The sequence below is a fragment of the Abrus precatorius genome, unplaced genomic scaffold (genome assembly GCF_003935025.1).
Source record: "Abrus precatorius isolate BTA unplaced genomic scaffold, Abrus_2018 Scaffold6, whole genome shotgun sequence".
NCBI classification, from domain to species: Eukaryota; Viridiplantae; Streptophyta; class Magnoliopsida; order Fabales; family Fabaceae; genus Abrus; species Abrus precatorius.
This window is the reverse complement of record NW_020874406.1, coordinates 21,349,039-21,471,288: the sequence shown is the minus strand read 5'-3', so window position 1 is coordinate 21,471,288 and position 122,250 is coordinate 21,349,039. Positions and strand designations below refer to the sequence as shown.

General features: G+C 29.9%; 14 protein-coding genes and 1 pseudogene across 25 annotated transcripts; 3 read left to right on the top strand and 12 right to left on the bottom strand.

Moving 5' to 3' along the window:
• The first annotated feature begins 11,837 nt into the window (after positions 1-11,837).
• Positions 11,838-20,922, top strand: LOC113869242. Its single transcript, XM_027505474.1, has 4 exons — positions 11,838-11,944; positions 16,547-16,773; positions 17,142-17,964; positions 18,449-20,922. Exons 2-4 carry the CDS (start codon positions 16,549-16,551, stop codon positions 20,611-20,613), a joined length of 3,213 nt encoding a protein of 1,070 aa, XP_027361275.1. The 5' UTR covers positions 11,838-11,944; positions 16,547-16,548; the 3' UTR covers positions 20,614-20,922.
• Positions 20,923-25,281: 4,359 nt separating this feature from the next.
• Positions 25,282-33,715, bottom strand: LOC113870383 (putative pentatricopeptide repeat-containing protein At1g69350, mitochondrial). The gene is made up of 11 exons (XM_027506978.1): positions 33,647-33,715; positions 32,892-33,307; positions 32,724-32,783; positions 32,343-32,437; positions 32,042-32,214; positions 31,602-31,714; positions 31,004-31,049; positions 30,595-30,635; positions 30,352-30,516; positions 30,150-30,288; positions 25,282-27,825 (listed from the first exon to the last, which is right to left on the bottom strand). The coding sequence occupies exon 11, from the start codon at positions 27,823-27,825 to the stop codon at positions 25,282-25,284; it is 2,544 nt and encodes an 847-aa protein (XP_027362779.1). The 5' UTR covers positions 30,150-30,288; positions 30,352-30,516; positions 30,595-30,635; positions 31,004-31,049; positions 31,602-31,714; positions 32,042-32,214; positions 32,343-32,437; positions 32,724-32,783; positions 32,892-33,307; positions 33,647-33,715.
• LOC113868450 (clp protease adapter protein ClpF, chloroplastic) lies at positions 25,435-33,749 on the bottom strand. Of its 2 annotated transcripts, XR_003505376.1 has the most exons (11): positions 33,647-33,715; positions 32,892-33,307; positions 32,724-32,783; positions 32,343-32,437; positions 32,042-32,214; positions 31,602-31,714; positions 31,004-31,049; positions 30,595-30,635; positions 30,352-30,516; positions 30,150-30,288; positions 25,435-27,825 (listed from the first exon to the last, which is right to left on the bottom strand). XR_003505376.1 is itself a non-coding variant. In XM_027504039.1 (9 exons), the coding sequence occupies exons 2-9, from the start codon at positions 33,222-33,224 to the stop codon at positions 30,361-30,363; spliced, it is 1,017 nt and encodes a 338-aa protein (XP_027359840.1). In that variant the 5' UTR covers positions 33,225-33,307; positions 33,647-33,749; the 3' UTR covers positions 29,917-30,360. The 2 variants fall into 2 exon arrangements, 1 of the variants encoding a protein (XP_027359840.1); XM_027504039.1 differs by lacking the exon at positions 25,435-27,825 and having other exon boundaries at positions 29,917-30,516; positions 33,647-33,749.
• Positions 33,750-34,978: 1,229 nt separating this feature from the next.
• On the bottom strand, positions 34,979-35,869 carry LOC113868589 (hevamine-A-like). Its single transcript, XM_027504294.1, has one exon. The coding sequence runs from the start codon at positions 35,867-35,869 to the stop codon at positions 34,979-34,981; it is 891 nt and encodes a 296-aa protein (XP_027360095.1).
• A 1,807-nt stretch (positions 35,870-37,676) lies between these two features.
• LOC113868588 (protein GDAP2 homolog) lies at positions 37,677-48,367 on the bottom strand. 6 transcript variants are annotated; one of them, XM_027504291.1, is made up of 15 exons: positions 48,130-48,367; positions 47,427-47,791; positions 44,510-44,587; positions 44,281-44,336; positions 43,908-44,027; positions 43,716-43,786; positions 42,580-42,673; positions 42,232-42,435; positions 41,011-41,262; positions 40,233-40,341; positions 39,959-40,026; positions 38,876-38,945; positions 38,718-38,792; positions 38,549-38,640; positions 37,677-37,988 (listed from the first exon to the last, which is right to left on the bottom strand). In XM_027504291.1, the coding sequence occupies exons 2-15, from the start codon at positions 47,745-47,747 to the stop codon at positions 37,913-37,915; spliced, it is 1,686 nt and encodes a 561-aa protein (XP_027360092.1). In that variant the 5' UTR covers positions 47,748-47,791; positions 48,130-48,367; the 3' UTR covers positions 37,677-37,912. The 6 variants fall into 6 exon arrangements, with proteins under 6 accessions (XP_027360092.1, XP_027360090.1, XP_027360089.1 ...); XM_027504289.1 differs by having other exon boundaries at positions 47,427-47,819; positions 48,124-48,266; XM_027504288.1 differs by having other exon boundaries at positions 37,678-37,988; positions 48,124-48,266.
• A 1,678-nt stretch (positions 48,368-50,045) lies between these two features.
• On the bottom strand, positions 50,046-51,266 carry LOC113869349. Of its 2 annotated transcripts, none has more exons than XM_027505638.1 (4): positions 50,945-51,266; positions 50,734-50,823; positions 50,530-50,626; positions 50,046-50,210 (listed from the first exon to the last, which is right to left on the bottom strand). In XM_027505638.1, exons 1-4 carry the CDS (start codon positions 51,159-51,161, stop codon positions 50,072-50,074), a joined length of 543 nt encoding a protein of 180 aa, XP_027361439.1. In that variant the 5' UTR covers positions 51,162-51,266; the 3' UTR covers positions 50,046-50,071. The 2 variants fall into 2 exon arrangements, with proteins under 2 accessions (XP_027361439.1, XP_027361438.1); XM_027505637.1 differs by having other exon boundaries at positions 50,734-50,841; positions 50,945-51,229.
• A 2,965-nt stretch (positions 51,267-54,231) lies between these two features.
• LOC113869105 (UDP-glycosyltransferase 13-like) lies at positions 54,232-55,918 on the bottom strand. Its single transcript, XM_027505251.1, has one exon. The coding sequence runs from the start codon at positions 55,820-55,822 to the stop codon at positions 54,440-54,442; it is 1,383 nt and encodes a 460-aa protein (XP_027361052.1). The 5' UTR covers positions 55,823-55,918; the 3' UTR covers positions 54,232-54,439.
• Positions 55,919-66,603: 10,685 nt separating this feature from the next.
• On the bottom strand, positions 66,604-67,996 carry LOC113869104 (UDP-glycosyltransferase 13-like). Its single transcript, XM_027505250.1, has one exon. It carries the CDS (start codon positions 67,994-67,996, stop codon positions 66,614-66,616), a length of 1,383 nt encoding a protein of 460 aa, XP_027361051.1. The 3' UTR covers positions 66,604-66,613.
• A 6,708-nt stretch (positions 67,997-74,704) lies between these two features.
• On the bottom strand, positions 74,705-78,180 carry LOC113869390 (26S proteasome non-ATPase regulatory subunit 10). Its single transcript, XM_027505695.1, has 5 exons — positions 77,898-78,180; positions 77,623-77,755; positions 76,878-77,002; positions 76,607-76,753; positions 74,705-75,285 (listed from the first exon to the last, which is right to left on the bottom strand). Exons 1-5 carry the CDS (start codon positions 78,087-78,089, stop codon positions 75,154-75,156), a joined length of 729 nt encoding a protein of 242 aa, XP_027361496.1. The 5' UTR covers positions 78,090-78,180; the 3' UTR covers positions 74,705-75,153.
• A 3,574-nt stretch (positions 78,181-81,754) lies between these two features.
• Positions 81,755-84,458, top strand: LOC113869327. Of its 2 annotated transcripts, none has more exons than XM_027505599.1 (2): positions 81,755-81,999; positions 83,119-84,458. In XM_027505599.1, the coding sequence occupies exon 2, from the start codon at positions 83,273-83,275 to the stop codon at positions 84,062-84,064; it is 792 nt and encodes a 263-aa protein (XP_027361400.1). In that variant the 5' UTR covers positions 81,755-81,999; positions 83,119-83,272; the 3' UTR covers positions 84,065-84,458. The 2 variants fall into 2 exon arrangements, with proteins under 2 accessions (XP_027361400.1, XP_027361401.1); XM_027505600.1 differs by having other exon boundaries at positions 81,761-81,999; positions 83,156-84,454.
• A 713-nt stretch (positions 84,459-85,171) lies between these two features.
• LOC113869705 (remorin-like) lies at positions 85,172-88,293 on the bottom strand. Of its 2 annotated transcripts, XM_027506159.1 has the most exons (7): positions 88,027-88,179; positions 87,606-87,697; positions 87,116-87,361; positions 86,750-87,023; positions 86,546-86,627; positions 86,364-86,367; positions 85,353-85,706 (listed from the first exon to the last, which is right to left on the bottom strand). In XM_027506159.1, exons 1-7 carry the CDS (start codon positions 88,050-88,052, stop codon positions 85,507-85,509), a joined length of 924 nt encoding a protein of 307 aa, XP_027361960.1. In that variant the 5' UTR covers positions 88,053-88,179; the 3' UTR covers positions 85,353-85,506. The 2 variants fall into 2 exon arrangements, with proteins under 2 accessions (XP_027361961.1, XP_027361960.1); XM_027506160.1 differs by lacking the exon at positions 86,364-86,367 and having other exon boundaries at positions 85,172-85,698; positions 88,027-88,293.
• A 2,997-nt stretch (positions 88,294-91,290) lies between these two features.
• On the bottom strand, positions 91,291-94,750 carry LOC113870382 (annotated as a pseudogene).
• A 2,276-nt stretch (positions 94,751-97,026) lies between these two features.
• Positions 97,027-100,480, top strand: LOC113869073 (pentatricopeptide repeat-containing protein At5g66520-like). Its single transcript, XM_027505208.1, has one exon. It carries the CDS (start codon positions 97,234-97,236, stop codon positions 98,791-98,793), a length of 1,560 nt encoding a protein of 519 aa, XP_027361009.1. The 5' UTR covers positions 97,027-97,233; the 3' UTR covers positions 98,794-100,480.
• LOC113869074 (LRR receptor-like serine/threonine-protein kinase GSO1) lies at positions 99,827-103,329 on the bottom strand. 3 transcript variants are annotated; one of them, XM_027505211.1, is made up of 11 exons: positions 102,949-103,314; positions 102,676-102,823; positions 102,459-102,530; positions 101,873-101,950; positions 101,571-101,642; positions 101,326-101,469; positions 101,147-101,227; positions 100,973-101,044; positions 100,772-100,843; positions 100,115-100,186; positions 99,833-100,029 (listed from the first exon to the last, which is right to left on the bottom strand). In XM_027505211.1, exons 1-11 carry the CDS (start codon positions 103,040-103,042, stop codon positions 99,939-99,941), a joined length of 996 nt encoding a protein of 331 aa, XP_027361012.1. In that variant the 5' UTR covers positions 103,043-103,314; the 3' UTR covers positions 99,833-99,938. The 3 variants fall into 3 exon arrangements, with proteins under 3 accessions (XP_027361010.1, XP_027361012.1, XP_027361011.1); XM_027505210.1 differs by having other exon boundaries at positions 99,838-100,029; positions 101,879-101,950; positions 102,949-103,329; XM_027505209.1 differs by having other exon boundaries at positions 99,827-100,029; positions 101,879-101,950; positions 102,676-103,314.
• A 6,974-nt stretch (positions 103,330-110,303) lies between these two features.
• LOC113870381 (putative SNAP25 homologous protein SNAP30) lies at positions 110,304-112,197 on the bottom strand. Its single transcript, XM_027506977.1, has 5 exons — positions 111,850-112,197; positions 111,202-111,295; positions 110,996-111,126; positions 110,624-110,721; positions 110,304-110,403 (listed from the first exon to the last, which is right to left on the bottom strand). Exons 1-5 carry the CDS (start codon positions 112,195-112,197, stop codon positions 110,304-110,306), a joined length of 771 nt encoding a protein of 256 aa, XP_027362778.1.
• Between the last annotated feature and the right edge of the window lie 10,053 nt (positions 112,198-122,250).

The following is a 122,250-nucleotide window of genomic DNA, read 5'->3' as shown; positions in this document are numbered from 1 at the left end:
TTGACGTGTGAGTGTTTTTGTAGGTCCAACAACAAGTGTTGATTGTTGATGTTAATCAACGGGGATTAGACCACCACTCATTGGATATTCTCATTCAATATAATTTATTACCATAAGAAATAAAGAAATTGGATCCACTCCATAATCATCATTCTAATTCATCGTAGATTGCGCGTTAAATTAAAATTAATTGAAGATTAAACTTATTTCTCAATTGAGTTTTAATTTATAAATAAAACATAATTCAGTTTTCATATTATAACTCAAAATAAATAAAAAAAAACTAATTTCATTTCATTTAATATGAATAACCCACTTCATCGAATGAGTTCTTTTAATTATTATATGATAATAGTGTTTTACATACAATAATTACATACAATAATTACTTCTACTATAGAAATTTGAATTTATTTTTAAAAGACAGACAAATGACTTCATTCTTCTCACGCACAGCTGGTGGGCCCCGCTTCTTATATCGATGTTACTTATTATTTAAATTTAATGAGTGAATGAATTAATACGATGTTGATGCAATAAGACGATGTACGCATCCCGCAGTCCATGGATTTTGATAGTCATTTGAATGAGTATGCAAGTCCTATGGCTATACATGGCTTTGGTACTTATCAGCTTATCATAATTTTTTGTACTAAAATTCAGTCACAAAATTGGTATCTTCCATCTATTGTTGCATAAGAAAACCAATAATTGTGTTCAAAATGTATGATCTTATTATAGCAATTTCTTTGTAATAGGAAAAGAAAATGTATGTATCCAATAGTGCCAAGTGATGGATAGTAGTGGGTGTTTTTTTCTCCAAGCAACCCTTGTGTTGGCAGTTCATTGTTCAAACATTTACTTATCGATCCAAGGATTTGTCCACAAAACTTTATTATTTTGCTTCTGGGTTTATGTGAATTGTAGTTAAACGTTTTAAGTGATTGACCATTTCTAGAAAAGACCTACAATTTAAAGATTTATAAGGAAAAAGTTACAATTTTGGAATAAACTTAAACATGCTGCTGCTGCTTATTGTGTTAATCAATTGACCCAAGACTATGAGGGAACCAATTATTTTAAGTCTTAAAAACGTAATCGCATTAATCATATGTTGAACATAGTATTCCAATTCTGGGATCTAAGGCAATGTTGGTAACCAACATATTTTCGAATTGTTGGAGAAGACTTGTTATTAAGAGAAGGTGGAAGAAGGGAAGGGTTACACATTTCACCTTCATGTCTCTTACAACGTAATTGGTGGAGAAAAGGGGGGCGAATGATATTTATGTGATATTCAACATCGTAATGGCATCAAGTGGGCCCCACCCAATCTAGCAGAGAGACGTGTCAATGTGTTTGCTTCCTTCCTTATGAAAACTCACTGTAACATCAACCACTTGCCATGTCCCTTTACCCTTCAACGGTCAAACCATGCTGCAAAAGACAAGAATACTTTATAAGCTTTTATTTACCTTTAAATATATTTTAAATTTTTATGAAATATTAGTTTTTGTTTTAATTTCTGTTTTTTTAAATATGATATCTTTTTCCTTATTAATTATGTGGACTAACAAAAACTATCATGTAACATAAAAATTGAGAGACTAAAATTAAAATTTTTAATAATACAAGAAGAAAACATATTTTAAGCCTTTTATTTATTTTTATTCATCTTGAATATTTGTTTCCTTATTGAAACATCACTCAAAATAGAATTAATTGATGATTCATGTAATATTAAATACATATTTTTATTGAAATTAAATTTTAATTTAAGAACTTAAGAAATTGTAACACAAAAGGACCAATTAATCATCTATTCACAAACTAAGGTTCCATTTATTATATCCTCAAAAGATAGATTTATATACATTTTATTAATAGAAAACACATTTTAATACAAATTTTCTTAACATTTAAATGACTAATTCTATTTAATTTATTCAACAGTAAATGAAAGTGGCACAATATATAAGATTGGGTCCTCAACAAAGTCGATACAACCGATGTATGTACACGCGAATATGTCTTTCCCAATTAGCCAACCATTGATAGCGAAGGCTTTGGTTTCACGAGTCACAACCACCTTCTCTTTTTGGGAGAGTAAAAGTTTCCCTATTTACAAGGTGGAGACCAAATATTAACACATACCATACATTATGTGAGTCACAAATAAAGCTTCTATTTATTGCCACGGACACCATTTTAGCCTACGATTTTATGATTCAAAAACATGTCTCCTAATGCATGTTATCTAAAATTTTGAGCAAAGTTTTATTTCATCTATTTTCTTTCCTATCTAAATATCTCTTCTCCTTTAACTTGTGTTATATCCAACTTGCATAAAATTATGAGACCTTATTCAATGGTGTGTGCCAAGGTTTATATATCAGGGACGTATTAATACTAAAGCTTGTTTTTGAAATTATTTGTTCCTTTGTCCAATTTTAGTTATTATGTGATTCAATAATTAATGCACCTATTTTAAAATGGAATTTATTAAGAGCGTCAAAAATCACGTCCATATTAAAAAAAAAAATGTAAAATGCACTAAAAAGGAAAATATGAAAGAAAAAAATATGACTTACTATAATGAACCAAAAATATATGAAACGAATTAAGATGTGTTGGAAAGCTCTCGCTATACAGATAAAAAATAAATAAATAATTAATGCATGTCACATGCATGAACAATCAAAGATAGAAAATGCGACTAACAATCATGGGTACTCATGTGAAAACACAAAATTTCAAGAGAGAATATTAAATTGTCTAAAGATTATTCTACTTCATTACCTTGCATGCAAGAGCTCTATGGTGTTACATGAGAAAATGGATAAACATAAATATATAATTCTTAGTTTAGTAACTTAATTTGGAAGTGAATTAAATTCATTTTAACCATAAACTTTTAAATGTTTTTGACTATATACAATTAAAATCATAAAAATTGAAAGATGAAATCGATATCTATTTATTATTTTTTTTGAAACCCTGAAATTTTATGCTCAAATGAAATTATTCTCAATTTTTTATAGCATGGAGACAATTAATTAGAAGAACAAATCCTCAAACTACCTTTTTCTCTTTAAAGGAACCCAAACTATCCATAACTATAACTAAAAAAACTAAAAGATTCAAATTTCTTAGGTAACAATTTCTTATTTATTAAGTCTAATTCAATTTGTAAAAATACTTTTAAAAAACTGCTCACAAATTAAGTTAAAATTTAAGGGGAAAAAATCATCCTGAACAATAAAAAAGCAATAAGTTGGATTAGGTCGAATTTAATTAATTTTGAATGTCATGTATATAATATATGTGTTTGTGTCAATCAAGTTTATTGAGTCGGGTTAAAGGATGACCAACCCAATACTCGACCCGAATCCATTGAATTTAGCATTTTTTTTAATCTGATTTCGCTTGAAAATCTACACCAATTCATTTATATTGTTTCAAATTAGTTGGGTTTATAATATCAACCATAACGCTTATTCTTATGTCAAAAGTTGAAGTGGTTATAACATCTAAAAAATTGAATTAACCCTGTTTAAATTGCTAAATCGATTAAAAAAAAAACTGTTCAAAACCAGAAAAATAATGATATATTTCAATTCAATTCGAATTTCAGTTCTTATTGTTAAAACTGAATAGAATCAAACGAAATTACACTGTGACATGTTTATATTATTTTTATAAAAATTATTTTTTCATAATATTTTATTATAATAATGTGTAAATATATTATTCACTAGTTATATCTATTGTAATCTCTTGTTTCTCTAAATTGAGTATTTTATTTTTCTTTCCTTTCTATAATTTTTTCATGGTTTCATCCTCTTAATGAATGTCCCTTTTTTTCTATTTTTTATTTGTTCAACAAATTCACTTAATTTTTAGGTTATTTTTTCTTATAAATAAAAAATTATAATAACTACTTGAATGGAGTGAGCAATATTTTGTCTTAAACAAGGTCACCAAACTAATATTTTGAATTATCCGCACACTAAAATAAGAAACTAGATATATTGTGTAATATTATTTTATCTATTTCTAATCCAAATCCTCTTTCCATGATAAAATTTACCTAAAAAAAGTTAAGATAAGCCTATAGAATAAAACTATCATATTTAGTTAAACAAATATAAAAATGATCTTGTGATATTATCTTATTTTATTTATCAAACAAATCTTAAAATAAAATAAAGTTAGAATCAATTTTAGTTAAGTCCTTTGAATTAACAAGGTATATATTATTAAATCGTACACATAAATCATGCATGTTAACCTTTTATAAGAGATTTTCCATACATGTATTAGGAATCAATTTACCCAGAAACATGCATTATTTAATTAGTTCAAGGTGGTGTTGGACTATTGATGAGTTTAAAGCATAAACATGTTAAATTATACTCGAAAGGCATGTATAACTAGGGGGTTTTCCTTACCAACTGTTTAAAGAACCAAATCTACCATCAACCTGTCAGATCCGAATTATAAGAGATCTGAGAGAGAGACACCAAAACTGTAAATAGCAATTGGGTCCTGTGCTAAAGAAAAAGACATCAAAATCCAAAGCAACAAGAAAGAAAAATCAATGAATAGAATAATGCGACAGTGGCAATGCATTAGGGTAGACATGCATGTAAGTGAGAAAACGAAACACAAGGGAAAATGGAGACACACTATATACTCAAAACAAAGACAAGAGACATTCTGCACTGAAACATTAATTAATAATAGACAATTCATCTTGTCCCCTCCCCCTTCTATATATTGGAATTTTATTTGTGATGGCATTGTTGCCTATTGACACATATAATATTTTATATTTATGGAAATATTGTGTATGTGCTTGGATTATTTTGTTTTATAGAAATAATAATAATTTAAAAAAAAATTAGTATAGTCTTTATATCTATATAAACTTCACTTCGTTGAGATTGATCATGTCTCGATGGGAATGGTAGTGTGTTTTCTTCTTCAAAAAGTTAAAATTTCTATTCTGTACTCCTTATAATTGAATATACTTGTACCTTAAAATTAAATAGAAAACCCCTCGTGTAGTCCTGTCAATGTTTCTGTAATTTAATGAGCTTTAACATGTTTGGTGTAGGTTTTCTTACAAAAATAATAATATTTGAACAAAATTCTTTCAGAAATTAATTTATAATAAATAAAAAGCAATAACTTCACTAACCTATTTCAAACAAATTTTACTTTGGTGTAGGCTTTTTATTATTATTGAATATCATATTTACCCTTCTTTCTCTGATTTTCTTCTTCTTTGCATTGTCTTAGCAATTATTGTTTGAAAACACCATAAATAGGCGCATCTGTTAGAGTTAGAACCATTAATTGATTAATAGTGGTTCAAACATGCGCACAGAAGTAATGATGCGAATATTGTTTAGGAGGGCCACGTAGCGGTAATAGTACTTAAAAGAATTATATTGAAAACAGTGTTTATGTTGAGATGAGATTAACAATGTGGTTCTAATATTTTTTATAAGCTTGGCAAAATTCTCCCCTTTTAACTTAATTTTTAGTTGATCTAAACATGATTTATTCTTAATGTAGTGTCAAAGTTTATTGTTAATTTTTTGTCATAAACAAATTTAATCAATTATTGAATTATATGGTTTTTATTATTTAAACATTTTTTATTTTTAAAATATAAACACTAATTTATAAACATATCAAATAGTGAATAAATATATATATTTTAATCTATTATAATTTTAGAGGAATACAAAAATCATACATAAGAAAATTGTATTATAATTCAATTTTTTATAATATTTAATTATTGATTAGTAAAAACATTTATTTAATTTTATATTTTTACCTCTTACTCTAATTTTTGATAAATGAATAAAACTTTAACATTATCATTTTATTATAATTTTTTTACAAGTAACTAAATTTATTTAATATACTTTTCATATAATATATTAATTTTTAAAAATATTTAAAAGTTATTTTTTTGAAAATAAAGAATAATCAACTTTATTACATGAATGAATCTATAATTTTTATTATAATATAAGTTAGTAATTCTTATTATATCAACTTAAAATTATATTAGTTATTTTTTTATTTTATCTATCAATTAAATATTTTATTCATAAAAAAGTTTAAGCATGTTTAGTATTTTTTTAATCGTAATAAAAAATTATTGTCATATATAAAATATTTTTAGTATTTTTTAAACTATAATTAAATTTTTTTATTAATCAATGTGTTCATCAAATTAATAAATTTTATATCAATAAATATATATGATATTTAACTATAAATAATAATATTTAACTTAAATATTTATATTTTTAGTTTTTTATAAATTTATGATTCTTTTATTTAATATGTATTATTTTTAGATAAATTTACTAAAAATATTTTTTATTTGTAATTAAAACATACATTATTATAATTAATCTCTATTTATGAGTTAATTTGTATACTTATAAAAAATTATATTATAATTTCTATATAAATATTTATCAAGATTTAGTTTTACCGTTATAATATTATTAATAATATGAATGAAAATATAATAAAATACTTATACAACGATTAAAACAATTTTTAAAGTATGTAAATAAATTTTGAAACAAGTGTCAAGTATAGATACTAAATGTATAATTTAACATATTTTAAATATTTTATAATTTAATTTTTTTAAATTTTTTATATTAACTCTTATATTATTTTATAATTTTTTTGATAAATGATTTTATTTTAAAATTTAAGAATAGATTAAATATTTTTATCATTTAGATTATATTTATAATTTTTTTATTAATCCATAACTATTCAATACTTCCTTGATATATGTTAAAATTAATTAATTAATATTTACTTTTAAAACAAATAAATATAATATTGTTATTTATATTTCTATAATTGCTCAACTTTCAATTACTAAGATTGACACAATTAATGAAAATAATACATAATTATGATTCAATAGTTAGTTTAATAAAAATTATATCATATATATTGCATCATTTTGTATTAATCATGGGAGGAGCAACAACATTCATGAGCGCATGAAGAACTTCTTGTTGAAAGTGTAAATATATATTAATAATAATGATGTATATAAACATGAACACTCTTGTAAAATGAAATCAATGTTTGAAATCCTTTTACATGAATGTCACAATAATGATGCATCATACATTTTTTGGAACTCTAGTAATAGAAACATCCTTCTAATGATCATCTATACGGGAAAATACTAAGTACAAGCTTCATCAGTTCATCTTATTACACATGCCATCATATTCATACACACTAACACTAAGCTATGGATGTTATGAAAGATTTGTAAGAGTTTTTTAAAATTTGAAAATGTTGTAACTCTGATGAGTTTCTGACTTTCTATTTATTAAAGAATATATAAATATGTGGGCTGTTGAACCCATGGTAGACTAAATGTAGCTTTGTAATGATTAATGAGAGAGGGTACCACTGCATAATGTCACCTTGTTTGCCAATAGATGTGCGAATTCTGATGCAGTGATTGCGGTTTTAATTTTATACAAGTGCTGAAATCATATCACTTGCCTCTCAAATTTTATATATATTTTGTAGGTACTTATTTATCCATGTTTAAGACTAGCTAGCACTAAAATTGTTCCCAAAAGAAAAACATTAACATTAAAATCATTACCTAAATTACATTTGTATATTGATTATAGGGTCTCATTGTTATTTCTTTATTGTTTTATCTAGATTATTGTGTCTCATAACATGATAGGCTTGCATATTCTAATTACATACCCCATATCGTCACTCTTGCATAACTTATTTTTCTTTCATAAAACTAGAAAAAAAAGAAGCAATTTAGTATTTTGAAAATTAGAGCACGTTTGGATGATATATTTTAAGTCAATATTATATTTTAAAGTATTTATAATTTTATGATTTAAAATTTATTGTTTAAATATTTAATTTTAAACAATTTTAAATTTAAAAAGGTGAGAATTTAAATTTATTATTTTTATTTATTATGTGTTTCATGCATACTTTTATTTAGTTATAATTAATTTAATAATTAATTTTTTTTAAAAAAATTAATTACCTCATCCAAACATAATTTATAAATATATTATTTAAATTTTAAATTAATAATACTGTACTTTTAATTTAGCTGTTTAATTTAAATTCAAAATAATAATAAATTATAAAATATATATTATTATTACTACGAGGACAGAAGATTTGAAAAAAAATATTTTAATAACTACAGAGAAAAATTTACAAAACCAAAACATATTTAAATGTGTTTATAGGATTTTTTAGTGATATTTTTTTCTTCTTGTTAACTAAAGGAAAAAAAAATTATGTTACTATTCTTCTTCTAATTTGGACAATTGTAGAAGTTAGACTTCTTTAAAATACAAATTTATCATATTTTAAAAAAACAATACTCAAGTACAGAAATTTTATTTATTGGAGTTATACGCTAAGAGTGTCCTGAATTTATCATAAAAGCAAGTTAGGCTGAATTATTTACAATTAAATAAAAATTTTGAATTTTATTTGTTAAAACAATTGATTATTAAAAAAAATTTAAATATATAGTTGTTAGCAAGGATATGTAGGATTTTCGTAAATATTATATGTTAATATTTCAATATTTCAAAATTAAATTAAAATATAAAAACAAGAATAATCCACAAGTACTTTTAAAATATTACTAACAATATTTTTTTCAAAAATTAATAAAGTTTTTATTCTTTTTTAAATTTGTATTAAGTGAAGTGAAAGAAAATAATAATATAATTAATTTATTGGTATTTTACTACATTGAAATATTTAATAATTTTCTTAATTTTAAACAACAATTTTTTTTTTCAAATGGAAGAAATGATATATAAATATATAGATAAATATATAATATAATTTTTACATATGTATCATGCAAGGCAAAAAGTGTTATATCCAGAGAAAAAAAAAGTGAATATTGATAGAGATATGGACATAAATATACTGTTTGTTTGGTGGAGGCATTAATGAATTTGATATTTTTAAGGCAATTCAATAAATTTAACATAATGTAATCTTTACATAAATTTTGATGCAACCAACACTCCCATTCCCATTCCTAACCAAATCCAAAACCCTTCCTCTATGGGTTTCTTAAATTCAACTAAGGATAAGCTTGATCTTTGAAAATAGTTTTATTTTTATATGAAATCACAAAACTCTATCTTACATCCTTCTTATATTTTGCATTTATAATTTATCCTTCTGAATATTTGTTCAAATATATAAAATAAAAAATTATATAATAATTTATGTTAAAAATTTAAAAATTTAAAAATTTAAAAATTTAAAAATTTAAAAATTAATATATATTAAATATTACCAATTTTCAACTCTTAAAATTGAGTTAAAATATCTACGATTAATTATTAATAAAAAATATGAGTTTTGTTATATTCTCTTATAAATATTTCTAATAATTATTCTGTTAACTTATAAAACATGTATTAAATTAAGAAGTATAAGTATTTATTATTTAAAAATATAAAATTTATTTAATATTTTTTTAATAAAAGTAACAATAAAATTTATAGACATAACAAAATTTAAAATTTGTTTTATTATTTTAATTTTTTAACATGTATTCAAGAATGTGTTATAAAAGATTAAATACATCCTAATAAATCATTTAAATTATTGTAAATTATATGCATTGATTTTTTTATAATTTAAAATAAAAATTAGTTTTATTTTTAATAAACCATTTAATTTTAAATAAAATTATGGTGTGGACATTTAAATCCAATACTTAAAGTTATAAAACCGAAAGATTTACGTGGAAATTAATTTTGGACTTGCTTTCCATCATTTTGGAAAAATAAAGTGTAAACTTGATGTAATTAATTACAATTATTGTTGGGCCTTTGAATAACTATTAAAAATAATTGCATTAAAGATAAAAAATATAATAAATATTTAATTTTAAATAAAATTTATTATTTTAGACATTTAAACCCAATATTTAAAGTTATTTATGTGGAAATTAATTTTGGACTTGATTTTCATTTTGCATTAACACGGAAAAATAGTGTAAATTTGATGTAGTTAATTACAATTATTGTTGGGCTAATGTGCAATAAATTTTAATTAAGCATTTAATTAAAAGCTGTGCAACTTTGGGCACAATGAAGATGGTTGAACCATAAAAGTAGGCACGTGTGTGGGAGAATCAAAATCTATGGTGCTTCTGCATTTGTTTCTTTCTTAATGAAAGAGGTACCAATTAAAGCCAAGTACTCAGAATGCACTCAGCCAAAGGAAGAGGATCCTTCCACCAATCAAAAAGTGTCTCACCCAACAACACAAAAAAATAACTAATAATATACTTTTTTTAAACATATTTTAAAAAATTAATTTAATGTTTATTTTATATTTTTATAATTTTTAATAAATTTTATTCAATTATTAAATATATATTAAAAAATTTTATTGATGGAATTTTCTCAACACCTAAATAGCATTCTTGTAATTCCTTGGTACCCAAAAGGGCATTTTTAATAACCAAACCTTCTTAAAAAAACCTCATCTTTTCCAAAGTTTGATGGGGCCCACTTGTTGTCTGCTGCTCCATTAGCCAATTAACACACTGCTTAAAAATGACAACTTTTTGCCCCCTCTTTATCTCAAACACTTTGGAGGGGCATACAAAATTAACACTAATCAATCACTTAATTAGTCCTAATGGAACCTTAACAACTAGCTTAGAAAAAGTTTGGGTTTGTCAAGTTTGTTGTGCTTGTTGGAAGCACATCAAAACACATACTCACCTGAATATCTTGAATTTTGTATCTCACTTTTTATTCAAATATTACACATATTTTCTTAACATGCGTTGAAAAATATTAAATATATTGTATTAAAATTTTAACAATAATAATACTTTTTTTATAAATTTAAAATAATAAATATTTTTTATAATTTTTTATTTTTAAATTTTTTGTATTTTAAATATGTATTAGAAAAATTACTTTATTTTATATATTTTTTATATGTACACTTCATGATTTAAAAAAAATACACATTACATTTTTTTAATCTAATTTTATTAAACTCAGTTTTAATTTTAAAAAATAAAATTTAATTATTTTTTGTTTTTAATATAATGAATGTATTTTTAAATAAAAAATATAAATTTTAAATGTTTAAATTCATACTTTAAGATTATGTTAATAAAAGCATATTTTTATATAAATACCATATATATTGTTAACTTCAAATCTTGGAATTAAGGTTAAACATTTAAAATTAGTAAAATTTTATAAAAGATAAAGTATTTATTACATAGATATAAAGTACAATCAATACATATTTAAACTTAAATTTAAAAGTTAAATTTAACAAAATCGTATCATAATACTTAAATATAAAAAATTCAAAAAGTAAAAAAAGCTAATTTTTTTAATAAAAATATAATCAATATAAATCTCAAGACAAACTAATATAACTATTTTAGTCTCATTTACACCAAAGTATCGTTGATAAAAAAATTTTACATAATTTTATTATTATTGCAAATACCTACTTTTATCTGAATTTTTTTTCATTTATTCGTAATTTCCTTAATTAAAAAAAAAGGAGATCAGGAAAGTTATTAGCTTGATGATAAGGTTATTACAGGGGTCAATGAGAATAAAAAGGGTGAGAGAGAAAAACAGGCAGAAAATCACAAAGTTCTTAGAATCTGATTGAGAGTTTTAGAAAACTAAGAAAAGATTAGAGAAAGTACAAGTTGTCAGAAAAAAGTAAAAGAAGGCACAGAGGAAGATATAGAGAGAACACACCTTTCAGAAAACAGAAGTAAGCACACATTCACAGGAAACCCCCGAGAGAACAAAAAAAGGGAGAGAACAACAGAAGCAAAACGCAAATAGGAGAACCAAATCAAGTAAGTTTCTTTTTCTCAATTATTTTAAACCGTTTCAATTCTAAGTATTGTGATTCAAATTACATGTTTTACACACTCCTATTATTACCATTGTTCTCGCTCATAACAAACACTCACAGACTCAATAAAACTCTCTGCTTTATTCCCTTTTAATAGTTCTGCAACAAATAAAAATACATAATAAATAAAAAAGGGGAATCTCCCATACCTCCCCGGAAGTCACAGTTGCTCCGCTTTCACCATCGGCCACCACTGCCTCACCAGTGAGCTTAGATCATTATCAAATGGTGAAGCCACCCTCGTCACACTTCAATCTCCTCCACCGGCAGTTGCTATCTCCTTACAACCCTAGTGAATCAAGCAGAACTGTATTCTCCCGGTATAGTCACTGTTGTTCTCTTGCCTCCTGGGAACCAACCACACGGTGGGATTGCAAGTTCTATTCTCCCTTGCCGCTGCTGCAAACGGAGCACTCCCCGTCCGCATGTTTTCTGAAAACTACTAAAAATGAATAAATAATTTTTTTACTAAAAAAATGTAATACGGTAGATACATTTAAAAAAGTTGGTAAAAATTATTATATATAAATTTACATGCATAAAAAGGTTAAATATAAAAAATGATAAAAGAGAAATAAATACATGTTTAAAAACATAGTGAAGAATTTTAAAGATAAATTTAACATAAAAATTATAATTAATAATAATGAAATAAATATAAATTTATAATAATTGAAACATGAATTAAAATGCACTCAAATCAATAAAATGATAAATGAGTCAGGATGCAACTGTTGGTTTGGATTTGGCATTTTTTAATAAAAAGAAAAAGTTTTTATTTATTTTTCTTTAAAAAGAAAAATATTTAAATTTGAGCCTACGAGAAAATAATGAGCAGTTCCATTTCTTTACGATTCTAGGCATAAATGTTCTGTAAGTTGTCTAATAATAATAACTAGTAAATACATCTGTGTTTATATTTTTTTATTAAAATATTATATTTAAAATAAACAAATGGAATTATAAGTTAAAAATAAACATATAGATAATAATAATAAATGAGGTCATTAATTGAAAAAATACAATATCGCGTCAATTACTTTTTTATACATTTGATATAAATTATTTTGTTTTTATTTATTTATTATTATTTTGAATATTTTTACTGTGTCAAAGTTTGGTAATTTTTTTATGTGAGCTGTGTATGAAAATAAAAAAAATTACGTGTTCACTTTAATCATGATTTGTGTTCTGTATATATTAAAAGTAAAATACAATAAAAATATTAAACTGTTTTTAAAAATAATTTAGATTCATGTAATTGTGAATTAATGTTAATTGCACAGTAATCTATTTTTGACATTATTTATATCATAATAATTTGTTCAATAGTTAATTGTTAAGTTAAATTTCTTGTAAGAGTAGACTAATTTTGCTTTTAGAATTTTTTTTTTCTTTCAAACATCATATTTTCTTCTGGAAAAACAAAATATTTTGAATTAATTTTGTGGTAAATTAAGATTAATTAAGTGATAAATTTATTTTTAATATTATTTAGATCATATATATATTTATTAAATAAAAATTTGATAAGAAGAAACTTTTTTCTCCCATAACCTAATTCTTATGTGGATACATCAAATCAATTACAACTCAAAAGTAAGCTTTTAACTTTTGACCAAAAAGATAAAAAGAAATTGTTACATATATATTCATATATGTATATGAAGTAAATAAAAGATGGTTATATTGACATTTTTAGTTATCTGTTTGATAATATAATATTTGACAAGAATTTATTATAATTAATTATAAGACTCATTAATTAAATTTAATAAATTTTATATTTTTCTCTCTCTTATATAGTCTTATTATTATTAAATAATACAAGAGGATAGAAATCCAATTAATAAATGATACTATACGCTTAGCGAAAAGCACACAAGGGGAAGAGAATCTAAAAATGACCATTTGTTAGTGATATAAATATGAACAAATATTTAGAAATTAAAACATTTTTTATATAAATGGTAAAGAAGGGAAGAGAGAGAGAATGGAGCATGAAAAAGCAAAGAATAAAAAGAGACCGGATGTTGACAAATTTCATGTCACTGTTCTTAGAAGGTCGTTTGTTAGTGTGAAGATTTATTATCTGGGATCTCTCTCTCTCTTAAAGTGGTTCTCTCTCTAAAAAACTCCATTTTTCTCTTCTCCTTGTGTATTTGTGTGTGTGTGTGTGTGTGTGTGTGTGTGTCTGAGAGAGAGAGTGACTGGCCCAGCAGATCGAAATCTTCTCCTTTTCTTCTACCTGATGACGATCTAAGCCTCTTCAATGGCTTTGCAACGACACCCACTCTGTTATTTGTCTCATAATTGTTAGGGCCTTTCTTTTTACATTCCATACTTTATTTTATAAAAATTAATTTTAGAAATATTACTCTGGAAACTAAATTTTCGGAAGTTCTTTTTTTAAAGTTCAATTTTGGAAATGTATTGAATTTTCTTTCGGAAATTAAATTTTGGAAGTGAAATCACTTCTAAAATTTAATTTCCGGAAGCAACACCAAAAAATTTTGAGAGTGTAAATAGGAAAAACGGGGGTGTGAAAAGAAATTCTCTAATAGTTATTGGTTTTAGTTGTAGTTACCCTTTTGGGTTTCAAATAGTGCCAGTCCAAAAAGGCTCTGAGTTTCTTTTTTCTCTGACGGAGTTGGTTCCTTGAATGGTAGAATCTGTGAGATTCTAAAGAGAAGGTGTTTAGAGGATGTGGGTCTGAGGTAAATTTACTTATGCTCTCTCTGAATATTTTATTTAATTTACATATTATTTATGTATTTTCTTTATTTGATGATTTTGGTTTTATTATTTTATAATGGTTCTGTTTTGAGTACGATGAAAATTCCTTGGGATTCCTGTTGTTTAGAGAATTATTCGAATGAACTCCAGAGCATAGCTGTTTTTGTTTTTCTTATTTTTTTTTTCCAATTTTACTTTGAATTTGTTGGTAGAGTTTTCTGATGTTTAATTTGTCTTTCAAATGCTTCTTCTGGCTGAAAACATTCACTGTTGTGGTGGTTTAGATAATAATTGTGTTGGATCTGTTTAATTCAGTGTTGTCGTTCGTTCATTCCTTTGTTTAATTCTTCAATCTTTTGGACTCTGAATTGAACTGAAGGGCCTGTGTTCCCTAATGTTGTGGATGAATTTATGATGTGACTGGTTTGTAAGTGCTCCATACGACGCAGGTTTTTCATAAATTTTTTGCAAAGATTTTAGAAAATTCTCATGCCCAAAATTAATTGGTGAAGTATGAATGGGTTTAATGCATTTGGAAGCATCGACAAATCTCGAATTATAGAAAGTCATCTACTTTATCAAGATTTATTGGAATTGCTTGTGCTTGTCCTGTTTTTATGAGTATGTTTCAGCTGTTGTCTGCTTTGGTAGGGGAGTGAAAGAATTTATAAACATTATCCATTCTTCTTTGAATGTGGTTTTGCAGCTGTGGTTATTGCTTCCACAAAATGATTAGTTACAGGCTTGGAAATGTATGTTCAATTATCCAAGTTGACCACTATTATTCTTGGTCAAAGTTTTCAATAACAAAAATATTGAAATATGCCAATAGCATTTGCCTGGTTTTCGATGTTATGAAGCATTTCTAAGTTGGATAAATAAGGCCACTTTATATGTTCTGATCTGATTGGTGCATTAGGATAGGGTTAAAGGTTATTGTTGTATCTTTAGCAAGTTGTTGGAGTCTACTAGGGATATATTGGTCAATGGTCCTAAACCACAATATCTGATTGACCGTTGTTTGTAGGTTTTTCATGGCAATAATAATGATCAACGTTCTTACAATCCTTTAATATGCACGTATAATGTAACAGTAATACATTTATACAGTTGGCAACATAAAGTCTTATCTTCAAGGGTGTTTCTTGTGTTACTATCCTTCCCAACCCCAAATTTTTTGGTACACATGAATTCTCAACTGTTTATGGTTTGTCTGAAGTAGTAATTGTTATGTCATGTCCTACAACATTTTAGAATTTATCACACATGTTATGTAGCTAATTCCAAAATTCTTGTTTCTAATTAAATTCTTTCTTAAATGCATGTCATGTCTTTCCTATATTGGATTAGGTACATCCACATAATAAAAGTTGAGTTTTAGTGTTGAAAGTAGTAGGCACTGATTCATATAATCTTCCATGAAACTTAGCTCATGTAGGCTCTTTATCATTATGCTTTTAGTATCAGTTTGGTATCATGCTATTTTTTATATATTCTTTATTTTTATACCCTCATTTTTAAAGGGACATTGAAATGCAGAAAATCTTTGTCTATTGAGAAGTTTACTCAACCATTTGAGTGATATTAATGAAGATAATTTAAAATGAAATAACAAAATTTCTGGATATACAGCTTACTGGGATTCTGTGCTATCATTCCATGTTATGTCATTAAGTCTGGATTTGTGTTATCTAGATATTTGACCATTTTTTGTAGATTGGGTGTGTAGTTGATGAAGTGAGGTGTTTTTAAATGTTGATTTGTGCTATGGAATACTAATTTGCATGTAAATGTGATCAATTATCAGGAATGGGAACCAAAGTCCAGAATCTTCCAGGATATTACTCGATGAGAGATCTTAATGAGGAATCTAGTAGTTGTGGCTGGCCCTTATTTTATGGGGATAAATCACTAACAAATGGACAGTATTATAATAATTATCTGCCAAGTGCTAATGTTGATGCATGTTCAGCATATGATAAGGATGTTGTGAAGCGGATGATGCTTGAGCATGAGGCCATATTTAAGAATCAGGTATGGCAGTTCCAGTTTCCGACTTTTTTTGTTTATCCCTGTTCCTGCAGCATGAATAGTATGGCGTGTGTGGATGGGGTGTTTAAGAATTGAGTCTTGTTATTCAATTGAAAAATAAAAGATAGGCCCATTTTTTTTTTTTTGTGAATTTTGTTTTTTCCATGCATCTTTTCAATTGCTGCAGTGGCAACTGATAACTTAGTAACTTATCATCAATACTTTGTTACAAAATTACGCTTGCTCATTTTTAGATGTACAGTTTTCTTTTAACATGGTTCTAGGGGGTGGTCTTGTTAAGCTTAATTTCTTTCTGCGCACCATGATTGGTGAACCTGTTGATATATTTAAGCTTGTGTATTGTCAAGCAGGTTAACGAACTTCACCGATTATATGGAATACAAAAGGATTTAATGAATGAGTTTAAAAGGAAAGATTTGCATAGAAACCAAATACCTGTTGAGGCATCATTTTCCACATGTCCCTTGACATCTCAAGTAACGACTGAAGATGGACATAAATGGCATATTTCTGGCTTTCCTGTGGGAAATTCTACTTGTGCCAAAACATCTGTTTCAGGAGTTGAAGGCACTCATTCTCCTTTGGGTTCTATTAAAGGAATCAGCCAACAAGCTAGTTTATTTCCGTCCCCAAATGGGTGTAGTTCAAAAGATATTGAGGTGCTTGAGTCCAGGCCCTCAAAGGTGAGGAGAAAAATGTTTGACCTTCAGCTCCCTGCTGATGAGTACATTGAAACCGAGGAAAGTGAAAAATTCAGCAATGAAAAGATAAGCGGTCCATCATTATTTCATCCTGATAGAAATTGTAAAAGTGGAAGGGAGAGTAATGGGAAACTTTTTTGTGGCAATGGTGGGCAGATTGGCAAGCAGGACATTTCAAGACCTGAGCAGTCTTTGAGGAGAAGAAATAGTTTGGCTGACTTAAATGAACCTGTTCAAATGGAAGAAACATACAATTCTCCTTATGTTCACCTTCTGAGCCATAATGCTTGCCAAGGGGCTACTGAATGCTCTGATCTCTCTGCCTCTGCTAAACAAAAGTCAGAGTTTTTTGGTTTGTCTAGGGAACAATTGCCCAATTCACGTCATGGAACTGACATTTGGGCTCGAAATAATGGATATTTGGAGAACAATGGCAGCGGAAAAGGGTGGCATCCATCAGTGGTTGGGGCAGGTTAGACTTTTTATTCCTCTCCCACTTCCACCCAAACTTAGTTGTTTTTTATTTAAATAATTTGGTATATTGAATTTGGAAAGTGGTTGTCTAATTAATAACTGAAAGGACTGGTAGGAAAATTATTGTTTAAGAAAAAGCTAATAATGAATTAAGGTTAGTTTGTCTTATTGTGATTTTATTACAATAAGCTTATTAAAGATACAGGAGGAACTAAAGAGCTTGGCTTTTCACCGGACTTGTTGGAGTGGAGATAATGAATTACTATAAACTTTGTTGCCTTTCTTCTTCTTCCATGTTATTAGTAAATTTGGATCTTTTTGCGTCAATTAAAATTTAACAAAGCTGATTTTTGTGTGCATCTTTTTTATTTTTTATTTGTTTGGAGTTCACTTTTCTTTCTCTTTTATCCGGCACCAATCAAGTATTGATGTTGATATCTGAGAAAAAATGTGCCTGACAATCATGTTGCTAATGTTGACAGGGCAAGCTAACACACAACCTGTTCCTCAAGTCCTCAAACTGGAGAAATCACCTTTACCTTCCCAAACAATGCAAGATGCACTTAGCAAAGTTCATGAACCTGCGTCTTATTATCTAAGTGGTCAAAACAAGGGTGACATGTGGAGGGAAAAGACAGTTAGTGATTTACGTATCAGTGAAGGAAATCATGAACACTCGCAACCTGAGTCTGTGGTACCATTACATAGACCTGGTCTTTTTGCAGTTGCTCCTTCTGATTTATCCAAGTCTTGGTCTCATTCGGCTTCTTCTTGGGAAATGCCAAGTAGCAGCCTAAGCCAGAAGTTGACGTCAATTCAGACACCTCCATGTCTAAATGCATTTGGTGCTTTAAATAGAAGTTCCCAATCACATCAAAGCAATGGGATATTCGAAGATAGTTTGCCTCTAAATATCAACTCAAAGTGCAGCCCAGGTTTTCAATGTGAGGTACCGATGCAGAATGGATTTCACCATGGGTCTTCATCTGGGTCCAAGGAACCATCGGCAACTGTCTCTTCAATCAGCTATGACTTCAATCATAATAACGACAGTAAAATAATTTCTGATGCTTTCTTCAACTATGGTTCATCAAAATACTGCAAGGGTTCAAATTGCAACGACATGAAGTCTGGAAAAGACATTGACTTGAATGTGCTGCTTCCAAATGGTTCATCCAATATCATTGTTCCTCAGTCAGGTGTTGGGATAATGGATGAAGAACAAAAGCATGAGGAGCATCATGCGGTGTTGCCTTGGCTCAGAGGGAAGATAACTCGTAAGGATGAAGTACAAAACACTGCAGTAGAGTCAAGTTTATTCCATACTGCCTCATTGTCCAACAAAGATGAAATTCGAAAGGGGACCAGTGGAAAGTTCATACACAATGCTGCCTCAGTGTTGTGTTCTAATAATATTGAGCCAAAGAGGGTGGAGATAAATGAAAGCTCTAGCCATAAGAAAATTCTTGGTGTTCCCATATTTGATATGCCTCATATTTCTCCCAAGGTCGTGTCTTCAATCACTTCTCCCTCTGTGTCAATTATTAATCCATTTGATGCAGAAGCAGCAGAAAAGAATAAGAAAAAACAAATACTTGATATTAACTTGCCTTGTGATGCTGGTCTTCTTGAGTTGGACAAAGAAGCATTCACTGAAACTGCTGCTTGCAAGACAAGATCTCCTACAACAGAAGCAGAGTCTAGAAACCAAATTGATTTGAACTTGAGTATGAGTGAGGATGAAGGATCTCTCACAACTTTACTAAGTGACAATGTGAAAATGAAGGCAGAAATAGATCTTGAAGCCCCTGCCATTCCTGAGACAGAGGAGGACGGTGTTCCTGAAGAAAAGCAGCTTGAAACTCCTGGATCATCATCACAAGTTTCACAAGACACAGATGAACAGTCAAAGGATGATGAACTTATGACGAATGCAGCAGAGACAATTGTTATACTGTCATCTCTTTCCTGTGATCAAGTGGATGGTGTGATCAGCAACAGTAGTTCATCGGAAAGTCCAATGGCAGACCCGCTAAATTGGTTTGCAGACTTTGTTTTCTCATGCAAAGATAATCTTGAAGGCAAGTGTGATATTTTGAGGGAAAAAGAGGGTGAGGATAACAAGGAGTGTTCCTCCGAAGGAATGGATTACTTTGAGACCATGACATTGAAAATGGCAGAGACCAAGGAAGAGGACTACATGCCCAAGCCTCTTGTTCCTGAAAACTTCAAAGTGGAAGAAACAACAACTATGTTACCTACTCGGAAAAGGAGGGGGAGGCAGCGGAGAGACTTCCAAAGGGACATCCTTCCAGGCCTTGCATCTTTATCGAGGCACCAAGTGACAGAGGATCTTCAGACATTTGGAGGGCTTATGAGAGCAACAGGTCATTCGTGGCATTCAGGATTAACTAGGAGAAGCTCATCTAGGAATGGCAGTGGAAGGGGGAGGCGGCGGGCACAGATTACCCCCTCTCCCTCAACTCCAGCAGCAACCAATGAAACTAGCACCCCATTGATGCACCACCTTAACAATATTGAAGTTGGATTGGAAGATAGAAGCCTAACAGGTTGGGGCAAGACAACCAGAAGGCCCCGTAGACAGAGGTGCCCAGCCGGTAACCCTCCATTGATCCCGTTAACCTAATCACCATAAGAGGCTTAAAATTTTAGAAGAAAATTTATAGAGGTAAGCAGGGCCAGTTTCCATCCAAATTGATGGAGGAGATGATGTTCTCAGGCATGGGGATTTCTCTTGTAAAGTTCTTCAACCCGCATTTGGGTAAATGCTTGATTCTCAGTCTTTGGGTGGTACCAACTTGTATTATTCTCAAATAATGTTGCATGATTTCTTCTGTTTATCTCTTTATAGAACTGTTGAGATATATACCAGCGTTCCTTCAATTCACTGCTCTCTCTTTCTGGGATTTTTACTAATGATTTTATTGCTAAGTACTAATGATTTCTTCTGATGCATGAGAATTGCATTTGTTTCTTTGTTATGGATATATTAATTGTCCTTAATGACAGCTCATTTTGAGTGTAAAATGGATTTTCTATGATCTGTTTTATGATTATCAAGGAATCACAATGTTAAATATGTACAATTTTTTTTTCCATTGTTTGCAAATCCCTATTATTCTAGTAAGTTTCTTTTTTCTATTTTAAGAAAAATGTTGACATTAGTTCTGAATGTTGATTTTACATTTATTTATTGAGAATACAAAAGTGTAATATATTTTTTTAAATGATTACTATATTCTATGCTTAAAATTAATCTTAAAGATTGGTGTGTGTAGAGAGAGTTACCTACAAGATTTTCTCTTTTCTTTCTTTATGGCCTTCTCGAAATTGGCCACTGGTGGCTAGAGGGAAAAAAATGATCAAACTTCAAACTTGTCTCTCATCATTGGTGGAGTCTCAGGCTATATATCACACATAGCTTGAACATGAGTAAATTATTGAAGTGTGAAGTATTTGGTAGTGCAATGTAGCTCTCCCTGTTTGTCTGAGAGGAATGCCCCCTGCAATGTGATACATAAATAGTTTGTTAACTTTGTTGCATGTTGGTTGGTGAAAATTTGTGAGGGGTAAAATTTTTATTTCTAATTATTATTCTCTAGTTTCATTTTTTTTTAAAATGAAAGTCATAAAATGATAAATTTTTAGTCATATAATGTGTCAATCTTTTATTTATTTTTATAAATATTATATAGCTCTTTATATTACTGGAAATGATTATAGAATTTTGCTATTTTTTTAAGTGTATCCTACAAGTATTCCTAGACTCGTCTGTTTTAGAGACAAGTATCCCAAACACAGGCTGATCTGTCATCAAACTTATTTATTGGAACATACACTCATCAAATTAAACCCCAGTAAATTTAATTGATCTTGCCCTAAAGATTGCTTGGTAACAAGACATTAATACTAAACAAAATGGGATGGGTTGACAGATGAGGGAGTGGAATTCTTCTATTTTAGCTCATTTCCATGATTTGATTGGCCTGGAAATAATGTTTGAAATTGTCTAATTTTCAGTGGGACTCACATATTTACATTCCTTTCTCTCATTGCCATGAAATGGAATAGGGGCCATTATTATTGTTCTATTCTGTTCTTGTTATAAAACGCTCTTATCTCATTGCGTGAATTGGATTTTGGTAAATAATTATTACAGTATTACGTTCTTTTAATATTTTAGGTATAAATTTTTCTCTTCATATTTCAATTCATCCTAACATATGAAAAAAGTATCCATTTTCGTTTCATTTTTATTTCTATGAATTCAAACACCATTAATTTATTTAAAAATTCTATTTTCATTTCTATTTTGTCCCACTGTTCAAACAAAGGCTAAATAAAAGCATTTAGCGGTTAAAATAAATTGCTGAGTACAATAATTTATCAGTTTTTACAAATTAAATTGGACAATTTTTTTTCCTGGAAACTAATTTAGTCTGGTTGATAAGCACCTTTTCATTGACTTGAGAAAAAAAATATATGTTAAGAAAAAAGCGGGTAAATTAAGAAAATAAGAACAACAATATTTTACTAAGTCTATTATAATTAACAAATTTAGTTTAGGAATACTTGTAGTGTACATGGAAAAAAAAATAGGAGCAATCTATAATCATATACTTGTAATAGACGTGAAAAGTTGTGCAACAAATGTAATCTGTAAAGTAACATGCAGAATGAAGAAGATAAATGAAGAGTCTTTTGAAGTGCCAACCCATAAAAACAAAAGCAAAGGCATGCTTGCAGATAACATTTTTGATTCTGGCAGTATTAGGACAAGACATTTGGATGGCTAGAAATGGCCATCTTTTGTTTTTTACTTTTCTCTCTTTAACTCAAAAAATAGAAAGAAAAAGGAAAAAGTTGTGGCCTTGTTCGTTTTCTGACCTGCTACATGCCAGATTGGTCACATGGTCAAGAAAATAGAGCAGGAGTGAAAAACACAAGATGCCAAACACAATTATTTAAAGCAAGTGCACATTGTTATTCTAACCCGTTAATAATATTTTTATTTTTAAATTAAAAATTATAATATTTAATAATATTAAATTCTGTAATCTTTAATAAAAAAGGGATTGATTACTTATACAAAGGCTCAGTTATTATTGTAAAGAATATTATTAGGTAATATATATTTGTTTAACAAAATATTACCTTTTATGCATTATTACTTTTTTCTTAAACTTTTTGTAATGGAAAAGAGAAAGGAGAAAAATGGACAAATCTCTCTCTCTCACTCAGTCTAAAGAGAAAGATATAAAAATCTATGTAATATTTTTTAAAAATTACTTTAATATTTGAATCAATCTGTTTTTCATTAAAAACTTTTTTTAAGTATCTTGCTTTAAAACTTTTTAAGAAATTTAGTTCTATAAAAAATTGGATTAAGTAGCAAAAAACTCCTTATGATTTGGTTATAGTTGAAGTTAATTCTTTATAGTTTAAAAAATAAATTTTAGTTCTTTGTGATTTTGATTAAATTATAAATCAAACAAAAATTAATTTTAGGCAAAATACTGAATCACTCTTATTGATATGTTTGAAAAATCTTCCATCTAGTTACTACATTTGTACAATTAAATATGAGAAATGAAGAAAATTAGATAAAAAGAAATGTTTAGAAAACCCTAAATTTAAAAGGATGTTAAAATTCAACAAATTTCCGTCAAGTGAAAGAGATTGAAAACAAACTTCGTTTACCAAAAAAGTATAAAGTCTTAAAAATAAAAATCAATTATTATTTTTTAAATATAATTCATTCTTAAGTTCTAGTTAAACACTTTTAAACAGGAAAAAGACACAGAAAAAAAACATTAATTTGAAAAAATCGATTGACAAAATTGACTACATATTACCTAACTACGTTATAACGTCTTGATTAAGTTACAGAAATATGATGATTAATAACATAAATGTGGTTAATTTTGGCCTGAACATATTTTTAATTTACATCATAGTTTAGAAAATAAGAAATTGCAGAACTGAAGATATTAATAATACTAAAATTCATTTTTTCAAAAATACTATTTTTAATTATATCAAAACATCGTTTATTAATTTATAACAAAAATATTTAAAAGAAAAAGAGTTACATGAGAGTGGTGGAAAATGTAAATGATTATATATTGTTATTGAATGTTGTGTGGGACAGAGAAAGAGGGAAGAAGGGATATTTGGATATTGTGGTGTGTGTGGTACCAACAAAACAGAACAAAACAGTGGAAGAATGGAAAGTGTTTCTGATTCGTTCTTGTTGTTGCTTCGTACTTCTTTCTACTTATTACTTAACTTCTGTATCTCTCTCTCTATATATATAAAATTACAAAGCTACTTTTCTTTTCATTCCTATCACCTAACTTATCATAAATTCATACCCCATTTATTTTGTCTTTTTCCCCACCACCTACCCTTTTCTTTTTCTTTTCCTATGTCATGTCAAATCTTCATAGTTGACCAAATTAATAATTTTTTTTATAGTTAGTTGAAAGTAAAATTAATAATTTAATTTTACCTTTTTATTTCAATTGATTTTTTTATTTTGATCTTTTTTTAAATTTTTATTTGTTAATTGTTACAGTAAAAAATATTCTAACTAACAAAAAATCATAATTTATGACCACAGTTGATTAATGAACCAAATTAAAAAATTATAAAGAACTAAAAGAAATTTAAAAATTAAAGAATTATTTTTCTTTAGATAAATTTTATTATTCATGTTAAGAAATCAATTTATATTTTTAATAAATTCACAAAATTTGATCAAAAGATTATTATTGGCCACTACTAAAAATATGGGTTGACAGGAGAGTTAATTATTATTATTATTAAAATGTTACTTCAGAGGTGAAAATAAGTAACTAGAAGTGTTACTTTTTAATTACCATATTATTTGTTGTTTTGAAAATGTAAAAATGTTATATTTTCAATAAAAACATGTTGTTTATACATTTTTAAAGTCAGTTCTAATAGCTTAAATTAACAAAATTGTTATTACTTCTGTTAGCTTGTATAAAAATAAAATAGTCTAAGTGATGTTTACCATCAATATTAGATAGAGTTCTTGAGCAGTTAATCTTTCATGAGTATGCTAAAGTGGGTCACTGATTTTAAATGCTGAAGTGGTAATTTTATACCATTGCCAAGTTATGACGAATTGTCTGTAATATAGCAACTATGTATTGCTACGTTATTTTAAATATTTTCTCCCGTATGTTGCTGGCCTTGAATTGCAGCAATGAAAGAACACTAACAGAATAATCTCTCTAAACATTTTCCTGAAAAACATGTTATCATTCTAAAATGGGACTGATTTATTCCAAATGCAATGGTTAGTTTCTGTCTGCAAGTTATAACAACTATAATCCTCAAAAAACATACTAGTACCATACATTGCACCATAGCATTCTACATCACATCCTTGTTCCTGTGCTATACTGTGAAAATTTTCCAAAAATTTATAAATTTCATTCATTTGCCATTCAGAAGTATCTCCAGATCCAAATCTGTAGATTTTCCTACCTATCTCAATTGTACTGTACCCAGGGACCTTCTTTAGGCCCATTCCTTCCATTCTTGATCTCACCTTTCTGGATTCATACCAGTTTCCACCTTCAGTATATATGTTAGATAACAACGTGTAGTACCCTGTATCATCTGTACTTATTTCTCCAAGTTCTTTTTCAATGTTCTTAATCAAGTCTATCCTCCCATGTATGCGACATCCATTCAGTAGAGCGCCCCAAATGCTAGCATCTACAGGCATGTATGTGGACTTAATTATTTCATATGCCCCGTTGATATCGCCGGCGCGGCTTAGAAGGTCAACTATAGAGGCAAAATGTTCTGCATTGGGCACTATGCCATAATCCCTCATTGAGTTAAAATATAACTTCCCTTCCTCCACTGATCCAGCATGCCTACATGCAGATAAGATATTCATGAAGGTTACTTCATTTGGTTTAATATCCGACTCTACCATTTTAGTGAAGAGGGTGGTGGCAGCAATTATTTGACCATGTATGCCATAAGCAGCAATCATGACACTCCATGACACTATACTTTTCTCAGGCATGCTATCAAAGACGCCTTGTGCCGTTTTAAGGTCTCCACACTTGGCGTACATGTCAACCAGAGCTGTATCAATATAAGGATCCTTCTGCATGCCAGATACAATGATCTTATGGTGAACCCATTTTCCCTTCTCAAGATAACCTGAATTTGAGCAAGCTTGAATCGCACTTAAGAAGGTTACTTCATTGATGTCAAGACAATTGAAGTACATCTCATCAAATAGCTTGAGTGCTTCTACTGATATGCCATTTTGAGAAAACCCACAAATCATACAGTTCCATGCCACAATGCTTTTGTGCATCATTTTGTCAAAAATTGTGTATGCCAAATCTACAAAGCCACATTTTGAATACATATCCATCAAGGAGTTCTGAACAAATTCGTCCATGAAGCCTCTTTTCATGACATGACCATGTATCTTCTGTCCAAATTGTATTGAACCAGCATTCGCACTCGCTGAAATAGTACTTGCTAAGCTATATGAGTCTGGCATTATCCCCTTTGCCAACATACGAGCAAAGAGTGTCATGGCCTCCTCATTTAAACTCTCCCGAGCATAAAATGATACAAGTGTGTTCCATGATACAACATTGCTGTTTCCCATCAAATGAAGAAGTTTTTCACAACTGCTTATTTTCCAACATGCAGCATAAAAATCTATCAGTGCAGGTACCAGATCAATATCAGTGGCATCCATTTCTTTCCTTAAAATAAAGCAATGAACCGACTTCCCCTCTCTTAACCAACCTACCCTAGCACAACAATACAGAACACTAATCATTGTCACTGCATTAGGTTCTACTTCTGATTCCTGCATCTGAACAAAAGCATCTATTGCTTCATCAAAGCACCCGTTTTGATTATATGACGAAATCATAGAAGTCCAACATGCAGTACTTCGATCAGCGAGGCTTTCAAAGACCCCTTCTGCTCTACAGACGTCTCCACACTGGCTGTACATAACAATAAGAGAATTCCTCAAACTCAAATCACCAACCATCCCATTCCTAATCACATATCCATGGACAGATTTTGCTAAACTCAAGCTACCAACTTTGGCAGAAGCCTCGGCCACACTTAGCAACGTAACCGAGTCAGGTCTAATTCCCTCAGAGACCATCCAACCCAACATCTCCAATCCTTCACTCGGTCGCCCATTCTCAACATAACAAGATACAACAGAACTCCAAGAAACCAAATCTCTCTCACACATTCCATCAAACACCTTCCGAGCATCATCTAAACAGCACAATCCCCCATACATTCCAAGCAACGAAGTTCCAATAATATGATCAGAGCTAAACCCAGACTTAACTATCCTACCATGCACTTTTCTGCCCATAACCAAGTCACCAACACCAGAAGTAGCTCTCAAAACAGAAGGGTATATAAAGCTACAGTTTTTGGTGAGGTGGGAACCCATTTGAAAGTAGTGATGGTAAAGCGAAAGCACTTGGTGAAACAAGTGGTTCCAGAGGTAACACTTGATGAGAACCCCCAACATGAAGGAATCAGGAAATGGGTGTGCATAAAAAACAAGTCTTGATGAATGGAGAGAACCCATTTGGGCGTAGGAATCAAGAAGCTTTGTAGAGGCAAGTGGATCGTTGTGGAGGCCATTGACAACGAGGTGGGCATGAAGCTGGGTGAGTGTTCTTATGGTTGAACATGATCTGAACAATGGCATGTACAGTGGCATCTCTTTTTCTGTGTGTTTCGGTTGCAAATGGTTGAACATATGAGACTGAAGAAAATGAGCGGGAAGCATCTAGGACAGATTGGTAACAAGGGAAAATTTCAAGGATAGATACATTGGAGTTGAAGGGGTTTTAGGAGATTAAAAACGGCAGAAGTACATGTGTAAATTTTCAGGTGTTTTTTTGTTATTTATTAAAAGTTTAAGTTTTAAATTAATAATATTAAATATACATATTTTATTAAAATAAAATATTGATTTTAATTAAAAAGTAATAATAAAATGCATCTAAAAGGTAACGTTTATATTTTGTTTAAAATCTATCTAATTAGGCTAGTTTCAACGTATGCCAAGAAATCTAGACTGTAAATTAAAATTAAATTAAAGTTTTTTTTATGATCTACTAAAATTAAATGTTTGAACGTGTCAATATATCTTCGAATGACTCCTCTTTGATATGAGTAATTCCTCCAATTATTGATACATGTCAAAATCTATTTGAATAATTCCTTCACCATTAATAACTTCTGCAATGACATGTCTTATCAACCCCCTTGAATGACATATGTTAGCTGTGAGTCACCTTTTTCTAATATACTATAACGCAAATTTGTTTGACGGGTTGTAGAAAATGTATTGTCTAATTTATCCATTTTGTTAAATCATTTGATATGTATCCTAGTTCGAAAATTTACTAATAATTTTTGTTCACTATAGTAGAAAAAAATGTAAAAGCTAATAAGAAGTTAAAAAGAATATTTAACTTCATCTATTGCATGTAATAAATTACTTAAATGAGTCAAGTGGTTTATTTTTTCAGCTATCTAACAAAAAATAAAATAAAAATACTATTATCCTTAAAAATAATGTCTATATTTTATTTAATATAAAACTTCATCATCCTTAAAATCATTATCAGCATTAAGATATATTTTTTCAATCCAAAATAAGTATATACATTGTAAAAATATGTATAAAAGGATGGTCATAATTTTGACATCAAAGATTTAATATAACATTTAAGAGTTGTTTGAAAAGAAAAATCTTAAAATAGAGAAAAAAGAAGATAAATTTTATATTTAAAATTAATATCTATTTAAATAAAATATATAAATTAATATATTAAGATATATTTAATATATTAATCATGTAATTATCACAAGTCTTTTTCTTTCAAAACCTTATTTTCAAACATATCCTTAAAAAGTAAAATATAAATTTTAATTTGTCAAGTGAATTTATCTTGGCCTTTTTGATAAACTAGGCTTGAAGACTTCTACTAACGGGGAGTTACTCTTTGCATTTTTTTTTCTTTTCACACCCAATTTAAATTCTTTAGTTCAATATTATTTTTTCATTGTATTTTTCTATAAAGAACATTTGATCAAAATACACAGACAATAAAAAAAAATTAAAATTAATTGAATTATAATTTTTTACAAATTATTATAACAAAAATTTTATCCGCATTTAATACTATTGAACTTAATCTCACTATCAATATATTTTTAAAAAAAATTATTATTTACTAGAACTTAATTTTCAAAATTAATTTCAAATGCCTTCTGGTACTATAAGAAACCAACATGTTGGTTTGAGTGTATAAAACAAAGTTAAAATAAGAATTCTCTAAGCATGTGATTTGTAATTTGATTTAAAGATTTGTGTATGGAAAAATGTAGTTGAGAAAAACTCCACTTTGATGTTTGATACTGTTTGGAAAGATCAGTCTGTCACCAACTAACTTGGGAAGCAACTACGAAAAATCAACAACAAAAAAAAAAAACTACTCTAGTAACTAACAGTTGACAGTAATTGCAAATGTACAAGATGCTGCTCTAATAGCAAACACTGACTACTATCACAGTCCGACAAAATCTCATTTCGGCAAACATTAAGAGCCCATTTAAAAGAACTTATGAATAACTGATAAAAATAATATATAATTCCTATAAACTCTTTTCAACTCATTTCAATAAGCTTTGTGATATAACTTATCAAAATAAACTGTTTATAACATAAGCTAGTATTTAAAATGAGCTTGTTCAACAAGAGCTTAAAAAGTTGTGCATCAGAAAGCATCCTAAATGCCCATCCAACATAGCTGGGAGGTGACTACTGACTAGTGCTGTGAATGTACTATTGTGTAAGATTGTGTCTTTGATAAACCTCCAAATGATATTCATATGATCATCACAATGCAATGAATTACACCCGGAAAAAATTCAATTAGCTCTTAAAGGCTGGAATTGGAACAGGGTAAAACAAGCTCAGTTATATGCATAACCTATCCCATTTCAAGATAAAAATAGGAGGTAACTTTTCTTCGGATAACACTATACATATTACACACACACACACACACACATATGAAGGTAAGGTTAGATAATAAGTACCTTCACTGCCGATTAAGGAATGGAAAATGAAAAGTTTTGCAACACAATATTAATGTGAGTGACCACAAAGAAAAAGTGTCATATCATTTGTACAAGCAACACTACGAATGCTTTCCTGTCATTAAGTTTCCTGCAAAGCCTGTCAACCAATTCCTTCAATAAATTGTCAAAAAAAGCAGATGAACATTGCATATAGCCTCACATCAGTAATTTAAGCTTTTCCTCCATCTTCATCATTTGGTGGATCAAGGGGTATTTCATGCCGTGGTCTATTGTATTTCTCTCGTAGTTGCTTAATTGGGATGAAATCTCCAGCTGAATCCATTCCATAGAATAAAAAAGAGATGTAGGGATGATCAAACCTTCCCTGGATACAGTTAAAAGCGCCAATTAAATGACTAAAATAATAGCATAATGCAAGTATTTCAAGTATAGATTTACTCACCATGTCTGGTTTGTCATCTTTTAAGAGATTCTCCTCTGGAACTGCAAAGAGAAATTGAGAAAAATCAACATGAAAGTTATTATTTATTTGTCTTCAAGAAGAAACCAAGAACATAATGGAAACCCATACATCAAAAACCACGTTTATCAAAGCAGTTGTAATAATATTTGGTCTGCTAACTGTACGTACTACAGAGATAAGCAATAGAAAATAAATGACAAAATATCAACGAGTAAATAATAGACACCACTAAATCTAGGGAGAGTCTATTGCCAGTCCAAAATGTCTATTACCACTCCTCTTTAAATTATTTTTATATAAAATACTTTTTTCTATTAGTTGATTAAATTAATAATAATAATATTTTCATAAATACATAAGCCTGAGGAATTGAGTAATCCAGCTTTACCATAAGCCACCAATAGATTTGGTTCAGCATGTACGTCAATGAGAACCTGGACAGTAGAAGAAGTAAAACCAATTAAAGGCCACCACGCCTCTTAATCAAAGCCAATTCAACTATTAACAAAATAAGATAAATTGATCTAACAATAGATCAACAAAGAATAAATACATTTCCAACAACATTGTCTTGCATGCAAATAATCATGAAAATGATGTTTTATACAAAATGTTTGCTCAGTATGAAGAGAAACAATTTAAAGAAGTACATGGTCTTTCCACCACCTCGATGCAGCCTATCAAACAATAACAGAGACAATCAAAGAGAACCTTAATAACAGACACAGAATAATTAGTGATGAAATCCCTTGTGCTAGCATTTTCACAATATGCTATTGATTAGTTAATAACTACTACACAGTATTTGCATTGCACGATCTGTTCTGATTTCTGCAGATTGAACTACTATAATTAGTAAGAATTGAAGAGTAAAAAGATGAATCAGCTGGCTTATAATTAGAGTAAAATAAATTAGTTAAAAGTTAACTTTGACCACAGAAAGAATAATTCATGCCAGTCAATTTGTATGCCGAAGTCAATCAAACCTGATAAAATGGTTGAGTGGAACCTCGAGACAATTTCTTAACCTGTGCATTTTCCATCCATGAACTTGATTCACAGCATACTGGATCCATTCCACAGATCACAGCTTTATAGCCTGCAATAATGAAGGAAGGGGGAAAGAAATCATATCCTCCACAATTATGAAATATTCAACTTATCAATGTGTACATCCATATGAAAGGTTTACAAGGTGTTGCCAATCAGGTTCTTTTTGCCTGCATTATTGATAATTTAGATTTTCCAAGCCTACAAGTTGGGTAAGGCAACTGTAGCTCCATAATATTAACTTGAGCCATTGAAAAGATTCAGAGTACAACCAATGAGCATCATTGTTATGGTTAGATCATATTGCATGCTTGAAATGCAATTAATAATAATTGGTCGTATTTGATGGAAGGCATCTCAATTCTCAACTACTTACCAAATTTTTTATGTCTCACTCTCTGCCCTAAGCGGAATGCATATTTTGCATTTTCATGTGCCAAAGCTTTAGCTGATGCAGCTAGAGACTCTGCTTCAAGTTTGGAAATTTCATCACGTAATTCAGCAGCCAATGCATAATCCTCATTCTCAATAGCATTCTGGAGGTCTGAACTGCAAGGGAAACAGAATTAAAATCAATATTAGTATTCAAGTTGGATTACACATATCTGGAAGAAAATAAAGAGCTGGTTAATCATCAAGAACAAATTGGCTTGACACAAAGGATGAAGAAAATTCACCGAAGACGTATAATGCTTAGAGCTTTATCTTGAGCTTCACTTTTTGAAGACAAGCCCCTTTTTGATTGTTTTTGCTTGATTACCTCTTCTTCGACCTTCCAAAAACAATATTTCACCAAACAAGTTGCAAGTCATTCAGTGCACCAGTCCCACAAAATTTACAAAACTTGAAGACATGTAGATAGACAATGATACATACACTGGGACGCATGCTTTAATTCAAGTCATAAAGGGACTAGATTCATATTCATACACACAATTCAAGGGCGACAAACAACAAAAGAAATTTAAATCACTGACAGAAACTCATCGGTAGAGCATAACATGGTAGAGCCAGCCATATAGGATACCAACACAGGATAACTGGTTAATTCATCTAACCTCAGTAAGTTTGTTTCTCAGCTGCTGTGCAATGTCATACTGCTCCATATTTAAAGCATACTGACATTCAGAAGTTTGAAACAAACGAAGTATTCAGAATTCTTCCATCAATTTGAGAGAACCAATACACCACTTAACTGCTTACAGTAAGAGTAAAAGCAGCCAGACCTGTACTCTTGTGGCTAAGTCTAGCTGAAAGAAGAACATCAAGATATCCTCATTAGCACTTTCACTGTGCTCTGCACTTGCATCCAACCCTTGTTCTCCCCCTCTAAACATCCATGCTGCCTCAGCCTTAAAATCACTCTGCCTTGAAACATAAGGATACCCAATTAAGAACAAGCTTTGCACACACTGATTCCAAACCAAGCTTCTGCCAGTGGCAGAGGCAATCTGGGATCTCTTAAAAGGCTCAAAGGGTGCCATAAAAAATGGTGATGATCCACAGAACCTGCTTTTTCCACAGGTCGCCAAAGTGCTCAGTGACACACCTTGCACCATTTTTGAGAAGTCAAAAAATGATTCCTCAGTCTCTCAACCCAAAAGGGTAAAACCGAAACACAAATTTACCCTTGAGAATATTCCTGCATTGATTCCAATACATGAGTGGAAATTATGAAGCTTCAAAATCATAATTTGAAAATTCATACCCCACAAAACAACAAAAGAAAAGGTTTCATTTTCCCCTCAAAATTAGTAAAATTTTGCCCGAATTGGACTTCAACTACACCATTTCTTATCTGGGTATTGCGAGAAAGTAAGGTATTAAAAATGGAAGCAGGAAATAACATGTGGGTGTCGTGTGGACATGCGTTTTTGTTTTCAGTCAGATTTCGAATGAAACAAACTATGAAGAAAATATGCAGGAAATTTTCTTGGAGCAACTAGTTATATTTTCCCGGGAAACAAACAGAAAATATTACCAAAGGGTGGCAACAGAGAAGCCAGTTGGAGCAGACGATTTCAAACTACGTCGATGGCCTCACAGTCACAGGTTCAATGGACGCAAATATGCGGAATATATGCAAAGAAAAAATTTATGTAAGTAGTTGATTTAAAATTTCTACGTTTTTCTTGGTCTCAATAAATATTGTCAATTAAATCCAAAATATAGAAGTCAAAAAAATTCAGTAGAAAGATGGAAAATAAATGATTTTGAGTTCTAAATTGTAGCATCTTTCTAAAAAAAAATAATAAAGATGTGATGATTGGATGAGAAAAAGTATCATAAAACATGACGATAAAAGAGCATATAAAAAAATAAAAAATTGTCTCAATATTAAGGGTATTTTTACGAAATTTTTTAATTAAAATTATTTTTTAATAATTTATATAATAATAGTCAATAATGTACTCTATTAAGATAAACTTTTAATTTTAATTAAAGAATGGGGTTACATCTAAATTTTGTTAAATTAAAAAGGCCATTATCATGTCACCATTTTATTAGGGGATTAGTGATTACTTCTGCACTATTTTTAGATGGGTACAAATTTTTCACACATACTGTACACAGATATGACTCACGAGAGTGTTTTCTTTTCGCAGGGTAGAAAGATGTAATCAGGGAGTTTAAGTTGGATCAGAATTTGCGTGACCATATAATAAAAGTTGGGTTAAATTCAGAGTCTCTCACTTTTATATTCTTGTTGAACACAATTATCTCATGAATTCTCACCCTAAAGGCTCCACCTGTAAAATTTTACTGTCCAGCCTCCCACTTCTCAATTTTGAGAGAAATTATTGTAAGATTTGAGATCACCACATATTTACAGTCTCAATTAATAAAAAAAATAACACTTTAACTATAACTTTTAATTAAAAGAAAGAGTTCATAAAAAATTAACCATGTGTCATTTTATAATTGACCAAAATCATAAACAGGTAGTAGTCTTGACCATAGAATAATTTCTCCAATTTTAGCCACTTAACACGGGCAGCACCAAATAGAAATTCTTATTTGGATATGTATAGACTGCTAGACTTTATTTCTGTTATCTTGATGCTCTTTTGTGACTTCATGGCTGTCTCCTAATTTCTATTGACTTATGAGTGCTTCTCAAAATACATGTCTGCCCAAATAATTCACGTTGTTCAGGTAAAAACTTGTCAAAACACTGGTAATAATATAGTTCAGAGAAGAAACTGCACATATATATATATATATGTATGTATGTTGATCATACACCAGTACAAGATTAAATATTACAATACTACATATACAAACATAAAGTACACTCAAATATGTTTTGATTTTAGACATGGCTCTTGATGGAGGAACTGTATCTACTTTGAGTATCATAGTACCTAGACCACAGCATAACACCTCCATATTTGGAAGAACTTTTAATTGCTGGAAGCACATTGGAAGTAAGATCATTCACATCTATGAAGCCACTTCCTGCAGCCTGAGGGGAAGCTGGTAGCCCCAAGAAGATCTTGTTGGCTGGTATATCTGAAGTCCACTGCTTCCATGCATCTTCAAGATTGCTAACTTCACTGCTGTATTGGCAAGGAGGGTTGTTGTAGAATTGGACCCAAACATAGTCAAAAAGACCTGTTTTGAGGGCATTTCCAATCCAAGCATCAGGAAATGGGCATTGAGGGGCTGCTGTTAAGTACACATTTTTGCCTCTATAGCTGTACCCTTTGAGATACCTTGCAAGATCATCCCAATAAAGGTTTGATCCTCCTTCAATGTCAAAGTCAATGCCATCAAGAACAGCAGGTCCAAGGGGGCGCGACGAAGATTGTCCCCCTAGAAAGTTGTTCCAAAGGTAGGTCGCTACTTGTCTTGCATCTTGAGCCGATGCAAGGGAGTAGCTACCTGCACCTCCTCCCAAAGACAACAACACCTTGATGCCTTTGGCTTGACAAGACTTAATGTCTGAGCTCAAGCCACTGCAACCATTATTAGTAGGATCACAATGGCCAGCAAGGTTTATCATCGGAGTTTGACCATTACCAAATGTTGGCAAAAAGGCCAATATAGCAAACTCATAGTTCCCTGTGGCACAAGCCTCTGCCAGTTTGCCTTCTTCACCATTCTGTCCCCAATAGATTGCAATGCTACCAGCATTAGAAACACTTGCTAGTGCTAACAGTGTCAAGGACAAGAATGAGAGTGATATTGCCAACTTTGCCATTAGCACCTAAACAAAAACAAGTATGTGAATAAACTTGAGCTATTCTATTTTGTAGAACCATAATGGTAGAGAACGGCATTTTATAAGGGTAATATGCCTCTAATCCTTAACACTTGGTTTGCTTTTGCACATGAGACCGTGGATTTGCAGTCACTTCATCTCATGCAAAGCCAAATATTCCAAATCATTGATATTGACATTAGGGAAGCAGCGTGCAAATTGGCCAACACCTATATTCTACTTGCTCTTGTTCCCACTCCACTTTTGCACATACAATCTTCAAAGCGGTCAAATGCAATTGAAGCTATATATGTGTGTCTGTACATACAATATACACAAACCGGTCGGAAATTAAAATATTAAAAGCATGTTTGAAGTAATTTAAGTTGGAATAAAGATGAAATATGTAAATTTGAAAAAATGTTAGTTGAAGAAGATATTGTTGAGGAAAAAAAGTTGTGGAATGGATGATTGAAAAGATAAAATTTTATTTTCAAGGAAGTTTTACAAACTGAATAAAATGAGAACATAGGTCGCTCGATTTCAATTTATATCTCTAAGAAAAATGTTTAATACAATTGTTGCAATACCGAAATAAAAGATACATCATTAAAATATGAATCAGAAAGTTAAAACTATCGTCCTTTAAATATTGTTAGCGGATTTTGCCACCACTAAATATTTATCATTGATCTATTGATAGATGCTACTAACCCTCTTAAAAAAAGCTGATAATATTTAATTAATGATCTTTTCCGTCTTCTTTCTGAGATTCTTTATGCATATAAACTACTTAAGTGAATGAGTTACAATTATATATTCGAAGAAATGGTTCATTTGTTCTCTATGAATCCACTACCGATTTCCATTTTTGCATTGATAACTATTATTAGTATTTTTCTGCTCTACTGCTATTGTGTTTGGAAAGGAAAAATTGTTCGTTTTTTTATGATGAAAAACTCATTTAAAAAATGCGTATATATATATAAAGCTCACCTTTAAATATTTTGGTATGTTTTGCTGATTTTTGTTGGCATTATAAAATAGTGATGTGTGCGATCCAAATTGATTGTTATTTTACTTTAACGCGCAAACATTGACCAACTGGGGAATCTTTGAATTATAATTTGTACAGAGAAACATATCTTTCCTTGTTCCTCTCGAGATCCAAATTGATAGTCCTAAATACCATAGTCGATGGAATAAATAAGCAAAAGTGTTATATGGTACCAAATTGCATTCACCAATTGTGTACGAATTTCGAGCCCATTCACTTACACTAACTATTAAGTGTTTTGTCTGAAGGCTTTATACTATTTTGTATTTACCATTTGGCATATACAAATATGAATTTTAATATTTTTTTGATACATTATAAATTTTAATATTTAAACCACTTTAAAATGATATTATATATATAATACTATATATTTTTATTATTTATATTTCACTTATAAAAAAGATACCTTTAAATGTCCCATTTTAATAGTTCAAAAACAATTAATCAAATAATAAGTAGAGTGAAGAAAATATTCGGCTGATATTTCCTTCCCTCCTTACTATATATTAATGATAACACCTTAACAATCAACCAAAGGAACTTAGCGTATTTAACTATCACTCAATTTGTGTTTGATTTAATGTATTTTGCTTAATTGGTTGCATATTGTTCAAGGTGATAGTGATTAGTACTTAGTAGAATAAATTAAGAATGCAGTGAGAAAAATGAAAATCTTCAAAGCCTGATTTTATACCAATCAACCTGCTCCTATAAATGTGAAAGACACTTGCACAACAAGCCAGCTTCAACAGAAATTAAAATCACCTTGAATTATATTCAGAACTTACTTAGGAGATTACAGAGAAAAAAAAATATAATATTATTTTACTTACAGAGAAAACTTAACAATGCTTCAAAAATTCCAAAAATGAAAAATGAATTCTTCCATACACAAACATATATAATGGACAAGGCAAATAAAGACGAAACTACAGCAAGTAATGCTCTTATATCAACTAATAAAAGAATTGCAGATGAAAGGCTCATGGTCTGTGATAAACATATTTTGTTCTGGGATCCACAATGAGACCCTTTCCTCCATTCACTTCTAAGTCATGCCTACGAGAATACAAGTACAAAATGAATTAGAACTTATAATCTAAGCTCCATTCACAAGAAAATAGAAACAGAAAACAAAATATGATACACCTGTCTGAAGCTCAAATACTTCTAGAAATCAAGTGAAACATTTCATGGAAGAGAAATGGCAGCAACATATTTTCTAATACACTCTTTACTACTACTTGGTTAAAATTGATTGGGAACTAGAACAATCCACCCGTTCTTTGCATGGTCAATGGACTAGTTAAAAAGTGATCAAATTTTCATGAAAATACAAAAGCAGAATGCCAAAAGAAAGACACAGAATGAAGGGTGGGAAAACTTGACAGATGTTCAACCTTGGGAAGTTTTAATATAACTATAGATAGCAAAATTATGTTGCTCTCACTTCCTATTTAATGAATCCTACTTATGATTTTGCAATTACCAATAGATTTCAGCCAATAGTAAACATTATGACTATAATTCCCAATAGCATGTTACTACCGATTTTCTTCTATGGAATAACATTAAGAAAGAACAAATGATGACAATACATGAAAACAAAAAGACTCAACTGAAAGACGAAATCTGGGATGGTCAACTGTTCACGAGGTACATATCTGAAGAGCTGCAGTAGTCTATCAACATATACCACTTTCTTCCAAACCTAAAAGTTAATCGTCAATGATAATAACATGCATAGGATGGTTTAAGTCTATTAATAAAATCTGATTCATAACGCACCACATTGTCCACAAGCAACTGAAGTGCGAATACAGTAAATTTTAGTCCCATAGTTGGGTGAAGGACATATATTGCCTGAAATATCATATCAGATGGAGAATCAAAACAAAGACTACAAAGCTGTAACTAAAATTTAAGAAAACAGAAATATTGCATACATGCAGGTTGTGCTGGTGCTTGCGTCCAAGTATTTGTTGTAATCTTCTCATCCAACCTAGGTCTGGTTGCCTATTTATATAATAAAAACAGGGTGGAGAAAGGTGAAAACAGTCGTTAGGAAACCATATTACTGAGCATCGCATGCAAATCTGGAGCAACCAACAATAGGAAACTACAAGTTACGGATAAATAGGCATAGTTTCACAAAGCAACCTTCTTACGTAAATACTCAACCACCATCAAAGCACAATTGTCTTCCTATCTATTTCCTAAGTAATTATAGAACAATTTTCCCTAAAACTGTCACCTTGCCCTTCTTTAGTTTTGTTTCACAGAACTCTACCACTTAAACAGGCAAATGTACCATCAGCATAATAATGAACTTAAATTTAACAGAAAAACCATCCTTGACAGAGTAGCATATAGCCAAGCCACAATGCATCAGATGACTCAAATGAAAGGATTGCATGATTTAAAGACTGGGCGATGTACTGAGATTCAGTGATGCTAAATGTTATATAGGCAGTAGTATGAAAGCATGTCTGTCCGGGTTTGTGTGTATTTGTATCTCCTTTATTTCTTAATAAATTATTTGTTTATCAAACAAATATCAAACAGGTAGAAAAATAATGCCAACCAACCTCAACAAAGGTACATAACTACATATAGTTAAGTAACTTCAAGATTCCATGCCTCACATGCAAATGGACAAGCAGATGTTTCCAGCAACCAAAAAAAGTACTACTGATACTATATGAGATGTTTGGCAATTATATAAAATACTATATAAGTTCAAAAAAAAAAAAAAAGTTCAGCCATATTATTAACAGTTGGATTTCTAGTTCTCTTATTCTACAAAATGTGAATTTTACAAATTTTAGAAATGAAAGCATTTTTTATTCATGTAATCAAATAATTCACATAATATAACAACTAGTTCACCAATTAATGTCTACAGTTAGCCCATTCCTCGTACAAATTCAAATACTTTTGAAAGACAATCCTGAACATATTTCATACCCCAATAACATAAGAGAATAGACCAATCTGTAAATCCCAGAATTCTGTTATTTAACACTTACGTCTGCAGAGACGCAGCAGAGTGGAAGTAGACAATAGTATAAGGTTTCTGTATTATAGGCTCGAACTCCTGAAATTAACACCGAGATCATTTTAAGTATATTTAAAAAGTAAAAAGGGTATGGGAATAGGATTAAAACTTATATTCATAAATGAAAATGAGATTTAAGAGAATTATGCATTCCCAAGTCCCAACATCCATAAGATGAAAAATTGTGATAAGCTTATGCTTGTCAACAGTGAAATATGTCAAGCTGAAGGGTATAACTGAATCACCTTCACCACATAAAGCACAAATCGCTCCAGATCAAGACATCTGAGCAAAAAGTGAGCCCCCACAACAACCATGACAGGACGACCCTCACTGTCTACACCTCCACGATAGCTGTAAGACATACATAACTCTGAAATTAAATGAAACATCAATCTGAAAACATGCATGAAATATCAATCTGAACACTCTGAAATTAAATGAAATATTAAATGGTGAAGAAAGGAAAGAATATTGGAAAATTTTAAAGAGCAAAATGTTTGTTATTTGTTTATCTACGATTGAAATCTCATAACAACTAGACTTAACCAGCGACAACATTTCTTTTTCTTCCACAAAATAAAATCATTTCATCATTACAGGACTGTCTTACTATCACTGCATCACAGCATATGTCTCCAGGCTAGTTGATGAAAAGGACAAAAAGGATTGAAGAATTTACTACTCAAATACTCACCTCGTCTCTTGCCCAAATGACAGAAATTTCTCAACCCAGTAAATTTTCAAACATCAACTATAATTTTACTAATCCTGTTAGAATTTAGCACATGTATAATGAGTAGTATTATATATTATTACTGCCTCATTGGTGATTAGTGTTGATTAGCTCTAATTTTGGAGATGATTTCTCTTATGATTAACACCATACATAATATAAATGTATGCATGTGCAGACTGGTTAGCCAAACATATTTTTCTTCAATTCTAAAAATCCAAACAATGAAATACATAAATATCCCTGTGTTGTGCATAACACAGATAATGAATTGGATGAACACTCACACAATTCTCATTTCGGCAATTTCAGACAGGTTTAAGGATTTTGCTTTAGAAAGATATCTAGAGTGCAGAGAATATTCTTCGGCTGCAGACAGTGGAGGTGCACCTAAGTCACCCAATCCAAGCAATTTAGCAAAATTCCAGCCTCTTTGTGCTTGAACAGTTTTCTCCCACTGCTCCAGACGTCTTTCATCAGGGTCTTTAATCAAAGACATGAAGGCAGGATCCAGAAAAGAATCTAAATATGATGAAGTCCTATAAAAGCCACATTAATCAGAAAAATTCTACAAGAAAAACTTTAAAAATGGATGATGCCTGTTTAGTCAAATACAATGAAAAAGGTTCAAGAAAATAATGCCAATGGATTAATACTGTGGAATAGAAACATAAATCCACAAAGAGAGTGATTTTTAAGTGCTTGTTTGGTTTACAATACAAAAAAGTTTGGGGAAATGGAAAAGTAACTTTTGGCTATTCTTTTCATTGCCAAACAAAAATATATTTGGGGGGAGCATTCAAACAAGTAAGAAATCTTTGTTTCTGTTGATAATGCTTAGATGATGCACAGTAGCATTGTAAACTTGCAACAACGAATTTTAGATTGTTGATCAAAACCATATTTTGGTCTGACATTTGCTTTCATCCTTATTTTAGTCATTGACATTTCCATTTTTTTCAATTTAGTCCCAGTACCAACCTGTTGCTTAATAAACAAAAATACTAATATATCACTGTTAGAGATGGCATGACATCATTATCTGCAAATATGACAGTTTGACAGAAGATGACTGAATGATTGCATCTAAAATGACATTGTTTCATTCACCATTTTCCATTTGAAATTTTTGAAAAATCCCATGTTTGTAATGGCAAGTGAAGAATGAAACAATGTTGTTTTAGATGTATTTCATCAAGACATATCTGTCAAACTGTCTTGTCAATCATAACAATGTCATATCATTTCTAATAGCAAGTCCCAAATAACTATATTGATAGATGGCTAAAATAAAGTGAAAGTGACAACAACTAATGTACGGTTTTAGTCTAGATTAGTAGATTATATATTCAGATCCTGGGAAATCTACTATTTATCTATATCTAGATTGGTAATACACATCTATATATGTGTCTGCAAAGTGGAACACTGTTAGAGTAAAAACATGCTGAGCAATCTAGAAAGAAATATAGATATATGTTAAAACCTCATATTAAAAATTTACTGACCTGCGAAGCAAGCCAACATCACTAACAGGAAGATCAACTGAAGCTTTAGGAGGTTTCAAATCATTGTTTTTAGGCAAAGGCTTTATTCTGATTTTACGTTCATCTATGACGGTCTCACCATTCTCATCCCCAACATCTGCAGGAAGTTTTGACAAAGCCATCTCCTCCTCATGCTTATCCCGAGGAAAGTAGAGTGGAAGCAATCTACATGGAATTAATATAAAGGGTAAGAATGAATAAATAATACACCAATAAAAATTGAGAAGAAAATAAACAAACTGGGGTAACTTTTGAAAAGTTTATTTCATTTAAAATATTGCCAGTATCTATAGCAGAGAAACAAATTACCTTTTATATATCTCAGTATCAGTTGTACTAGTAGTGCAAAAGACAACAGCTGTTATATTGTCTTTCTGCTTCTCAAGAAACCGCCGTACAGTTCCTGAATAGAAAAACACATTAGAGAAAAAAATCTAAAATCATACCAGATGTAGAAGCCTGATAAAAATATATTATACATCAAAATCAGAAAAGAGTTTTCAACATAAAAATATATTGTTCAGCATAAGCATGATTAAACACCTTGCGGTTATTGTTGGAAATAATAGAAGTTAATGCATTTTAGCAATAGTATGTTCATTTATCACATGATAAAATGCATTTAGTACTCATGGGTATTAGTGTCTAGGTTATTGTTGGAAATAATAGTAAGTGCACTTTAGCAATAGTATGTTCATGTATCACATGATAAAATGCATTTAGTACTCATGGGTATTAGTGTCTAGGAAATTAGTAGCTGAGGAAATAGTATCCATTATGTCCATTAAGTTATGGGACAACATATATGGATGATATGAAGAACCGATGTACTTCAATTTCCTTGAATAAGAGAGCTTTTCATTCTCTAAATTCTCTCTAAAAGATTCTGTTCTCTCTCTCTCTCTCAAAATATCCCCTTCTAAATTCAGCAGTTATGTGAGGATATCTAAGGATGTGAAAACTGATTTAACTGAAATGGAAAGGAATGGCATGAAATGAGTATTGTTAACTGTATAAAATGGTAGAATTATACACAAAAAGATGAAGCTAAACATACATCTATCTTCCTACTTATGTTGCACCTTGTCATCCCCCTGATCACCAATCTAAACTGCATTTAGTAAGACAGATAATTAAATTAAGCAAACAGCAAATAATTGATCATCAACATGAAGAAGTGAGAGTATGCCTTGTCATTCTATCTTCTTCCTCTCTCCTTCCCCCCAATGATAGATTTCCTCTCTCTATTAAAGATATATTCAGCATATTATTTTTCTTGTTTTTGGCATTATTTTCTGTATGGATGGAACAACACAAAGTAATATATCTCCAAAAGAAGGAAAATTTAATTCCTATAAAATTGTCAAAGTTAACCTGTATTATCAGGTCAGAATAAATATCACAATAATCCATATAGACTGTAAAATTATAAGGGAAAAACTCACTTATAGCTACATGTGCAGCTGGCTCACGGGGATAGTTCTTTCCCTCTGTATATATACAGCCCATAGCTATGCTGCATCAATATATGCCAAACAAAAAGCAAGTTTTAGATCTTTGAAGTTGCATGGAGGATGCCCATACAAACTGTTTCAAGACAAAAACTATATAACATTTGGCAAGAAAAGAACAAAAACCTTCTAAGCCCATTTTCAATCAGAAGTTCCAGGCAGGAACGATAGCAATGACTCAACGCATTCTCTGCAGCAGTATGGTACTTCATGGCATACTTTGGGCCAACAGTATGGATAACTTTCCTGCCAGAAATTCATTAAAGGTATAAAATATCATATACTAGGAATCTAACTTCTCACCAAGAGAGTAAGATGCAACTGAAAAAGAAATATAAGCCAGTAATAAAGGGCAGAATATATTAATATAATTTATGCAGCATGACAACGAATAAAGTAAACAGTGATTGCATAGTGGCACTGATCTTTCCATGGGGTAAACGGCGACAATTACTTTTTTACTTTGAAAAAACAAAAAATGGGGGACCAATGTACAAACCTTGCAGGAAGATCATAGGCATTGGTAATTTTAGCCATCCCAGTTCGACATCCACCCTGTCAAAAATAAAGATATGTGATATCAATCATATCATCATATTTATATATCATGTCCAGAAAGCCATTTCCTGGCATGCCATTTTGTGAATTGTTGAACCACAATAACAATGTAATGCGGCCATCATAGCCCAACAAAACATTTTTGCTGAATAAATTTATAAGAACTATACCAAAGTTGCACATTCTTCTGCAAGACCAGGTCCAGCTGCAGCATGCAGCCCAGGGCTGCTGTGTGCTTCATCCAAGATCTGTTGACAAGAAATGAAAACAAGGTAAGAAATATGATACTATTAGCTCCATTATATTTACTGGAGGTCCAGTTCTAACCTGCTACACAGTATCATTTTATTACATAATCACAATAGTCTGAGGTGCAAAATAATGGTTGGGAATTGAGAGAACTTATACGTAAGTCAATTTCCAATATCACAAGTAGATGCCAAGTTTCTTTAAAATACAGATCCTGCCTTAATGACATCATAAGTGTTCAATATTATTATTATGGGATTTTATTTTATCAGCAACAGAATCACAATTAACCTAAAATTTAATTGCATTCAAACACCAGACAGTATGTGCCTCTAAGAATTAGATGACTCAAAAAAAAAATATTTATGCAATTTCTCATTAGTTGGGCTTCCTATCTACTGGAACTATAGAATTTTAGGTAGGAAATGCAGAAAACAAAGAATAAAGACAAAAGAATCTGAAATTGATATTGATTTGATACGGACAAATACAGAGCACTAACCACTAACTATCTATAGTTCATTATAGTTCATAGTTATTAATAGCAGTGTGGAGTGGCCATGGGTCGCTACAAAGTCCAAATTGCAGTGCATTTTGAAAAAGCAACCGCAGTAGCCGTAGCAATGCCATAGCAGCACTAGAGTGAAAATTTGTCAAAAAATTTCATTTTGCCCCATAAAAAGTATTGTTTGGAGGATTTTATTTGGGGCAACATTGGCATTTCCCTCCCTCTTTTCCAAATTTAAAAATCCCTATTTGGATGTAGGTTCCCATGCTTCCATCTATTGTGCAACACCCAAACTGCAACATTATCTTGTTTGTTTCCTTGACTTTTATCGTTATTTACTTATATGTTTGGCACAAGATCTATGATTTTTATTTTAATTATGAATATGACCTGAATTGAGTATTTTCTTTTAATTTGTGAGCATTTATATGTAGAGTTTAAATTATTTAATCTGTGAATAAAATGTCTAAACAACAGCCACCCGCTATTCACTATCTCGACATAACATTTTTGGAGTTGGCTGTTACATGCCACTACCCGAGATTAATAGCTACATCTATTCTAATATAGGGCGTACTCCTAATACTAGTTAAATAAGGAAACAAATTACAAGATATGGAAATCATTAATAGATCAAACACAATACTCTAAAATTCAATAAAGGTAATATAGGATCTTTCTACGTATTATAACACCCATCTTCAAGCTAAAGCTTACTAAGTGTTTCAACATTGCTAAAGTTACACACTTAAGAGGCATGGGAAGGTGGCAAATGCCAAATGGGGGCAAGGAAACCTGAAGCTGACCAGAGACAACTAGGAAAGATGATCCGAGGCAGCAGTAGTGGCCCAAAATAGGGGCACAGCTCACATGCCCATGAATTTAATATGAGAAAGGCTTAACATGTAGAATCTGGCAGCTGCCAGCTGGTATATGACAGCATGTCCCTGCTCCAGCAGCAGCAAGACTCTGGCGACTGGCTGAGTTGGGGGCAGCAACATTGTGATGGTTGGACGAGTTGATTAGACTAGAGCCTAGGGATGAACCACAAAAACACAGATTTAAGATGGAAGCCATAGAAGGATAGAGAAAAGGGAGAGAGAACATATTTAGGAGGTCAGATTTGTACACGGCTAGCTAGAAAGAAAGAATCATGGATAATGACATATCTAGGTTTTAGGGAACTTGACAGCAAAATACTGATGGGAAAGGTCATGAGGGATTGTATTATTTAGACACCATGTTGAAATTATAGGTAGGAAAGGATGAAAAGAGAGATTTAAAACTGAATAATTTGAAATTGATATTGATTGGATGTAATACAAAGCACTGACCCCATTTATACTGATATTAGACTCTTAATTCTAACTAAACAAGCAAACAAAATATAATGAAAAATAGAAACCAATCTTCAGAGACAAGAGATCATCTATGATATTATGAGATAAATATATTATGAGATATTTTCTAGATATTATTCTAACATTATCAAGGCCTGTTCCAAAAGAAGGATGCATGCATGCATGCAAAATAACAAATTTGAGAATGTGTTCATGAAGAAAACAATTGCTTTATATAACAGAACAACCACTTTGGTTCCTTTGTAGTGCAAATTGTTCCCTAGGAGTCCTTATGGATCATTATCTCATAAAGAATGAAGAAAGCGAAACACAACAAAAAATAATGCAATCTGAAGCAGATTGAATCACCATTGGCACCGCAACAAAGATTATCAAGATAGAGGTTGGGCTTCAACTTCAAAAGAGTGGGAAAATAATAATTTATCAAAATAGTTAACTGACAATATAATTGTCTTCAAGAGTAGAAACATCTGACTAAAGAACTGTAAGGTCCTTCACGTGGTCCTATTGTCCTTTTTTGGCTTGCACTACATAAATAGTAGTAAAAAGATAGAAAACAACACGCTGAAAACAATTACAACTTTGCAATTACCAACCAGAAAAAGTTAAACCAAAATGTATAAATATATGAAGGAAAAAGTAAACAATAATACTACTTCCGGTCCTTTTTATAAGAAACAAAAGACTAAATCACTAAGACTTAGGAAAGTAATTAAGTCAGTTATATTTTTCATAAATATAAATTTAATTTCATGAATACTCATGATATTAAATGGTGCAGTTAGTAATTTATATATTTAATGATACTAATAAAAGAAAAATATAAAAGAAATTTAGTAATTAATACATCTTAAATCTATCATTTGTTTTTTATAATAAGGATCAAGAAAATGCTCAGTTTTGTTTCTTATAAAAAGGACCAAAGGTAATACTAAGCAAAAGCATATAAATTATATATATACCACTCACCTCATTTGTTGAATTTACCACAGCATCCACTTCAAGGTTCCAGGGGTTCCCCCTCCACAAATATATCCTCGAATTAATTTCATGGTTGACAGGAAACCTTGACACTGAACAACCACTGCCGCCCTCCGTTCCCGAGTTGAATGTCAAGGGATCAGGGAAGCTTGAAGTAGAAAATGAGGAATCTCCATTGTCATAACCTATGGAAAGCTCAGCATCAATCCACCTTGGAACTTGATCTAAAGTCACAACCGAGTCCCCACTGTCATTAGCCGATCCACCCCGCGGCGTGGCTGAATCTGAAGTAGCCACAGGCCTATACATTTCAGGAATTCCTATCAACAGCACCAATCCTCTTGTTGAGGTTCCTAATTACCGTTCCAAGTCCCACAATCACTATAAAAGCACATCAACAATCCAAAATTCACACCTCAACTATAATACAATCACCACAACCTCAACAATAAGAACTTTCCTTTCAAACCAACAATAACTAGATATGAGATTCCAAAATAAATTTAAACGGTAACCCATTTCTTCAATTATCATATTCTGGCAGTCAGGGTGAAAATGCATTAACAAATAAAAGAATTGAATCTCAAGTTGTATGAAAAGGGAAACCTAATCTGAGATTTTTCTGAAGCAAAAATTCCGATACATAGGTGAAACCTTAATTTGATGAAAAAAAAGCACAAAATACCTGAACCTGAAATCTGGGTGTCGAAAAAGAACACTTTTTTTGGCTCCTTTCTCCTTGAAGTTTGCTTTTTTTGGGATCAAATGAGCAAACATACAACTACTGTTATTGCTGGTTCCCCGGGACGATGAGCTTGCAAAGTTTATTTATTTATTTTTATTTTTATAACAAAAGAAAATGAAAATGTTACTATGTTTTGTCTTTTTGCGGTTCGTAGGTTTACGACCTCAATGCTCAGAATATCATTGTGCTGTGCCAATGATTAACCAACACTAAATAGTAATTAATTAAGGAAAAAAAATTCAATTTTTTAATTATTGACAAAGAAAATTTATTTATTTTTATATTTTGAAGATACTATATTTTTATTTTATACTTATTTTATGTAATACTATGAACGTCATTTTGAATCAGCAAATGTAATGTTGATTTTAACTCTTGACATGCTTTGGCTGGGTTATGAAACATGATTGATTTTATAAAGCAAGTTGCTTTAATACCATATATTTTGTTATCTTAAATATTTTTATAAAAAAAAAATTATCATTTTCATGTTTTCTAGTATTGGGGTAAATTATTACATTTTTTTCGATCCTAGGTATTTTAACGTGCTTTAACAATTTAGCATTGTTTAGCTGATGTTTCTTTTTTATTTAATCGTGATATATATAATCAATATTTATAATTAAGTCAAGGAAGAGTTTTGAGTCCAATAGGAAAATAACAAATACAATATTTGGAGCAGTTTCAAATAAGATCCAGATAAAATGCACAATTAACGAAGCCTACTTGAATTGAAGGAGGAGAAACAAAACAAAAGCAAAGGCGAGAAAATCAGTTCAACATGATTCTTCTGTACATAACCAATACTTTTTTACTGTGATGATAAAGATTAGTGCCTACCATTACCATATATGCAAACCAAACAACATGAAATAAACCCCATTTCAATGCCAATGAACGTGATAGAGAAAGCAAAAGTGCCCACAACTTAAATGGGCTCTTCAGAAAGCCCAAAACCCCAAGCCATCAAGTCATGAACAATTGAGAAGGAAAGAAAGTAGTGTGTTTGGTTGTATGCTAAAATGTAAATAGATTTATGTTTATTTTGACATTATTAATTTTAGTTTTTATATTGAATATATGTTATTGAATTTTTCAATGTGTTTTCTACCAAACACAAGTAATATTCTACCCTATAAATAAATCCCAGTGATAATGGCCAGTAAATTGTTGATTGTTGTGGCCTAATTGCGTACCCTTTTGCCCTTGAATTGGAGTTTGAGTTAGCTGATATTACTACCACTACGTATAATGGACTGACTATACATTGAAGAGTAATCTTAGAACACAATTTTAACATATTTATTATTAACAAAAAATTGTTAAAAACTATATAAATATAAATAAGACTCATTAAATTATAAATATGATTCATTTTAATTTATAAGAAATTATAACTAACAATAAAAATATATTTAAAAAGTGTATTACTAATATTTCTTAACAGTAAATGCTCATAAAAAATCATTGAGTTGAACTTTTTTCTTTATATTTCCCATTGTGTAATGTTGCTCTTCCTAGACTCTTAGTTTGCTTTATATAACGTGGTGTCATTTGATATGTTTCCATTGTTGTTGGAATGCTTATCAAATTCTATACCAACAGTCTATTCAGTTCAGATGAAGCTTCTGCACAAGAGTAGTAATACAAGTAGATATGGGAAAGAAAAAATGAAACTATATAAACTGGGAAAGTAAGTAGATGCATAAACGTTCTTTTCTAAATAATACATAAACAAATCACGTGTAATGGGTTCAAAAACAAAATTTTGAAACTCTGCAAGAGGCCTTATTTGTTCCTTCACCTAGTGGCATTCCAAATGTCAAATTTGCACCTATTCATAATTTATATGAAACCTTTTCTTTCTCTATGCTCTAATGGCATTATATTACTCTTGTGCAGCCTTCTGCTTTAACGTTGCTATGAATTTCTCCCTCTCCTCTGGAGACATTCCCTCTGCTGAACAATCCCCAACTCCCCATTCTGCCCCACGTATGCAGTACTTGTTTTCAATTTCTTTACGGTTCCTGAAGATTAAGTAATAAAAGCAAATGTTATAGTACCATTCAGATAATAGATTCAGAAAATTTATTAAAAATAACAGTCATTACTATCATTACAAGACATTAACCATGTGTAATACATAGCAAAATCCTAAGGTTTTGAAAATGCGAAAAAAGGAAATGCTAACAGCACTCATTCATTGATACATTCTTTTAAACACACTTGTTACTGTTTATTTTAATAAATTTTGACCATTAAGGAAGAGAGTGAAAAGAGTAAATTAGAGAGTATTTTCTTAGATCTCCTCGTGCAAACAATACACACATGGTTAAAAAAAATTACTTCTCTTTATTCAACTTGGATTGCTCAAGCAGTTTCTTCAGCAAGGGGGATGATTGAAGTCTTGCATCACTCTCAGCATATTTCTTCTGATTTTCTTCTGTAAAACAATAATAGTAAAAAGGAACCAAATTGAGCTTCCCAAAATCTCAACTTGTTGAAAATGCTGGAAAACAAAAAACATAAAAATAGCTTAAAAGTTAAAACCATTTAGGCGTTTGAGAAAGTCAATCTGAGGTAGCTGAGGACCAGGAATTGACTCTAATCCAGAAATTCCTGACATGAACCCAGCATGTGCTGTAAAATAAGAAAATGCTAAAGCTTTTAGTTAGTGATTAGCATGTTTATAACCAATGAAACTCCAACCAACACAACAAACTGGAACTGTATGCTACATTAAAACACATGGAGTAGGTACCAGGGGTTGACCAAAGAAGAATTGCAATTGAAGCAGCCAAAGGAATTGATTCGTGAAGAACTTTGCAATAAGGACGAGAAGAAAAAGACCAAGAAAACTGTGTGTCTCTTTTAGGTATCCTAACTTGAAACTTCTTTTGAGGGCTGCTATGTTTTTCACTGAAGCTGGAATGTGTTGATGGCATCTGAATGAAAGATGGGAGTGAAGATGAACCCATAATTGGCTTCTCCCTTCTCAACTACTATCTATGGAGATAAGGGAGAGAATAAACACAAGGGTGATATTGCTTCATTCTGTACTCAAAAAGTTTGGCCCCACTCTCACTTTTGTTAGTGCTAAACTTGGATTGGGATATACTTCTAACAAAAATATAAAAAATCAAATCACCCTAGAGAGGTTTTTTTATTTTTATATAATATTTAAAAATAATATATACTGAAATAATAAATTTTAGAAAAAAATTATAAAAATACGAGAAGTGCAAGATCAAACAGTTAAAATTCTAAAAAAAATTGTAATACTAAAAATTCATTAGTGAATTTTCAAAAAAAATTAAAAAATTTTAAATTACTAAGGATTGTCAATTTTTTAAAAAATTATTAAAAAATGTTAAAATTTTTGCTAAAGAATTTTTGTAGGTAATTTTTACTAATTTCTCATTTTTTAATTTTTCTTAAAATTTTATATTTAGGTATTTTCTTTCAATATAAAAAAATACAGACAGACTTAATTTATTACTCCCAATCATGCTAGTTATAAGAAAACTTATATAAGAGTATTTTTTAAATTATAAGAAATATAAAATTATTTTAAAATATGTTAATTACTTAAACTTTTTATAGCCTTGTGTTATTGTGATAATTGTGTTATTAAAGTACTCGTGTATTTCTTTTATCCATATAGCTGTATTTTTATTTTTATTTTGCTAATACATGTACATAAATTTAGTAATATAATATATAAATTATTAATTTAACTGTTTAATATTATGAGTATTTTTAAAATAAATATACATTTATAATATATTTAAATACTTTTATAATTTCAATAAATTAGTTATTTATTTTTTATAAAAATGATTAAAAAAGATATATGGTGATATGTATTTTGACTAATAAAATTTAGTATAAGATATTCAAATTCAGTACAAAAGTTACCTTGATTAGCTACTTCCAAATTCAACTTTGCGCCCCCCCCCCCCCCAACTGAAAATTCGTTGAAGATTTTAAATGTATAACTAAACTTCATAAACATAAACCCTTATAAGCTACAATCTTGCGTTTAAATACATCATCTATTGTATTAAACTCAATTTTTGAAATCCAATTTAAAGTAGCGTTTAGGCTTATAAGCCATTTAGACCAACAAAGAAAAAAAAAAGAAGAAGCTTACAATTCCTTAACATTTTATTTTTCATTTAATTATATTCTCTTTATTTTATCATAATTCATGCTTGATAATTTTTTGCAAAAAATCTTGACACACTATTTATCATTGTGGAATTTTACCTTTTAAACTATTTTTTGATACTGTATAATTTATTTTAATTATTTCACTTTTTATTTTATTTTTAATAAAAATTATCTATATTAAAAAATAAAATAAAAATTAGTTGAAAATAATTATATTTAACATTTAATTAAATATATAAAAATAATTATTTTCTTTTTCACAAAATATAAGTTTATTCAGTTAGAATATATATTTTTATTAAAATGATTAAAAAAAACATCACAGGACATTATCAAACAAACAATTGCTAAAACATCATTCGCTTTCAAAGCAATAAATGCCTATGCTATTGAGAAGGATTCAACAAAATTATTAAATATTATTTTATACAAAATAAAATCATTAAAATATAATATAAATTAATTTGTATTATCCTGTTTCATTCAATACAAATTTTAAAAATAGAATAAAAATTTTAAATCCTGTCTTAATTTTTAAGGTGATAATTTTTTTTAAAATAACTTTAAGTATAAAAGTGATAATTTTTAAAAAAATAAATTTTAATTTATAATTAAGTAATCATGTCATTTTACACTAACTAGATAGTTTAAAAAAAATATTTTTATCAACCATATTTAATTCAATTAATTGACACATTAGCGTAGTTTTTACCTTTTTTTCACAAGTATGCTTGAATGTTTGTTAAAATAATACAAAATAATGTTGATTTCACCGTTATAACGTGATTTCATAAAAAAGTTGATGTTTGATTATTTTTTAATTAAAATTAATTTTATTTTTAAATTCATATTAAAATTTTCATAATAAAAATTAACTTTTGTGTTACAAATATTTATATTGATATTTATTATAAACTTACTTAAAAAAACTATTAAATATAAATTGCATTATTTTAAATTTATATTTTAATAAAATTAATTATATAAATTTTAATTCATTCAATCTCAAATTTATAAATACTCACTAAAACATAATTAACTTGTAATGAATTTTTAAATTTGTAACTAATTTACTTTTTTGAAAAATTATCCTATAAAGCATATATATATATATATATATATATATATGTTATTTCGATTATTTGCACTAGATTTTGTCAAAATTTAATAAATAATGATGCAATTAAAAAAAATTATTTATATATTTTTAAAAATATATATTAAATAATTTGACATTAATTTAAAATTTTATACATATAATTTATATGACTAATAAATTATTCTAATAATTAATTTTAAATCAAAATATTTAATAAAACTATTAAATAATATACATATATATGTAACTTACTTAGTGGGGTGTAATTTAATTTTTGTGTCCCTCTCTCTCTCTATGTCTAGTCATTAGTCAGGGGCGAACACTAGAGTCAATTAATAATGCATATAAAATAAAGCAAGAAACGTAACGTAGAATGGGAAATTGACACCTCTGTCAGCAACTTGTGGTGATTAATCGAAGATCATTTAATAACGTGTTCCATCCGCAACTCCATTTTCTTTTGGTCAATTATGAAACCAAACAACTATGGCTCCTGATAATATGGCGTCTACCTTTTTACATGTATTTTCTTATCAACTTCATGCAAACAAAACATGGAATACAACATTCCAATTTACAAGTTCCCTCTTTGAAAATGCAGAGAACTACCTTCTGTTTAGTATACTAGTCGTGCTTGAGAACTAGTTTAGTAGTTGAGTTCCTTTCTCCAAATGTTTTTTTCGGGGTAACGTTGTTTTCACATGACTCAACCTATTTTATAATATCAATAGATAAGGAGAGGGTAAAAAGTATACGAGACAAAATAAGTGATAAAAATGAATAATAAATAACCAAGTGCTATTTTTTCCCTTCACCTACAGTCACTAGATGAATAGAAAGAACAAAATGTTGGGAGAAAGAGGAAGAAAAAAAGTCACCATCTTTGTTTATTGTCTTAACAATGTCTTCAGTATTATTAATGCAAATGGAATCAGCAAAGGGTCCTAATTCTTATTGAACTGCCAAATTCAACATCATTGACTCTCAAATGTTCTTACCATTCTTCTTCCACTCTTGAGTTAGTGTCCGAAGAGTAACTAGGCATCCACCACCTACACTGATGGCCTTCCTTGCAGCTTCTTTAACTTGTTCAGCTTTGATCACAAGAGATTCATCACTCATCAACTCTTTTATGGCCTCTCCAACTTCCTCCCCTTTTACCAATCTTTCTCCTTCCCAACCCCACTCTCTCTTCCACATACCCCACCCTCCCTTTGACACCACTTCGGCATTTACCTTCTGATCTCCAATCTGAGGCCACCCCATGATTGGCACACCATACCATGCAGCCTCTATCACTGAGTTCCATCCACAATGACTCACAAACCATCTCACAGCTTTGTGTTCTAGAATCTTCCCTTGTTCCACCCATTCTTTCACCACCAATCCCTTCTCCTTCATCCTCTCCACAAGCTCAAGCCCCAACACCGCTTCTAACCCTTCTTCCTCCTCCCTATCAACTTTCTTATCCTTCACCACCCACAAAAATCTACATCCACTTCTCACCAACCCATCTCCTATCTCTCTCATTTGCTCCCTTCCCACGGCTATTCTGCTTCCAAAGCTAACATACACCACAGATCCACTAGGCTGATCATCAAGCCAGCTATATATTGGTGCTTCCCTTTGGGCAAGCTTCTCAAACTCAAAAGGCACAAAAGGACCAACTGCATGAACTGGCGGCAAATTTTTCACCACTTTCCCACCATTAAGAGCCTCAAGAGACTGTGCTTCTACTCCTTCAAAACTGTTGATGAAAACCCCATGTGTTTTGGTGACCTTAGGACCATCTTCCATGAAAATTTTAGCAAAGGGGTGGTCAGGGATCAGAAGAAAATGAGGGATCAATGTTCTAGGTAAGGTTAAGACCCCTGGAATCTCAACAGCATCATCAACACCAGATGAAGCCACAGTAGGGAAGTAAGAGAAGAGAGAGAACATGGCAGCTGAAGAAGTGAATAAGATGTAATGAGGTACGGCAAGAGTGTGAACAATAGGAAGAAGAGGGGTAATAAGCGTCATGTCATAGATAAAAGCAGATAAAGGTGGTGAAACCGAGGCAAGCAAAGGAGGTAGAAGGTGTGAGGAGCTACGAACAGTTGCAAACTGAATGAAAAAAGGGTCGTTGACGGAAATGTCTCCGTCAAAAGGAAGAAGATGAAACTTGAGTTGATTTACTTGAGGGAATGCTGAGAGGAACCGAGATATGAGTTCTGATTCAGCTTTTGAAACTGAAGGTTGAGGAGTGATGAGGGTGACATGACAATTTTGGTGGAGAAGCGTAGCACCTAACCTCAGAAATGGTGTGAGATGGCCCATTCCAGCACTGGGCAAGAGAGCCACATGGACCAAAGGATCAAGAGACATGTTTCTTTCTTCTGCTTTCGGCTTCTCAGTTCTCAACACACAATTTCCTGCTCAACCCTTCTCTCTTTAAAACCATAAACACTGTTTCACATAAAAAGAGGTAGGTTTGACAACACGAAACCTACAAAATTTTAAGAGCTTATTTCATTTAATAAATTTATTGATTTTTTAACAATAGTTGAGGTTGCTTTCACATACCTTGCACGTGATAACGATTATGTTCAACTACTTCGTACAGTGTCTGTATATTTAAATAGACATTTTATACATCGGTTCTGGTTTTTCCTAAAGTTATACTCGTCTTTTTCTTTTATCTTTCTCGATGTTATAAAAGAAACTGTACAAAGTTACGTATAAATATGTTCTCTAGATAAATTAACTAATTAATGAGTTCCTAGAGAAGAGAAAGGTTGAATCTAAGAACAAGAATAGCTGGAGATTCTTACCTCGGTTTCTCCAATGAATTGGATCCACCTCCATCATATTTTTTGTCATTTAATACTCTGACAACGAAAGAAAATAGATGACCAGCTGAGAAGATAATTATTTTCAAACACCCGCTCTTTTTTCATGTATGATTTTTTTAAAATTCAAAAAGTATATAATATTTTTATAAATTTTAGTTAAAAATACGATAACTTTTGGACTTTTTTCTTAAATAATATTTTTTTAAATTATTTTTAAAATATAATTATATTTTTTTATGTCAACAATAATATTCTTATACAGATGATATTAAATTTTTATTATTATTTTAATAAATTATCATTTTAGATTAGTTAATATTATTTAAAAATTAATGCTAATGTGTGTCAGATAAAATAAAATAATAATAAATTTTATTATTATTTTAATAAATTATTATTTTAGAATAATTGATACTGTTATTGTCTCATATTTTTTGATAATGTATAATTAAAAATTAAATATAAATTTGATTGAATTTTAAAAAAATTAGAAATTAGAGTTAAGAGATGTGTGAGATTGACAAAGGAGAATAAAAAAAAAATAACTGTATTTTTGGACAGGTAAAAAAAGTACATAAATTCTGGTATGCTTCTATCACGTAAAAAAATCATAATAAAAATATTATAATTTTATAAATTAATCACGTGTACATGTTAATTAAGATACAATTTTATATTTTTCTTTATGTGTTATTATTAGTATTCATTAATTAAAATTATATTTTTAATTTTATTGCACATTATTAAAATAACTTAAAAAATTAATTAATAAATATAAATATTTAAAATTTACATTTATGTTTTTTATTAAATATAAGTATGGGCACATGATTGTTTGTTAGACGGATGAGAGACCTTTGTTATGGTGTGCGTCTTATTGACATGTATAACGAGACAATCCAACCATGTGACCTGTCCAAAAACACTTGCCAGCACCCATTTTTACTTTTTCATTCTCATTATTCTCTCTCATCAATACCTACGTCCCTTCACTTCAATATCAATTTTCTAGATTATTAGGTATCGAAAAAGATGAAAGTATCTGTCATCTCAAAATAATAATAATAATAATTTATTATTTTATTTTATTCGATACATATTAAATTATGATATACATTAATTTTTAGGTAATGTTAATTTGATATGATAATCTATTAAAATAATAATAATAATTTATTAATTTATGTATAGATAATATTATTGTTGATATGATAAAAAAAATATCAAACATAAAATTAATTTTTAAAAAAATTTATTTTGAGAAGTTTTTTTTAAAATATTCTTTAATATATTTTTAAAAAACATCATTCACAACTTCTGAAACTTTAATTTTTTTTAATTTTTAAATTTAAAATTTTTGTATCTACATCATAAATTGTTGTCAATTTTTAAATTTTAAATTTTCATAATTTTTCAAAAAATATCATATATATATAATTTATAAAAATTATATATAAAAAAAAATAATCCTTAAAGCAGGATTGTTTTATTTAGTTGAGTGCTTAAAATTTTATTTGTGAATAAAAAATATTATTAAATGTCCTCTATCAGAACTGGAAATTTTGTATTGAAAAATTCTATTAATATATTTTTACCATAATTTTTAATAAACTCCAAAAAATATATTTGTGAACTTCTTCACCAAGCAATGTACTAGAACTTATGTAATCATACAGCACTAATCAATTTTAAAACGGTTTTATTAACTGGGGCTCAGAAATGGCTAGGGAATAAAAATAACCCCAATGGTCCCAGGCAATGATCTTTCCACTCTAACCATACGCCAACTCAAATGTTGTCTAGAGTTTATCTTAATACTGTTTTTAAAAATATAATTTTAATAAATATTATTTTCATTTTTTATAAATAATTTTTGTTTTAATTATATTTTATTACCAAAATAAATTCTAATTGTAAAAAAAAAAGTGAAGAAAATTACGATAATTTAATATCAATATATTTCTAATATATATTTTTTTATTGAGAAGTCAAAAGGAAAAATAAAAAAATAATTATCTAAAAATATATTAAATTCAAACATTAAAGAATGTCAAACATAAAATATAACAAGAGTTTATCATTTATTTATCTATTCTATCTTTATTTAACTTCTATATTCTATAATTTTTTATCCTATTATATTTACTACTCAAAATCTAAATATTTATAAGTTATCATAGAATTATTTTTTATTAATCTTAATAAATTAGGAGAGTTGGAAAAAACGGTACCAAACTGATAAAGATAACTGGAAGGAGAGTTGAAGGGATCGTTGTTTTGCTGTTTATATTATGCTTAGTTGTGGTGTGGGTGATTGGGAACAAGTGGGCTCTGGAACGAGGAGCAAGGGTCGTGACATGGCAGCAAAAATCTCAAAGAAACATGATTGTTGACAAGAAGTGAAAACAAGGTAAGAAATATGATACTGTTAGCTCCATTATATTTACTGGAGGTCCAGTTCTAACCTGCTACACAGTATCATTTTATTACATAATCACAATAGTCTGAGGTGCAAAATAATGGTTGAGAATCGACAGAACTTACATGTAATATCACAAGTAGATGCCAAGTTTCTTTAACATACAGATTCTGCCTTAATGACATTATTTGAATAAATTTATGTAATGCAAGGATCACATCATAAGTGGTGTTCAATATTATTATTATGGGATTTTATTTTATCAGCAACAGAATCACAATTAACCTAAAATTTAATTGCATTCAAACACCAGACAGTATGTGCCTCTAAGAATTAGATGACTCAAAAAAAAATATTTATGCAATTTCTCATTAGTTGGGCTTCCTATCTACTGAAACTATAGAATTTTAGGTAGGAAATGCAGAAAACAAAGAATAAAGAGAAACTAATCTGAAATTGATATTGATTTGATACGTACAAATACAGAGTACTAACCACTAACTATCTATAGTTCATTATAGTCCATAGTTATTAATAGCAGGGTGGAGTGGCCATGGGTCGCTACAAAGTCCAAATTCATTTTGAAAAAGCAATTGCAGCAGCCGTAGCAATGCCATAGCAGCACTAGAGTGAAAATTTTTCAAAAAATTTCATTTTGCCCTATAAAAAAGTATTGTTTGGAGGATTTTATATGGGGCAACATTGGCATTTCCCTCCCTCTTTTCCAAATTTAAAAATCCCTATTTGGATGTAGGTTCCCATGCTTCCATCTATTGTGCAACACCCACACTGCAACATTATCTTGTTTATTTCCTTGACTTTTATCGTTATTTACTTATATGTTTGGCACAAGATCTATGATTTTTATTTTAATTATGAATATGTCCTGAATTGAGTATTTTCTTTTAATTTGTGAGCATTTATATGGAGAGTTTAAATTATTTAATCTGTGAATAAAATGTCTAAACAACAGCCACCCCCTATTCACTATCTCGACATAACATTTTTGGAGTTGGCTGTTACATGCCATTACCCGAGAGCTACATCTATTCTAACATAGGGCGTACTCCTAATACTAGTTAAATAAGGAAACAAATTACAAGATATGGAAATCATTAATAGATCAAATACAATACTCTAAAATTCAACAAAGGTAATATAGGAATTTTCTACGTATTATAACACCCATCTTCAAGCTAAAGCTTACTAAGTTTCAACATTGCTAAAGTTACACACTTAAGAGGCATGGGAAGGTGGCAAATGCCAAATGGGGGCAAGGAAACCTGGATCTGACCAGAGACAACTAGGAAAGATGATCAGAGGCAGCAGTAGTGGCCCAAAATAGGAGGCACAGCTCACATGCCCATGAATTTGATATGAGAAAGGCTTAACATGTAGAATCTGGCAGCTGGTATATGACAGCATGTCCCTGCTCCAGCAGCAGCAAGACTCTGGCGACCGGCTGAGTTGGGGGCAGCAACATTGTGATGATTGGCCGAGTTTATTAGACTAGAGTCTAGAGATGAACCACAAAAACACAGATTTAAGATGGAAGCCATAGAAGGATAGAGAAAAGGGGGAGAGAGCATATTTAGGAGGTTGGATTTGTACACGGCTTGCTAGAATTATGAAAAGGGAAACCTAATCTGAGATTTTTCTGAAGCAAAAATTCCGATACATAGGTGAAACCTTAATTTGATGGAAAAAAAAGCACAAAATACCTGAACCTGAAATCTGGGTGTCGAAAAAGAACACTTTTTTTGACTCCTTTCTCCTTGAAGTTTGCTTTTTTTGGGATCAAATGAGCAAACATACAACTACTGTTATTGCTGGTTCCCCGGGACGATGAGCTTGCAAAGTTTATTTATTTATTTTTATTTTTATAACAAAAGAAAATGAAAATGTTACTATGTTTTGTCTTTTTGCGGTTCGTAGGTTTACGACCTCAATGCTCAGAATATCATTGTGCTGTGCCAATGATTAACCAACACTAAATAGTAATTAATTAAGGAAAAAAAATTCAATTTTTTAATTATTGACAAAGAAAATTTATTTATTTTTATATTTTGAAGATACTATATTTTTATTTTATACTTATTTTATGTAATACTATGAACGTCATTTTGAATCAGCAAATGTAATGTTGATTTTAACTCTTGACATGCTTTGGCTGGGTTATGAAACATGATTGATTTTATAAAGCAAGTTGCTTTAATACCATATATTTTGTTATCTTAAATATTTTTATAAAAAAAAAATTATCATTTTCATGTTTTCTAGTATTGGGGTAAATTATTACATTTTTTTCTATCCTAGGTATTTTAACGTGCTTTAACAATTTAGCATTGTTTAGCTGATGTTTCTTTTTTATTTAATCGTGATATATAATCAATATTTATAATTAAGTCAAGGAAGAGTTTTGAGTCCAATAGGAAAATAACAAATACAATATTTGGAGCAGTTTCAAATAAGATCCAGATAAAATGCACAATTAACGAAGCCTACTTGAATTGAAGGAGGAGAAACAAAACAAAAGCAAAGGCGAGAAAATCAGTTCAACATGATTCTTCTGTACATAACCAATACTTTTTTACTGTGATGATAAAGATTAGTGCCTACCATTACCATATATGCAAACCAAACAACATGAAATAAACCCCATTTCAATGCCAATGAACGTGATAGAGAAAGCAAAAGTGCCCACAACTTAAATGGGCTCTTCAGAAAGCCCAAAACCCCAAGCCATCAAGTCATGAACAATTGAGAAGGAAAGAAAGTAGTGTGTTTGGTTGTATGCTAAAATGTAAATAGATTTATGTTTATTTTGACATTATTAATTTTAGTTTTTATATTGAATATATGTTATTGAATTTTTCAATGTGTTTTCTACCAAACACAAGTAATATTCTACCCTATAAATAAATCCCAGTGATAATGGCCAGTAAATTGTTGATTGTTGTGGCCTAATTGCGTACCCTTTTGCCCTTGAATTGGAGTTTGAGTTAGCTGATATTACTACCACTACGTATAATGGACTGACTATACATTGAAGAGTAATCTTAGAACACAATTTTAACATATTTATTATTAACAAAAAATTGTTAAAAACTATATAAATATAAATAAGACTCATTAAATTATAAATATGATTCATTTTAATTTATAAGAAATTATAACTAACAATAAAAATATATTTAAAAAGTGTATTACTAATATTTCTTAACAGTAAATGCTCATACATAATCATTGAGTTGAACTTTTTTCTTTATATTTCCCATTGTGTAATGTTGCTCTTCCTAGACTCTTAGTTTGCTTTATATAACGTGGTGTCATTTGATATGTTTCCATTGTTGTTGGAATGCTTATCAAATTCTATACCAACAGTCTATTCAGTTCAGATGAAGCTTCTGCACAAGAGTAGTAATACAAGTAGATATGGGAAAGAAAAAATGAAACTATATAAACTGGGAAAGTAAGTAGATGCATAAACGTTCTTTTCTAAATAATACATAAACAAATCACGTGTAATGGGTTCAAAAACAAAATTTTGAAACTCTGCAAGAGGCCTTATTTATTCCTTCACCTAGTGGCATTCCAAATGTCAAATGTGCATCTATTCATAATTTATATGAAACCTTTTCTTTCTCTCTGCTCTAATGGCATTATATTACTCTTGTGCAGCCTTCTGCTTTAACGTTGCTCTGAATACTCCCCATTCTGCCCCTCGTATACAGTACTTGTTCTCAATTTCTTTACGGTTCCTGAATATTAAGTAATACAAGCAAATGTTGTAGTACCATTCAGACATTAGATTCAGAAAATTTATTAAAAATAACAGTCATTACTATCATTACAAGACATTAACCATGTGTAATAAATAGCAAAATCCTAAGGTTTTGAAAATGCAAACAAAGGAAATGCTAACAGCACTCATTCATTGATACATTCTTTTAAACACACCTGTTATTGTTTATTTAATAATTTTGACCATTAAGGAAGAGAGTGAAAAGAGTAAATTAGAGAGTATATTCTTAGATCTCCTCGTGCAAACAATACACCCATGGTTAATGATGTTTTCACATGACTCAACTTCTTTTATAATATTAGTGGTGGTTGAGAACTAATTCAGAAGTTGAGTTCCTTTATCCAAATTTTTTTTGGGGCTAATGATGTTTTCACGACTCAACTTCTTTTATAATATCGAGAGATAAGGAGGGGGTTAAAAAGTATACGAGACAAAATAAGTGATATAATGAATAAAAACCCGTTCCCTACCGTCATTAGATGAATAGCAAGAACAAAATGTGGGGAGAAAGAGGAAGAAAAAAGTCATCATCTTTATTTATTCTCTTAATAATGTATTCAGGTATTATTAATGTAAATGGAATTAACAAATGTTTCGAATGTAGTATAAAATTAGTGTTCATAACACTGAAAGTAAAAAAGTATGATTTATTTTGTAGTAAAATATATTAAATCAAATGAAAAAGTTTAAAATATGCATGTGTCGATGATCTCTTGAATGGCAAAATTTTTAAAAACTATAGAAAAAAGAAACTATGTTCATCCCTTAGTTTTCTAACCGTATTAAGTGTAGCACTTTATTTAGAATATATAGTATTATATTTACAGTCATTATACTTCTATATCTTATAAATCTTGGATTGTGTTTGCTTGTCTTGTCAATGTTCTATTGATTAAGTTAATTATTTAAACTGACAGATGTAGAATTTTTAACCAAAATAATATATAAAAAAAATAAAAATATTGAAATAGACCTGTCCCAAAAATATTTACCAAAGTAGACTGATTTACTGTTTACATACAAAATTCGACTTCCCAAAAGCCGAATTATGGTCTTCAAATTTGTGTCCGTACAGTAGCTTCCCAGTGGCGAGAAAGACGACTTCTGAGAGCGGTTAAATACGAACCGCTCTTCAAAAATGACCTCTAAGAGCGGTTAACTACGAACCGCTCTCCACAGTCGACTTCTGAGAGCGGTTCAAATTGGACCGCTCTCCAAAGTCGACTTTGGAGAGCGGTTAAATACCAACCGCTCTTATAAGTAGACTTTGGAGAACGGTTAATATTTAACCGCTCTGCAAAGTGGACTTTGGAGAGCGGTTCGTATTTAACCGCTCTCTAAAGTCATTTTAATATGATTTATGAATATGAATATTAATATGATAATTTTATTTTGAATATTTTTTTTATTTATCTCAATCACCCATTTTAATATTTATTTACCTAACTAATAATATTTATCTCAACATGTTTTTATTTATTTTAATAATATTTAATTAATATATATATTAATATAAAAGTTATTAATAAATTAAATAATAAAATTACATTTAATGAAAATAAAATATTAAATTTTTAAAAAATTAATAAATTAGTTTGTAAAATGATATTAATAAAACTAAAATAATTTGATTTATGATAATATCTTTGTTTTTTAATTTATTGTATGCAAAATTAATTAAATGAAATCATTAAGATTGTTTTTGTTAGATAATATGAAATGAATTTATAGATAAAAAATTAAATAAAAGAAGATAAACAACAACTAAATGAAACTTTCATAATTAAAATAAAATGAATGTCATTAATTTATGTTGTTGTTATTTCTTTAAAATTTTCTTCATGTAATTTTTAATTTTATGAATGTCATTGCAACTTATAAATTTTAATATTAGTAATTTATATTAAATATATTATTATTATATATATATATCTACATAATATTATTTAATAATGTTTATTAATATTAATAAAATATTTTTTAAATAAATAATTATGTATAAATTTTAATAAAGATTAATATCTCAAATTAAATAAATAATCTTATTATTATTTAATACTTTTATTTATTTTATAAAAATATAAAATTAAATAAATTATTATTGTAATTTTTATCAAATACAAATTTAAAATTATTCAATTATTATTATAATTTTTTATTTTTTTTAATATTATTTTGTAAAAATCTCACCAAATTCCATACATAATTTGTATTTTTGTTTTTATATATAATAAAAAAATATTATCAAATATTTATGTTTATATAATAATTATATATTGTCAAATTTAATAATAAAAATAGTTTTAAATAATAAAATAAAATTTATTATTTGAATTATATTTTTTTATATTGTGTGAAAATAAATATTTATATTATGTTAATTTGTGTGACAAATACATTCCCTCAATTTTGTAAATTATTTTTCATGAGTTCACTTATGAGAGCGGTTCAAAACGAACCGCTCTCAAAATTTGACTACTGAGAGCGGTTGGTTTTGAACCGCTCTCCAAATCCTCCGGTTCAATTGCATGTACGATTTTGGAGAGCGGTTCAAATTGGACCGCTCTTAGGATCGACTTTGGAAAGCAGTTCAAATTGGACCGCTCTTAGATTTCAACTTTGGAGAGCGGTTCGTATTTAACCGCTCTTAGAAGTAGACTTGGGAGAGCAGTTCGTTATTAACCGCTCTCAGAAGTCGATTTCTCGCAGCATATTTTAAGGAATTTATAAAATCAGGGGACGCATTTGTCACACAGATTAACATAATATAAATATATAAACATAAATATTAGATAATATTTTTTTATTATATACAAACACATAAATGCAAATTATGTATGGAATTCGGTTGCCCCAAAACCGAATTCCATTTGGGAATCTACTGTACGGATCCAATTTTGAAGATCAGAATTCGGCTTTTGAGAAGTCGAATTCTGTACATAAACAGTAAACCGGTCTACTTTGGTAAATATTTTTTGGACAGGTCTATTTCAGTATTTTTATTTTTTTTTATATATTATTTTGGTTAAAAATTCGACAGATGTATTGTTAATGATTAAATTTTAATTTATTATTAAACAACAAATTGTACTATACTACTTTTTATTATAAATATTTTTGGTGCTAGAAAATAATAAAATAATATTTTATTTAAAAAATATTATTTATTTGATAAAATAAATTTTATAATCTTAATTATTAAGTAATAATTTTTTAAAAAAAATTAAAACACTCATTGATGTGTAACACTAAACTGATAATAAATTAATAATCATTAAATTACAAATTAAGGTTAACATATACCAACACTATTCAATATCTGGAAGTAATATATTTTTTTCAATCTTTTTTATAAGAAACAAAATAAAATATTTTTTTATTCTTTATTATAAGAAATAAATGATAGATTCAAGATATATTAATTATTATATTTCTTTTATATCTTTCTTTTATTAATATCATTAAATATATAAATTACTAAATATACCATTTAATATCATGGATATTTTTAGAATAAAATTTATATTTATAAAAAATATAACAGAATTAATTATTAGTTATAGTAATTTAGTCTTTTATTTCTTATAAAAAGGACTAAAAAAAGTATTTTATTTTGAATAACCATTAAAAAATAATATAACATTTTCTTTTATCGTTAGAACTCATTTCTTCTTTTTTTCATTCAATTAGTTAAAGTTTCGATTTTAACAAAACTCAAACTCATTAGTTAGAATAGATTAAAGGAAATTTCATATTTTTTTAAAAAAATTTAATTATAAAAAATTCTTAGTTTAAGTCAGTTTAGTAATGCACAGAAGAATTTAAATTAAAATGTGAGTGTATATTTCTTATTTTCATAATCTTTATTATAATAATAATTTTTATTTTAACAATGATTTTTATCAAATAAATTATTATGTCAAAATAGTTATAATATAAATAAAGAAAATAATATTTTATTATTATAAATAAAATGAAATACATAATTTAAAATAAAATAACTTGGTAGCATTCATACACACTCATTCCTATCAACTAATTCTTATTGAACTGACAACACCTAATTATTACTGAACTGACAAATTCATCATCATTGACTCTCAAATGTTCTTACCATTCTTCTTCCACTCTTGAGTTAGTGTCTGAAGAGTAACTTGGCATCCACCACCTACACTGATGGCCTTCCTTGCAGCTTCTTTAACTTGTTCAGCTTTGATCACAAGAGATTCATCACTCATCAACTCTTTTATGGCCTCTCCAACTTCCTCCCCTTTCACCAATCTTTCTCCTTCCCAACCCCACTCTTTCTTCCACATACCCCACCCTCCCTTTGACACCACTTCGGCATTTACCTTCTGATCTCCAATCTGAGGCCACCCCATGATTGGCACACCATACCATGCAGCCTCTATCACTGAGTTCCATCCACAATGACTCACAAACCATCTCACAGCTTTGTGTTCTAGAATCTTCCCTTGTTCCACCCATTCTTTCACCACCAATCCCTTCTCCTTCATCCTCTCCACAAGCTCAAACCCCAACACCCCTTCTAACCCTTCTTCCTCCTCCCTATCAACTTTCTTATCCTTCACCACCCACAAAAATCTACATCCACTTCTCACCAACCCATCTCCTATCTCTCTCATTTGCTCCCTTCCCACGGCTATTCTGCTTCCAAAGCTAACATACACCACAGATCCACTAGGCTGATCATCAAGCCAGCTATATATTGGTGCTTCCCTTTGGGCAAGCTTCTCAAACTCAAAAGGCACAAAAGGACCAACTGCATGAACTGGCGGCAAATTTTTCACCACTTTCCCACCATTAAGAGCCTCAAGAGACTGTGCTTCTACTCCTTCAAAACTGTTGATGAAAACCCCATGTGTTTTGGTGACCTTAGGACCATCTTCAATGAAAATTTTACCAAAGGGGTGGTTAGGGATCAGAAGAAAATGAGGGATTAATGTTCTAGGTAAGGTTAAAACCCCTGGAATCTCAACAACATCATCGACAACACCAGATGAAGCCACAGTAGGGAAGTAAGAGGAGAGAGAGAACATGGCAGCTGAAGAAGTGACTAAGATGTAATGAGGTACGGCAAGGGTTTGAACAATAGGAAGAAGAGGGGTGATAAGGGTCATGTCATAGATAAAAGCAGATAAAGGTGGTGAAACCGAGGCAAGCAAAGGAGGGAGAAGGTGTGAGGAGTTACGAACAGTTGCAAACTGAATGTAAAAAGGGTCATTGACGGAAGTGTCTCCGTCGAAAGGAAGAAGATGAAACTTGAGTTGATTTACTTGAGGGAATGCTGAGAGGAACCGAGATATGAGTTCTGATTCAGCTTTTGAAACTGTAGGTTGAGGAGTGACGAGGGTGACATGACAATTGTGGTGGAGAAGCATAGCACCTAACCTCAGAAATGGTGTGAGATGGCCCATTCCAGCACTTGGCAATAGAGCGACATGAACAGGAGCAAGAGACATGTTTCGTTCTTCTGCTTTTGGCTTCTCAACTCTCAACCCATAATTTCTTAACCTTTCTCTATTTAAAGCCATAAACAGTGTTTCACATAAACGAGGCACGTATGGCAACAAGAAACCTACAAAATTCGAGCGCTTATTTTTTTATTTTTAAATTATGTGTTACTTTTAAATTTTTTTAAGATAATTGTATATAAAAAAAATTTAATTAATAATATTTATATATATATTAAAATATTAAATTTATTTAATAATAATTTATTATATTTATTATATTTAACCAGATTAAAAAGTAGTTTAAGTTTTCAAATAAGATAAGTATACAATTAAAATTAAACAAACTAAAATTTAAAAATAAAATAATATTATATTAATATATTTTTTATATTTTTAATTTTATTATTATTAATATTTTATTTTTTAATTATATTAATATATTATATTATAATTTTTTTCTTTATAATAAATAAAAATTATATTATATTTAAAATTAAAAATATTTATACATATATTTAAATAATAAATTTATTTAATACTAAATTATTATATTTGCTAATAGATTGGGAGATTTTTTTTTCATTTAATTTCAGCTAATCGGTGTAGTTTTATTTCTGATAGTTAAGGAATAGACAACTCTATTATCCTGTATGAATTATTACACTCTTACTCTAGACTTAAAAAGTAAATGTGGCTACATGATTCTTAAATTGGATTTAGAAAAAAGTCTATAATAAATTTAAATGGGGCTTCATAATTGATACTTTCATGAAAATTGGTTTTGATCATGATTTTGTCAATTTATTTTATCATTGTATATCTTCCTCTGTGTCCCCGTATATCTTTTGTCATGTGCATTAAAAGACTTGTCAATCTAATTAAGGATAACATTATGGAAGGTAGTTGAGATTTGTTACTTTTAAAAATCAAGGCCTCAAACTATTTCACTTTTTTGTTGTTGATAATATTCTTTTAATTGCTAAATCAAACATGAAACATGCTAATACTATTAAATTAATTTTAGAGAAATTTAGTGATGCCTCTAATTTAACTGTTAATAATGTGAAGTCTTTTATTTTCTTTTCCAAAAACACTAATATATCTTTAATTTAAGACATTAGTAACTTCTTGAATATTAATCTTCTCAGCTTGACAAATATCCAGGTATCCTTTCTTTCCATCTAAAATCTACCAAACATCAATTTAATTTTTTGATTGCTATAATTAGAAAAACATTGTCTCTCTAGAAAATAAATAATACGTCCTTTGGTAGAGTCACTCTTGCTCAGTCTTGCCTTGTGAGCATTCTATTTTAATGAAACTCTACTAGAGACTTATTAACTCCATCTGATTTGTAGGGTAGGGTGATCAAGCAGAAATATAGGTTCACTTTAGGTAAACAGCCTATCTCTAGCAATAGACAATGTCATCCCTCTTTGTGGAAAAGTCTTGTTTTTGTTTGGCCTATGTTTTCTCAGGGTATTAGATGGGGGGATGGAATGACCACTAAATTATGGGTTGATAGTTGGGTTTTCCAATTTGATAATCTTAATAAAGTTGATGTACTTCTTGTTAATAAAGATGACATTGATCTTCGTATTTATTTTTTTGCTAAATAGGGTAGTTAGAAGTGGGATAGGATCAAATCTCTCCTTCTAGAATGTGTTTGGCAGAATATATCTAAGATAAATCTTCCTAGTAGTAATTGGGGCCAAGACTTACCCGACTAATAATGAGGTGTTTTCTATTAAAATAACTTACCAAATAATCATTAATAAGCTACAACCTTCTTCACCATCAAATAACATTTTTAACGTTGTGTGGAAATGAGAGGGTCTTCCAAAAATTAATTTTTTTTTTATGAAAATTAGTCAATAACAAATTATTAACTAATAAAAAAAGACTTAAAAGAGGCATGACTGAGAGCTTCTTCTGCCATAGATGTGGTGAGGCATTAGAATCTATCATGCATGTTATTTAGGACTATTTCTATGCAACTAATATTCAAGACCATTTTATTTTACCCAATCATTTTGTTCCTTTCTTTAGTTTGGGTCTATCTGATTGCCTGATATTGAATTTATCTCCTCATGCTTTTAATAAGACTTATGGCTGTAACACATTGTTTGGCATATTTGGAAAGATAAGAATTCTCTAATCTTTAAAAATTACTATGACAGCCTCTTAGTTTTTTTCTGAAAAATATATTATGATCTTAGTTTTTATAATTTTTGCTACAAGAATAAGTCTTTAAACATCCTTGGTTATTGATAGACACTATAAAATGAATTCCCCCTGTTTCAGGTCAAGTCAAGCTAAGCGTAGATGGAGCAGTTTCCACTTCAAATAAGAAATGCAGCTTGTGGAGGTTTTGTTAGGGACTGTTAAGGACAAGTTCTAACTGATTTTTACTTTGTAATTGATATTGGTTCCCCTCTTGTTGTTGAACTTTGGAAGTATTTTGCTTGGAATCCAACTAATTGTGAAAAAACGCTTTCATATGGTTTTGATTAAATGTGATTCAAAAAATGTAATATCTCTAGTTGTTAATATTCAAGCTTGTTCCCATCCTTTATTTGCTTTAATTAATAGGATTACGAATTTCCTAAAATGTATTTGTTTTGTAAAATTTTCTCAAGAGCTTGTGCCTTTTTATATTTTTGAAGAGTATAGTATATCTTTAATTCTTTTTTTTAAGTCTTAATGCCGTTAGTAGCTAGATTCTTACTTTTGTATATTTTTGAACTTTTTTAGCCTGTTTCTTAAGAAAAAATAAATAATATATATATATATATATATATATATTATAATTTATTTAAAATTATATTATTTGTTACATAATCTTATAATTATTATTATATATTATTTATGTATATCTGTAATATATATATATATATATATATATATTATGGTATATTGAATTTATTTTTTATAATTTTTTTATAAATTTTTAATTTAGAATAGAATAATTTTTATTTATTATAAATAAAAAATTATAACATAATATATTAATTAGTTTAATTTTAATTATGTTTTATCATTATCAAAGATTTAACATTTTTAGTTTGTTCAAATATAATAAATATAATAATTTATTAAATAAATTTATTATTTAAATATATATCTAAATATTACTAATTAAAATTTTTTATGTATTATATTTTAATTTTTTTTAAAAATATTATAAAATTTACTTATTTTATTTTATAAATTTATTGCATTTTTTAATGATAGTTGAGGTTCGGTAGCCATTCCTAGCTTTCACATACCTTGCACGTGATAATATTTTTTTCAACTACTTCGTACGGTATCTGTATATTTAAATAGACATTTTAGACAGTGCACGTGATAATGATTATTTTCAACTACTTCGTACGGAATCTGTAAATATAAATAGACATTTTATACATCAGTTCTGGTTTTTCTTTGTAGTGTACGAGTCTTTTTCTTTTATCTTTCTTCATGTTATAAAAGAAACTGTAAAAAGTAGGTATATATATGTTCTCTTGAAAAATTTGCTAATTAATGAGTTTCAGATAAGAGAAGAGAAACGTTGAATCTAAGAACAATAATAGCCGGAGATTCTGTTCTCCAATGAATTTGATCCACTCCATTATATTTTTTGTCATTTACTACTCTGTCAACAAAAGAAAATAGATAACTAGCTGACAAGATAATTATTTTCAAACACCAGCTCTTTTTTTATGTATGATTTTTTTTTTAAATTCAAAAAATATAACTTTTTATAAAATTACATAAATATAATATTTTTACGAAATTTAGCTAAAAATACGATAACTTTTGGACTTTTTTCTTAAATAATATATTTTTAAAAACTATTTTTTAAAATAGAATTATACTTTTTTTAGTGTCAATAGTTATATATTATTATTATTATTTAAATAAATTATCGTCCCAAAATAATTAATACTACTTAAAAATTAACACATGTCATAATTTAACGTGTATCAGATAAAACGAAGCGATAATAAATTTTTATTATTATTTTAATAAATTATCATTTTAGAATAATTGATGCTACTATCGACTATTTTTAAAGCTCATTTTTTTTAATTTATGATTTTCTTTTTAAAATTCAACATATAAAATTGATATTATTATCTCTAAATTATTGCACTTACCTAAAAAAAAAAAATACTATTATCAAATTTTGAATTATATATTTCTATAATTTTTAAAAAATTATATATATATATATATATATATATATATAATAAAAAATGATCTTCTTATTTAATAACTCTTATATCCAATCTAAACTTTTTATTTAACTTAAATCTAATAGTCAGTGAAGTAATAAATCATAATTTGTTATATTTAAGTTAAATGAAATACTGAAATTAGGTGTAAAATTTTTTAAACTTACACCAGTATAAGAAGATCTTGCTTCATATATAATTTATAAAATATATATATAAAAAAATAATCCTTAGAACATGACTGAGTTATTTAGTTGAGTGCTTCAAATTTTATTTCCAAATAGAAAATATTATTTAATATCTTCTTTTGTATTGAAAAATTTTATTAATATATTCTTACCATAATTTTTAATAAATTATAAAAACAGTATATTTGTGAATTTCTTCACCAAGTAATGTACTAGAACTTATGTAATTATACAACACTAATTATTTTTAAAAATAGACTAGACTAGGCTAGACTAGACTTTTTATAAATAAGTATGACTTATTTAATAATTTTAAAGTTTAAATTTAGCCTATTACATGTTATAGACTTTTTATTAAGTCTAGTTAGACTTTTTTAAAAGTATAATTTAGCTTATTAACCTTTTTAATAACTTATTTTATATTAAGACTTATTAAACTTATAAATTAATAATGATTGATTATCTATAGGAGTAAGAGTAATAAAAATAGATAAAATTATTTTATTATTAGAGAAGACATTTTGTTAACCTAAAAATTAAAAAAATAAAAAAATAATAAAAATTAGTTATATATAATATTAACAAATATGCAAAGATAATAGGAGATAAGAAAAACTAGCGATAAACCTAAGAAAGCGCAATGTAAATAAGTGTTATATGACTTACACTCTCTTTCTCTTCCTTCATCATACATGGCATGGCAAAATACACAATCCTATTTCCACGACTACCATCCCTTCAGGATCGAATCCTGGAATGCAGGAAACTGGACCTTCAGTTTCATTTACAAATTCAAAAGAGATCATCACTAGTTTTCGTGTTAACTAGACTGGATCCAGATCCCTTCTCTTCGTGGCCAACAAGCTTGGTGGAGATGGTTTTAGACGAAATCTCTAACAAAGAGGTCATCACTTTTGAGAGCCTCAAGAGAAACGCTTCTTTGTTGGGCTATCTCGGCTCTATGCTAAGCCTTGATCTTGATGGCGATGGGGCGCTAAACTCATGGAGGGATCCAAGTTCTGGTTAGTTGAAATTCTTCAACAATGCTCAACTCTCCTCTCATAAGCGTAAAATTCGCATATGTCAATAAATTTAAATAAAAATCAATTAAACGGTCCAATTCTCGCCACAGAAGAAGAAAATCCGAGGAATCCGTAGTGAGTGTAAGTCACTTTTCTGGTCAATTTTGAAATGTCTCAAGACTCAAGCAACGAGCCAGTTAAATATTTGGTTTTGCCACTTCCCAAGAAAAATCAACTTTTGTCCACACATGAAAACATCCCTGTTTCTATGAAGGATAGAACGGAATTGGAGGCGTCGTTGTTTGGCTGTTTATATTATGCTTAGTTGTGGTGTGGGTGATTGGAAAGAAGCATGGGAAGAGTTGGGCTGTGGAACGAGGAGCAAGGGTGGGGACATGGCAGCAAAAATCTCAAAGAAAATCGACGCCCTTGAAACCTCCTTTCCGAGTATATTACCCCTTGACTAGTGTTCCCTCCACAAAGGGTATCCAAAAATAAACTTTATATTCAATTTTCGAACAAACAATACAGATTCAAGAATTAATAACTATTATCAGACATGGAATGATGGTTAGAAGAGTTACCAGCTACAAAGATGCCTTTTAGTTGAAAAACTGGAGGGCTGGTCAGTTTTAAAAAAATTCTTTTTTTTTTCATTTTTAATTATAAAACTATAACTTGTTTTCAATTTGATTTCTATTTTTAAGTATATGTATAAGAAATATTTTTTATTTCATTTTCATGATTTTCTGTACAAATCTTTAAATTTAAGAAACATAATAAAATGAAGTGACAACTTTGTAATTAAAAGTGAAAAAAATGAAGACAAAATAAATTTTAAATTTCAGAGAACACTTTCTATTTTCTCTTTTAATCACAAAAATATCACATTATTCTCATTTTGTTTCCTATATTCAAATATTTGTATAGAAAATAGTGAAAAACAACTTTTTCTATTTTTACTGTTTACTGCATAAATATTAGAAAACTAGAAACAAAATTAAAATAATGTGATATTTTCGTTATTAAAAATTAAAGCTAGAAAATATTTTCTGCATCCAAATGGCCCGTAGTCTTTCTTCTCACTCTCCAAACAATAAAGAAAAGATGAAATTCACGTGTTCTTTCTTTACTTTTTCACTCAAACCAAAGGATAGCACACTAACCTACATTTTCTCGTCTCTCTATTTTCTTTCATCTCATTTTCCAAAGTGTGTTTTAAGACATTCATATAATAGGAATGAGGACACAAAAATGAAGTTAAAAAAGGAGATATAATATATAAAAATAGAACACATTTGATATATCAACTAAGAGCAAAGAAGTTGGGAAGGAAAAGAAATAAAGAAACAAACATTAGAAAAATACCAATCATGGATAGAACAGTAACAAAAGAGCAGGGACCTGTAAACTATGGACAAGAACAGACACACACAGTGCAAAAGTGTGTTGTGATGCGAGAAATGAGAATAAAGACCAAAAAGTAGAACGGAGAGATGTGTAAACAATTTGGTTATCAAGGCAGGTCTATCAATGAGTTGGAAAGCAGAGCGCTTTTTTTTAGAAACTCGTGTTTATAAACAGTATGAAAACTTCTTCCCTTCAGTTTCTGAAGATTATATAAATGAAAATTTTCATCCACAGAAAACAAGTCTTCAGCAAAACAAACTCTCTTTACTGCAACATGCTCTCTTAGGCCTCACTGACAATTTTCTCATTTTCTTGTAGTTGTATCACTCAAGCATGGTCTTGGCAGCATCAATTAATATTGGTCTAAATTCATCTGTAGCTCGACCCAGCACTGTGTACCCTTCCTTGTCCTCCACATCCACATTCGCTCCATGTCGTATCAGAAGGAGGGCTGCCTGTAAACCGAACGTAGGAAAGAGAATTATAATATACGATGCTCCACAATTACGAGACACCAATAACAAAACTGTCAAAACATATTCTTCATTATTGAAATCAATCTACTTCTATATATACAAATTACAAAATTACAGAGGAAACAACATGGTCCAATGCCATAGCACTCGATTGGTGATGCTTTAACATCCCTGGAACAACACTTCCATGTGTGTGTTGTGCGGAGTCCATTTTAAATTCAATTTTGCTTATCTAGCAGTTGACCACTTCAGCACCCAAATTGCAGCACCATGATGATGGAAATTTTTAGAAATGTAAAATTTGGAGCTGCACCTCATAAGTTGAGGTGAGATTTTCTCAGAGGGGGAAGGATGCACTAGGAGAGATTTTCTTTTCAATGGTAGTATAGCAAATTATTTGATATCTTGTGAAAATGCATGCTATTGCAGCTAACCAGCTTTTGTATTTTATACAAGCTTAAATATCATTCTAGGAATATCAATTGTTCTTTAAGGTAAAATGAGATTGACACTAGGGCACTTATCAGCAATTTATTATAACATAATGAGCATTATAAGTGACTAAGGTGTGAGAAGAAATATGAGTACACCTTTTTTTTAATATAATTACCAAAAATGGTTCACTTTTAAGATTATTTCCACTCTAGGCACAATGCATTCATTTGTTTATAAATAAAAATCCAAACACTCTTACCATTATCTTTTTAAATTTTAAAAAGGAATCAAGGAGAGTAGGAGACAGTAAAACGAATAAGAACCCACATCAGAATTTAGTAAAGAACAATTACTATTGCACAGCTCGTGACTGGCATTGAATGCTTCGCTGTTGTTAATCAGGTATTACAACTTACAAGCAAGGTCCTAGCACAGTTTTAATCTGAGATGAATATTAAGAAATAATTGTTAAAAAAAATCAAATTCAGAGAAAAATACCAGTATGAAAGATAAATATAGAATTTTTCTTGAAAAATTCACATGTAAAGAAACTTATGAAGCCATTGGATCATAGAAAAATAACAAATGAACCAAGAAATTAAGCCCACTTATTTAATACCCATGGAGATTCGAATTTTGCAAACAAATTCATTAATCATTATGGTGAAGTTGTCAAAATTGAAAAACAAAACAGAGCATCTACAAAATCATTAGCAGAGCATCTACAAAAATCATTAGCAGAGCATTTACCAAAAATATGCACAGATTTCTGAGAAATATTGTATAGACAGATACAATATGGTTACAAATACTTTCAGTTTACTGTTATACAGTATAAAGACATGCATGCATAGAATAAGTATACCTCTTTGTTATGGCAAATCACAGCATCCATTAGAGGAGTTTGACCAGCTCTATCGACAGCATCAACCTCGGCTCCTTCTTCAATCAAAAGTTCACACAGCTCAGAGTTCCCGGTGCTAGCTGCTCGATGTAATGGGGTACAACCAACCTGACCATAGTACAAGACATACACTAAATTATTATAACTGTGATATTTAACAATGTGATTATTGAAAAAGGGTGATACATTGAAACTGTAGTGCCACAAACATCAAATGTTTCCATGCCACGACCTTGTCCTTTATATTAATTTTGGCATCATGGGAGATGAGTATTTCAGCAATCTTCAACCAACCTTTGCTGGCTGCATAGTGTAAAGCAGTGCGACCCCCATCGTTTTTCAGATTAACATCAGCTCCTACCAAACATGAAGAACAAGAACATTTAAGATAATTGATGAATCTCTCTGCATTGCAGACAAATATAGTCACGAAGTTATAGGTCATTGGTATTACATTTTATTACCAGACTTTTGAACCTTAAGAACTATTCCGCAAATTAAAACAACACTGAACAGCCTACGCAATCAATCAATAGATATGTGAAATGCAAAATAGCCGAAACTTTACCACCTTTTTCATTCACGTGCTACATCAATACAAAATCTTTGCAACTATATGTCCAAAAAAGAGTATATAAAATGGGGAAAAGGGAAAAAAATATGGAGATAGAGAAAGGTACTTCTCAACTCTATCTAAATATAATAAGCAATAGAAATCAGCATTACACCACACCCCCATGAAGTAAGAGTTTCTCATTATAAATTAAAATTATAGTTTTAGAAAAAAGATATCAGTCCATATGTATAATTTAATCTCCTTCTTAATATTAAGCACTACACTTAATTTCAAATGAATCAAACACATCAGTCTCAGGAAGCATACAATAGACTTATCCACCTAGCTTACAACAATTCAATCAATTTCTAAAAAACAATTAAGTAATAAACAATCGGTAAAGGTTAATAAAAGCATTGACCTTTGGTCAACAAAGTCTCCACTATCTCCAAATTCCCAATGCTGGCAGCAGAATGAAGCGGTGCCCACCCTTCTTCATCGGCACAATTTATCACACCAGCTGATGCTTCAGAACATGACAGTATCTTCACCACCTGATACATTCATTCCCATTCACAGTCATGAAAACAACGGTTTTTATAACTGGAAACCCTAATTATGGATTTTGGATAAATGCAAAAAGAACAAATTTTTAGGGGAATAAGAAGACCCAATTGAGAAGGGGGAAATGGAGACCTGGGAGTGACCAGAAGAAGCTGCGACATGAAGAAGAGAACGAGCGTCTTCGTTCCTAAGAGAGAGGGCTTTGGAGAGGGTTTCAGGTGAGAGTGATTCGAAGGTTGAGTAGTCACCTTCTTCAGCTGCTTTGAACAAGTCCTTCTCTTTCATCTCTCGTTGCTTCTCTTTCGTTTCCACTTCCATTTCCATTTCACTTTCTCCTTGAATTTTCCTTCGCTAAAATCAAATAAATAATTTCTCCTTTCTTTTATCAGTAAGAGTTTCTCATTTATCTTACCTTACTTTAGTAGTAATACATAATAATTTTTTATTAAAAATTATGAGAGTAAATATTTATTTATATTTTTAATTAATAATTTTAGATACTGATGAGTGATGACTTCTTATTTTTTTTGCTAAATTACTTAATTTATTTTGATTGCTTAACTTATTTTTAAGTTCTACCACGGGTTTTAAAGTAAAATTAATTTTAATTGAAAATACTTAAATATTAATATTTATTTTACAAAATTAAGTAACACTAAATTAAATAAACATTATTATAGAGTAATTTAACATGCATCCAAAGATTGCATGCTTAATTAGTAAAAAAAATAAAATAAAAATAAAATTTTATGGTTAGGTGATGACATAAAATGGTTTTCCAGTCCCACTTATATTTTTTATATTTTAATTTTTTTTAGTTATTTCTTGATTTTGTAAAATGACATTTAAGTTAAGTTTTTACAAAGAAATTAAAAAAATAAAATAAAATGCCTATCTCATATAATCTCAAAGACTCACTTCGAGATTTACACATTCTACGTTTCCGAAGAGCTAAAACCTCAAACATGGAGTTTCCGTTAGTTTCCAACATGGGACTAATGAAATTGTGGAAATGGCTGCAGCCACTTGTACTTCACAATGATGCTATTCTTACACTTCAATATCTAAACTTTTCCTCCACAACTCCCTTTGATTGAAAAACATAAGAGAAAAATTCCACTTATTTCTCTTCTAATTTGTTTTTCTCCGATAAAAGGGAGGTGTAGAGAATAAGTATAGAGAATGAAATGTAAAAGTAACAACATTGATAGATATTGTTTGATTGGAAATTTCTGCTTGAAAGGGACTACAAGGGCAACCTGAAACATTTCCTGAAATCTGAAAACAATATAACAGAAAGGTGGTGATAAAAAGATGACAACTAGAGATATAAGGGTTCATTTTTTTCATGTCAACAGAGGTTGGCTCAAAGGGGTGACCTGAGAACACAAAGTAAATTCATATTATACAGAGATACTAGATACCAATACATGATATATAGCTGTCCAAACCAATCCACCTTGTGCTCTCAGATTCACTCCTCTGAGGTAAACCGTTTGCTATATGGGTTCAAATGGAATCCCATTTCAATGAATAAAACAACATTAGCTTTCTGGGTTCATGATGTTCTTTTATATATGTAAAATGATTGGTGGCATAAGACATCATGTCCTATCACGGATTCACTATGTTGCCATTTAGAACACAGCACCATGATTTTATGAGAGAATATATCTAAAAGTAAAAATAATTATAATTTAAACATAAAACATAAAAGTAGAATTTTTTTTTTTATAATTAAAAAAATAATTTTTTTATAAAAATTTCGAGAGAATATATTTTATGAATATGTTTTAGGTGATACATGATCACCTTAATGTCCTGTGGCTGAAACTGGCACACTATGTTGTCATTCTATCGACAGAACGAGCGAGACGTTCTCATCTTTGGTACATTATTGACATTTGTGGTTTAACTTTTCCTTCAGAACAAACACAAACACTGATGATGTTGTCATCTCAAATGGCAGTTCGTAATTTCAAAGTCAAGATCAAAATACACCCAAAACAAACACTTCGGATTAGGATTTTTTTTTTTTTACAAAGACTAAGCCCAACTCCCAAAATCAAATGAACTCATTGCAAACAAAACAACTTACGAGCTTCAATAGCAATCCAACAAATATAAAAGGCAGGCAAATTGTCGATGGGGTTAGTCATTGTTAATGAAATAGTGAATGAGTCATAAGAAGGAGAAGGAATTGTGTCTTATTAATGGTAGATTTTCAAAAGACATGTAATGGAATGAGTTGGAAATATTTAGACCTCGTGATGGCTAAAGGGTTTGATAGCATTTGGTTGTGGTTTAACGAATGTTTGACATTAATTTGCTCGATCAAGTATCAGTTTTGATGAATGATAACAATTCAATGTTGTGAGAGGCTTAGGATAGGATGACCCATTGTCATCTTTCCATTTTTGTTCTGTAGCTGAAGGTTTGAGCAAATTGATGAGCATTGTCAGTGAAGTTTTTTTTCTTAGAATTTTAAATGCAAATTGAGGAGACAATGGAATACCACCTGCAATATGCAGTGTTGTTAGGGGAAGCTAATGGAAGAAATAAAATAAAATATTAAGGTCATTGGAGCAATATTAATGCAGCTGTTAGAATTAGCCTCAGATTTGAAAGCAAATTTCGACAAAAGCCAATTGATTGGCTTGAACCTGAAGAGTTATACAATTCTAACAGCAGGAAATTTTCTTTTGAAAGAGGTGAAGCATAATATGGTTGAAGGAATGGAAACTAGTATATAACATAGCCTGTAACAAGAAAATAATAATAGGAGATTCTGGTGTTTGAAGGAATGAAAAATGGAATTGGAGGAGGGGATATTTCCGATGGAAACTAGAAGTCACTATATATATAATAAATTGAAAGTGAAAGATCAGGATTTTTCAATTTAGAATCCCTAAGAATGCTAATCTGATTAGAAGAGGAGTAATTTAATATGAGGAGAGGTTAGATTTACAAAATGTTGTGGCTTGGAATTTGAATGCATTTAGTTCAACAAAATAATTACCATTAAGCTGATGATGATAAATGATAAAATCACCAAATCATTGACCATGAGTGTCATAAACAGATTGTATTATGATTTACTTATTTGTATTGTCTTCTGCTTATTTGTTTTTACAACTGCATGTATGTATAGTAATACATTTTTTAATGTACTTTTCACTATTATTTAAAATTTATTAAAATTAAAAAAGTATAAGAGAAATATTAATTTAAGATTATGAATTATTTTTATAATTTTTAATTAATAATAAAAAATATATTATAATATGATTCAGCTCCTTGCATAGTATTATTTATTTTTTCAAAATTTCACCAAAAATACGCTTGAAGTCCGTTCGAGTCGTTAGAATCATTTTACTTTATAAGACATATAATAATATTTTAACAAAATAAAAAAAATGATTTCAAAAATTCTACTGCAGAAACAAATAAACACTCACTTTGATTCAATTGTTTTAAAAAATAAGTATTGTTTTATTTGTGAAAATATTTTCTTATAAATAACTACAAAATATAATCTTATCAGTTATCTTTGTGTATTTTTTTTTACTTAAAAAATGATACATTAAATAGAAAAAAATTATTTCTATGTATATTTTCAAAAAAATTAATTTATATATATTAATAGTATAAATAAATTTTTATATTGTTACTTAATTCTAAATGTAGTTATATTAAATATTTTAAAAAAACTTTTACTTTAGTAGTCTTTCTAACTTGAACAAAATTATTTCAAATGAAAGATACTTGTTAGAAAAAAAAGAATTATTATATCAATAATTTTTTTTATATAATAATTAATATACAAATTATATTTATAACATATTACCGATGGTTGATAAATTAAACTATTTTTACAAGTAAAAAAAAATAAAAGTTAGGTAATAATTTTATAATTATTCATAAAAACAAAAGTTTTCATTAAAAAGAAATCCCAAAGTATTTATTTAATATTTCCATTAGAATAAAGCGAGGATAACGCAGAATTGACCGGCGCTGGTCCCTGGAATTCTGTTCCTTGTTCGAGAGAGAGAGAGAGAGAGAGAGAGAGAGAGAGAGAGAGAGAGAGAGAGAGAGAGAGAGAGAGAGAGAGCCCAATCTTCCTCTGTCGATCTCTACTCTTTCCTCTCCACTTTTCCAGATTCGTTCTTTCATCGCGAAATCCCAAAGCAAAACGCATTCCATTGCTTCTCCAATCTTACACTTCATGTTAACGGTGAGATTTTCCCTCGCAATTTGTTCATTTACCTTTACAATCTGGATTTCAGGTTCTACAACTAGTTTTTTTTTTTTAATTTCCTTATGTGGTTAACTTTGGTGGAAGAAGAAAACGAAGATAGCTTGAGTTAGGTTTTGTTAATCGAAATATAACTTCATTTTGTGATCTCGAGAAATTTTTTTGATCGATCGTTATGATTGGGATTGAAGTATGTTGAGAACGTTTTAGAGATGGAATTGCTGTTTGTTGAGTTAAAAGCTGTTGATCAATCATTGTTGATTGGACATAGTCACCTAGGCAACACAACACTTGGGGTACTAGTTAAGAAATTAAAAGTGGAAAGTTTTTATTAGAAATCACGTTGAACTGCATTGAAAATCATGAAAATCACGAGCAGAGGTGCGTTGATAATATATTCAGACAAAAACTTTCTACTTTTGATTCCTTAACCTGTGCCCTGAGTTAGCATTTGCCTTTCAGTTTTTGATATTTGCATATGGTTAAATGCTAGGATTCACTGTATAAGCTCTGTTTTCATCAAGCCAAAATTGCTTTTCTGATACATTCCATATCTAATTGTCAGATTTTTTAGTATTTGTTTTATTCTTTGCCTTTTTTTTTGTGGAGTTGCATGTGGCACTATGATATGGTACTTTTTGGTGGTTGAAACTTGACAATTTCTGATTAACCCTTTGTCTGGTTTGTAAAAATTCAGAATAAATTTAATCATGTTGTCTTACAGATTATGCTTTTTAGAAATGGCAGATACAGTACTGTTAACAACTGCATCAGCATCCCCCCGCCCCCCATTACGTATTTCTTGCTAATAATCCCTTCATAGCTTGAGCTTGTTGAAGTTTGTGGCCATTCAATTTTGACACAGAAACTTGTGGTTCTATTAATTTGGGTCTACTTGTCTTGGATGTCAAACGATGCTTGATAGATTAGTTTTGTTATATGTGCTGTTAAAAAGTTAGTATATACAGTGATACACTGATAGATGGAAGTTATGTTAGTTTTTCTTTCTGCATTGTATCTTAAGATGGCATGCATTGTATTTCCTCTGACAGTCATAGTCAAACTAAAGGTTTTTTTTTTTTCCCCCCTCTTTTGTAGATTATAATTGTGATCAAAGGGGCTTTTATGTCTACAGGGTACTAGTAACTGCTGAGGCTCAGATTCATGGGAAGTGATTCTTTTTATGGACAATGGAGTATATACTGATATTTCAATGATTGCTGCCTTTGCATTGTAAAGCTGTTCATCTTTCATGATGTGGAGTTTTGCATCAAATGCCCTTACAAGCATTGGAATGAAAAGAAGCTCCAAAGAGCTAACAAGTCAAACTGGTACAGAATGCTCGGATGATGAGGTCTGCTCTAATGCTAGCAGAGATGAAGTGCTGGAATGCCCGATATGTTGGGAATCTTTCAACATAGTTGAGAATATACCATATGTCTTATGGTGTGGTCACACCCTCTGCAAAAATTGTGTCCTGGGACTTCAGTGGGCTGTGGTGAAATTTCCTACTCAACAAATCAAGATCCCGCCCTTCATTTCTTGTCCATGGTGCCACCTCTTATCATTCCGGTTTATTTACAAAGGAAATCTTAAATATCCTTGCAAGAACTTCTTCCTTCTTTGGATGGTTGAGAGCCTAAATGGTGATAGGCATAAGCTCATTTCCACTGGTGTGGACAGCCAACCAGTTTGGTCTCCGAAGTGCAACCTTTTGGGAAGTCAACTTACTAATTGTAACATAAGAAGGACCACAATAAGTCATTGTTCTGGACAGTTGGGATCTAACAGTGATGGTGGTGCCCGTGATGGAGAGACACACTACTTTTCCCTTCATAAATCTCTGGATTTCTTCATTCACTTTACATCTAAGTTCCCATTAGTCGTTGTTTTCCTTCTGATTGCCTTTTTTGCAATTCCCTGCAGTGCTGTTATTTTAATCCTTTACTTGCTAGTCACTATTCTTTTTGCTATCCCATCTTTCCTTGTATTGTACTTTACATACCCTACAATCCAGAGGCTGTTAAGAGAAATAACTTCTTAAAACATAGCATTACTATAGCGCAGCCCCTTACATGTCAATCCAACTTCACAAATTCACTGCATATCTTTGGATTGATTTTATACTCTGGTAATTTCTTTGTTATTTTTAGGTTTTCTTATTTTTATGGTTTTATTTCTTTGTAGTTTTTATGCCATTTTCATAACAACTTTAAGTTGAATATCTTGAGAGGAATTTGATTTTTTTTTTTTTTGCTGTTGTAATTTGATTCTTAATTCCTTTTTTTTTTTCTTACTGAAATGGGTGATTAAACATTGTACAAAGAATGTCCTCATGCTGAAACGTCTATGTATCAAATGACTATGGTTATGTTATTATTTGCTGGAATTTTTTCATGCAATATTATCAGTAGTTGCGGCTTGGTTTGGACCTGAACATAAATGTCGTTTTGGTCTATGTTTTTCCTGTTCATTAACAAAATGGTTTGAAAAATGGCTAGACTCTGCAAAAGAAAGTTTATAAAAACCTTGATTATAGATGATTTTAAGCTAAAACATATCGACCCAGTTAATGACTTGTTTGGCACTGGATTGTCACTTGTCGGGATAGCTGATCGTATATTCTGGTTCGGTCGCCCTGACCTTTCTATAATTTTTCTTTGAGCCCGCGTTGGAGAGGTGTGATGATGTAGGTATTTATAATCTTCCGTTGACCGCGCAGAGTGACAGAAGCGATGATTAATTGCAGCTCCTACTTTATTTTTGCATAAACATGGTCGATGTTGTAGCAATTTTGGTATCCCATCCATGCTTCTTTTCTGTATTTTCTTGAATTCGAAACATTTCTTTTTCCGTTGTAATGATGTTAAATAGTACACACTAACTAATGCACCTTCAGATAGAGGTTTGCCGTTGGCGTCTAATGTTTGCGGCTTCTTCACAAGTTAACTTTAAGTGCTAAAGTGAAAATCATGGGGTAAAAAAACTGTTTGGGTTTGCTTGACTAAACTATAGGATAAGAAAAAATATGATACAATAGTTAGATGAGTATCCTATACTACATTTAATACACATTAAGATAATAAAGCAAATAATGTTATATCATCTTATCTAATATTAGAAATTAAAAAAAGAACAAGATATAAAGCAAGACTAAAATAAATCAATTTAGCTTGTCATTCCCAGCGTTTCATAACATGATAAATCATTTTCTTGGTTAGCCTGTCATTTCCTGAAAATAGAGTTGACACTCGTACTGTGGTGGGTAATATTTTTAACCAAAACTAAAATCTAAAGCAAGAAAAGTTGCCACATACAAGAAGTAAGTCACGTATCTGTTTCAGTTTTCAGTTTTTCTTCTTCTAATTGTTGTAGGAAGTTGTCTTGTTTTACTGGAAATGAGGATTAAGCTATAGATATAACTATAAAACATTCTTAGATCTCCTTTTGTTCCCCCAATCCAGTGATGTTACATAGTTGGTGATCTCAGAAGCAGAAGCAAATCCGTGGCAGCTTGCCTGTTGTTCGAATTACGTTTGCCTTCTCTTTAGCTTTTAGCTCTTCATTTTTTCGGCTTTCTTCTGCCTTGGTTCTTGCTCCCACTGCAATTTGATCTATATACTTGTACTTGGTCTGAAAATCATCCCAAGCTTTCAACTTTCTCTGTATAAGATCTCTCTGCAGTTTCAAAATATCGTGATTAGGCAATAGATGTCTGGTCTATATACTTAAATTTATGGCTTAAATTTTTATTCCCTCAAACATTTTTGAGCTGTCCTCATTTTAGTTTTCTTTAAGCCTATTCTTCTACTGTCAGCCATTGTCCAAATTATATTGTTTGGTGATTAGGCGACCACAACTCTGATGCTTTATTTGAGGTCTAATGCAGCAAAATTGGGTCACACTGGTAATTGTTCAATGGAAATTAGAATGTCAATTGTTTTGCACATATCATCATCATCTATTTACACGGTTCTAAACTTAAGTGTTAAGGAATAACCCCATTGATGTTTACCAAGTTAGACCAAAGACTTCATCTGACATTATCTATGGGAGCATTTAACAGTTTAATTTAGATGGCATTTGATTATAGAGACAAACAAATATGGTTAAATAAATAACGTAATAAACAGCAACTTAAAAATAAGGCTAAAAATTTCATTTCTTTTTTGCCTCATATTTTTAGAGCATATCATTTTATAAGCTGTTCGATGAATCACATGCTGATATGCTGGGCTTCTTGGCTCGTGTGGACATTGCAATTACTTTTTAAGTCATATATATTTTGGTATAACAACTCTTCTTATATTGATCACATTTTTCAAGTGTACCTTCTGCGATAGCTCTCTATGGAAAACGCATGCCCGAAGAATGTGATTAGTGTTAGAAGAGTTGTCTCCTATAATTATATATGTACTCTTTCAAGCATGAAATATTCTTTTAAAAATGTATATTGCATGGTAGAATCCTCCAAAACTTAGTAGAGTCTAATTTCAGTTAAGTATGAAGAATGGCAGAGTGAAACCTCTTCTTTTTCTAGCTTGCGTCTAGCATTCATCTTCTTCTTGCTTTCCCATGAATCTATTTTCTCTCTTAACTTGTCGTACCTGACAATTTTTGTTTTCATTAGTATACAAAATGCATGATTCAATTACGGTAGGGTTTATTCAAATTCTGATTGAGAACTGCTTCTTTGGTAGAAGTTCAATGTAACATGGCTTCTAAATACCTTTGTCTGATATTTTCAAGCTCGGTTCTCTCCCATTCATCTGCATTTTTCTGCCTTTCAGTATCTGTTGGTGGAGTTGTTTGTCTTAAAGGGTCATGCTTTGTTGAAGGTGGAGGAGGAATTATTGGTGATGGGATCTCGGGCTTTGTATCGGTGAAAGTTGAAGTCTTTTTCATTGATGGTGCAGGTGTAATGGCCCCTTCTGGCTTCTTTTCATCTGTAACTGAGGACTTTGGCACCTTGCCACCTTGGTCATCCTTAAGTTTAAATGAACCTGAACATGATGCAGACAATGTTCACTATACTTAGGGAAATTTTAAAAGGTAGATATTATTAGTTACTGGAGTTCTCTGTTCGCATCCTTACTTGAGAGTCGCTTGGATGCACTACCAAGTAGGGAAATTGAAGATTTTGTGCCATCCACCTTGCTTTTGGTCTTTGTGAACGAAGCCTCCTTGGTCTTGCTTTCATGTTCAGAGACATCTTGCAAATTAATTGCAAATGCTGCAGCAGCTACTGCAGCAGCATGCTCCATGTCTCTTGAGTCATCATCACGATCCGTTTTCCTTGCAAACTGTTTCTTGAACCAATTCTGGCCTCCCTCTTTCTTCTCTGCTTATTGTCACCATAGTTTGTTAACAAATTGCCTCATCGATAAAATAAGAAGAATAACCCCATTGATGTGTTCCAATATTTGGTGTAGTGGAATATCCATTTTTTTCCATTATATTTTTGTAACTTATCATGGTTGATGGTTTACAACGTATGAAAAGTCTTCATGATGGCACACTTTCTTGCTAATATGCTAACAGAAATACGGATAATAAAGCCCTGAAGGGGATGAGAAAAACTTTACCTTTGAAAGATTGAGTTTTCTGTATTGGTATTTTCTGATCCTTGGTGCCACCAAGACCAGCTTTCTTCTCCTCCGCACCAGTAAATTGCACCCTAACATAATTATGAGCACCTTTAGTTGTGGTTTTACACAATATGTGAAAATATATTTGTTGAATGAAAAACTACTTTATGACGCTATGATTAGCAAAATAAGTGGATTTTAGCTTATGTCAATAAATTTCATGATTAAACTTATGGCATAAGAAATTGTTTAAAAAGTGCTTATTGAATAAGCACTTAAAAATAAGTTATGCACCCAAACAAAAACCTCTTTAATCAGATTTCAGTTGAGCAAGAAATATCACTGGTATAGTGGTATGAAATAGCAAAACACGTTTACTGTCCAAGATGTCTAGGACAAAAAGTTAGAAACAACTAACCTTATTTGATTAAACAAATTCTCCATTTTACTCTACAAATTCTGTTCTCAGGTTTCCCTTCTATGAGTGATGATAATATGGTGGGTGATCCATTGGGTACCTGCAAGTGCTTATTTGAAATAGAAGAAACCTTGGAAAAGATACTTTCCTAGGTTCTTGTGGGCTGTTATTTGGAGTGGGGGCAAGCAAGGTTAAATATACTTTGCATGTTTGGCACTCAAGTACCTTGTTGGGGAAGATAGGTATTCTTTTCTTCTTTGGAGATTTAGCTGTCAGTATCTTATGTGACCCTCTAGATCATATTGTCTAATGCATATTTCAACTATGTCTTCAGCATCTGTGAATAATTGACGGCTAAAAACAAATGAAAAGAGAGAGCATGGATTCCCAGTGGTGACATTTTGTGCTGCACAACACAACCTATATGATAAGATAGGATGCATAGGAAGTCACATTTCAATATGCTAAAGTCCACCTTTGATTGATTCTTTTGGAAAGAATAAGTGAAGACAGTGTTGTGGAACTTCTTCCTTTCTTGAAAAAATATACCTGATTGTTCCCGTGCCTCTCATTTTATAAGGTTTTCATGCCTTAACCATTAAAAAATAAACACACGCTAAATATTTATCCACATTATTGATGAGCTGAATTTTTACTTTTTTTTTTCTTAAGCAGTTTTTTAAATTTTTGTAATATTAATAAAAAATCCACAAAGTAGGTTAAATAAAATTAACTCTTAGGATTTTTTTTATAATTATAAATCTTGTATAAAAAGTCTATATATAATTTTTTATAAATATAATAATTTTATTCAAAAATATCTTATTTCTGAAATAAAAGAAAATGAATAAAATTAAAAATATGATAAACTATTTTATTCTCCTTTTCACAATATTTAATATTTTAATGATAATATTGCATTCGATATTTTTAAAAATAGAAATAGAATAATATTGTTAAATTATAAAATTCTGATAGTGCTAAAATAATATTATACGCTATAAAATGAATAAAAAAAGCAAAAATAATAGTAATATGTTACTATAAGAACCTAAACCTTTTAATAAGGCCAAAAAAGAAAAATATGTATAAGCTCTTTAAAAATAGTCACTCACTCTGCATGAATAAATTAATAGCTTGACAAACATTTTTCCTAAAATAATAGTTGATTTATACATTGTTTTCATAATTTTCTCTTTAATCTTAAAATTTTTAAAATGGTTAACTTATGAGTTGTAGTTAGTTGACTTACACAGTTTATTTAATTTACTCATTAATCTTAAAAATCTTATTTTAGATTTCTGACAATAAGAATATTTAATTTTTTTTTATTAATTGTTTGAGAATAGTAATTGCAAATATTCGTTAATTTTAGGATTAGATGAGAAGTGAAAATGAAAACAATAGTCCCAAGAAGGATGGGAATGGGCTAGGACAGGGTATTAATAATGAACACTAAACAGGAAGAGAGTAAGAAAAATAAAAAGGTAAATAAAATAAGTTGTTAGTCATACAACAACAGGCTTAATGATTTTTTTAATAATTATTTACCAAAATAAAATTAAAAACAAACATATTCTCTATTTAGAGCAAATTTTTGTCACATCAGATTGTGTTTCGTATCTAAGGAAGACGAAATTATTTTTTTATTTTTAATTTGTCTATTTCATCTAAAATAGAGACGAAATCAATAGAACGTGACACGTGTTTCGATACAATAGAGACGAAAAGGTAAAATACAAATTTAAATTTAAAAATACATTTTTGCAAACACACTTAGACCAATCAGGGAAGGGAAGAGAATGGAGAGAAAAATAAATAAAGTGTGTTAGTGGGAAGAGATAGATAAATAAATAAATTGTGCTGTGTGAATGTTGTAAAATTACGAGAAAATATTAAATGAGATTAGTTGTGGAGAAAGAGAAAAATAAATGAACCGTGTTAGTGATAGTGGGAAGAGAGAGAAAAATAAGTGATGGATTATGCTTTGTGAATGATGTAGAGTTACGAGAAAATATTAAATAAGATTGGTTGTGGAGAAAGAGAAAAATAAATGAACTGTGTTAGTGGGAAGAGAGAGAAAAATGAGAAAGAAAAATAAGTGATGAATTGTACTGTGTGAATGATGTAGAGTTAAAAAAAATATTAAATGAGATTAGTTGTAAAGAAAAATAAATGAACCGTGTTAGTGGGAAGAGAGAAAAAATAAGTGATTTTTCTCTCTCTTCTCTTCCCTTCCTTAATTGGTCCAAATGTGTATGTAGAACTGTATTTTTAAATTCAAATTTATATTTTACGTGTATGCAGAACTGTATTTTTAAATTCAAATTTATATTTTACCTTTTCGTCTATTGTATACCGTCTATTGTATACGAAACACGTGACACGTGTCACATTCTAGTTAATTTTGTCTTTATTTTAGACGAAATAGACAGATTAAAAATAAAAAAAATAATTTTATCTCTTTTAAATACGAAACATAGTCATGTTTATTTTTAATTTTATTTTGGTAAATAGTTATTAAAAAAAATTAAAAAAATCATTAAGCCACAACAAAATTTGTTCATTTTAATAAAAAAAAAATATTAATAGATGGACTATTTTGCATACTTAAACTATTAAGGATTATATATATAGAACTAATTTGTCAATAATTAAATTTTAATGTGCTATTTTTTTTTTCTTTTGACCTAATCGATATACACTGTTTAAAAGTTTAAAAACTTAAATCACACATGACTTAAACAATATTATTCAAATTGTTTTTCCATTAACAGTTGAATAATTTTATTTTGTTCACTTTTCATTTTCATTTTGTAAAATCAATAAGTAATTAATATTTTTCATATAAATTTTCTCTTGATAATTAATATTTGTTGGAATAAGATAATAAATAAAATAGAAAGTTAAATAATAATTTTTTTATGAAACTTAAAACATCAATTATTTTTTTAATTACTATGCAAAACCTTAAACGTTAAATAAAAAGAAGAAAAAGGAGAGGGAGTATTACTAATTTGCCCTTTTTTTCCCTCTCTTTGCATCAATTCACCAAAACACAACAGCTGCGTCGTATGGATATATAATTGTTATGGAAATAAACTGAATGTATAAACTTGTAATCCAAAGTCTGTAACATCTTTGAAATTCAAATTGACTATAAACGAAAATAAAATACTAAACAAAAGTGTAAGGTACTGAAAATGTAAAGGCAAAAGGAAAAAAAAAGAAGTTAATGTGTTGTTGACTTGTTGCTGATTAATATTATGGGCATGCTGGCACATTGAAGCTCTTGATATACACAAATACAATAGAATCAGGTTCCATGTTGATTGGAGAAGATGGATCAACCAACTTTGGTTTCATTTCTGGGATTTCTAGTGAATTGGTCAACTCTAATGGAGTTCCATTCAACAGCACCACATCACTTTGAATATTTCCATCTTTTGGTGTCAAATGGTACTCTTCCCTCGTCTCTGTATCCAACCCATTCATTGATACACTTCCTTCAACTGTATCTGGGTACAGATTCATGTCATTGACAAGGGATACATTGAAAGCAGTGGAATTGGACATGTTTATGAGGAGCACCGTGACACCAGGCTGAAGAGAATGAACCAACATTATAAAAAAAATGTCATTGACTGTTAAGATGATATAAAAACTTTGTTTTAATTATGGATTTGTGTAAGTTATTCCATGTGGTAAATAACCTCTCTTAGATGGACTAATTGAATTTTGTTTATAAAAATATTAAATAAAGTGTTGATACAATTTTTAATACAATGTTTAACTTCGTTAGTTCATTTAAGATGAAATTAGAATAACTTAGACAAACCGATTAATTAGTACTGTAAAATGTCATTTTTCAATTAATTGTATATATTTGGTGTTACTTCTATTAATTATCCTCATCATGATATTACTCCTCTATAAGTACTTCATTCTTCTCTAATGATGATTCAACAACTATATTTCTCAAATTCATATTATGGTATTACATGGTACATTTTTCTCTCTATATCATTAAACATGGTTATACATTGAGATTACCAAAAATGAAATTGTTATAACAAACGAGGGTTATGTGCAGTCTCCCACTTAAAGAACCAAATTAAGTTCAAACATAAGATAATTGTTGGGAATGGGGTGTTAATTAGTCTCACAGTAGTGCATGCTTGAGGGGTTAGTCTCACAATAATACACCTGGGATGTTTAGATAACTATTTTTTTAATGTATGATTAAGAATACATGTTAAAAAACCATATAAGATATAAGAAGATTTAATGTATTGACAATATTAAACACTACAATTTTTAATAAAACCTTACTATTATTGTGATTAGAAAAACTGTTTAGGTGAAGATGAATGGACTTACCCCTTTCTTTGAACAATGAGCATATGTACGCAAATATGGAGAGCCTTCATGAGAAACAGAGAGCACATTGCTTCCCATAAGCCGATGCCACAAAAGCGCTCTGATAAAAAGCCATACTTACAAATTAGGAAGAGACTTTTAATCACTTAAACACACGCACGTCTTGCTTTCATGATCAGAAGTCTACAACGTTTACCCTATTTGACTCTTATATGGAATATTAATGTAAAATCATATGATTATATCTGGATCATCTTGCACATTATATTTTAAATAAAGTAGACATTAGTTTTTCTAATGTGTGTAATAAGTGTCTATAAATATTAAGTTTCATTAAAAATTAGAAAATATCACATAAATATTAAATGTTATAATATAAAATTTTACTTGATTCATACATTAAAAAATCTGATTATACTATTTAACACATATGACTCTTACCCATAATAATCTGGGTTAGGAACGAAGGATGTGGTGTTTAGCAAACCATAGTTTCCTCCAATCAGAGCTTGTCTACAATAAACCTTGTGGTTAAAGGTTGATGTCATGCCCAGCTGGTCCAAATACCTATTTATTAACTCAGAATACATTGAAATGTCTAAGGCAATTTGAAGGGAAAAAACATTGCAACAAATAGCTTAATTTATTTGGAGATTAAAGACTGACCAAAATCCATTAACAAAAGTATGTGACACATCTTTGCCACCACTGTTATAGGCTCCACCAGCTTCCCCAACCCATGGTGCTGCCCATGGTGTGAATTCCCTTACAGCTACCGCAATATCTTTGAAAGTTTCAGCAGTTTGGCTCAAGAAAAATGGGTCTTGAACCTTTGTGATAAGATCCTTATCAACACCTACATTTATGAGAATTTCTTAGAAACCAATCACCAAGGAACATACACAAACAAAGCAATAATAACTGTATATAATTGAACCATCCCATAAGGAAAAATCTAAACATACCAGCACCAAGGTTATAAATGTGATGAGTTACTCCATCAACCACACCAAGTCCTACATTCTGTAAGAAGCTATCAAACCATTCCTTTCCATAGAAACCAGCAGGGCCTAGCACCTTTGGCCTTGTAGTGGCATTTGAGTACAATCGATTAACTATACGTCTAAGCTTAGTAATATCTTTAGCATACTGAACACTGTCTACTCTAGCACCTACCCCACCAGAGCATAGCTCATTCCCTGATAAGCATTAGATTAAAACATCATAAACCATAATGCATGAGAGCAAATGAAAAGCGTATGGATATGTAATTCAAAACTTAAATATAAACATTTTTATTTACCTAGTTCATATGAATCTATTTTGTACCCTTTTGAAATAGTGTACTTCATTAGACTTATGGCATTTTCTGGGTTCCAGTTTCCCACCCAATTCAACTTGTCTTTCTCAGAATTTTTCTTTCCCATGAGCGCATTCAACCCAAAAGTGAATTTCACACTGCAGAAGAGAAAGAGTAAAGGGAATGTGAGATTATAGTTGCTAATATAGTTAGCATACATGCATAGTCACATTAAGAAAAAGGATGCTAATACCGAGTTTCGTTGACAAACTCATTTACTTCATCCCATCTCTTTTGGGGAAGGCAACCTTCACTAAAACCAAACAAACCATCATCTTTCTTTGTCATATTGGGGCATGTCTTTTGTTCCCCAAATTGGTAAATAATTTGATCTTGCAGTGAACCTCCCAATCTGATTCTCAAGGGATTGAATGCTGCCAAAATTGTGCAAGGAATTAGATCATCAACACTTTATCACATATAGGATACATAACTCTATCACATTATATATACAACTCCATGGACCATTAAAATGTCACATATTGTAATTTTCCAAATAAGATTTCCTTTGAAAGAGAAAAAGAAAAAAAAAAATCCAAATAGCCCAGAAAGGCTAGTAATTTTTTTTTTCCATGAAAAATTTCTATAGGCTATGATTTGACTCAAGAAAAAGAGAACGTACCCTTGACAGCATTTGATAGAATTTTGTTACCCAAGTCCTGCAACATTAAAAGAAAGTAACATGGGATAGTTATTTTTTGATAAAAATTATTAGAAGAAAACATGCATGATGATTAATGTTACTAAAATACAAATTTGAGATATCAAATGAAAGATAATTACCAAATTGAGGATGCCAGCTTGTCCCCAGGGACATTGGTTGTAATCACATTTATTAGAAGGCCACCAATCTAAAGTTGCACAAATAAAATTTTCGTCTGTGGTAGCAATGTTTGTCATCCCTTTCACTGTAAGGGTAACATCTTCTGCTGAAGCCAGGGAAAATAATAAAAGGAGAATAGAACAAATAGTTACTTTCTCCATTATGAAAAGTGATGGAAAAGAAGCACTAGAAAAACCACACAGAATCTCTGGAATTACGAAGCTTTTGGTCTATGTCAATGAAATTTATAGAGGTAGTACGTGGCAAAAGATAAAGCTTTTCACCTAATTCCTACTTTTGCGTCGTGTTTTAATCTCAGTAACAAATTTTACGTTAAAAGGTTTATCTTTGTTTATCCTAAATCTTTTCGTGATTTATACATTAATATATATATATATATATATATATATATATATATATATTTCTGTTTTTGAAAAATGGCTGGCTAATGGTCAATTTTCACTTTAGATGTATATTTGGAATCATTAAAAGATTGTTTTGATTTCTAAAATAATTTTTAATTTTAGGCAGAAGATTAAGAACTTGATTGATTTATTTTTAATTTTTAATTTTTAAAATTTATATTTTAAAATAATTTTATAAAACTATTTTTAGAAAAAATAAAATTTGTTTGATAATTTAGTTTTAAAACTATATTTAGTTAACCTTTTGTTAATTTTAAAGAGAGAAACATAAAAATAAAAATAAAAACACCCAAATAATAATTCTGTTTTTCAGTTTTAAAAACTGAAAATAAAAAAATAGGTTTTGAAACTTACTTTAACAAATAAGTTTTTCTGTTTTTTTATTTTATAAAAAATTAGACTTAAAAAGAGAAAATGAACCAGCGTTGATTTTCTTTTGCGATCAATTTGTTATAAAAATAGGAAATAAAGGTTAAAATATGTTAGATATAAATTTAATTTGTTTTATGTTGATAATTTTATTTTATTATATAATTAAATTTTTGAATATTGTATGGTTACTTAAAATAGGTAAAATGCTAAAAATAAATCGAATTCAAAGGGTTGACAATTCAATGCAATCTATTGGAAACTATATAAAGCAAACAAGAAAATCAAATAGAACAATTTGAAAAAACAGAAAACTAAAAAAAATTAAAAAAATAATAATTTTAGTAACGATCAAGAGGAGTACGATGAAGATGGAACGTAGCTATTAAGGATAAAACCATAATTTATAACTAATTTAAAAATAAGATTATTTTGATTTTATCAAATACCTCCAAATGATTTGCATGAAATGACATGAAACAAGTTAACGTAAAAATGTGTGTCTTTAATGTGATATTTGGCACATACGTAAATTATAAGACAAAGTGTCTCATCTTCTTTCCAACAACCATAGTATATGCAGAAGCAGATGGTTGCAAGCAGGATGTGATGTGAGGCATCAATTCTAAGTGGAAGAGCCTTCAACAATCTGAAAACTTAGCTTAATAAGGATAATAGAGTAATCTTAATGACATATTATTCTTCAATTTAGGAAAAAGAAATTTCAGAATAATTAATGAAATAGAATAAAATTAGGAATGCTCTTGAAATGAGTGGGAACGAATTTATCTTAATTTTATTTCAACCATAATTTTGATAGAGTGATTTGTTTCAATTTGAATCTAGTTTGGTAGGTATTAATTTTAATATGATTTAAAATTATGTTATAAAATTAAAAAGAAGTATAAAATTAAATTTAAGATATCTTTTATTATGCATATTTTAAAATAAATAATATCAATATTAATGAATTTATATATTATGTAGTTTCGCGCATACATGATTCTGTAGTTTAAATTTACTTTCCTTAAATAAAAAAGTAATTTTTGATTTAGATAAAAAAATTTACTTAAACAAATTTAATAAAAAATATTTTGTTTAAAATAATTTTTTTTACTAACGTTAAAATTACAATTTTTTTTTATCTTTTTAGTTTAAAAAAGTGATTTTTACTTATTTTACTTAAAAAATTAATTTATTTAAGCAAATTTGATCCGTAAAATTATGTTCATGTTAAAATTATAGAAGATATAAATCTCAAAATTAATATAATATTACATCCATAAAATATTTTTTGTTATGTTAAAAAGTCCTTTTAATATAACACATCGGACTAAGTTAGAAGAATTCAAATATAACTTTGAATCTATTTTTAAAGTATAATAATAATAATCAAAATTTCATCAAAATTAACTTTCAATCGAAACATATTAATGAGACAGATCATAAAATATTTAAACAAATAAATTATATTAAATTTCACTATATTTTATCAAATTAAGTAATAAAATATGAAATCACTCTATTTGATTCTCTTCCATTATACCTCCTACCAATTAAAAAATAATTCAAAAATTTGAATGATCTAGAAAATAAAACGAAGTAATATCTGTTCATTATGCTCCATGCTACTGTTTACCAACAATTCAAATCTAGCCTTCTCTCTTTTTTCTTCTCTTCTTTTTTGCTAGTACTTTTTGCATCCAACTAGGTGTAAAAGAACGGAAAACAAGAAACAAAATTGTGAACATAAAATTGCATGTGACTGCAATGTTTCAATGCTTGAATAGATATAGATATACAAATGATACATGAAAGTGATAATCTGAGTGCATTTCCATCCCATTTCCATGTCAAGTTGTAGCAAGAGATGCTTAATGCTATTAGACAAGTGCAAGAACATGAAGCACCTCAAGCAAGCCCATGCACAAGTATTCACCACTGGCCTTCACAACAACACCTTTGCTCTTAGCAGGGTTTTGGCTTTCTGTTCAAACCCACATAAGGGAAGCCTCACCTATGCATTAAGAGTCTTTGAATGCATTCATCATCCCACAGTTTGCATATGCAACACCATAATCAAAGCTTTCCTCCTCAATGGCAAGCTCTATAGCACCCTTCCTGTGCTCACCTACATGCTGCACATTGGCTTGAGCCCTGATAACTATACCATCCCTTACGTGTTGAAGGCTTGTGCATTGCTTCAAAGTTGTTCTTTGGGGAAAATGATTCATGGGTATGGTTCAAAATTGGGTCTTGTGTTTGATATCTTTGTGGGTAATAGTTTGATGGCAATGTACTGTGTGTTTGGTGATGTGGTAGCCGCAAGACAGGTGTTTGATGAAATTCCTACCCTGAGTGCAGTGTCTTGGACTGTGATGATCTCGGGATATGCAAAGGTGGGTGATGTTGATTCCGCTAGGTTGTTCTTTGATGAAGCACCTGAGAAGGATAGGGGAATATGGGGTGCCATGATTTCTGGGTATGTGCAGAATAATTGCTTCAAGGAAGGTCTTTATTTGTTTCGTTTGTTGCAGTTGAGAGATGTAGTGTCTGATGAGTCTATATTTGTGAGCATTCTTTCTGCTTGTGCTCATTTGGGGGCTTTGGATATAGGCATTTGGATCCATAGATATTTGAATCGAGCAAGGGTACCATTGAGCATTCGTTTGAGTACTAGTTTGTTAGACATGTATGCTAAATGTGGGAATTTGGACTTGGCTAAGAGGCTATTTGATTCAATCCAAGAGAAAGACATTGTATGCTGGAATGCTATGATTTCTGGTGTGGCTATGCATGGAGATGGAACAAATGCACTCAAGCTGTTTTCAGATATGGAAAAGATTGGGACAAAGCCTGATGATATAACATTCATATCTGTTTTTACTGCTTGTAGTTATTCAGGAATGGCATATGAAGGTCTGAAGTTGTTAGAAAAAATGTGTAGTGTGTACAGAATTGTGCCTAAGAGTGAACATTATGGTTGTCTAGTTGACTTACTAAGCAGATTCGGGTTATTCGAGGAAGCTATGGTTGTGATTAGAAGAATAACAAATTCATGGAATGGCTCTGAAGAGACATTGGCTTGGAGAGCATTTCTGAGTGCATGTTGTAGTCATGGACAAACTCAACTGGCTGAACTTGCAGCTGAAAGACTATTACAGTTAGATAATCATAGTGGAGTCTATGTTTTGCTTTCTAATTTATATGCAGCATCAGGGAAACATAGTGATGCCAGAAGGGTAAGGGATATGATGAAAAACAAAGGGGTAGACAAGGCACCAGGTTGCAGCTCAGTGGAGATTGATGGGGTTGTAAGTGAGTTCATTGCTGGTGAAGAAACGCATCCACACATGGAAGAAATACACTCAGTTTTGGAGAAAATGCATATGCAGTTAGAGAATTATTAGATAAATTTGGCTTCCACCAACTTCCTTTAGTTGAAGTACTAATTTGCTGCAGTAAAAAAGAAAGGTGTTGTTAGTGCAGTAAAAGGTGTTGATGGAGTACCACATACATGTAAACCCAATAAAGCCTTATACTCTTGTGCACCTTTAGAGTTACTGACACTTCACATTTTGAACTAAATATAATTTGTACAAATCCTGAAGCATAACTACATACATTTGACTGCACCAATAATACCCTTTTCTGCAACTTAATCCACATCCTTAGTTTGCAACATCCTGTCTAGTAGTCCATCAACAGTGTTTATTTAAAAGGAACATCCAAAACGTCGTTTAGTGCAGGGAACCAGACACATCAAACTTGACATTTGAAAATTAAATACACATTAAGAACAAAAACGATAAAGAAATAAATTAATCTGTAATTAATAGATTCATTATACTTCTGAAGTTAAATTCAATATATGCCCATCGTTAGCCTTATGTTTTCAATTTGAATTTATATTAAGACCCGTTTATAATTATAAATTTACCAATACTATTTTTAAAATAACTTTCCTTTAAAAATAAGAATGTGTTTGTTTACGAATTTTTTTTCTTAAGAAAACCATTGTTAAAATGTTTTACATGTTTGAATAAACTTCTCAAAATAATTAACGTTTGATTGATGTTAGATTTTAGATTAGTTTAAAAATTATAACAAATAGTTTCTGAAAAAAAAATATAAGGAGCAAATCTCTTTCTTTTAAACGTGAGTTAATCTAATTTTTCCCCCCTCTCCTCTCCTTAATCAATCAGACCGTAAAAGGAGCAAATCTCTTTCTTTTAAGGAACCGCGACAGAGATTCATATTTTATTTTGTGCACAATATTATTACCTTTAACCCAAAAAAACAAGGTAAAATAATTTCTCTAATTTTTGAGGTTGACATCAAGACTCCAAAACTATCTACAATACAAGTAACTTCTTAGAGACGTGGAAAGCTCTTAATAGTAAACTTAAAACGATTGTTTATTCGTGAAGGCAAGATAGATTGGACAAAATTGCATTTCCTATTTGGCTATTTCATTGAGAAAATTAAGGGAACTATTGTTTCAATAATTATACACGTACACTTCTTGAATAAAAAATAAATATTTTGAGCTTTATTAAACAAGGAAGTCTGCATCAGAAACTTCAAGCACTTTATGCAAACCAATGGGCTTGACACCAGGCCTGAATGCATTTCCCTCGATGTACCTGCCCAAAGCATATGATTACTCAATACTCAGTTCAATAAAGCAAGGTAATACGGGTGATTTGCTCAACTTTGTTGGAAACTCACATTTCTTTCAAAAATTGATGCTTGTAAAAGGGTTCAGGAATTCTCCCCGAAAACTGATTGTGATCCAAGTACCTGAAATAAAATCCATAAAACTTGATAATGGTTAACATTTCAAGCAAAGATACCAATCATATTTCTTTGCTAATATCTAAGGAATTATTTGTCAATTTAACTAGCAGATGGCTAGGAAATCATAGCAGATTCCCACCTCCATCTTCCTTATGACAATAGGCCAAATGTATATAGTATCGAAGCTCATAACAGCACACTGAGACCATACATTTTCAGTGATGAATTAATAAATGACAGCAAGTAAAACGTATTAATAGTTCATATAAATTACAGAATTCAATGGCTAAAAGTCAGAGTATACAAGTCTCGACACCAAAAAGGGTTGAAATAAAATACACTTGCATCAATTTCTATATGACACCTGTAAGTAGATATTGCAAATTTGCTCACGCCATTAGATTTTCAGTGATGTATCTGCTATCAAGGAATGTTTTTCATTTTTTGTAAACCATAGAACAAGTGCATAAAAAAAGACAGCATGTTGCATCAAAATACAAGATTAACTGCTCCATGAAAAAAGAGTCCCTATTTGATGTACAATGCTTTTAATGCATATTCCAATCAACTACTGAAAGACAAACTTACAAGTATGTCAATTTAGGAATATGGGCAATGCTAGATGGTATAACTCCAGACATTTTGTTGTGGGACAGGTACCTGCCTCCAACATAAAATCAACACATTACAGAAATTCCAAGGAATAATATGGTTCTTGAAAAGGAAAAATAGCTGTTTCACAATACTCAATAAGTAGTAGAGCGTGAAAGAAGAAAAAGCAATACTCACAAAATTTCAAGACTAGACAAGTTAGCAAGCTGTGCAGGTATTCCTCCAGTAAAATAATTATTATTAAGATATCTGGTTACAGAATAAAACTTGTTAATATTTATAGAACACTGCATTTAACTTCAGATCACACGGTAATGTATGGAGGAGTATAATTCACTATTAACAACTTACAGATTGCGTAGTGCTGGAAAGCAACCTTCAATTCGAATGAGTTCCCTTATGGTACCCACCAAATGATTGTTACCAACATCCCTATAACCGTAAAAGTATTATAATGAGGAACAATTGGAGTACGATATAATAGTCTATTCTGCATTATTAAGAGATTCTTAAAATAACTTGATTATTACATGTGTCGAAGGTTTTGTAGAGTGCCCAATTCTGGCGGTATTCTTCCAGTTAAACGGTTTTCATGAAGATAAAGGTAGCGAAGGTCTGGAAGATTAGCTAGCTCCTTGGGAATTTCTCCCTTGAAATTGTTGAAGCTTAGGTACCTGCATAAAGATATTATACCTCAATTGTAACTATAAAAAAAATGGAGAAAAAAAGACTGACTAACAACCCCAAGGATACCAGGAAGGTAAAAGTTACTCACAGATGTGTTAGGCTTTTAAGCTCACCAATTTCTGGAGGAATTGCATCCTGTAGTTTGTTCCACCTCAAATTTCTGGGAGGACACAAAGGCCAGTAATGAACCCCATATTTCACATCATAGAACCAAAATTATTGGAATATCAACAATTGTTTCCACAAAAACAATGTAGAAAGCATAATCTTCATAAATCAACAATTATTAACTTAAAAACCTTGTCTATTTCTTTGTACCGCATCACACCAAAATACAAGTATCAGAAAAAAATGCAAATAGAAACCAAAATTGAAGAAGAATCAGAAAACTCATACAGTATTTTAAGACGCTTCAACCGTCCAATTTGAGGAGGAATAGGCCCTGTCAACTTGTTATTATGTAGATCACTGCCATAAGCACACAGTAATTCAACTCATAAGAACTTCAGAGAGAGAAGCAAAACAGAAGTACTTCAACGATACACATACTGTAATTTAAAATGAAGAAAACAAAACCAAAGGCAGATAAACTGTAAGAAAACAGTATATCATCTTTTTGTAACTGACAAACATGTGGAAACAAATCACAGTTATTCACTTTTATGTATCGCAATCATTTTAGTTAACATGAATCTTCTGAGTTCTGATGAAGCACATATGCTATCTCTCTTTCTCTCTCTCGTAATACAATAGGAATCCAGTTTTCCACTACCCAGTTTCATCATTTGCCAACCAATTAAAAACCCCTATGATTCTTCAAAATAAAATGTTACACACACACACACACAACCTCCATGTTGGCCTTCCAAACATCCAACTCCAACAAAACCATAGGCATCAAGCGACAAACAACACATTTTTCAAGCTATTTGAAGGATCAGAATTGACTGAAACACAAATCAAGGAAGACACTTACAGGCGTGTAAGATCCAACAAGCTGGTTACGGCAGTAGGAAAAGGTCCCACAATCGAAACCGCATACACCTCACTGCAAACAACCAAACCAATCCCAATTATACCAATTTCACACCTCAAATCTCATATTTAAAAATCAAAACTTCTTTTTTATAAATTAAAAAAAAATCAAATTTTTATTCTGAAATCAACGGAAAACTTTGAGACACGATTCTCACAGCTCCGTGACAACACGATAATCACCGACAGTGGAACACGTGACACCAGACCAAGGAGGAAGATCCCCATCGCCACAAGGATCATCACCAACCCACGCATACACCACTCTCCAACCAAGCGAAGCCTTGATCTCGTTCAAAGCCTTAACTGCAAAATTCCCAAAAAACCATAAAAGACTTCGACCCATGATGTGAAAAAGCAAAAACAACAATCCCATGAACGGAATCGAAGAAAGGTTGAGAGAAAACGACATGGGTTAGTGTTAACGTTACCGTCACGCTTGAGGGTCTTGCAGTGGGCAAATTTGAGAATTGACAGAGAGAAAAGGAGGATTAGGGAGAGTGAAGTTAAGGGTATGCGCGCCATTTTGAGGGCGCTTCAAGGAATCGTCGTCACTCAAGAATCGCTGTTGTTGTTGTTGTGAGATCTGAATGTGTTATCGTTGTTGAGTGAGATGTTTCTCTTTCTTTACTGTGTGATTTAGATTTTGTAAGTTTAGGATTTGAAGGGGAGAGAGAGAGAGAGAAAATGGGGATTTTGGTGTTTGATTAATTGAAGTTGAGAGTGAGCGAACGCGGCATCGAGTTGGAAAATGAAAATCTAACACACTCGTCGGCACTGAAGTTTTATGCTATTCTTTTTTGACACACACTGTTTTCTTTTCTACTTTTTGTTTGTTTATTACTTTTTTACGATATTGGGTTTTGGCCTGTTTTGTTGTTTGGTCTTCGTTACGCCTCTGTGTCGGGTTTCGTCCGTTAAAATTGCAGAATATGAGCACAACTGCCCATCAATCTTCATCCTTCATTTTATAATTATGTCATGAATTACACCTTTCCTATCTATGTAGACACTGTATTCATTCATGCTATATCAAAATTCACCTCATTTTCGTGCATTAACTTGAAGCAAATAACATTAGCTACATGCCCTTTTTAGTTTTAAATAAGGATAACTTAGTGTGGATTCGAACAAGTTCAAAATGTTTAATGGATATGTATTTTTTGTACTTTTCATATTTTTAGAAGAATACTATATTTTTAGGATTTTATTAAAAAAATCTGTCTACATATCATAAAACATATACGATTTGTAAACTAAATTAAAGTGGTCACTTAAACATTAGCGAAAGTCCTGTATGTCATTGCACATACGAGAGGAAATAAAGATAAATATTGACCATTAATTCATATCACCATTAATTAATTGTTTAACTTTAATAATTTTAATTGTTAACATTTATGTTATAAATAAAAATATTCAATAAACTTTTATCTTTCACAATTGATTATACTTATTTTTTAAAATTAAAATTATTTAATAATTATGGGTGGGTTCCACTTTTTTCATTACAACAATTTTACTTTTCCTCTACTTTTTTTTATTAATTTTGTTATGAATTTTAGACATAAAAAATATTATTTAATTTTCTCTTATTACCTTATATAAATTTTTAACTTCTCTATAAATATATTTATAAATTTTTCTTAATACTTTATATAAATTTTTAATTTTTTTACAAATATCTTTGATTATATAAAATTCACAATGCTTAACATATTATTTTTATTATTTCAAAATATTATAATTTTATTAAATCTTTATCATTTTAATACATATCTAAAGTTAAATTAAAATAATTATATATACATATATATATATATATATATTTAAATAAAATATTTGCACATTCCACGAAACTATTAACTAGTTTATACAATAAACAATTATATGATTAAAATTTATTTCACATATTCTCGTATGAAAGCAATCACATCATCCTTGAACTCACTCATCTCAACCCAAACTGTAAAACTATCCTTATCTTGTCACTCACCCTTGATAAATGGTTCTAGCTTGTCTTAGATATGATTCCTAACATCACTCAATGGCATGGTGCCATCAATACAATAGCACCACTTAACCAAGATACATTTGCACCTATGAGGATTAGGGTATGATCATGCTAATCAAAAGTTATACATGCTTCAAAATTCATTGAAAACATAAACGATCCACTGAAATGTGATAAAATGAAATCGAGCTCATGTGCTTCACACAAGGACAATCAAGTGAGTCAACTCTTATATCAGGAACTGTATTACATCCAATGTTGCAGTTATAAAAAAATGTCATTTATGCTATCTTTGTTTTTTATAGGTACAAACTTTTTGTCACTTGTAAGCACAGATTACTCTTGCCAAATGGAAGACTTTACTTATATCAGACAAACATACTTAGGTACACAAATACACGTATAAAGATAAATACTTATCATGCCCCAACTTGATCCTTTCTATTTTCTAGTATAATGATAACTTTAATTATGACCACTTGATGCCAATCACGATATTTCAACACATAAAAATTTATAATTTTTCTCCATCTTATTACTATTTATTTTTCAAGTCCCATCTGTCTGTCCATCTAAAAACATTGTGTTCCTTATTTGTTTTTTGAGAATTATTTCTTTCACATTCCATTTTAGAATTTGAACTTAATGCATTTGAAAAGAATGCCGGTGGTGCTGTCGAATACACAATAATATGACTTTGTGATTTATACAAATTATAAATAATTTAAAAATGCAAAGTATTAAGATTTTAGTTTGTCAATATCAATATTTTACGTTCGACTAAACACTCTTTTCAACTACAGTGAATTTGAATATCCATTTTAAAGTATAAAATAGGTAAAGAAAGAGAAAGATGAAACTGAAGAGAGAGAGAACATAAAATAAAGTGATGGAAAGAATAGAAAAATATCAGTGCAATTCTAGGGGAAAATTGTAGGGAAAAATACTCATTCAAGTAGGTGTTAATCAGATTTAGAACTTTTTCTATACAATATTAATTTCGTTTTGCATCAACCAAAATTGAGCAACACAATTTTAGATAGATTTTCCTTTCTTGCTTGTATTCACTCCTACCCCTAAAATTCATATCCACCCATTCTAGTGCAGAGGTTCCACCTGTTTCTATGGCCTAATTAAGAAGAAATTTGCAACCCACGTTTAACACCGGAAGTGGCTCCAATTAAGCAAGCACCCAATTGCATTTGTTGGGATAGTATATGATACATTTTAATAATAATGGATATACCGTTTCAATCATCATGGATAGGAATAATATATATCCAACTGTTTCAAATAAATATTATGTGTCAAAAACAAATAAATAAAATACTCATAACATATGATATACATAAACCAACATACAAAGTCATATCTATTAATTCAAAGACCACATATGTAAATGAATATCCAAAATCAAAAACAAAAAAAATGTTGCTGACCGACATGGTGCCAAGAGTGAGCCCATTTTGACCTCAGAAGCAGATCAAAACCCATAAATAGATACGTCCTTGTCCTTTGGTGGCTCCATATTAATGAAACCCATGGGGTACCCATGACCTACACCTCCAACCATATTCTTTTCAAAGCTACCCCATAAAGGACCATTTCCATGCTTGTTTTCAGATTCAACCCGTTCTTTCTACAACATTCTCTACCCTCTTTCAAACCCTGTGGTCCTAATTACAATACCGAAAAACCAAAAACAAGCATGGAAATGGAAAAGAAAAAAAAAATACAATATAATTTGGTCACATAGAAAAAGAAAGGCCGCATATATAACCTACACAAAGTAACATTAAATCTTGGTTTATGAGGATTGAGCAAGTTTCTCCTCCAAAGATTGTTTCTTTCTGCATGCCATAGTAGCTCTAGCCGTTGATATCCAAATATTCAATCTTCTTGCATGGTTGGTATGCAAGAACTTGATCAAGATTAAACCTGTGTTTAGACTTTAGAGCCACAAAGCTTACCTAGAAAGGTGATAATTGTGAACAGTGAAGGAGGAAGCAAATGGTTTGACTTAATAGAGAGAACGGTATGATGAAATTGATTGTTTGAAGTTGAATAAAGATAGATACACATAAGGATGTTAATAGTGGCGAAATTGGTGGCTTGGGAATTTTGTATAATCAGTTGTGAAGTGGGTTTGGCCCAGAGGGTACTAGTCTCTTCTCTACACCATACCTTGGATCAATTTTACTCTCATGGGAGGGTGGAATTTCTTTGCTTAATCTTTGATGGGATTTTTGAAGTTCAGTGCACAAGGAAGGCGGCTTTCTCTTGGTGAAAGAATCACAAAAATGATGGTGGTGGTTATGGTTATGGTTGTGTGTGTTACCTGAGGAAGTTGAAGATGGAACTCTACAATTTGCTGAAGAGAAGAAAAAGAGAAAGAGGAGCAGGAGGATCACAACCTTGATACATGTGGTTGAAGACAAAAAGTTCTTGATCATTTCTGAAACAGAGAAAAACAGGGGAGCGAGAAGAGAAAAAAGTGATGCTTGAGCAGTTAGAAAAATGATGGAAAATGAGAGTATTAATGCAAAGCAAGAGACACATGAAGGTGGATATGTAATGACCGAGAAAACGGAGGGGGCCTCACTCAATTAATTTTGGTCTTAGTATTTTGTCACCAATCACATCTCATTTCTCAATCTCATCAAGGGAGTCGTGAAGTTTTTATGTGTAGGAGTTGGGATGAGGCTTGTGTGGATGAATAGACGCTGGTTACATTAACTAGGAATGGATTTCAAAGATTTTTGGCTTCCCAGGTTAGCCAAACAGAAGAAAGTTGGCAGAATCAGAGAAATAGTTATTTTGGGTTTGATGCTTTTAATGACTTTTTCTTGTTATGTATGGTTGGTTTTGTTTGACTAGTTGGTAATCATGATGTAAGCCTAAAATAATTTCTTACCATAAATTCAGGTTTTTATATTTGCTAATAAAGAAAAAAGATGAAACTGTTTCTACTTATGCACACACTATTATCAAATGTTATGTTATTACTAGATACAATACATACAAAAAATAATATTGGGTATTATAGACTATGCTACAAATTCATACAAATAAACAATCTGCACATTTTTGTGAAAATTTAAAAGAAAATAAAGGTTGTATTGTATTTTGACATGTTGTGTTGATGCTTTAAGTAGGATGCTGTAGGTGACATGCAGATTAAAAATGTGTCATGAGGAAGATAGAATGAACCTCCCTAGGAAATTGTTTGACAATCAATGAGAAGAGTTTAGATAATACGCTATGCTTTTCTTAAGACAATAATGGTTTGAAGTCTTACTGTGTTTGGATACACATAAAAATCTGTGACCATGAATATTATATAAATATTATAATCATCCATATGTGAATAAATGCACTTAATGCACATTAAACTAGCTGTGGTTTATCTATAGTTTGGGTGAAATTATAACTTGTAAGTCATAAATGGAGCAAATTGTAGAGCCCCCAAACAGTGGGAGTGAGTGAAATTGGCTCCAAATTGCAAGTGTTTTTTTGGAGGCATGCACATAGCATAAATCCCTTTTTTGTCATCTAGTCCATTGTGTGAGTATGACATGAAAAGTAACCGTGAAAATGTGCAATATATGAATATAATGGCTTGTATATCTTGTAACACAGCTTAGGATATATACAGAGAAAACCAAATAAGTCAAGAATTAAAGACAAAGGAAATGTTTGTAAATTACATGCACTCTTGTTCTTTTAATATGATCGTATAAAAAGCCTTTTTGTTATTGGCATGGTTGACCAGGATACTACTGGTTGCCATAAAGGAGAAGCTTATGCTTTATACATTGGAAGCCATTATGGTCTGGTTCATGATACGCTGCAAATTTTGCCATCTGAGAAGTTGTTAATGGTAATGGAGATGATGTGGACTACACACACACATACGATAATTCTTCACAATCCACTCCCAAATCAACTTTTTAATGTGATGATTGATTTCTTAAGCATCATTTTCTTCTAATTTGGAATATTAGGTAGAATTATTATTTTCTTTTATTAGATTTCGTAGTTGTTACGTACGAATTTATAAAATATCTATTTTTTTATGTTATTAATTATTTTGTATTCTGTTTTATTAATAATATTAAATAATTTTTATTTATATTAGGTATATACTTAACAAAAATATAAAAAACTATTTAAAGAAAGAAATATTAAATTATTTATTTAGTATTTAAAATTTTACTTGAATTATTCAATTAATAAAACATAAATATTTAAAAACATTTTTAAAAGTTAGAACACAGTATATTAATAAATATATAGACAAATGAATGAAAAAAATAATAAAAAGGAATAAATCTAAAGAATTTTAATAATATATGTAGATATATAGATTCCACTTGATTTAATATAAGGTGTGAAACATTTGTTTAGATGAGGATAAATAAGATGAAAAGAAATAAAAGAATTACTTGTTATAATAAATTTTTAAAAAATCAATTTTTTTACTATAATAGTTTTAATAAAAATAATTTTTAATTTTTAATATTTTTATATTATAAAAAATATTATTTAATGTAAAACATTTTAAAAAAACCTTCTATCTCCCTCTCCCGTGACTTTTTCGTGGCAAGAAACAGCTAGATTTTTTGTGGTTTTACAATCGAAACTGGAGAGAAATATTTTCTCTATTAAATTACTATTTCAATTTTCTTTTCTTAGTAAATTATTGTATTCAAATAAATATATATTTACTTCTTTATATTAATTTACTAACACAATTTTTTTTATCTAATTTAAATCAGATCTGACCTGAGTCATGCATGTGAATATAGTAGATGAGTCTGTTATTAAAATTTTTTGTATTTACAAAATTTTAAATTAGAGATTTTACTTAAACGATACTAAGCCGCTTAATATTTACGCTAATTTTTATTAGTAACATGAAACTTTTTAATTTTATAACTTTTTTTAAATTTAATTTTTTTTTAATTATGAGTTATATTATTATTTTTTAATACAGACTTATACTTCAAAATTTTTACATCTATCTTAAGTTTTGCGTTTCTTTTTATGGTCTATTCTTCTACTCTCTGTTTTCCTGATATTATCACAAGCCTAAATTTTTGTAAGCTCTTTTACTTTTCATCTGGCATGACTTAAAAAAATGACAATTTTCTAGGTTTAAAAAAGCTTTATCAATTTTAAAGTCATGAGACTTTTCTTACTCGTTAATTTGCTCTTAACATACTAATACAAGACTTTTATTATCTAATAATGTAAAGATATTTATACAGTAAAATGATTAAAAATAATACAATTATGACTTTTAATGTGATAATTTTATAATTGAACAACAGCATAATTTTTTTAAACTATTTATTTCAATTAAGTTTATTCAATTTATTATTATTATAATATTAGAAAATGAGTAATGATTTTTTTAGTTAGTGTTGGTGGACAATTTGCCATTGAATGGAATTGGATAGCTATATGACATCACAGTCCAGTTAAGAACTGCAATTTTTCCTAACATATTGTTTTAGAACATTTTGGTAATAATTCACCCAAACTTGTTCTAAACACCTTACTATTTTGCTGCCGACCTGAAGAGTTGTTGCTAAAAATAAATAAATAAATAAGTTTCCAAGCATTTGTGAAATGCTTTCAGAAACACAGTGATGTAGAAAAATAAAAAACAAATAATGAATGACAATCAATAAGTGAAACCCCCATAACAAGGGATAAAGAAAAAAATTGAATAAATTCAATTGAACAACAGTTTGAGGCTATCATGCGTCACTTCCCTACTAATTTGCGTGCACGTTGGTTGGCACCTTTAACTCGAGAATTCAGCTCATCCACATCGTCACTCAGATTATCAAGAGCTTTATTTTGCCTGCAATTATCAAAGTATGTGCCACATTAGTGCATCAAATACAAATACTGTTTTCACATAACACAACTATGGACATGCATCATTCATAACTTCCATTTCTTTCATGACAATGACTCTGCTTCAGCTTTCATAATATTTTCTTCACTCAATCAACAAAGCAATGAACACTGTAACACAAAATTTTATTATTATTATAACTAAAGTATAACAAAGGCTTTACCTGTCAAGCTCAGTTCCCATACCAATTGCCATACCCTTTAAATCACCCAAGATGTCACTCAGATCTGAGAGTGCATCATCTTGTTTGGCTTTCTCAACCTGTGTTGGCAACATCATCAGAAAATCCAATGAAAATGTTTCTTTACAAACCGATACTCTTTGTCGACATAACAAGGTGAGTTTGTTTCAAAGTGAGTAATTATATTCTTATCTATAACATTAAAAATACTGTTATTAGAAATGTTATTCTTCAATAATTTTTAACTCAAATATATGATAATTTCTAACGTTTTCATATGGATGTAATATTTTCGCCTCTTATAAAAAAATAAATTAAAACTTACAACAAACATGATAAAAGCTACGTTCTTACATCAACTTTCTGATAGGCATTGGCTGGTTCATTAGGAGGTGTGGTAGGAGCAGAGCGTCCCTTGGGCATAGGAGATAAGCCCAATTTCTCCCTGTCTTCCTTATTAGCTATATTCTTTTTGGATGGATTATCTGTTAAAACATAAAATTCCATTATAATCTTGTTTATTAAGGAAAGTAATCAAGATTGAAGGGTTAGAACAAAACCTGGTGTAATTACAGGGCCTTGGATTTCCCTGGTCTTCTTTGGCTTCCAGGGTTTAGAGAACATGCCCCCAAGATTGTTTAGGAGTTTTTCACCCTACGATCAGAATGTAAATTATTCGAGTTATAAATACTGTTGACATCTTCACTACAGAAAATCTTGTTAGTTAAAATTTTATAAATTACATAGTTTAATATATTTGAATAGTTAGATTGAAAATTGCACTCTTCTGCTGAGAAGTCAAACTTGAGAAGATCAGAATCTGGAGAACACAAATAAAATCTTATCATTTATTTGTATTTGCATTTATACTTTTCTTTTCTTTTTCTCCCTTTTCCCCTTCTTGAAATCTATCGCATAAATAATTTCTCATGCCCAGTATGGCATGTAATCACAAGCACCACAGTACAACATCATTAGCCCTCACATAATGCAAGAACCGCATCAATAATTTTGCCTTGCTGTTGCGACTCATTATGAATCGTTAATCTCAATTTTAAGGTTAATATTAAAAATATCACATCAGAAAAATGTTATCAAAAAATAAATATTTATTATATTAATGTTGCCAAAAAAAATGTTGCTTACCACGTCAAAAACCTTTTCCTAGATGAAATTGAAGATGAAAATGAAATGAGAGATGGACATACCCGACTCAAATCCTTCTCAGTTTCAACAACCATATTGTGAGTCCTAGTAATCTGTTCACCCTGCTGGTGCAACATGTCAAGGGTCCTTGTGGCATCCTCTCTAATATCCTCAGCAATCCTTAAGCAATTGTTAACACTCTTTGTTGTGTCTTCAGCTTTGGACACTGCATAGTCTTCCAGCTCCTGAACACTCTTGCTCTCAAGGCTGTTCTTGTCTTTTGCTGTGGATGAAGGCTTTCTCCCCCAGTCATCATCCTCATCATCAAAATAGTTCCCTTCAGATTTTGCTGCTGCAGGGATGGGTTCTGAAGAAGCCCTTGCTGGTGGCGCTTTTCTAAACCCAAACATTTTCACGTTCAACACAACCAACTGTTTTCAAATTATACGAGAACCTGGTCGAAATCTATAACATTTTTGTTAGTGTTAAGATATAAAGTCTTACGAAAATGGATAAGGAACAAATTAAAAATTATATAAGCAGTGTCTTATTTTAAAATATTTAAACTTAAATCTAATCTCTCTCTTTTTCTTTGATTGGCCACGTTCAAAATCATATTATTAACACTTTATTCTAAAAATTTTAATTTTTTAAACAATGTCTTAATACTTGTTAGTATTCTCAATGATTTTAGTTTAGTACTACAATAAAATGAAATTAAGTAATTAACATATGACATGACACCGTTACACTACGTGCACTTACCCAACCATAAAGATTGGTATACTAAATCAGAAGGAATTTAGGAAATCTTAACCTCAAAATAACACTTACTAAAGATAAAATTAAATAAAACTAATCTTAATCTGATTGCGTGAGGAAATTTTGTCAAAAAGCTTAAATGAAATTGCAGAACATATTATAAAATTCAATCACATAAGCAAAGTGGAATTTAGAGCGTGAAACCAATCTTGGTCTAAATACACGAGGTTATTTTCTCAATAATGCTTGCATCGAAGGACAAAACTAGAGCCAGAAATGGAAGTTATATCGCCGAAGAAAACTAGAATATAATGGGTAAGAAACGACAACATTCAAATTCAGAAACATGAACCAAGTTAGCTTTTTGGCGTATATCCAGATCACTCACGATAACATTCATCAGATAATAAAATTTACTAACAAAACGAAAAATTGGAACCCCAAAATTGGGAAACTTTCAAGTTTCAACAATGAATTTCTGCATGTAAATGTTTTCTAAATCAATCACACAACATTATGATAAAGTTTGTGCTTTCATGAGTCAAAATGCTCACTTTTTAAATGGTTAGACAAAGTAACACAAATGAATGCAATCAAAGGAACCCATGATCGAAAATCATATAAAAACAACAACATCAAAACCATGAAGCAGAATACAACCAACCTTTTTAAAAATTTCCGAAGTTATGTGTGAAATAACTAAACTAAGAGAATGCATAAATAAGTGTGAAATGGGTACCTGAAATGTGAGAACAAGAAGGTTATGGTATGTGGTACACAAACCAAAACTAAAGATGGGTTGCGTACGATAGAGGGAACAAGCAGCAAAAATGGAACAAGGGATGGTTGAAAGAGAATGCAAGATACTTAGAATTGTGTCTCTTTCGTTGAAAAATAAGAAATAGATGAAAGGCACCGCGGAAAAACAGAGACCTATGATCTCTTTCAAACGTAAACACCCTTTGACAATTTTTGACCGTTGGCTGGGGAAACTAACTTAACTACCTAGTTTCATTTTTTTTTTTTTCGTATTAAGAAAAAAACAATTTGATTTGCGGTTGCATGTTTTTTTCGGAATAGTTCCATTGGTGTAAAAGTCCTCCAATGAGTGACTTCAAAGATATTGATTAAAATAAGATTTTTTTAAAATTTATTTATTTTTTAAAAGATCATATATATTTTTATTCATTATATATTTAAAATTTATGATAATGAGTTAATTTTATTCATGTCACTATTTAATTTTTTACTATTTTATACATTTATCACAAATGAGAAAAGAAAATTAGTGGAAGTCATATTAACTGTATATTCAGAATCATTTGTAGACTTAGAGATGGACTCATCTCACAGTAGTTAAATTGATGGTTAGAACAATTTTTCTCTTTTATATATATATATATATATAACATCGTTATTTATATTTATAATAAACTTTTCTCCATTAAGTATTTAACATGATTCTCAGCTCTCCCACTGTTGGTTTGTCTTTCATTCAAGTTCTGATTCTTTTTGTTTCTGAATCTGGCTTCATACGTAGTGATCTGCATTATTTATGTTTGAGGAGGTTTCAAGAATTGTAGTATCGTGCATGTTTCTGATATGGATCCGATAATTCTGGGGGCTTGGCACAAGATTAACCGGTCAGCAAGAGGGTTTGAAAAGTAGTCTCAAGCATTGGACATGCAAAGAATAATTTGAGACCAGCAATAGTTATTCAAACAAAGCATGTTTATAATCACTTATGTTTGAAAATATAATAATATAAAAATTACTAACACGTTTGCATCGTCATCTCTTGCTCACAATGCCTACAACTTATATTTGATACCTGTATGCTTATTCATAATCTTAATTATCGAAATGTTTTTTCACAATTTGCATAATTAACAATAAAACTTTTCAAGAGAGGCCCCAATTTCAAGCTTAGGGTTATAAGGTGTTTACTTCCATCTATTTTCTCAAGAATGAACTCCTCCATAGCCATCTTAGCCACCTCTATTGGATCAAAAAAACTTTGCACTTTTGAAAATATCATCACCTTTTCCCTCTATGATGATGCTTTTGGTATATTTCCATTTGATAACTTTCGATCAAGATGCTTCCATCCTCCTCACGTTTATCATCTAAGCTAAAATGGTTATGGACCAAATCTCAACGACCCAGGCCCAGATGGGATAACAACATTTTCCCATTAGATGAGCCCTTTAAGCAGGAATTTCTCAAAGTAGGAATGAAGAACAATAGCAAACGATTAACCATTGGTCTCAAATCCTATAATAGCGTGTGAGATAGGTATGGAGAAGAAAGGCAAAAAAAATTATGATGAATGATGTCATATAAAAAGATAAAAAATAAATATAAAAAGTATAATTTAAAAGATTCAAAGAAATAATTAAATAACTTATTATTAAATGTAAATAACATATTCAAATCTTGCTGCATCTCTTTACTAATGTCTTCATGCTTTTAACATATGAATTTTTTTTTAACCTATGCAACAAATGCATAGGTTAAGGAGGATTGGATATGCTCTCTTACAAAATTTTAACTTCAAATTGAAGTATTACATAAATTTTGTATTGATTCTAATATAATAAATATTTTTTTAGTTGCCACTTTTATTTTTCTTAATTTATACAACTAGTTATAGAATAAAAATTTGATAAAATATTAAAAGAATTAATTTAGGAGTATATTGTCAAAGAACAAATGTCTTAAGAACATAAATGATCAATAATTGAAGTAACTATTTTTTATTATATTTTAATTATAAATGATCAATAAAAATGAATGAATGACATATATAATATTTAAACATAAATAAATATGGATATAAATTAAAAGAATAAAAAAATAATTTGTAAATTAAAATAAACTTTAACTTAAAAAGTCATTTTAAAATTGAGGAAAGAAATTATTTATCTTGGAAACGATGTTGTCAATTAAATGATAAAGCTATCATTTTCTGATGACTACTAACTAGAATCTTTGAATTTATGCTTAAAGATTTAAGATCAACAACTTTTACAGCTGGCAATAACAATTTGTAATCATTTTACATATGATTTCTCCCTCCCCTTATCTGTTCGACTTGATAATGGAGGAATATTGACGGGTTAAAAAATGAAAATTATGACAGGATCACCCAGACATTGAATAAGCAAAATCAACAAGAAATGTATCTTTAATCAGATTGGAGGCATAATTTTTATTTTTTTTTAAAAAGTATTAATTTTTTTTAATTTTATTTTTTGAATGGGAAAATTATTTCAACTTATCATATAATATTGAATTTAAGTTCTATTAAATGCAATTATATTAAATACTTAATTTGAAAAAAAAATTACAATAAAAGACATCTGTAATTTAAAAAAGAAAATGTGGAAGGAAAAGTCAACAAAATGTATGCTTTACACATGGAGGAGAAGATATGTTGTCTCTAGGAAGATGACAGTCTCAAGCTGGGTTCATAGGCATAGATCACTTCATCGACAGATTCTCCCCGCAAGATCTTTTATATATTTCCTTGCTGTATTTCACCATGGCATCTAACCATAAAAGTAAAAACTTGAAAAATATATGTATTAATTTTTAATAAATGTACAGTCGTATAAATTATATATACACGCAAGTTTGACCAGAATTGGATTAGATTAGTTTTTAAATTGAGTTTTGAAATATGATCGAATCTTCTTCTTCTTCTTTTTTTTATAGGTTGCATTAAATTGAATCGGATTATAAATACCATCTTCACTTTATTTGTGTTAGAAAATTAATATAAGTCTAGCTTTGGATTTTTATATTTTTATTATTTATTTAATTTATATTTTGGTCTATTTCAAAATTTTAAGTTTTATTTATTATTATTTTATAAATTTGAGTTTTGATCTCCATAATTTTCATTCAAGTTAGATTTATTTTTATTAAGATTATAGTCGTTATTATATATACATGACAGTATATAGTCTAGATAATTTGTTTTTCAAACAAAAGTGTTTGGACACATTGTTACTAAGGATTAAAAGTAAAACTTTCAAAATTAGTAGAGTTAAAAAAAAAGATTTTAAAATATAGAAACTAAAATCAAAATTTAAGATGAATTATGAAATTAAATATGTATTTAAAATTATAAAAGCATTCATGTACCTCTTATCGAATAACACACAACTTCCTAAGAATAAATAACTCTTGGCATGATATTAGAATATTTACTACCAAAGGGGACATTGGAAATATATAATATAAACAAACTTAAATATTTTCTAATATCTTTTGGAATGGTTCATGAGAACTAAATCTCTTGGTATTTGTTTTAACTTTACATAATATTTTAACTTTACCTAGTTAGCGAGGGTTTGAGCTAGAATTTGCATGATTGATAGGTGTCTCCTTGCTCGGATCATATTTGACTAATGATAGTGTCCTCAATGTGATTAATTGAGTAGAACTTTCTTCCAAGTACATCACATCCATGGTTGGCATATTGCTATTAGATTCTTCCAATACAGATCTATGATGAACACATTCACGTTGACCTCCTTTGTAATATTGCTCATTTCTTGTCATACAATGATGAAAGCTGTATAGCGCAATTCATTAATGTGTGGGGTGGAGACTCGACTATATGTGCCATTATGATCAGTAACATTTTCTACTCTACGCCCTACTTGATATGCCCTAAGCCATGGCCTAATTAATAATAAAGCTCATGCACCCAAAATTTGCAAAGCAGAGCTTCATCCTAGTGTTGGTCTATAACAATGTTTAAAATAACGGGATTCGGGTGAAAACAACAGAAGTGTGGCAATCACGACATTGTAATAAAAAGGCTAGCAAGGATGATGATGATAATAATAATAATCATAATCATAGTAATGATTGTTAAAAGCTGAGGGAATTGAATAATAATTTATTTTTATAATCAAAGAAATTAAAAGTTTATTTAAGTTGATTGCGAATTTTTATTTTTTTTACACATAAATTTTAAAATAAAATATTATTGACTAAAAATAGAGCTTAATTAATTTTTAATTCAATTTTAAAACATTTTTTCCATAATTTTTTAAAATTAAAGTAAACTTATTTTAAACTAAACTATAAACTAATTCAATTTAATTTTAAAAAGAAATTAAGCTAGCTTTAGCCAATCTTTTTACCTAAAACCACATTATCTTTGAAGATTCAAGATTTTCCATCTCTGAATTTCTTTATTTTGGCTTACGTGAATAGTTCTTTTCCCATACATAGCGGGACCATTTGAAACAATGATCAGACTATCAAGTATTTACGTCCGATCCGTGATAACGATCGAAGCTACAAATCTAGTTTTGCTTGTCAACAGTCAACTCAACATACATCAGATTTTAGTTTTGTATCATGTAGTCTTTTATCTCCCTTTTATATATTTATTTCACTCTAATCACTCGCATTATCAAGGATCATGTGAATTAATTGAAGTAAGATTATTCTAATTTAATTAAGTAATCTTAAGTTTGAATTACAATAAATACAATTGTGTTAAATACTCAAATTAAGTTTTTGTCAATCTATGATTTAAACAAAAATAAAACAAAATCACTCCCACTGATTTAGTTAGTCGCAAATCACACCCTTTTTTAACCTCTATATTAGGCAAGTTGCAACTAATTATCCTCCTCTAGGTAATGATAATTTAAAGGCAATTCATGGTTTTCTCAGATAATAATTCACTCTCTTAAAAGTTCTTAAATGGTAAATTACTCAGGCACATATAAATATGTTGAAGAAGGATCTTCATATCTGATATCAACGACTATGTAAGTTGCATATTTAAGAGGACGAAGATATGTCTGCCGCTACAACCCTGCTAGCTAGAACTGGCTTGAAGAATCCCGGAACAAATATGTCGTTGTATATTCTCTGCCTACCATTTCTCAAAAAGAATAGTATAGAAGAAAAATTGTTGCTTTGGAACCATTGCTCCTTTATCTCTAAAAGTTGTTTTCTGAAGTTTTATTAATTACGTATAGGTTTTGATAACTTTAACTTTTATGATTAAGTTTAAATACATAAAATAGTGTTTATTTTAATGTGATATATATTTTGTCATAAAAGTCTATCAATTTTAAATGTCTATAATAAAGTTAACAAGATCGTTATTGTATATAAATCACAATTGTCATTTTGAGATGAACAACTCACCTATCATCTAGCTAGAGTGTACTAATCAGACTCAACAGAGAGACACCTCACTTTTCAAGGAGAGAAAAAAAGATTTAGATCATTTAGCTAACTTTATAGGTATACTTTATTTGTATCAAGATCATATATATGCTTGCAAGATGTTCGAATTATGTTCCTTTCCTGTCCCTTTTTCTACCACTCTGAGTCTTCTAGTTGCGCATAAATTAAAGTGGCCCAGAGTTTGGTCTATTTGCACTACAACAGCCAGTCAATATCCAAAGAAAATGAAACTGAAAAGAATGGCAGTGATATGTGATCCCAAGGATGATGTTAGACCTTTAAAGTCATGTCTTGATCATTGTTTGTCTTGTGCTGAAGAAACTAGTGAAAATATGCCTATGATCCTTCATCTAGACCAAATGTGCCAATTAAAAACTTTTTCTTTATGAAAGTAAACCATATAAACTTCACCGGAAGCGATATAATCCTCTCTTAGTGTTGCAGCCTTGCATGGATGTATGGTTTATGCTGCTTCAGTCAATTATTTCGAACAAAATGTGTGAGCATAAATAAGTTATTAATTATAAGAAATTTACGTCATTAATTAATAATTTGTATCATTTCATCACTCGCCGAAAGATTTCAATCTTTATTTTAAAAACGTTAACAATCTTTCAAATAATAATTAAATCTTAAAATTTTAAAACTAATATAATTTAAAAAAAAACAAAAGAAAAAAAATTAAGTCAGATTAATCATAATATAAAAAAGTGGGGTCTGGTAGTGATCAATTTCCAACAAAAAGCCTGACAACTTTTGACATGTATGGCCTATATTGATGAACAAAATCATTTAACAAAATTATCTTTGATGCCATTTGCAACCATCTTTTTCGCTAGCCAACGGTTGCAGTTATCATGCATTTCATTTAGGCCTTCTCAAAGGGAAGGAACGCAGCATGGTTATTGAACTGTAATGGTTCTTGACCAAAAACAAAATCAGTAATTAATGGTTATATTTTGCTGATAAGAGAAATTCAGCATTACAAGTATACGTTGACTTCATCAAGCTTATATTTTTCTGCAACTGATATTATATTCTGTCATTCAGTTGGACCCACTTCTCAATCTTAGAGTTTCTTGTGATCTTATTTAATTTTTATTATTATCAATTTCATTGGAACAATGAAGAAATTTTTACCTGTAAATAACTACATAAATACATTAAAAGAAACATCTCTAATAGTGTACAAATTGGACAAGTCATTGTGATCAACGCATAGGTGATCAGTATCGATAAAATAGGACAGAATGTTGTTTATCTTTTAAAGAATAAATGAAGCAAATATAAGTTCAATGTAAAGCCAGAGATTCATGAATAATCACAATTTTGTGGATAAATATTTAGTGAAATAAAAGGCATAAAACTGTTAGTTAAAGAAATATATAAAATTATGCATGCTTATCTCTTTATATATATAATTTTAATATTGATAATAATAAGAAAATCAACATAATTAATTCAAGTAAATATAAATATAATAGTAATTTAGATTCAGGAAAAATTGTAAATAAAATTAAAAAATTAACAGTTTAAGCAGTTGATGTTTGAAAAAAATGAATTTTTTTAAAAATAATTGAAAATATTTGGTTTAAAATAACAAATTATTAAACACCAGTGAAGTCATTATGGTAAAAAGAGAGAGAGAGTATACATAAGGGACGTCATGTTCAAGAATAAAAAGTTATATTTATAATCTAAAAGAATAATAATCTACTGACTCGAAATTTTTAAATACAGTCATATGCACTTAGTACAATTTGCTTTAGAACGTTTGGTTTGTATGCTGATTAGATATATGAAAAGGAGTCTATTATATTCATATAATTATTTTTAGGATTTTATTAACTTCAACCCGTTTAAGTATTTATAAATAAAAAAATTATGAAAAAAATATATAATTATTATATTAAAATTATAAAAATATAATAAATACTTTTTTAGTAAAATTTTATTATTATTATTTATTTATCTTTAACCTTAAGGACTAAAGTTAACAAAAGTTTTATTTTTATTGAATACATCTCATCAAAAGTTAATATAAAACGCAAGAGTGAAGGTTGAATTTTGTGTTTTTAAACTTTTTAGGAACGATAAAATACTTCTTTTTTTTTTTGGTCAAACAAGCTAATTAGATAATAGTTAAAGAAAATTAAGACTGAACAACAGGCTTGAATTTTTATTAGTTGTCTTGTGAAAACAATCTAGGGATCTTAAGTCGTCAAATATCCTCTTTATATTCTCTTAAAATGGATGTTTATAATGTAGAGAGACAAAACCCTAAACCCAATTATATGATCATGCAAGGGTTGTGAGGGCGTAGATCAAGTTGAAAATTCTTGAACCCTATGCCACCACTCCAACAATAGAGTGAGTTTAAGAGATATAAAAACTGAATATATATATATATATATATATATATATCATTCAGTTCACTATTAGAAATTACTTTTAATCAAATTAAACTGAATTTGATATTACATTTAATAAAGTATAATATATTTTCATGTAAAATTTAATTGAAACTGAACTTCAAACACCTTTACTATAACAAGTATTTTACTTTGGTTGAAGGCATGAGTGATAGATGGAACCCACCATTATCAATAGACAACAGAACCCAGTCTACCCCTTAAGGCTTTTGTAGGTTGCTCGTGATGTTCCTTTCACAGATTACATCAACTATAATTATGATTACGACAAGGTTTCGGTTTAAATATGCATTTAATATTAATAAAAATCTGAACACTTTAAAAAAATATAATATAAGTAATCAAGGGCAAATAATAGAGGAGGGAAAGACGGGAACGGGGTCCACACTGTATGTTGTGAATGAAACCGCATTCAGCAACGCCTTTGAATGGTCTATCACAATTACTAAAATTCGTTCGATTTTAAGAATGTTAAACTGCTTCCTCCAAAATTAAAGTTTCAATTATATATTTATATCCATTAATATGATATGAACCCTAATTTTTAAATGTCCATTAAATTTTAATATGTGACGTTTTTAACAAAAACTTACTTAAAACAAATATAAATTTTGACTTGATAAGAGGATCCCACCTAATTTGTAGGGGGGGCTCATCCAGTTAGACGACACGTGCGTTTAAGTGAAAAATTGTAAGGGTGCACCGCGACGTAGGAGATTGGGTTCCTCTATTTTTAAAAGTTTTAAAGGTAAATAATGCATGTTTAGTGTTTGAAAACGACGTGGTTTAATATATAACTATTTTAATCTTTTGCTAAGTTGAAAATGACGTGGTTGCTTAAGGATCAAGTTAGCCTATTTACAATACAGATTCGAATCACACCACGCGCACGTCACTACCATTTCCCTTTTCCTTTCAGTTTCCTTTAGTTGCCGACTACTTCACAATATTCTCCAGTCAAATTCACAACTATAATATATTTTTAATTTATAGGGAAAATTCTTCTTATTGTTTCCGTTTTTGTTTTGCCATGCAATTAGGTGG

Bases quoted from the DNA above. Each gene is read 5' to 3' on its own strand.
- LOC113869242 (XM_027505474.1), top strand. From the start codon at position 16,549: ATGGGAACCAAAGTCCAGAATCTTCCAGGATATTACTCGATGAGAGAT. The intron at 16,774-17,141 runs GTATGGCAGTTC...ATTGTCAAGCAG, and splicing joins AGGCCATATTTAAGAATCAG to GTTAACGAACTTCACCGATT. The intron at 17,965-18,448 runs GTTAGACTTTTT...TAATGTTGACAG, and splicing joins TCCATCAGTGGTTGGGGCAG to GGCAAGCTAACACACAACCT.
- LOC113870383 (XM_027506978.1), bottom strand. From the start codon at position 27,825: ATGCTTCCCGCTCATTTTCTTCAGTCTCATATGTTCAACCATTTGCAA.
- LOC113868450 (XM_027504039.1), bottom strand. From the start codon at position 33,224: ATGGTGCAAGGTGTGTCACTGAGCACTTTGGCGACCTGTGGAAAAAGC. The intron at 30,636-31,003 runs GTAAAGCTGGAT...TTCTCTTTGCAG, and splicing joins AAATCTATTGGTGGCTTATG to TTCCAGAGGAGAATCTCTTA. The intron at 30,517-30,594 runs GTGAGTAAATCT...AACTGTATCCAG, and splicing joins AAGATGACAAACCAGACATG to GGAAGGTTTGATCATCCCTA.
- LOC113868589 (XM_027504294.1), bottom strand. From the start codon at position 35,869: ATGGCAAAGTTGGCAATATCACTCTCATTCTTGTCCTTGACACTGTTA.
- LOC113868588 (XM_027504291.1), bottom strand. From the start codon at position 47,747: ATGTATAGGCCTGTGGCTACTTCAGATTCAGCCACGCCGCGGGGTGGA. The intron at 44,028-44,280 runs GTTTGTACATTG...AATTTCTGGCAG, and splicing joins GCCTATGATCTTCCTGCAAG to GAAAGTTATCCATACTGTTG. The intron at 42,436-42,579 runs GTAATTTGTTTC...AATTCCATGTAG, and splicing joins GATACTGAGATATATAAAAG to ATTGCTTCCACTCTACTTTC.
- LOC113869349 (XM_027505637.1), bottom strand. From the start codon at position 51,161: ATGGGTTCATCTTCACTCCCATCTTTCATTCAGATGCCATCAACACAT. The intron at 50,842-50,944 runs GTACCTACTCCA...TAAAAGCTTTAG, and splicing joins TCTTCTTTGGTCAACCCCTG to CATTTTCTTATTTTACAGCA. The intron at 50,211-50,529 runs GTAATTTTTTTT...CTTAATCTTCAG, and splicing joins TCCAAGTTGAATAAAGAGAA to GAACCGTAAAGAAATTGAAA.
- LOC113869105 (XM_027505251.1), bottom strand. From the start codon at position 55,822: ATGTCTCTTGATCCTTTGGTCCATGTGGCTCTCTTGCCCAGTGCTGGA.
- LOC113869104 (XM_027505250.1), bottom strand. From the start codon at position 67,996: ATGTCTCTTGCTCCTGTTCATGTCGCTCTATTGCCAAGTGCTGGAATG.
- LOC113869390 (XM_027505695.1), bottom strand. From the start codon at position 78,089: ATGGAAATGGAAGTGGAAACGAAAGAGAAGCAACGAGAGATGAAAGAG. The intron at 77,756-77,897 runs GTCTCCATTTCC...TGAATGTATCAG, and splicing joins CTTCTTCTGGTCACTCCCAG to GTGGTGAAGATACTGTCATG. The intron at 77,003-77,622 runs GTCAATGCTTTT...CATGTTTGGTAG, and splicing joins GGAGACTTTGTTGACCAAAG to GAGCTGATGTTAATCTGAAA.
- LOC113869327 (XM_027505599.1), top strand. From the start codon at position 83,273: ATGATGTGGAGTTTTGCATCAAATGCCCTTACAAGCATTGGAATGAAA.
- LOC113869705 (XM_027506159.1), bottom strand. From the start codon at position 88,052: ATGGAGAATTTGTTTAATCAAATAAG. The intron at 87,362-87,605 runs GTAAAGTTTTTC...GACAATAAGCAG, and splicing joins GAAAACTCAATCTTTCAAAG to AGAAGAAAGAGGGAGGCCAG. The intron at 87,024-87,115 runs GTAAGGATGCGA...CATCATGTTCAG, and splicing joins TGCATCCAAGCGACTCTCAA to GTTCATTTAAACTTAAGGAT.
- LOC113869073 (XM_027505208.1), top strand. From the start codon at position 97,234: ATGTCAAGTTGTAGCAAGAGATGCTTAATGCTATTAGACAAGTGCAAG.
- LOC113869074 (XM_027505209.1), bottom strand. From the start codon at position 102,929: ATGTCGTTTTCTCTCAACCTTTCTTCGATTCCGTTCATGGGATTGTTG. The intron at 101,228-101,325 runs GTAATAATCAAG...TTACGGTTATAG, and splicing joins CTACAAAACCTTCGACACAT to GGATGTTGGTAACAATCATT. The intron at 100,030-100,114 runs GTGAGTTTCCAA...TGCTTTGGGCAG, and splicing joins CATCAATTTTTGAAAGAAAT to GTACATCGAGGGAAATGCAT.
- LOC113870381 (XM_027506977.1), bottom strand. From the start codon at position 112,197: ATGTTTGGGTTTAGAAAAGCGCCACCAGCAAGGGCTTCTTCAGAACCC. The intron at 110,722-110,995 runs GTAAGAACGTAG...TTGCCAACACAG, and splicing joins ATGCCTATCAGAAAGTTGAT to GTTGAGAAAGCCAAACAAGA. The intron at 110,404-110,623 runs GTAAAGCCTTTG...TGATAATTGCAG, and splicing joins ATGGGAACTGAGCTTGACAG to GCAAAATAAAGCTCTTGATA.